The sequence below is a fragment of the Vanellus vanellus genome (assembly GCF_965231255.1).
Source record: "Vanellus vanellus genome assembly, chromosome: 1".
In the NCBI taxonomy this organism is placed as follows: Eukaryota; Metazoa; Chordata; class Aves; order Charadriiformes; family Charadriidae; genus Vanellus; species Vanellus vanellus.
The window spans coordinates 79,671,212-79,815,390 of NC_138905.1; the positions used below are offsets into that span (position 1 = coordinate 79,671,212).

Genomic DNA, 144,179 nt, shown 5'->3' on the forward strand with positions numbered 1-144,179 from the left:
GTTATTCCTGTGCAATAATTGCAGTGTTTTCACATATGCTCTTCTGTTGCAAATCGTCTCACTCTTATATTGATCTAATCTTTTCTTCAGCAATCAAAATTAATTTCACATCCAAAAGATGCTTTGGAGGGGAGATCTGTGACCACAAACAGTAACGTGAAACCACCCAGATGCAGATAAATTGCCATTCTCCCTCACTGCACAGAGAAATTGTGTCCTAATGGTATGGCAATTACTTTGTTTCCATGGTGATATGTGTGTGTGTGTGTGTGTGTGAGCACGCTATAAATAATGTTTGATGTTTATAAACAATTCGGTTTATACTGAATTATACATACTATTTGTATGCTAATATCCGGGATGCACTCCCAGTTATTTCACAGCAATAGAAAAGTGAATAGAAAGCTGAAAGTTTTGGGAGCACTGCAGTGAACCATGGGATTATTTTGTTTCTCTGTATTTACATACAAAGGAAAAGCTTCATGAGCTGAATCTATTTCCTCATCATATGGTATAGAATAAATAACTAAAAAAAAAAAATACTAGAAAGAAAACCTCACAGAATTAATAGATTTTTTTCTACACTTCATCATTACAATACTGGGTTTTTGTCCCAGAAGGTACAAAACATTTTGGTTACAATTCAGCAGCTGTTTCTGTGCGCGCTCATTTTTAAGCTTGTAAACTGATAAAATATATCAGCTCAATGTTTTAGAAATATCTTACCCCTCCCCACCCCCCCGTTATTGTGTAATAGCAAAGTATTTTCTATGTTTTCTTTTTGGCACTGGATTTTCATGAACACTGCAAAACCAACAAAGAGCCGTCAGCATTTGCTCAAATAGGGTAATAAATTCACTTCCATAGCAGCTTGTTTGCTAGTCGCAAATCATAGCTGGGGAAAAACACGGGGCTATTACTGCTATTTAATACGGTTTCAAGAACAGTTGTGGTGAAGGCCCATTTTAAGCGTAGGCAGATGAATATCCACCAGCAGGTAGAAATGCTCAGGCAAGGGGGCAGCTCTAAAATGAAGGAGCGCCGTCGACAGCAACACGTTAGAGGCACGAAGGAAATTCCTCCTCCTTCCTCCTGCGTGGCGGGGGAAGCACAGTTCCCTTCGGCGGCTCCTTGGCCGCTGGCCAGCGCGATTAAAACACTGCACCCTACCTCGGCGTGCTTTAATTGCTGCCTACACGCTTTGCGAGCGGTGTTTGTACTTGTTTAGCTTGGGACCTTTGATAGGCTTAGCAGCCGGGCTGGAAGAGGGAAGCAAACACAAGCGAACAAATTTATGTTAACAGAGGGTAAGTGTTCGTACTGCATAACACCTGTGGGCAGACACGTAGACAGCGGTGGGTATGCCATTTAAGCAGCAAGAGAGTGCCATTTACCCATTGTTTAGGAGTAAATGAAATACATTGCATTAAATTTGTTCCTTGGCAGCCATCCCAGTCAAACTGCCATGCTGGTTAGCCCTGGACGCCCCTGTATTTACATTAAAATAGTTTGGAAAAATTTGCCTTTATTCATGCCCTCAGTCTGCAAACATGATCTCCTCGGCGCGAGCTGCGAGCGGCGCGGCGAGGTGTGCTGAAAGCTGGTCTTACGCCTCTCCGGCTCCTCGGTCCGCGCCGTGGCTGTTTGCTGGCGGCAGAGAGCGGCCTCCCAAGGGCAGCAACCCCAGTCCGGTCCCCTGAGCGGATGGGGTCCCCTGTGCCTTTGATTTCCTGACACATGCCCCTGCCAAAACAACATGAATGGTGTATTTGCTCTATTAGCTGGAAGGCTGGATGGCTGTGTGCCTCATCCACACTTGGAGTGACTCTGCAACCTGTGCTGAAGGTGTGTAACAACACGGTCTCAGGGCAGCATGTTTATTCTGCACAGGTTTGTCGCTGGTCTTGAAAAGAAAAACACTTGCCGCCAACTTTTGGGAAAGCACCAAGAAAACAACTATGACCCAAGGCTTTCCAATTAGTAGAGACTAAATATTGTGGGTTTCAGTAGGGAGCTGTTAGCACTGGGCTGCGGGGTCACTTGAGAAGAGCTCTGTGCTTGGGCATCGACTGGATCTCGCTCCTCTCTCCCTTAAATAACTTCTCTGTCATTGTCCACCAAGTGTTCTCCTGAGCTGGAGCCACGATAAGCAGAAATGACCACACTGATGCTGGCTCACTAGTTTGCCAGCAGTTCACCTGTAGGTCCCAAGATCAAGCCTTGGAGATTTGCCTTCTGCCCTCTTCTCCCTCAGAGAATGCAGAAGTAGACACCACCTGATGGTGCGGAGAAGTCGAGGCCATGGTTGTGGCTGAAAATAACTCTAGCCATGAAATTGCCTATGGTATGGCTGCTGGTATGAGCATTTTTGTGTTTCACAGACAACGGGGGGGATGTTGAAAAAGCCATGCTAGCCTGTGCATTGCTACACCCAGTGTGTGCCCCCTGGCTTCCCAGGGTTGATTTGGTCTCCCTGAAGTGTCGTCTGCTACACCTGACGTCAGGATCGAGTTCTACCAGGGTTTTCTGAACGAAGGAAAAGGGGAAACTATCTAGTCGTTGGGCAATATTTCACAAATGAGATCTCAAGTCTGGCCAGTAAGCTCTTATTTAATCACCTGTGTTTATTTTAAAACTGAGAGACAGAATGATAACCTGGCTTTGTTTTAATATTAGGCTTCTACTATTTAAATGTTGTTTTCCATGTTTTTTTTTTTCCTTATATTACCACTACCTTTCAAAAATGCTCTTAACACCTTTTGGCTTTACATATTTATCTAAGGTGAAGATGACAGTCTATTCCAGTTTTGTTTGTTTTGGATGTCTGAACTTGGAAGAATATAAATATATATAATATATAGTATATATCTGAGAACGCTTAGAGAGAAGAAAAAGAAGGAGCTGTCTTCTTTGGGAACTGAAAAATGAAACTCCACCACTGTCACGTGGTTGGATTTTTTTACCAAAGAGGGAGGGGAAGAAAGATTATGGGCTCTATTTGAACAGAAATGTTCGAAAAGATAACATACTCCTTAAGCAAGAAGTAAAACGATTTTCCCATCATGCACACACAGAGAAAGAGAATCCTGAAAATTATTCTCCTTCCAAGGGATCACGAAAATTTATAGTTCTGGGATTTCTTGGATCAAAGATAGGGTCTGGCTTGGACCACATAACTTATTTCAGTCTGATTACTGTGAAATCTTTTTGTATCATGTTTCTTTCCCATTTTTTAGCTTTTGGTTTAATCATATTAAAATATATAATTAAAATTAAATAAAAATAAAGACACTGAGGAAGCCTACTCTAAAAAGTTTTCTCACTTGCTAGTTTCCCATTTTTATGATCAATTTCAGAGATTCATCCCAACCCTACTTTATTTTTGTCTTGATAGACCTCTCTTTTTTCACCAAAGAAATTTTTCCGCAAAGTTCCTTCACAGGTTTGGGTTTCTTTTCCAACCAAGGTAAGTGTGTGAACATGTTATAGGACAGATGAATGTGTGCGACCATGCCACCCTCCTAACTGTTGCAATTATATACTGAGCAGCATCTGTGCTAGCATTACTGTTCTTTACAGACTCCATTCTTTCAGTAGTTTCAATTTTTTAATCTTCATGTGACTGCTTCTGTCATATTTTTTTTTTCTTTCTGGTCCTTCTGTTGAGTGTGTGAGCTACATTATAATTTTGAGACTAATCCTGAAAATCCGTTATTGAGAGGTCTTTTTTCAGTAGCTTAATTACTGCAGGGTAGTAAAACGTGGGAACTCTGCTAAACACAAAGCTTTTAAACAAAAAGTGTTTCAAATTTTTCAAAACTGAAATAGGATATTTAGGATGAGGCGTTCAAAAGTTAGAATCAGAGGGATTTCATCACTTTTGAAGCCGGACACAGAAAACCCTCTCATTTAGGTCACGGCATCCTCTAGTCCAGCCCTGCTGGACGTAGAGTCGGAGGTGAATTTGGTGATAACCGTCACCTTTGACAAGTTTCAGGTCTAGAGTTTGGGCAGGGCCTAATTTGATTTATTGCTCCTTAAATTGGTGTGGCTTACCTCGCAGTCATCCACCGTTGAAGGGTAAGCTCAATTCCCTCTTCTTTCAGGTGGAGACGATGGGAGCAGGCAAACACTTCACTGCTCTGAAGTGCCAGCAGAAAGGCTTTCAGGACTGTGGCCAACACCCCCTACAAGTACTTTTTGGATCTGTCTCAGCTTGAGTAGAGACATTTGAACAGGCATCAGATTGTGAGGGAGTGTAGCTAGCTAAAAAACTGAAGTGGAGAAAGAAGCTCAAGTGAAACCATCTAGGGAAAAGAGGCATCTCTTGAATGCAAAAGGTTTTAAACAGAAACTGAGTGTACTGTTTTTAAAGGAAAGCAAATGGAGATCCTAGGAAAAGCATCCATTTGGCTGTTTTTTTAAAAAAAATATTTCTGTTTGTTCTCTTTGCTGGTGGAGATGGGGAGAAAAAGGGGTGTCTGACCTATTACCTGCTTGTAAAAATTATTTAAAGGAAGTACTTCCCCTCATTTTTAAAATTGATATAATTTGAAAAATATACTCTGATTAAAAATAAGCATTTTCCATACATACATTATTATTTTAATATTAAGTTTCCAAATACAGTCAAATCATGCAGTAGCACTACCAGGGAGTGTTTGCATAAACTCCTTGTTTTCTACTTCAGGTCTTTGGGACTAAAAGTTGGTATTTACAAATACTTCTAAAATGAGGATACCTCTAGATGAGCTCATGGGAGCATTACACGCACTCAGGAGTTGCTGTTTTTTGAACCTGAAGACTAGAGAAACCCAGAATAAGTCAAGTCCTTAGGAACAAGGAAATTTTATGTTCTGACCTGATGCCTGTATCCTTTTGCTACTACTTTTTCCTTTTATAAAATTAATTTGATAATTTTATTGGCTATCACAGGGATTATTTCTGTTTCATGGAAACTTTTCAGCACAGAACATATGGACTGTTGCAAAAGGTTTGGAGATGAAGAGTGCTAGGGGTATAATTAGTCAAAATTAGTGTGGGTGAAAAAAATCCGGGATATTCAACTTCTGTAAAGAGACCTTCAACCAGAATAAAAGAACCTTGTTCAGAGGCTTATACTAAGAATAAAATGTATTATTAATGCTTAGGAGTGGCTCTGTTTGACTAAGAAAATGCCATTAGAACCAAGTATTTATGACTAAACACACTTGAATAGAAAACATGCAGAGAAAACCCTTGGTAGTTCATTTGTCAAAAGCTGGCTGAACTGTAGCCCTGTAATAATTCTGTACTGGATATCACAGGCAGAGAAGCTGGTGACCGCAAACTGACTTCCTCATTCCTTCTCCTTCCTTCAGGAGTGGTTCGGATTAGGTAGTCAGCTGAAACTTCCAAAGCACATATTTTCTTACCATGCTGCTGCAACCCATCTCCAGGTATTTCTTGCTTAGATTCCCACTAAATGCTTTTTTTCCCTCCTTTTGTCCATGAAATGAACAGTTTATTAACACATTGACTTAGTTAAATGTTTCTCAAGTCCCCCTGCATGGGCACACGCGCACACACACACACACACACAAACACACAGAGAGGAAAGCGACCTATGCACTGAAAATAAAGACAACTTGGTGTTGCTGAACGTAATCCAACAACTCTCTGGTTCCTTGTCCTGAACAACAGAAATTCTGTATCACCTAATATTAACAAACAAAAGACTTTTTTCCCACGCCATTATATATTTACATTAGCCTACTGTTCAAGCTTGGCATGTTGGCTTCCTAAGACTATTTGATCCCAGATGCAGCTCTGTGCCAGAATTGCTGGAACAAAATGCAGTGGGTGGACAAACCTGTCCTGCTGCATTGCTTCTAGCCTTTTAAAAACAGAAAGCATTTATCTGACTCATTACTGTAAATGTACTAACAGAGCATACCGGTGATGATTTTCTGACTGAAAGTGCCTGCATCTGCTCAAAAGGTTAACACGGGTGCAACGTAAGTGCATATCATGACACATTTGTTGATACCAGCCAGGGGCAGATATTAAGTAGCTTATCTTTTAAAGAGAGAGATAAGGAATGAAGGGTTGCGAGATGCTTGCCAATAAACGTATGCTCATCACAACTGGCGCTCCTGTGCCTTGCAGTAGCCACGGCGGGGAGAGCTGGTAATCGCAGCCCCGGACCGAAATCCAGGACATCTGAGTCGTAGCCCTGACTCTTGACTTTTGCTGGGGCCTTTGGCAAGTGGTTTAGAGCTAAATTAGGCTGCCTCCTCTTCCTGAGTAGGTGAAGGGGGGAGAGCTTTCCCACATCCCCACTTTCTCCGACTGCAAAACGAGAGCTTTTTTGCTTTTCTTTAAGACCTGCAAACAAAAAGACCTACAAGTGAAAGAAAGGATTGTTATCAGGTGTTGTTATGGTGCTGATGATACAGTACATCTGGAAGGAAACGTGGAAAATTTATATCCCTGTATTTCAGTAAGAGGCCACAAAATCCCCTACCCTTGAAAAGGGAAAAAATGAGGAAGGATCTTAGAGAAATTGCTCTGAATATCCACAGTATGTATTTTTAAAATACGCACGCGCATATACTTACATATTTTAATATATTTACCTATATTTTTATATGTGTGTGGAAATACATGTATGATGTGCGTGCATATTTAATTTTTTATTTGGGCCATACAATGCAATTTGAGGAGTGCCTTTTTTCCTCTCTCGGGGTATTTTAAATTTTTTTTAAGTAGTTATGTATATATTTCTTTGTCTTTAAAAGATGTAATACTTACCTCAGAAAGGCGTTGAGACAAGTAACTGTATTCTGGATGATGGCTAGCATTACTGAGAATATGTGACTGTTAAATTTCACTGCCTTTTGAACAAGGCTAACCCATAGGCTGAACTGGGCTTCAACGGCAGCGTGCAATCCATGCAGGTAATTGGGAGGCAGCTGCTGCAAGAACCTTTTGGCATAGCCTGATGTGCTCAAGAACAGCAGCCTGGATGCGCTCCGACGAAATAACCAGGCAAGCATAGCAATGCATCGCTGTTAGGATCCTTCACAACCAGTGTCATAATACTATTAAACCTTCACCCCGTGGATTAAAGTTCTCTGCACGGTGAAGATCTTAAGAGGAAGTCAAAATCATAAATAAGCCGCTTTGTAGGAAACTGCTTCATCAAATCACTGGATAATAGCCCGGCTTTTACAATTCTTTTTGAAATCATTTCTGTGGGGAAATAGTTCATGCATAAAATCGGGCGTCGTAGATTGGTTGGAAGAGACGAGAACAGGGTGGCAGTAAAAAGGAAAAGCGAAGCCAATTTCACTGACATAATGCAGTGTCTATTCCACAACACGTGAAATAATAAAGCTTGCAGCTAAAAAAAAAACCTAGGGAAAATATAATTAGTGCCCAAGAGCAGCTGCGGCAAACGGTAGAGGGGGAATGGGAGTTCATTCACACAACACAATTTTTGGTGCTTAATTTTAGCAGATAAATTATCCAGCGTGTCTCCCTGGGGTTTTTCTGCAGTTGAGAAGGAGGAGAGGGTCAGTCAGAGCTAAACTAACGCCTCCCCCGGAGCAAGTTCGCTCTCCCTATTGTGGAGAGAGTCCAGTGAGGCTGTCAGCTCACTTAGCCCTTCTTTTAGTCTTTTAAGTTGAGTGGTGTGAATAGTCTTCAAAATGCCTTTAGGTTTCCCTTTACCCAAAGATTGAGGGAATGCTCCTTTTCATTCTCAGCCACAGGAATTAAACAATAAGATCAAAATCTTGTAATCTCCTTGGGAATTCCTTTTAGCTGTATGGGATCTAAAATGCTGGTTTTCCCCTAAATTGCTGGGCAAATGAAGGCAGGGGCTAATCATACAGCTGGCTTTCGACGCAAACATTTCCAATGTCTGGTGCAGTGCCACTTGTTTGGGATCGGCTATGAAACAAATATCTTAATTGTCTTTAATACGTATGCATAAGTTTAAATGTCTTTAAGCTGGTTCCTTATTGATGTTATGGTTTGTCTACTGGAAGAATAAGAGGACCCAGGACCAAAGCAAACTTTATTTATTATTCCCTTTTTTTTTGGCCTTTCGTAGTACCAAGTTATGGAAAGGATCATCCTATAAAATAGAATCACTCTAGGGTCTCCAAACAGGTAATATTTAGTGTATTGCTTTCAGTAAAACAGCATGACTAAAGATTTTTTAATTTACAGCAGTATTATTCCCTCTGCCTCAGCACTCTGTGGAACACATTATAACCAACAACCATGTATTATGTGAAAACTGCCATCTTTATTCTTCACCAAACCAATCTTTTAAAGCACATATATCTGTACTGCAGGAATGTACAGGGAAAAAAAAAAAACTAGATCTTCATTTAAAAATGAGATGCGAATTTAAAATTTGCAACTGCATCTGCCCTGTCAGAAAATGATTTCCTAATAGCGGCTAAAACACCAGAAGGAAGATACTTGCCCATCTTGGGTGTGCTTGTTCTCCAGTGAAACAGTCTGGAATTGCAGAGTCACAGGCAGGGACTTTGGATATGAGGGGAAAAAAGTTTGTGGGTAAAGTTCAGTCTACAATGCGGTTTGTTCTGCGTACAGGAGGTTCCTTGCAATATCAGTATCACAAACAGAAATTGCTTACAACTTCCCCTCCCTTTCCAACTTTGATGTTTTTTTTTCCCTTAGACATAGCTTTATTTGTGTATATCTCACATCTCGTTGTGGCCATCACTCGGAGAGAAGAATGTTGGATCTTTACTGTACCACTTACTGTACCGCTGTGGGAACTGTCATTACAACAAAAGGTCTGAAGGACTGGAAAGGAAACGTGCAGTCATTCTGTCCAGTTATGAAAATTGCTATGAATGCAAATTATCTCTAGCTTTATAGAGAGCGTTTTCTATTGAACACCAATAGTGCCTTCAATAGTGAAAGGCATGTTGAGTTATTCGCATGGGAAAGCTGGTGTAAGGAAAGGGCTTGATTTGTTACATTCAGTATCACTTCGGGGTTTTAACCTTAAACTAAGAAAGAAATCCACGGAAATACGTTTGAAACTTTAAGTGACCTACTCACAACATGCTTTAGATTTGTTAAAAGATTTGCAAACCTTTTGATGAGTTTCATCTACTTTCCAGATGTCATCGTAGAAATGAATGTAATATTACCATTTGCTGTAAAAACTTCCTGCAGCTCTATTAACAAGTTTCCCATGATGTAATTAGAATGAAGGTGCAGTGTTTTCTTTGGCATCAATGGGTAAAATGCTGTGCATACTTATACTGCTGTAAACCCAGGGCAACTCAGTTCATTTTAATGAAGTTATTTTGGACATAGTTCATGTGGAATTTGGCTATACCTTTATCTATAGCTGGATATCTTTCCCAAGGGGCAAATACAGCAAAAGTTGTACGTTTTCTTTAGATTTTGTGTAGGAAGACAGTGTTCTCGATTTCAAGGAGGTTGGTACTATTCTGACCAAGGTAAATGCTGTAAAATCTTTTAGGTCCAGATTTGGGTAGGTTTTCAGATGTGTCGAGAACCATTTTGAAGTCTGATGCCACATTTCTATCACAAAGCATTTATCTCTTTCTCCTTTGAGCCACTCGAAGTCTCTGGTAGCAGCAAGGCTGGTGCTAGTGCCAGTTTCTCTCTACCACTGCTGTAGGTATTTGTCTTTGGACTGTGGTACCAAACACAGGCATGTTCATTGCTGTCTCTCACAAAACACAAAAACTGCTTTGGGCTTGGAGACTGCATATCATTTCTCATCCAGAGAAACCTGCACACAAATGGCCTTTGCATAAGGCATTGTTGCCTTCTTTCTTTTTTCTAAATGAATAACAAACAAGAAGAAAGGGATCTAGAAGGGGGGAAAATTAAGTTTTAATGGAAACACATTTTATCTTTTGTTTACTGTTTGCCATAAAACATTAACATAGTAAACAAATTGATCTTTGCTCTTAAATTCTTTAATAACATACAGTATTTTGAGTTTTGTCATGGCTAAGGTATGGTTAAACCAAAGCTGGTCGCATTCAAACCTCTATTGTCACAGTTCTTCGACATCAAACTACATTTTTTAAAATAAAAGTTGTGTGTAGCCCACTTCTGTTCATAGACACCTTCGTTAAAAGGTCGCCCTTTTTGGGGGATGTTTCAGTACATTAGTGGTAATGGTGTTTTCTGACCAAAACTGCTTTTTCTTGGGACATAGTTCAAAGTCCATGCATTTCTGTGGTCAGCCCCTGCTTTGTGCCATGCAGTACCTTTCTGAATGCTGCACCCCCACACGAGCAAAGCTTTTATAGGATGCTCTGAAACGTTATATTCTAGACAGCTAATCCAATAGTAGGACTGTTACCATGGTGTTACAATAGCTGACAGAGCTATCTGAAATAGGAGTATGTAAAAAAAAAAAAAAAGAGAAAGTGTCACTTTGGTCCACTTTTCAGAGTGGTTGGTGTTATAATATATAACCTTTTTTTTCTTTTTTTAACGCAGTGTAGTTCACAATAATTTAAAATACTCTATAGACATTTAAACGATATACAATAATATAACTTAATTGGATTCCTCAATTGTACTTAACAAATACTATTCTAATATATTTACAGTATCTAGTACCATAAGACTGTGCATTACTGTGCTTGGGAGCTTTATTTGCTTCCTGTCAAGAATGTAGTGAAAGTACAGTATATCACTATTATTCAACAATAATACCCATGAATCAAAGGGACTTTAAGTTATATAGAGTGACTCAAGCATTTTTGGGGGCCCCTGTTGACTTCTGTGGAGTTGCACTCATTCACGCCAAGGCTGAGTTTTGAATTTCTAGCTGGTAGTTAGAAACCAACAGCAACAATGAAAACAAAATGAGCTCTTAATTTTGGATTGCTCCATGGGAGACTCATCAAAGGGGACTGATTTTCAGAGGGTAAGTGCTTGGGGTCAGAAAGGTGGGTCCTCATGAGTGTTCAGACAAAGGTCCCCAGGTGATGAGTTGCTTACGATAATACAGGTCGATAAATTACAGAGGTAATCCTGGCTCATTCACATATCCAGCATGGGAGCTGGTGGAGCAGTAGCCCCGCCAGCCCCTTGCCCCAAGAGCGCTGTGTGGTGCGGGAAGTGCTCCCATGTCTGGTGGGGAAGGCTTATGGCTGTGCAGCCCCTCAATAGAAGTACAAATGAATGAATGAAACAAAAGCTAGAAATGCAGATATGCAGACATTAGGAAATTTTTAATCCAAGTTTTCAGAAAATCAGGTAGGGACCCTTGCTGCAAGCAATCATTTATGTGACTAAATGTGCTGTGTTAAAAGTGGGCATATCTGGCTCTTGGGGTTAAAATCACTAGATTTTACAGTAGTAAAATATCTGAGGATTTTTTTAAATCGCTCATAGGGAAAAGGTGTGTAAATTAGAATTGAGTGCTGGTGTAAACAGTCGCCTTCTTTCTTAACATTCATGCGTTTACCAGGGGGGTACGTTATTGCCAACCTTAGAATAACAATGACACAGACTAACGCAAATTTTAACTTTCTTATGCTCATGAAGCCACCGCAGCTCACCGGTTGCAGCAACCTAGAGCTCAGCCACCGCATTTTTATTAACTTCTCAATTCATACTGAGTGTAAGTTATTTAAAACTATTGGTAATATTAACTTTCAGCCATTAAAGGCAAAACACAATACTTGGAAGATCCTGCCAGTGCATTTGACGGCAAAGCAAAACCTTTGATATTTGTCGAAGCAAGTCTTTGTATCCTAAAACTCCCTAGGAGGAGCTGAGGGCAGGTGCTCCACGCCTTAAGCCTGAGTCTAAAAAGAGTCATTCTTATTCAGGAGGCAATCGGGAAAAGTCTTTATCAAGCATTTGTAACCACAGTTTCGCGTGATCTTTCTGCTCGGTTCTGGTAATTGCTTAAGGCCTACAGTAATTGAACTCTCTAATAGTGGAGTGACAACAGATCAGTAGCATTGAAGAACTTAGGGACAACCAAATAAAAAAAATCATAAAGTCAGAGTTCCAATAAGTTTACATTTAGTACAGAATTAAGACATAGCTACCCGTTAGTGCTTAGAATTTTTTGATACTATTAAAAACATAAATAATTATTTTTAATGTTCATTCAAAGAGTTCCAGTGTCACTGGCAGCTGATGTACTTTTGTGAACTTTATTTTTTTCCAAACTGATAGTGGAGTATTTCCGCCACAGATTTTGTCTCCCTACCAGCTGTTTTCTCTCTACCTGCTTTCTTAGAAATTTAGGTTTTTGCAGCAAGACTGCTGTGTTCTAGTCAGTGAAGATTTCACTTGCTTAAAAAAAAAAAAGTCTTTATTTGCACAGGGCTTGGTGGTTTTGTTGTTGTAAAATAAGAGAAAGTGTCTTTTAAATTTCATGGGAGCTGCAATGCAATCAGCTTCTCTGATACGTATAACTTAAAACACTTACTAGGAGAACTCTGCAACACCCAGATTGTAGTCTAAAAAAAAAAAAAATAAAAAGAGAGAGAGAAAGAAAGTGTCATGTGGTTGTCAACATCACCTTAATCCTGTTGCCCTTGTTTTCAAAGCAGTTACAACAGCCAGCCAGCCAAAATGCACCATTCTTAGAAGTGTAAGTAGTGGGGAGGGAGTGGTTGTTGTGGTTTTGGTTGGGGTGTTTTGTTTTTTTTTCCAAAGAAGATTAGATGTGCAAAATGATGCTGTCGTCGTTTGTTGTACTCCCCTTTCTTCACTCGTGGTGATTTGTTCTGTTCATTTGCACATGATGCCATTATTTGCAGGTGAACACCTCTGTCCTCTCACTGCACGTGTTGCACTTCACAAAACAGCACCAGTGGAATTTGCAATTACATTGCCACACCTTGGTGTACTGGTGTGTGTTGTACCCTCTTCCACAGCACATCATGTCGCACCCATCCGCATTGGGAGAGGTACGGTTGCAGAGTCGTCCCTGGGTACCAACGCTCCCTGTGGAAGCATCTTCCTCACAGTAGTTGGGTGACTTTTCGATATACACTAAATCCGTTTCCATGGGTTTCTGGTAGCTCTTAATCTGCTTGATCTTCAGGAAGGTTGGCTGTCTTAGTCTACTGGCTCGTACCACCTCCACTTGCACTGCAGCGTTGTATTTCTCTTTCAAAATATATCCAATCTCTCTGAATTTAGGAAGTGTGGTCCAGCAGGTCTTAGTTGTACAGGAACCTGAAACTCCATGACACTTGCACTCCAATTTCATTCTCTCTTCAAGAACCTATGTGTACAGACATTTGCATATTGTTACTGCAGGAAAACGGTATTGCAAGCTTGCCTAAATCTCAGTCAGTTTATTTCATATGAGTATTCATTACTACTGGTTGAAATTTTTCAAAGGCATGCTTATAAATCTTCTCACCTCCCAGCAGAATGCTCATAACATATTTTGTTTTACGCAGTGCCTGTTCGGTAATGCAGTGTTTGTCATTTTATTAGAAAATATTTGCATTCTGTTTCCATATATTGGAGAAGATTTTCTGAAATTTCAGAAGACGTCTTTAGAGACAAAGCAATTCATGGGATGCCAGTGACTTTAAAAAAAAATTTCAAGCCATTGTCATTTTGAAAACAGAAAAAAAATGGGGTTTTAGTGTTTTAACATTCAGAATATTTAACCTTAATTGACTTAAGTAATGTTCAAAGAATGTTTAAAAAATTTTCATCAGCTTTAACATGACGGAACACTATATACTGACTGTGTGGCTGAATGGGCATTCATGTTCACTGCACAATTAAAAATTTTGCCTATACCGGCAGAGGCAATACCAGCGTACCTATTAACTATTTAACCCACAGAGCATACTATCCCCTTTAGAAGCAGCAGTCTTTTCGGTATCGAGCCCAAATATCAAGCAAATGTTCAGCCACAAATACATTTTTTGCACCAGAGCAACGGTTGCAGAACACTGGAAGATATAAAACCCGGTGAGAGGTCCTGCTCAGCTGTGAGCCAAAGAGAAGTGGGAGTATTTGTTATTGCTATTGCTAGAGGAGATTAATCTAGAGGAGGTTAATCCAGTGTCAGATGCTCCCTAGAAGGGACCCAAACACTGGCGGGTGCTTGGGCTCACACTCCGCTCCTGACTTCCTGCCTCCGGTGCTGCCGAATCTGGCACATCCCTCCTTCCCTGGGCACGGGGGTATGCCTGGGAGGATGGCAAGCAAATGCCCTCCCGCTCCATGTGAACAGTGGAGGGGAAATCAGCCTCACGGAAGCGCCTCTCTGTTTTTCTGCCCTCGTGCTACCACTTAAGCCTGACCACAATTACACCCACAGTCATCATTAGCTTATGAAAATCAAGGCCTAAGAACAAAGCAAACTGATCTTTCCCCTTCGCAATGGGATGCTAACAAAGAAATATGAGCTACTGAGCTTATCTCAAAGCATTACTGATGCTGCAGACCATCTCCTGTAGTGGTTTCATTGCAGATCCCAGAACATGACTGAAATGGGCAAAGGATAAAAGGGCCGAAATCTGAGTACAATGGCATAATGAAGCAGAAGGGAAGTAAAAAATGCTTACTGCTTAAGAAACCAGCCTTAAAATAAAAGCTGTACAGATCTGGTTATCCCTGCAAATAGAGGGCACCCTCCTGAGTTGTTTGAGTTTCACTTAAATTGTATGTTTTGTTTTTTCCCAAATTTCTGGGGTTTCAATATTAAAGAGAATATTTGGTTTTGATTCTCCTTGCCAACATACAGTAGCAAGTACAAGATAGCTGAGCATCCTATTCAAAAATACCTTAGACCTTCTGGAACCACAGGCTTTTCCCAGGTCAAAGTCAAGTTAGCCTTTCAGAGGCAGAAAAGGTGATTTCCAGGAAGGCTTACTGGGTTAGGAAGAAGCTCCTATAGCTGCAACTACTCTAAAAAGAAAATCAGCAAGGCTGTGATGAGCAGCTTTTGCTGGACACTGGAAAGGCCCCTGCTCTCCAGCTAGCTGTAGCACCTTTCTGCCTTCCCTACAGAAAAAAAGAGAAGCCAGAAAACTCGCCACCTTTTGCTGGAGCCGCGGCTTTTCAGTGGCGGTGAGTAGAGGAATGCCTTATAAAATACTCCATGGTCTTTCAGGATTCCTCTGTCTCTACTTTGCGCCTGTGTAGCAGGATGTGATTTTTCAAAGACCCGCAAACAAGATTCAAATCCTGTTCCACAAATCCAGGTTAAAATAATCTGTTGGTATTTAGATGTGCATGTAGATACGTGTAGAAGTGCTAATAAGCTTTGCTTGATATTGCTGAAATACATTTTTTTTTTAAACGGCCATGTTTCTACAGCTCTCTCAACAATGCGTCAACATGCAGTTGCAGCCACAAGAACTGTAGCAAAATCCAGGACAAAAGGTGGATGGAGACAACCTTCTCTACGTCTTCACCAAAGAGCACTAAGATCTAAGGACTTCTAAGCGTTACCAGTGGGATGGATCTGCCACACCTGGTTCGTGCTCCTCTTCTCCCTAAGTAGTAAACCTTGGTGAAGAATGGGTTTGTGGTTTAATACATGGTTAGTCAGGTTCTGCATGTGTTTGTGATGCCTGTATTTTAGTTTGAAAAGGCCACGTCAGTAACTTGCTCAGGGAGTGGGAGGAGGTGAAGCTTGTGAGGCTCCTTAGTCTTGTGTAGGCTCAACCCTCTGGACAGTGTCGCGTGGATCCTCCTCTCTGGTGGATGTGCTTCCCTGATACAATATAAAGTGTCATTATTCCTGAAAAAACAAGATCTCACCCATTCTGGTGTCCTGGGTGATGTCTTTGTATATGTATATTTATATATGGATGCGTGTGCATATATATGTTTGCCTGTGCATGTTTGCCTTTGGTTGAGATGCTGCCATTTATATAAAGCACTGCCCAACACCCTCTGTAGTACAATCTTCAGCAACTTTATCCCAAGTCTTGATTTATTTTTTTGTTGATGTCTTTCTGAAGGTCCAGTTTTGTGAGTCATTTTGCTGTACAGAAATCTGATTTCACTGCTGTATTTTTTCATAGGTTCCCACTGTTTATGATGGTGGAAGAACTTGCAAATGCAAGCCACGCAGGCTCAAAAAAGCAGAATTTTCAAGAAAGTATTAATTCATGATCCTGAAGCCAACCTCGCAGGTTTTTTTATTTTTTTGGAGGCTTCTCTCATGAATGTGGAATGCTTGGGGTTACAACACTGAGTGCAGGCCCAATCATCAGGTAGTTAAATTCCTGAACGCTATAATTTGTGTGCCCACAGTCAGCTGTGGGTATAAAATTGTGCCCAAAAACTTGGAGGTCAGGGAATACAAGGCCCAAACTAAGCAGATTCTAGGCAAGACTTTTTTTTTTCCCTCTTTCCACCCAGATGCTGCGAAGCGTTCCTCTCAGCACGCTCCGTCTTTCCCAGAGGTACGTCTGTCTGCATGGTATCTCAAGCAGCTTTCCTCTTGCCAGCAAGGTGCCACTGGACCTGGCAAAGGTGGCAGGATTTGACCCTGTTCGCTCAATGCTGTGAATGAAGAGCGAGTAACGTTTTTCTTCCTAGACGTTCCTCCAGCTCAGTTTTCCTCAGCAAAATTCCCACCAAAGATCTGACCCTGAGCCTTAAAGGTACTTATTTACTCAATCTAATACACTATGCCAAGCGAGGTGCCTGATTAAAGATTGAAAATCATTAGCTCGTACGACTCACTCTCTCAGCAGTTTCATTTGTCATATGTCAGTGCCTCGTATCTAATCTTGAATGGTTTACAGCAAGATCTACCTCCCAGAGCAAATTCCCGTCGTTGGACTGTGCTGCCTCAGACTAATCGTAGGAACATTCCTTAGGTCCCTTTTCCACATACAGGCCCAGTCCCACCCTGGTGTGATCTTGCCAAGTAAAATTTTCTAACTACTGCTACTTTGTTAAATGAATTGTGAAATATAACGTTAAAGCTTTCTTATCCCACATATTTTTATACCTATATAAATCATACACTGAAAATGCAATTTGAGGGTTGTCCGTTGCCAGTTAAGTAGAAAAAGACTTGCGAAGGCTGAAATAAAACAAAATGATACGCATGAAAAGAAACAATCTTTTCAAGTTCCATATCTAGACCCAACTGCATAACATCAGATACAGTTTCTGTACATATTAAAAATCCTATCTGGATAAAATATGTAAAAACAATAGTAACATTTTGTGTGTGTTTATTTTGGCTTGCCTTTTCTGGTTTGTGTTTTCCTTAGTGGAAATGCACATTTTTGGACCAGATGTTGAATGTAACAAAATCCACATTACTTTTTGACTGCAGTGTCAAAAAGAAATAGAAGACTTTACGAGTTTCCCCCCATCAAACATGCAAGCGATCAACTTTTGTTTTGGGTAGCAGCAGTACCAAAAGAGGTTGATTCTGGTCATAAGATGTCACCACACCTTTGATAATTGAGCAGCTGCAGCCATGAGAGCTGATGGCTTGCTGATGCCCTGTGGGCACTGCCACTAAGTCTCAGTGCAGCCTGGTGTCCACCACTGCTGTGAGAGTACTCATCTCACGGATTCATCTGGGAAACAAAGTTGAGTTTGTTTGGATTTGGCTTTTTCACTCAGATAGCCAGGGTGTAACTAACATTAGTAGGGTGTAATGCTACTCCTCTAATATGAGTGTCCTGAAAATATTTTTTCATTAATAGTAGATCATAGAGCTCAAAATTGAGGAGTTCATGTCACGTCTCCTCAGGTTGTGCCCAGCCCTGTGAAGAGAAGATAGGGAGCCAGCAGGAGAGGAATATGGGTACTTCAGCTGCATATTTTTCTTTCTGCTCCTCTGTGAAGCTGGTCCATTGAACATCAAAACCGTATTTATACTCTGTGGGATGGGAGGTGAGGAACTGAATTACTGTGCTTGCTCCCTTTCTTGTCACATCCCTATTTTTCTTATTGTTTAGTTTGACAGGAGCAGGGAGTCTCTGCTTTGCAGTAGGTGGTATCCAGCCACAGAGCGAGATGGCTTTTCCATGGCACTGGCCAGAGCTCAGCCAGACTGGGGAGCATCTGACGTCCCAAGAGGCACCAGTTCATCTCCTCCTACCCTTCACCTGCCTCCCTAGGTAAGGCACCCACAGTATCCCCACTGAATGCATTAAAAAAACTGAAGGCCCACTGCTCTCTTTACCTAAGTTCTCCTCTTGGCTAACAGGAAAATAGGCTTGGGATTTTGAGACCTGCTGCCCATCGGATTAAAGTCCCCACTACTATGAGGATGGGCTATAGAGCTTTACCCATCTGTGCCTCTTCCCTACCTTCTAGAAGAGAGAATGACTTCTAAGTTTGAGCAATAAACTCCTGCAATTGGTTAAAACTTTCTGAAATTTATTTTTACAGTGTAATGTCAAAACAAGAAAAAATCTTGAGAAGCACCCTTTAAACCATCCTGAAAATGGGTGCTACTGCAATATTTTACTCTCTTTTCTACGGAATTTGTTATCAAGCTTGAAGGTAAAATTTTAAGTATCATCTTAAAGGGATGAAAACATTGCATTACTGGTTTTATTCTGTCAAGCAATACAGAGATGTCAGTTTTAGGGGGCGGTGCAGTAATATTTTACTGGATGGGTGATATCTGTCTTGCATACATTGCATGGTATGCATGGGCACGCACATTTCCAGAATAAAACCATTTAGCAAGTCCTAAAATATTTGGCTATTTCCCCCCTCTAATTTTACAGCAAAATGTTCAAAAAGTAGGATAGTACCAGATGTAGCTTCTGGCAGTCAATATTAAGGGTGTGTTTCTGGAAGAAAAAAATAGGCCAGTAAATCCAGCCCAACTGGAAGCAGGAGAACTATCCTCATGAGATTTTGAGCCAAAGCTTGCATATTCAGGACATATGGATAAGCATTAGTTATCCATCCAACCCACCCAAGCTGTAACACCAAACTTTTTGAAATTGGATTTATATCTGCCTGCAAATCAATTGAAGTGGGAAAGCGGAAAGTATGCCGTCAAGCACAACTATCGAAAGCTTTTCTTTCATGAGTGTTCTTGTAAAGGATGTGCAGTGAAATAGTTTGTCTCTTTCAGAGAAAGAAACTTTCAGCAAATGATGGACTCAGGGCTGTAAAACCTGGAAAGTCACATTCTTTAAATCGCTGAAATGACTTAGGAAACAAAGTCACATTTTGAAGAATATTTTAGGCTTATATGAGCATAACGTTAGTTGGCTTTCACTTTTGAAACTGGGATTCAGCCTCCACTGTGACTTTGGAGAATTTCATCCATTTTTCTGGGGACTGCATCCAATCTTTATGTCCTGTTAGGTGACAGTGAGGGCAGTTTGCAACACATTAGGGCATGCTGTGCATCTTACAGAGGTGAGCTTATTAAATTAAAACATTTCATGTGAAGTGAGTTAACACTTTCTTACACATGTAATGCACGGACATCACATAAATATGTATAAACATACATAATTCTGTAGACACACACACACTGCCTAAACATATATATATGTGTGCGTGTGTGTGTACTTATACATATATAATGTGAATGGTGACCAACCAATCACCTCATTAGCTGTTCTACCGCCAAATCATGTCAGCAAAAAAACTCTTCCCAGTACCACAGTCCTGTGGCGCCAGGAACTGTGAGAACGAGCCGTGGCTTAGATGGAAATGTTGCCCCACGTAATTGAATAATCTCTCCTGAAGAGAGTCTGAATTTTAATATTATTTTTTTTGTCGCCACACTCTTATTGTTTCAAGTGTAAAATAAGATGTTGTCATCTTCGAGGCATTCCGAAAACACAAGAAAAACCCATCGACATTACAAAGGAATAAATAGTGCGATGGTACCAGGCTGAATTGCTGGCAGTCAGTGTGATGGGCGTGTTTCTGGAAGGGAAAGAAATAGGCCAGCTTTTTCTCCACATAACCACAGTCATTGTCTATCCTAAGAGCCTAATTGATTGATAAACTGTTAGAAACATTTCTTTTCTTCTTTTTGGTAAAAGCTGTGATCTGCTACCAATTTGTCAGCTTGTTCTTTTAGCTCGCCCCTTAAAAACAAACAAACAGAAAAACCCATTTTTGTAATTGAGATTCCCCATGAGAGCCAGTCATTGTTTTGAAGCTTTCAACAAAAAGTTAAGATTAATGGCACATGTTCCCAGATGTTACTCTTTCTAAGTTCATTTATCCCAGAATAAAGATGCTTGTTTCTAAAAATACATGGTAGAAAGCTGTCTCATAAAACAGCATCAAAGCTTACTTGGTTTTGTTGGTATTTAATTTTTCATTACTCTATCAAAGTTTTGCCCACAGATCTCTCTGTAATCGTTCAGATTTGCAACAAACCATTCTTTCAGTAACATTTGCATTACACTTATGCTAGTCTTCCTTTGGGGGCTTGTTTTCATTTACCACACTTGTACTTTCCATCCTGAATCATAGTGGCCATTTAAAACATGATGGTGAAGTTAGTTACTTTGCTCTTTTACACCACACGGTGCTGTTTTGCCACAAAGCATAAATCTTCCATCAATAGCGTCTCATGTCACCAGGAATCACTAAGCATTTATTTCTTCCAAATCGCACCAATGGCAAGTTTGTTATTTTGTCACTGGTGCTATTAATTACAAATTTACTAGAAACTTCACAAATTTGCCATTAGTTTAAATAATTCATAGAAATGCAATGCAGAGCAATTAGGGCATGCAATGTGGGGCAATTAGGGGCTTCATTCTTTCCAGAGTCATCAGAAATTCCCTGAAAAGCCTAAATATCATCTGTTTTCCAGGAGGTACTTTATCGGACTGTTGTGCTGAGCATCTCAGCTGAGTCCCCAGAACTATTTCCACCCATCTGTTTGCAAAGTTTGGGCAATTATTTATAGAGGGTGTAGTTTTTTCCTCAAAGAGAAATTCCTCAGGACTCTATTTTTAACAGCAGTGAAATACCAGTGGCCCAGCTTTTGAGAACATCCCTAGGAGAGCAAAACATCATGGTCACTGCTGTAGTTACAAACGCCTCTGTCTCCCAGGCGCATCTGGGACAAGTGCTGGGAGAGATTGAAGATAGGCAAAATTCCTGCACCAGGACATGACAAATTCCATGCGATGGTATAAAAGAGCATCTAAATAAGTGCTCTGGGGACAAAACTACTGGTCAGAGTACTGGATAATCATCCCGGTAATGATCTTCTGGGCACCTGGTAGAGGTCTAGTGAGGTCATCAGGGGTCTTCCACTGACTTCAGAGCAAGTTGGAAATAACTGTAGGGGGAATTGGGAGTTCTTTGCATCCTTTTTTCCTCATGTTTCTGTCTTAGGAGGCTCTGGGATTTAAAGAGAAGACTAAAATGAAGATAGCAGGTTTATTCACTAAATATTGTTGTTACCTAACTCAAAAAGCCAATTCAGTATGAACTAAGCCGGTACTGAATAACAACTGTAAGCCTTACCATTATAGATTTAAATGTGGAGGTTTTTTAATAGTGAAAGTGCTGTGAAATATAAGACCTTGGGAAATGGACCAACGTTCATATAATCAAGTAGTTGGATTTTTTTCCCTGTACCAGTTTTGATAAGACTGAACTGTAACTAAGAATTATTTTAATGGTTGGCAGAATCTCTGTAGGAAGCTACAAAAACATGTACTTCCTTTACCGTCTTGGCATTCCCACCCGAAGGTTGAAAAGATTATTTCAGAACTTCTGAAGAAACAGCGAGGTAAAAAAAAAAAAAAAAAAAAAAAAATCTGAGTTGGCTGTGGTCTTCTTCTAACCTTTTATTCCTATTCAGAATGAGAGGAAAATACTGTTACTTTGGTCCTTAATAATAGCAGTCATGAACCAGAAGCTTGGCTCCAAACTGTTTCCAAATTTTAAGACAAGTCACGTTCAGTTCAGCAGGATGGTACCAACAGAGTCCTACTCAGAGATAGATGAGCTTTTCCCAGTTGTGAGATTTTAGATGGGAGAAAGGGGGAAGATGGAGGTTCAGTGTTGTGCTTCAGCAAGTGCCCAGACATAAATGCGGTATTTTTAACTTGAGCGTGAGTAAGGACCATGTGGAGTATGTCAGAATGATACCCACACATAAGCAAAATCTCCTGCTTTCAGATTTTGTGTTAGGCTCACAATCCAATATAGGTTTACCCAGGACCCCCAAAACTGCCAAATTTCAGGTGGATGTAGGTCAGATTTCAGGTTTGCCTGGATTCTCAGAAGGGACTTCTGGTTTCACGTTGAAATTGCAGAAAACTCTGTGGCTGCTTTCGTAAAGGTCCGACCCAAAAAACAAAGAATACATATCCTAGTTTCCAGAGTTTTGTTCTAAACTTAAGTTTCAGTCAGTCTCAAGTTCAGAATGTCTAATTTATACAAATAGCAGATGATCTCAGATGAACCAAAATCACTAAGTACTATATACTGTCCAACTTTGCATATTCATTTCATGGGAATGTATGTCATAACACCAACATTATTTCTAAACATGGCCCCCAAACCATCTTTTATATGAGCACATTCCTCAGGATTTGATGGATTGTACTTAAAAACAAAAACAAAAAGCTGTACCAAATCCTTTCAGTCATCCTTAGCTTTTGAAAGCAATATGATGCATTAATGATTACAATGAAAATACATGTGTATAAATAACTACCGAAAACTGCCAACAGCAAAAAAGTGTGGGAATTCCAAAATACTATTTATGAAAAAGAGTACTTTGGGAAAAAAAAAAAAAACCTACAAGCCTTTTTACTCCTATCTCAAAAACACAAAAGTGAGTGTTATAATTTGTTTTTGCAAGAACATTTACAGAAAATTAAGTTCTTAGGAATGTTAAAAGAAATACATTTGCATGAATGCTGCTACCAGAAATATTTGCAAAAATACACGCTTCTTTGGCTTGCTTATGTCCCCCTGCTTATGAAATTCTGATGAAGAGTAAAAATATAATTTGCTTAATACGAATCAGCAATGTGGTCTAGTGGTTACTGGGCTATATTTAGAACTGGGGGACCTGGGATCAGTGCCTGCCTCAGATATGGAGCCGCCTTCTGTCTTTGAGCACGGGACTTCACTATTCTCCATCTATGCATCCGCTTTTGCTCTTTTGTCCCTCTTTCACATCTAGGCTGTAACATGTTGCTGTAACACGTTCAAAACTGGACAGTCATCAACATCTCCATGGGGGTGGCACAGTTCCCACTACAGAGGGTTGCCAGTTTAAGTAGGGATTATGATGCACCTAGCAGTAATAAATGCATCATTGCGAGCTTAACACGTGGCTTCCATCTTTTGCATCCAAATGCAATGCGTGACTCCGAGGTGAAACATCCAGGCTAAGAGAAGTGATGAGACCTGGAGCTGGTCTTCCAAGCTGCAGTAGAGTAGTGTGAGGTGTTCTAACCCCCAAACACAGCATGTTTTGGAAAAAAATAGATCGTGCCCCTCTTAAGGATGCTTTTCTGTTTGGCTCTTCAGTGAGCTGTCTCTTTCACATCTGGAGACCTCAGCATCAAACACCAATTGAGTATCGAGCCTGTCTGTACATTTGAGACTATGTCCCATAACTGGTCTCATTCACCACTTTGAATTTATAGAATACTTTCATCCCAGTGGATAACTGTCCATAAACCACCCTCAGTTTCACACACAACAAACTGCAGTCCCCAGGAAGTTTTGTTGCGTGGCCTGGGTGGTTTCATCTCGGATAGAGTTAACTTTCTTACTAGCAGCTGGTATAGTGCTGTGTTTTGGATTTGGGATGGAATTAGTGTGATAGCACACTGGTGTTTTTCATTGTTGCTAAGCAGTCAAGGCCTTTTCTGCTCCTCATACCACCCCTGCGAGCGGGTAGACTGGGGGCAGCACAAGAAGCTGGGAGGGGACACAGCCAGGACAGCTGACCCCAACTGACCCAGGGGATATTCCATGCCATATGATGTCATGGTCAGTATATAAAGCTGGGGGAAGAAGGAATGGGGAGATGTTTGGAATCATGGCATTTGTTTTCCCAAGTAACCATTATGCGTGATGGAGCCCAGCTTTCCCGGAGATGGCCAAACACCTGCCTGCTGATGGGAAGAAGTGAATGAATTTCTTACTTTACTTTGATTGTGCATGCAGCTTTTGCTCTACTTATTAAACTGTCTTTATCTCAACCCACGAATTCTTCCTCACTTTTACCCTTCTGATTCTCTCCCCCATTGCAACTGGGGGGACTGAGCGAGCAGCTGTGTGGTTCTAGCTGCCAGCTGGGGTTAAACCACAACAGTGTTAATAAGCATTCTCCAAAATACAGGTAGTAAGACAATTGTACTGCTTCTGTCACCACCAATTCAACCATCTCTGCCCATCTCAGCAGCTAGTGCTTGGTGTAGGACTGAAAACTCAAAGTAAAGGAGAAAATTTCAGTCTAACTTTGGGGGCTAGATGTGGAGGAGTGGTATATTGGAGTCTCCTACAACACTGCAGGGTAGAAGCAGCATTTTTTTATCTGGGTGAAAACACTTTGAAGGGTACAGTAAAATCTTTCCTGAGGTTGGTATATATTATGCAGCAAGCTTTGTTATACTTTTTAGAGGGACAGCTTTTAGAGCTATGAGGATTGTTATTCAATGGACATAAATCGGCATAGCTCCATGGTGTTTATTGTTTCCATTGCAAGCAACTCAGCCATGGTTGCAGACATGAAACTGTTTCTTCTTCCAAAGTGACACTTATGCAGCCGTTTGTAGCCCACAAGTGCGACGTGGACAATTGTGCGTTTGCTATGAAGTGTGTATTTCATTAGAGCTGTGGTCAAATAAGTGTTTTGGGTTTGGATGGAATAAATAGCCGCAGGTGCTGTGGGAGTTCAGCAATGCAGACACTCAGTCCTGTCCTATCACAAGCCCCGACATCTCTTGTTAGGTTTTTGCAAAGATGAAAAATGCCAAAGATGTGATGCCAAACAGCTCCAGCAAAGTCCTCTCCGTTATCAGTGGGACTGGAGAGAAGGCTTAGGAAGCAGAAACATTTAGGTGAGCATCTATAATACATGGCCAGCTCTGAATAAAAAGAAACAGCAAGAAAAATTAAACGTTAGATGCCATGAGGTAGCTTGATGTGGGTGTGGGATAATAGCAGAGAGAGGGGTGGGTTCTCAGGGAATGCCTCCTGCCACCAAGCCAGCCTCCCCCCGTCCTCCAGCGCACACATTACCCCATCCCTCATCCTTTCTGGAATACCTTTCTTCCAGCCTCATTGTTGTGCAAGTTCATCAGCCTCCGTGCATTCTTTTTGATTTCTCGGGCATCAACAAACCTCCGGGAGAACTCAATGCCGTATCTGATATCCGCAGAGCAGCCTCCCCACTTCCAGCCCTCCTCCTGGTTGTAGTAGCCCTGTTTCTCTCGGTCACAGCCACAATTGCTGAGGTTGCCCTGGCTGCAGGCGGCCGTGACAGCGTGTGCAACCCCGGCAGCAGTAATGGCATAGGTGAACGCAGCTTCCCTGCTTCCTGTGGAGAGAAGCCAAAAGCTGGTGGGTTGGCAGAAAGGCAGCACTTACTAAAGAAAGTACAGACATTATCTACAGCAACGGTGTAAGGCAGGAATGCGAGGACGGCGTAACTTCTGGTGGGTAATTCTCGTTCTTACAGAATTACATACATATTTAAAATGCTTGGCTCAGCGGGGGCGTATTACCCCAGGTAAGCACCATCCATGTGACAGTCCCACCTAACCCCCTTCACCAAAGGGGAATTTGGCAATGAGTCTCGACAGTGGTGAGGTGAGGCAATACCATTTGTTTTTACACTGTCTAGTCAGGTTTGCAAGCTGAACTTTATCTATATCAGATGAATATTAAGAGAGTCACTGGCAGCAATGCTCCCCCAAAAAAACAATAGTTACCTCTAACCATTGGCACTGCATGGAAAAAGAAAAATGTTTGGGCAACGTAAGAAATACCAGACCCTTTCAGATGTGCAAGAGTGCTAGGACACAAATGGGGAAGATTATGAATTCACCTTTATGAATGCTCCAGTAGCACCCGTTAGTGATGCTGAGTGTAAAGCATTGCAAGAGAGGCCTGCAGAGACAAGAGCTAGGTAGGTTTGGGTTTTTTTCAAGGTAAAGTAGAGACTACCCCTTTCTCTTGCTGACTTCTCTTGCATATTAGTGTTGCTGTGACTACCCTTTTACGCTCTCACTCTGACTCAAACCTCTGCATTACCTTGGCTATTGGACATACAAGGGGTATGGAAGTGCTGTGGCACCATTATTTCCTCTCCAAAACAAGTGAGATACTGTCATGGAAGCACAGTCATCTTTAGAAAAAGAAGTCCTTTTAGAAAAAAGTTCATTTAGGAAAAAGTTCTTTTTGTTTTTCTATGATGACACTCGATGCCAAGGTTCCTCATTCCCAATTCCATGTTATAGCTGTTGATAGTGAGTCTATGAAGAGAGGCGAATAAACGCCCTTTCTTTACTGGACACTGTTTGGCTGATTTGCCTGTGGGATGCACGTAAGCAAGGAGATACAGAGGCAGAACAATCGAAAGGGATGCTACAGCCCATTGGTGCTCTCACATGCGATCACACTGTCACTGATTTAATATAGGGCTGGATCAAGGCCCTTGGTGTTTTGATGTTCTCATTTATAATGTTTCCCTACAAGTTCCCTTCTCACTGCTGCCCTTGTTTTCTTCTGGTGATAAACAGACAACCTTGTAATACTGCAGCCAAAGAATAACTGTAAAGAATTTGCAGAAAGTTGCTTAAATGCTTTAATGACCACACACAGAGCTCTAACATCGTTAATGGATTTCGGAAGGAAAAAAAAGAACAAATTTTCCAGAGGAGAAAAAAACAACAACAACAACAACAAAAAACGTAGAAGCTATTTTTAATTTTTTTATTTTAGGATTCACAGATATCATAGCTATTCTGGAACGACCACTGCACAGTGTGGGGGTTATTATGTTTTATATTTCTTATTTTCATAGGTAGCTTCCTGAAAAGTTACACTGCTGCCGGATATGAGAAAGATCGTACAAGAAACAATCGTAAACTGGTTTTTGGCACCATTTACTTGTTTCCCCAAAGCAATAAAAAAAGAAACTTAAGGTAAGAGAAAAATAAAAGGGTGCTGTGTTCTTCAGGTACCAAGAAGGTTAAACTGACTTGTGTATTATTTGAATACATTGTGCAACAGAAGGACTGACTTTGCTTTCAGACACAGAAGTGTTTTGTAGGGGTGTACTATGTGTGTAGTCTGGTTCGGTGGTTCCCAAACCATGGTCCGCAGAACACTGGTGGTCCAGGAGGCCATGGTAAAGGGTTCACAGCTAATCCACAGAGCCATATTAAATGCTGTTTTTAATAGTGTTTTCAATTAAAAGTTTGATGATAATGATGCCTGGTGGTCCGCAAGAAATTCTGAGGGTTGATAGCAATCCAAAAAAGTTTGGGAACTTCTGTTCTAGTTCCTAGTGTGTTCTCTAAAAATGCATATCGATATTCATTCCTCTCTTCTTCACCAGTCAGCTGAAGTCAAAGCCGAGACCCGTGTTTTAAAAGGTATATCTTGTTGACTTTCAGGATTTCTTTCTTCATCCACTTTCAAAAAAAACCCCTATGCTTGTTTTATAAATTGAAAGATTGGAAATATGAGATATAATAGAAACTACATATATAGATACATTTTCATCCCTCTTCAGGATGAGAGTAAATGAGAAAGCAAAATCAGACACAGGAAGTTTTTTTAGTTCAGACACCTTTGAAACACATGTAGAAACGCTTATAAACAAGCAGAAACATATTCCTGTCGGGGGACATAGCAGCTGTGAGCTACAGTTCAGTAGATTTACTCAGAGATTAACTAGAGAGCGGTCGCTTATGTTTTAATTTTAAGCTCAATGCATTCCACATGTATCCTGAGTAGAAGGTAAGCCATTTTACCATGGCCACTGTGTCTGTGACCCGTCTGTGAGTTTTCACACGGCACTTCCCTTGATCAGTTTTGTAAAACTAAAGAATATCCTGTCCTTATCTGCATTTCACTCCCCTTCATTCACATTACACCCCTGGTTACCCTCAGGAACAGAGGAAAACATCTTTCCTTCACCCACTTGAGAGCTACAGCAGTGATGGAATTACCTCAAGTCATGGGATAATACCAAATGGAAACCATGTTGACTCTCTGAAGAGATTATGCTTCTGTTTCAATGCAGCTCTAAAATAAGAAGGGCTCAGAAATAAGATCTGGCTTGAAAATCAGATTCCTTTTGCAAGTTAAATTGTCCTGTTAAGAATTAAATTTTTTGGCTTTAGGTGTTTTTAACTAGAGGATGTTCCAAAACTTTCCTTGAACTTCAGTGTAAGCATTACCTCAGCAGTTCTCTACAGTCCTAGGATCAGTAGAGTCTATCTGAAAATGCTGATGAGGGAGGGAAGGGAACCTCTGTGCTCAAATAATGTGTCTGCTGCACACAAAGCTTTCAATTAGCATGTCATCACTTGGAATCAGTTCTAAGTAAGTCTTTGTTAGGCAGCTAAAAATATTTAAGTAATGATTGCTGTGGTACCTGAATGGAGAACAATAATCTCATTTTACTGAATTTTCTGAGATTTCAAAAATATTCTTGTTCTGCAATAAAACAGAGACAAGTCTTTCCAGAAATGTTCATGAAATGGAGAAAGATTATAAATAGCAGAAGATTTGGGATTTGACCCAACTTTGAAGCTAGATTTTTCTTTTTCCAGTGACTCTCCTGGTCACCTAGTTATTTGACACTATCTGTGTCTCAGAAGGAATATTCTTGTTTGACTATTTAATGTTTTCTGTCATGTAGACAAGAATAATTCTCCTGAGATTTTATTTTGGTGGAAAAGACACTTTTTTGTGCAACCCTTGAACTCATCCATTACCCTCTTAGAAATGCCTGCTTTGGCGTCAAAGGCAGCAGTTCTGATTTCATTCCCAAAACACAGAATGAATGTTTTCATGAGTAACATGAATGTTACTCTGTCTGATCTGATAACTGTCTGATCTGATAACTCTCGTAGGAGATCGCCATCGGTACTAATGGAAAGGAAGCTTTTTGTCTTTGGTGAAGGTGCTGAAGGTCACTTCTTGCAATCTGCCGGGCCATGAGAGAAGTCTTGCCTGTGGTCAGCTGGTCTGAGTTACTGCCATTTGCTTGAGTTCATTTGCATTCTAACTGAGGGCTGTGTTTTTGAAGTGCTCTAATACCCAGTAACGCAGGGAGTTGCTGCTCAGACAGACAGATACTGGATCATTGCTTCCTAGAATGAGTGATTTCTGGCAGATAGGGTGAGCGGAGCCTATTTAACCATTGTTGGAGTTGTGGAGCAGCCTATATTTTACCCCTAATTTAGATGTCATCTCTGTCTAACTTTTAGGCTGTTAACTGAGCACTAAACTTAGTACAGTCTGATGTGAAAATTATTACAAGTCCCATAATTTTTGTAGTTTATTACATTCTAGCATGCACATATTCAGCAGCGTATTTTCAGCATGTAACCACAATCAGCTGAGAATCATATATGGTACATATATTTTTTGATAATTCAGCTGTGAGTGCGGGGTTAAAGATTTAGCTGTTTCATAGTTATTAGCAAGGCATTTATTTTTCTGAGTAACTAGATGAGAATACTACTATTCCACACAACATTCTGAAATATCTAATGTCAGCAGAGGAAGAGTGCCGCTGAATGTCAGCCATTAGAACTGTAATTTAACTTGAAGTATTAAACTGTAGAATATACACTGTTTAGCCAGTAATTTGCTAAGTCTTAGATCAACAGAGAAAAATAATACATGCTGCTGTTAAACAAAACAAATTCCTCATATACTTACACCATCTATAGACACCAGCTTGATTATACAACACAATACAATATAGGTCAGTGGTAAGAAGAAATGAACCATGGCAGAAGTTTGATATTTTTTTTTGCCAAACCTATCCTTTTCAACGAGTCTTCTTTTGCGAGTGAAAGCTGAGGATACATTGAGTCATATTTTATGGGCAAAAGACAATAGTTACTTCTGGATGAGTGAACTAAAACTCAGACAACAGCACCCCAAGTAGGGCTGGATGAAGACTTTTACAGACAAGTTGAGTTCCTTTGTAATTCCATATTTTATTCAACGTGCTTATTAACAATTCTCAAAGAAAATAATACAGGCTCTTCTCTTTGGGTTCGATCCAAGGGTAGCACAAGTCAGTGAAAGTTTTCTCACTGTCTGGAACAGATCCTTTCTCTATTTGCATTTTCAGTGTAACTAATTTGGGGCTTCTTGGTTTATAATCTAAAAGGAGGGATTGGTTTAATTTCTCTGTTCTTCTAATTTACTGCAGCCAGTGCTGCATGTCAGAAATATAGACCACTGAAGTCAGTTTGTACAAGCTGAAGAAACACCAGAGAAAAGCACAGCTGGCAGGAAACTCAGGAGGGTCTCTAGTCTCTCCCTCAACCTAAAATAGGCTAATAATGCAGGTGTCCTTCACAACAGCTTTTTATTTATCCTGTTCTTAAAGATCTTCAGTGGTGCAGGTTCCACAGTCTATTCCAGTGCCTCAGGACTCCTATTGGTACACGTTTTACTCATATTAACCTGAAACTGTCTTTCTGAACGCAAACCCACTGCTTCTTTCTCTGCCGCGGATAAGAACCGATTGCTCCCTTCTTCTAGCAGCAGCCTTTAAAAACGTAAAGACTTCCACCCCATCCTAGATGTGTTAGATCATCAGTCCTTGCAGAGCAGTTTTAGGAGCTGTGATCATTCCCCCTGTTCTCCCGAGGCTCTCCCAATGAGCTGGCCTGTGCCTTGCGGTGTGGTGCCGGAGATGTGATAGGGAGCTCCAGCTGAGGCCTTGACTGCTCGGGGCTAGAGCAGAAGAAGAACTTCATACGTCTCGCTTGCTACACTCCTGTTTACTCATGCCAGCATGGTGTTTTCACAGCAGCAGGACATTTTTGACTCTTACTCAGTGTGCAGTCGTCTTCTGTGCAGCTGCTATCACACCAGATGTTTCCCATCTTGCATTTGTGCAGCTGATTATTCCCACATATAGACTTTCTCATTTGTCTCCTCTTTCTTTATTTTTTCTTTTTTCTTCTTTTCCAGACCATTTCTCCATGATAATTTTCAATTTTGACCCGAACTTCGTCAAACATCCTTACAGTCCCTCCCAGCCTGACATCATTTGTAAATTCAATGTGCACAGCTTATTCCCTTGGTCATGTGAAGAGTGTAATACTGACTGGTACCAGATCCAGCACGGATTACAAAGGAAACCCAGTTAGTATATGCTTCCATTTTTACAACTACCCTCCAAGTAGGATTTCCAGATAGTATGTACCCATTTGGTTGGCTTTTCCTTAGTTTTCCTATGAGAATGTCACATAAAGCAGTGTCAGAAGCTTCACTTAAGTCCCAGAGATATGGTATAAACTGCTGCTTCTCTGCTTCTGAGGCCCTGGGTGGCAAAAGAAGGAAATTAGATTGGTTTAACATGATTTGTTCATGACAGATCCTTGTTGACTGTAACTTATCTCCTTGTTCTCAGTTATGAGCTTACAAATGGGGTTTTGTTCCCATATTTTTTCATTTACTGAAGCTAAGCTGATTGGTCCTATAATTCCTTTCTTTTTTTCTTTTAGACAAAGGAAACACATTCGTCTTTTCAATTCTTCTTAATTAGAGTTCTCCACAACTTTTCAGCACTAATGGCTCTCAGGACTAATGGCTCTAAAATGGCTTCATTAAATGTTCCAAGATGAGGGACAGCTAGCTGGAAAGCATTCAACTTGGACAAATACTTCCCTTTATCTAATGCTGAGATGGTGTTCCTCTGTTGATGATACTAGTTCTAATAACCATCTGCTTTCTCACCATTGTCCTTTTTAGTGAAGGTTGCTGCAAGAACTACTTGGCCTTCCTGACATTATCTTTGGCTTACACTGTCCTCGGGGGTCCACTCCACTGAGTAGTGGACCAGCTTTTTTTCTTCATCTTCCACTCATTGAAAAAGTACCGACTGAATGATTACTGTGTAGCCTGTTGTCAAGAAAGCAGATATAGTCATCCATGGTCATGAGGTTCCTTTTGTGGCACCTGTGCTCAGAAGTGCTCCTGAATGATGAACCTGGTACAGATCTAATATCTGTTACTTTCTGGTCAAATCTGATGGAGTCTTCCGATGGTCACATTGGGTAATGTTCTCCTTAAAATATGTATTTGTCTCCCATTTCCTCCCTAAAATCTTTTCTTTTCCTACTGCAGTCTAATTAAAATAGCCTTGTTTAATTTTGCTTCATCCAGGTAGAGCTAGAGCAGGAGTTGCACACGATTTCAGCAGCTTCTTCCTAGACCGCTCATGATGTCTATTTCCAATTACACATGGTTGGGACAGAGAACATTGCAGATTTCAAAGCCGAGAATGTGTAGTGCTATGATATAATAGTTTATTTACAAATTCTTCTCTTATTCAGCATTTTTCGTCTCTAGACTCCCACTAAGTTTTCATGGTTGGAGGCGCCAGAATTTTTGCCATCAGTCTAGAAGCACTCTGTCATCTGGATTGTTTTCTGTTGCTCATGTGGGTTTGTCGAATTTTCTTTTAGAATGGGCTGTACATGAGCCAGATTTATTTCACACTTGCCTTTTTGCAGCTCCTTGCTGTCACTATTTATATACTTTTGAAAGCATGTCTATTAAAAAGAGCTATTTACTATGCCTCTGCTTTTCACATTTTTTCAAGCATTTTTCCAATTTCATGGTTATTTGCTAAAGACTTGGGGTAATTTCCACAGTGGTTTCTGTAATGAGGCTTCCAACAATTTACAGTTTTTTACTTAATTTACCCCCTAAACACATTCATTTAACTACTGGCAACCATTAACAATAGTCAGCATTTCTCTTCCAAAGTGAGCATAATTCTGTTGTGTTTTTGACTGTCTTTTGGCAGCATGTCCCTTGGTGGAGTTTTCTGGTACAGCTCCTGTCAGGTTAGTAAGTTAGCTGTGATCTTTGGGAGGATGTTTAGAAATGCCCACAGAAATACGACGTTTTTGGTCTCTCCCCTGTAAAACTATATTTGTTATAGCAAATATTTCTTACTAACTCAACCCTAACAAACAATCTGTATCTCATTCTTACAGCAAATGGGGAAATAAAGTTTTGAGCCCAAAGCACCACTACTTGGTTTTGTCAAGGTTTAATCAGAACATGGTGCTAAGCACTCATTTAAAGAATGCACAAGAGCATGGCTTGGGAAATACACAGTGCACAAAGCACGAGGGAGCAGTTCCCAGATACACTGTACCATTGAGAAAAGCCTGTGCAGTGTCACAGCCGGCTGTGCTTTCACAATGCTACTGCTAATACTGTCAAAGCAGTATGCGGCAAGCAATAGCTGGAGCAGAGAGATCGTCTCCTGCCTGTGTTCTCTTCTGGACCTACTGACGTCCCATTGTGGGGCCTTAATGATTCCCTGCTGAATGTTTGGTGCATTTCTTTTCAATGATGACTAGTGGTTTTATATATCTTAATATGTGAAAGCTTAAATGGAGGCATCTTGCAGCGTACTGGGTTTTTAAAAAGTTCTTAGCAACCCTTGTTGGGAAGCGTGGACTCCTGAAGGCACCTCAGAGAAACTGAGTCCTAAAGTATGCTAACAGCCTTAAATTAAATGGGGCTATGAGGAACCAGCTGTTGTTACATATTCTATTCTATTCTATTCTATTCTATTCTATTCTATTCTATTCTAATAATTCAACCACCTCAACCTATTAACGATAACAGTTCTTATGTGTAGGATTTGCCAATGCATTATGGTCTCTTTTTTTCAATAGCATTCCATAGGGAGAAATAAAAACAATATTTAAGAAAAAGGGAAGGGAAGCTACAGTATGCATGCACATATTTTTATTTTTTAGGTTTGCTCTTGATAGTGCTCTTGCACTAGTCTATGGCCTGTTAAAGGTTTCTGAGATATCTGTGTGGTGGTCAGCAAGGGAAATGTCCTCTCCAATATAAGAAATGAGAAATATGCTTACCACATCATAAAAACAAAACAAACAAACAAAAAAAGCAGCAGAACACAAACCTCCACTTTGAACCTATCAGGGAAATGGAGGACAATACTACCACATTTTTAAAGTAAATTTGTTTTCATGTTAACGTCATGCTCAATTTAGTAGGATACAACAGCAGCGTAGGTTGCTACCAAACCACTGAAAAAGTCCATCATGTGGATTGTATAGTGAGCTAATTAGGTCAGAATGGATATTCTCCTTGGCCGTCAATAGAGGATCCTTCCAATCTAAACTGTTCTGTGATTCTGTGATTACGTTCAACTTTGCAATGAACCCAATTTCACAAATACTCTGTCATGCCTACTATCATGCTCATGAATATTAAGAAGCCATCACCTTGCAGAATCAGAGCTTCTCAGTGGACTTTCTGCTGGGTCAGTGTTTTAATTAACATTTCAACCATTTCAGTGGCCTGACATAAATATACTGTGTTGAAGAACGTCTCTTTAAAAATAAAACTGCACTGCCATTTGCATGAAGTCATCTTCTCCTGTATTATCTTATGTCACTTCTAACCTAGATATAACAAATCCCTGAGGGCAGTGGTCATGTCTGTATTCTTTTGTAAATCACTGTGCACACCTGTGCTTTGCTGTAGAAACACGTTAAATAATAACAGGGTTATTATTTATAAAGGGTTCACTGAATTATGAGTAGTTGCAAGCACTAAGCTCCTATACCTGGGCATGCCAGAGTGTCTGAGGGTGGGTGTCTGTGAGGGCGAATGTCTGTGTACGTTGCAGATGAAATTTCAGCTCTCGCTTCAGAATTTCCTGAGGCGGTTAGTTAAATCATGAATGTTACCTCAATGTATTGTGCAGAGCCTATTAATGAGCCCGTACAATTTGCCATAATTATTGAATTACAGATATACTAAGTGATACACAGCTGTAGTTGGTGTTACACACAAATCTTTGTGTCTGTGCACAAAGGTAGTACTTGCAAGAGGTAGTCCTCGCCTTAAGAAGCTGCATCTTTCAGCTGGAGAGGGCAACAGAACAGGGATGCTATTACCTCTCTTCCACAGGGGCACAAGGAGGTTAAGGCGTTTACCCGTAAGGCAGAAGGACTTGTAAGAGAACAAGCTGTCCTCTTGTTGGATTCTCTTTGTGAGGAGGCCACAGAGGAATTTAGCTGTAGACTTCTCAGCTGACAACTGAAACACAAGTTCAACTGTGTTTTCAGGGAGGATGTCCATGCAGCTGCATGGTGGGACAGGAGAGCTCCAAGAAAGAAGCAGCAGCTCCTGGGACTGGGACTTCTCTGCCCTGCTCTTCCACATACTGTTCTAGCATAATATTGAACTGGTCATCTACTGCCAGAGTCATAAAGTGATTTGGACACAGCAATGCTCAGCATCATCAGAGAAGTACACAGCACTTAAGAGTCCGCTCCTAATGTTCTGCACTCACACTTTCTCACATGCCATGCCTGCATAGCATTAGATCCACATCCTTCCTTTACTTTTAATTTGAAAAAATAACTAATATAACTAATTTAAGTGTCTTGCCAGAAGTTTTGCTGAGGTTGCATTTGCTTCTGTTTCAGAGAGATGCTAAATGTTTTCATGTCCCCATTTGGAGTTGATGACGTTTCTTGTCTACTAGTAAAACATGGGCAACATTAAACAGGATCTTAAAAGCTGGCTGCTTCTATTTGTCAGCATAGATTTTTTTTCTCATACTCACTTCTTATGTTAGCCAACGCAATTGTTTGATATACATGTGTATTAATCTAGAAACCCCCTTTTGGAAACACATACAAAGCAAGAGCAGTAGCAAGCAAGCCCAGCCCAAGACATTTTGCAGGTACTGTTTTCAGATTAGACATCAATGTTTACAGTACACAAAATTAATTAAATCTATAGGGCAAGAGCTAGACACCTAGAGCTAAATCTGCAAAGGGATGTTGGCTCTAAAGCCTGTGTTTCAGATGTTCGGCCAACTAGTATTTTCCATCTGGCCAGGATAGGAATTCAGCCTTACCAAGCACTGAGAGAGTTAGACGCCAAAAAAGCAAGACTCCCAGAAGTTATCAAGCTGCATGGTGAAGCCTCAAAACTGGGAGGAGAAAATGCAAAGAAAGGGAGAGAGTCTAAACTTATCCCATCAGAGAGTTAAGCCACATTTCCCTGCACAGTGAGCCTTTCCAACTGTGCTGGCAGCAGCCATTTAAGTGTAATTGCTGAGGGTATACGGTGGTTTTAGTAAAGGAGATCCCACCCTTAAAATATTCTACTATCAGTCCATTATCCTGTTTTACATTCTGACTGGGGAAAAAAGATTTAATTGCATTAAAAGCTAGAAGATGACTTTGTTCATTTCACTGATTAGGGTAGAGATATTCTACTGAACACAATATAACTTCTTCTAGTGTATTCTACTTTTTTCAGAGTATCGTTTAATTTGGTTCTATCAAGTACAGAATTACGATGATTTTATATACAATAAAGTACTAATTCTGCCTAGTAATGACATTTGTAAAATAAAGTTTATGAAGAGCAGCAGTATCATTAATTAAACTGAATTGCATAGACTAGGCATCTTACTTCATCTAGACAGGTTCTAATAAATAAATATTTAAAGTATTTGTCAGATTTCCAATCTAAATCCAGAGAAGTAAAATAAAATGGCATAATGATCTGTCACATTGTATTTTTCACTGCAACAGCAATACAAGAGGAGTATTAAGTCAAATAACTATAAAATAATCACATCTAGAAATACCTCAATGTATGCACCCTTTTGTGGTAAGAGCAATGAATATGGAGGAAGTACTGCCCAACCTCAGAAATGGTGACAGCCAGGCTGGGGGCTCTGAGAAGCATTTTAGACTTGGTGGTCATAGAGAAACAGCTCCTGTGTGTCTGGAATAGCAGTTTCCAGGCACCAAAATTATGCTTTCATCTTGTCCAGTGACTCTGCTCTTCAGGATGGCCTCAAGGTATTCTTCAAAACAGTTTGGACGTTGACAAAAGACTATTGCATATGCTTGACAAAAAAAAGGAAAAATAATTTTTATCAAGTAGTGTACCAGAAGGTTGCCTTTTTCTGTAAAATTCTGCACAGGAACGTAGCAGAGATGTTCTCGTTGCATTTGCTGGGAAATGCTGTTGGATTGTCTCCTGGAGGGTAATTCTGTACGTTGTTCTTTAAGACTGTCCTACAAACCTATTGCTCACATAAATTCCCGGCATGGTTTCTGGTGCCTGCCAGGACACCGTGGAGGACATACTCAGGATGTCAAATTTCACAAGCAAATCCATAAAGTAAGCACTATCGCTGGTGACTCACTGCTCATCCTTTAGGTGTGAGGGCTTTAATGTGTTTCTCTGGTGCAATCTTGGTAAGTTAGGGTTTGACAGGTGAGACGCAGTGAGTCTTGATGTGGCTGTTTAGGATGTTACCACTCCCTTGATATCTCCCACGGCAGCAGAAGGACTTTGGCTTTAACTTACAGTCCAGCCCAAACCAGCCCTTCCCTGGCAGCTGCAGCGGAGAGGCTGGGTTTGCAGATCATCAGTATGAGCTTGCGTTCTGCTCTGCTAATTCTGCTGCAGAGATCACATCTTCCAGAAGTAGGGTGAACAGCTGGGCACTAACCCCAAAAGTCACTGGCGTCCCCTGTCAGAGCTCAGATTTTGTGGAAAGCAAATGAGACAGTTCTGGCGAAAGGGCTGGGTTAAAAGTTGCTTTCGAATTTGCCTAAATATTTTCCAAATGCACTTGCACTGTTTGTGCGGCTGCATTCACGTTTCTGATACCTTTCACTTGCCTTACGGTCTTGCTGGGAGGAGAGCTACGTTCAGGTAATGTTGTCTGCCCTTCTTGGTGTTTAAAGGGTCTTTGCGAGCTAGTCAAGTTTGTAACCCCAGTGAACAAGACACAGCACAAATCACACATATGAAAGAGATTTAAAAGAGTAAAGAGCTCAGAGGGTTTTGGATAAATACACAAAGTTTAGATTCTGGTCCAAACCTCTCTGGTTTGCGAAATGAGTCTGGAAGCATCACAAGAGCAAAGTCTTTTTTTTTCAGCTCTGGAGTTTCTGGTCCTGACAGGAGTTGAGAAGTGACAAGATTCACATAAACAAGGAAGAATTGTATGAATCTTCTCAGGACTCACGAAAGATACTGAATCAGTGTTTAATCTGAACCTGTCCAGCTAACCCTACCAGTCAGGTTATCTTATCTAGTAGACTAGTGGTTGTTATTTATTTGTGTTGTGCTAAGCTTGTGTTTTGCCAGGTACTGAGCAAGCTCACCCTAAGATGCTGATCCACACCTGCAAGAGTTTGATGAAAGGGCGGATGCCAGCCCTGTAAGTTAGCTGCCCTTTCAGCTGAAAAAACTAAGTGTTATGAGGATAAATAGATCAAATTTCTAGCCCGCAAAGATCTTCCATTGTTTTTGAGTGCAATACCCTAGAGCTGAAGGATGAGTTTTAAACAAAGATGAGAAGCTAAATCTGTAGGTTTTTAAGGTACTCCAGCTTCAGACCAGGCTTTGTGACCAGAAAAAGGAAGGACAATCCCTTTCTGCAGTATAAATACAAGAGTATTTAAATAGATAGATTGGTGTTAACACCAGTCTTTGAAACGCTGCTTTCGTAAAATTACATTTAAAAAACACTAGCAAGTGTCTCTACTGCAAATCCACCATTAAAATGAGATATGGGTCTCATTAAATAATCCCATCAGCCCCCTGCTCTGTAGCAGCCCATTTCCAGATCTGAACTTTGAAGCTGACCCCTGTCTTTGCGATGGGCCAAACCAAAAGCCAGATCTGAACACCACTGAACTCTGGGAAAGTTCAAATCTATCGTTTGTGGTTCAGGTTGAGCTCTAATTAAAACAGACCAGTTAGAAAGGCAAATGTCTTAAAACCAAAACAAAACAACTGTTTCACGTGAAAAGTCTTGGATTAGGCTATATGGTACCAAGTAGTGTTTTTGTCTATCACATGATGTCATGTTCCTCTGGCTAACACGAACTGACAACATGCACATGCTGCTATATGAGATATTCCATGCGGATACTTCGACTTTAACTTTGAGCAGGACACAGTATTCATGGAAACACTTCATGCTGTGCAAAAACCCATCAGCAATCTTACTGCCGCTCAGATTTGAGGGTAGTCTGCCACCTTTCAAACTTTCCATGCCCATCCCTAGTAGCACAGAAGTCCAGGGTTTTTTAAAAATCGGTGTCTTGCCTTCTTCGAGAGAAGCTTATGCCTCATTATGTCAGCAGTATGTGGAATATTGCCACTAATCCCTGAAAGCAAACAAGAAAGTGGTGCTGCAGAAACTTCGGTTGTGTAAGAGGGCAGGGAAATCCCAGCTAACTCTCCTGCTAAGAGCTTCTGTTTATACTGTAGTTAATACTACAGTGTCTGCAGTAAAGCCGCATGGTTGATCAAACAAAAGGGAAGGGAATTTGGTTTCAGCATTACCAAACTGCCAAAGTAAAAGAAAATGGGACACAGCAAGGAGAAAAAGAAAGGGACGGAGGGAAAAAGCCCCACCGCTGGTGTCAGGACGTCACTGTGCACCAAGAGCTAGAAAAAGAGGGCTTTGGACAGGAAGATTTGCTCAAATAATCACAGCACACATACAGCAAGCATACTGTAAGTAACCGGCAGTTACTCTCCCCACGGGCTTTATTCTGTCTTTTATGTTACATGTAAGTACTGAACATGTAAGTACCAAACATGTATTTTCTCTTTGCAAAATTTGAATTTAGGCTCTTTGTAGACAACTACCTAAAGCTTCCAATCTTCCCTCTTACGCAAACTCATCTAATAATCTTACCAGGCCTTTCTATTGAGATTTTTCAGTATGGTCTTTTTTCAGGCCTGGACTTGCTTTCTAGAAGAACAAATCCCTCCACAACATTTCTGTCCTTTGCTTCCTGTTTGGATAAGAAGACCTTAGTGGCAACCATTTTTGTTTGAGGATCCCAGAGTACTTCACAAATGTTTAAGTGGAGGTTAGTCCACATTAATTAAGCCTTTCAATTCCCCACTGAAATTAGTCATCTTTAGTCTCCAGACAGCGAGGTATGAAGTGACTTGCCCAAGGTCACAAGAAAAGTATATGGCACAGCTGGGAACAGAATCCAAGTCCATTATCTCCTGGTCCATGCTTTAACCATAAAATGATAGTTCTCACATTGAACTAGGAGCCACAGGGTATGTGAAAAATGATAGGAAGGGAATCGTATTGAGCTTTTTGAGGTGACCTCTCCCTCTCAGCTTGGACAAAGAGAATGAAAAATGATTTTATCCACTCAGAATGAGTACTTCTCAGGTTAAAGAATATGCAAATGTTTTCACTCTTTGCTCAGAGGAATTTTTTAGTTCAGACATTTCTTTACTGGTCCAGTTGTAATTATAAGAACAACATTTCTAATTAATCATTCTCTAGCAATATATTAAGTTCTATTTACAGCAACTTTTAAAACATACCAAAACAATAGAAAGCAGTAAAAGACACATCTATGTAGAGGAATGACTCACAATATCTTCTCCTGCATCAATTTTGTAATATTCATGAAAGCGGCTTGCTAGGAACCTACGTATTACTCTAGAATATTCTTTAAAGCAAGAAGTAGAGTGGAATGGGAAGAGAGACCTACTTATGCCCTACGCATGATAATGTACTGATTTACAGCAAATCTAGTCGAAAGACTCACATGGTCTTGTGACGTTGCGAGAAATATGGCAGAAAAATATATGGTTATCGACTTATGCTAATCTTTCTCTGAGTATGGAGTACCACAAGTGCTTAGGAATGAGAAGCAGTTAGAGAATAAAAACCACTTCACTGTTTAGAAAAGTTCACCACCTTTGCTCTGCAGTTAATAAAATACCCTGTGTGTTTTCTCCTGGGATATTGGCATTGGCCATTTTCCAAAATACTGACTTAGACATCAAAACTATCCTTCAGAAAGGCACTGACTTCAACCTTCTCCCAGCTACCTACCATTAATAGCCAGAACTAGCCCAACTCAATGAAACAGCAAAGCACAGATGCTCTGAGCTGACCACTTCTGATTTTGGAGCCGGCTCATTGCCATTTGCCATTACCAATTTTTCCTGCTCCTGGCGCATCTCTTTTTCTTTCCTTCTCCCTTTACATGCATTCGTAGATCTGCTATGCTCTTTCCCACTTCCTCATGTTCCTAGCCAGGCAGTTGAAAGGCTTCCATCACAGAGATTGAAAACATACTCCATATTAAATGTAACAGACTAATATGGCCAGCAGGTCCATGTTTCAAACACATTCAGTTCAATCACAGCTGAGAATAAACAGCAGGGGAAGCCACTTGATGGGTTGCTGGAGGCTGTGGCTACCCTTTCTTGTGGAACATGTCTCTGTCACTTGCTAAATAGGTGCACCATCTGGTGGCAATTTTGGACTCCCACTTGTTCTTAAATTTCCAAATAGCAGTGGCGGAGTTACGCCTGTGGTTGCAGCATCTTTTTTTGCCAGTATCTGTCTGAAAGTCATCAGCTAAGACAACTTTTCATATCTGCTATGTGGGGCAAGTAGGTATATTAGAGGACCACATGCTCCCTTAAGAAATGTACATGGAGAGGAGGAAAAATTTCACAGACAAATCAAAATTAACAGGCTTGATACCTAATTAGGGAGTCTACACTCCCAGGACAGTCAACAGGGACCTCCAGACAGTCACGCAGTCAAATTAAGATCCAAATCACCCTCTGGAAGTGCTTCTCTCTTCCTTGACCATACAAGGAATACAGGCTGACTAGGTTCCTATCGTAGACATCTCAAGCAAATGCCAGGAGCTATGTAGTATGAAACTAGGCCAAAGGAAAGAACTGAGGAAGGGGCTCCCTATTTTTTCTGCCTTTGTTGTCTGAAGCCCTTTAGTTCAGCAACAGAGATAGAGACCACTGCTACCTCTTATGCCATTCCCCTCAGGAACTGCAAGGTTGCATTGACCATGTCAGATGGGACATTGCATGGACACCTCTTCTGAACAGGATGGGTGGAGGCTGAATCAGGCAAAAAAACAAATTTCCATGTTGTCCTGAAGAAATTAGTGAACAGGTATAAATAAATCATGATCCATGAGTAAACTTTGTTGATTTTAGCAACTTGAATAAAGCTTTCCAGTCTACAGCGATTCAGTCCATATCTGGTGAGCTTCTATCTAGAGATAGCAGTGTTTTCTTGTGGGACACCAGTGAGCTTTCTGGGGTGAGAGCAATCTATTTAAAGACTCCTCAGCCATTCAAGTCCAGTTTTTACACTAACACTGCTTAAGTCCTAGGAATCATCTTTCTTTCACAATCCCAGAAATCGGAGGTTGAACCTCTGCATTGGAGAGCGTATAAGAGATTGCAGCAGATGACATTTGTGGATAAAAGTTGTCTGCTAGATCCACTTAAATCCTAAGGCCAAATCTGATCAAAATTGGGTAGGTGCGACATTTGTTACTAGCTGAAGGACCCATTGTCAGCTCAGTCTCACATGCTGGCTTTCACTAGGACTTCTCTCTTCTGCAAACTACTTGGGCGTGCATTTAAAGTGAAACACTTTCAAACCCTCTTTAATTTGACTTAAAACAGAGGGTTTAAAGTTAAGCGCATATTGGGTAAACAGTACGGCTAAAGTTGTTGGCCGATTTGAATCTTGAGAGAATATGTACCTTAGCACTACTGTGCTAGATTCATTTTTTCAAGCCTCCAAATACAGATAATATAGTCCTCTTTCTTACTTGCTTGCTTTCATTTTAATTTGAGTCTTGTATCAGTAACAGTAATGTTACACTTCACAGTTATGCATGTACAATACATCAGCAAGAATTAAACTGCAGTCACGAGTAATTTAATCCAATGCTAAAAAGTCAAGCACGATACTCAAGAAGGAAGCCTTGTCAATTAGAAAGTAAGATATCTGTTAGACATAATATTTTGGAATATGCCTGCTGCTTCATTAGAAAAAGAAATTGCTTGTGACTAGAGGCAGGACAGCAAACTGCATGAATCGGAGATCTAAGCCTGAATGCTAAAACATTTGTTTGCAAACCAAAATGTAGACATCAAAAAATGCTGTGTGTTTTTTGTAATGTTTGTAAATACCTCTCTGTGCATTTCAGGCTTTCCAATTTAGAAACAGATGGTTTACCAAACACGACGTATCCCAAAGAACAGAGGAGAAAAGGGAGGGATGCTGCTACACATGTAACTCTGAAGTCTAATGTTATGTTTAGCCTGTCCTGCCTGATGTAGAGGTTGAACTAGATGACCAAACCTATCATCTGTAATTCTAGGGAAGAGATTTTGACAACATAGTTAACCGCAGTAGAAAGCTCAAGGAATCTCCAAAGTCATTAGAACCCCAAGCTATTACAGGATTGCATACCAGCAGGTTAGCTGCTGTCCCGCGCTACCTGTCATCTTACGTAAAGTACTTCCCTTGCCGTGGCAAGATTTGGCAGTACCTGCCTGTTTGCAAAGTTGCTCTGTACTTAAAAAATCAAATGTTGTATAGTTGATTTCCATTTAACTAATTAGGTTTTAGCTGAGTCCCCGCTATGAAATTCAGCTCCAGTTTAAACTTCTGCTGGTACCTAAAAGCCAGGAGCCTTTTTAGTGGCTGTAAAATCCTTGCTCTGGTGAAAGCAGTGCCAAAATTTCTACTGACAGCAATAGGACCAGAATTTGGCCCCTGTCATTTTCAATTAAGACCAGCACCATGTTATTTAACTTTAAATGTTATTTGTCTTCCTGTTTTAAGCATGTATTACATCGTAAGTCATTGACCAATAGGACTGGGACACTGAAAGTAACTAATTGAGTCAGCATGCTATGGATCATTTGTAGCCAGCAATTTTATTCCAAAGTGACAGGAAAAAAAATTACAATAAACGAACATTAACATACTAAGTGAGGCACTTGGAAGTAAGGACATGCCAAATTTAATGCTGCTTTGCAAAGTTAGCCTTGTTGTGTTCAAATTATGGTACAGTATTCAATTAAATAATAGCCTAGAATTTGCATGTTATCTTTTCCACAGGACCTCTGACTCACTCATCCCAATGCAGACCAGTAAAGTAACATGGAAAATTATATCTTGAGTAGCTAAAGACAAAGTTAAAAGCAAGAGAAAAGGAGAATTTTTGTTCTGGACAATGCTGAGCAGGAGATGATCAGAGTTAAAGGTCATTACAGACTCTGCCTGTAAAGCCGCATTATACATAATGGTACCCTTTTCCACTACAGCTAATTACATATTTATTGGGACGATCGCATAATGCCAAAAACCATAGGTACCCGCCCCTTTCTGAAAAAAAAAAATTCTTTTCTATACTGACATTTATATGGAGCTATTTCATTTAATAAAAAGAAGGCCCATTTAGTTTTGAATCATTGAAACAAAGTATTAAACTGCATCCCCATGTCAGTCTGTTGTTTTCTGAGAGCATAATGGCCTTTTGTTAATCTGAGGTGTACGGTCACGGGAAGGTAGCGTGTTGTGCTACATGATGTGTCCAATCAAGCTGTGCGATGTGCTATGGAACCATATAGCTTAGAATACCAACGGAAGCATGCAAGAGTCTGCTCATGGGATACAGAGACTCGAGTCTCCACAGTTACAGTTCCCTGCACCAATTTACATCAATGCACTTAACTAATTTAAAATTAAGTGCACCAACAAACCAAAATTGAGGAGATGTTCACAGTCAGGTGTATCAGTGTATCTGAGTTTGAAAATGTCTACAGAAAAACATCTGTTCCAAGAAAATCTTCATTTTATATGTAAAAAAATGGAATGAAACAGAAGTTTAAAAAGTTAGCACTTCCCTCAGGGTGGAAATTCCAGATTTCTTTCAGGGCAACATCTACCATTTCTCATCCAGCTGCAAGCCACGCAGAGTTCATGAAGTAATTGTATTAACATATTAGTGCTATGTTTAGAATAAGAATGCCTGCCTTTTGAAGCAAGCATGCTGCCGAAGAGGTAAATATTTAAATGGCAACAATACTTTTTTGATTTAAGAAAACTATACTTTTCTTCAAAACCATGACCCTTGACAGATGAAAAACAAACAAATAAAAAAAACACGATTGAGCTACGCTTGAACTAAGCAGTCGTACCTTACAAAAAGAGTAGGGAGTAGAGAATACAATTGGGGGTTCCAAAAATTTGTCTATTCATGGTTGGAAATAATTATATATGCTACAGATTATATATGCTAGACATTTCTTTTATAGAGAGACAAAGAAAGAAATAGAGATGATAAAATTAATGTAGCAAAGCAGTCAAACAAAATTTGTTACTGTCAACTCATAATTTACAAATGGTACTGTCCATTCACGTTTATCTTTTCATCTATGATTTGCAGTATGTTTTGAAAACATTAATTAAGCCTCACCAGATCATTATGAGGCTCTTGCATCTAAAGAAATTTTTAAAGCACAGAGAAATCATCACACAGAAAATTTTGAATTGATTCCCTAAGCTGGAAATCCTCCATCCTCTCAAAATAGGATGTTTCTTTAATATGACAGTACTTCCTTAGAATAGAAAGATATTTTTATTTTTCTAAAAACCTCCAAGTGACAGAAGCCTACCAAAATGAAGAGCCTGAACCTACCACTCTCGCAATAGGCTTTCTCCTCGGTTAAAATAATATAAATTCTTAGCACAGTAGTTGTTTCATAACTTTTTTACCAATCCTTCCCAACCTCAGCTGCTGCCAGCTGGGAGGTTTATTTTCTTATTCTGGTTTGGGTTACTGTCTTGCTTTGCTACTTGTGATAGCAAAAAGCTTATCCACCCTTCTACAGCCAGCAAGTATGAACTGTTTGAATCAATTCTTTCATTTCCTCCAAAGATGATAAGGCAAACTAAAATAGCACTCTCACTTACTTTACTTTGTAACTAGATTAACACAGCTTTTTTTCCACTGTTAGCTTTCCATCAAAATGAATTGCACCGGAAAAACTGTCCTTGTAAGGCAGCTTGCATACCTTATAGTACTTACCTTACTGTCTACAGGCTAACTAATAGAAGCGCGTGGGTCTTTAGGTGGAATAGCACAGCTTTGTTCCAGCATGGCCTTTCTGCCTTTGTAAGGCAACTTGCGGGATAGTCACTGACATAATCTTTCTGCAATAATATATATTTAAGAAGCTAGAACAAATATACTGGATATCCTTAAGGTTAAGGATATTTTTGTTTCTCCATCCAGCAACAACATGTCAGTTGTGAAAAGAAATGCGCTGTTAGAGACATTTTAAGAGAAGGCTTTGCAATGAGTATTTGCAGTTTGATAAATCCTTCCTGCAAAATGAGCACACTGAGGACGTCCTCAGGTTTGGGTTGTTTTTTTCTCTTTGTCAGCTGCCTCTGCCTGCCTGACAGTTAGCCAGATAGTATGGGTGGTGGTTCACTATGCGTGTCTTGTTGTGTTGTTTTGTGGGTTTGTTTTTTTTTAATGCAGCCTAATAATGAGAAAATTCTCTCTCTAAATAAACAAGAATTATACATCTTGTTATACACCACTGTGCTTCTATTAAAAGCTATCCTTGCATAAGCCACAGGTCATTAAATTTATAGCATCTACTAGTTTTACTAAATCACACTTGCAAATGCAATGGCTCCACGTGACATTTTGTGAAATGGATATCGCAGTCACTTTTACGTAGCCATGTGAGTAATGAAGACTCAGTCTGTATGGCTCCTATGTGTTCTTCTGGAAGTCACACACAGTCCTAATACAGATTTCAGCTGATTGAATGCATCCTGTGCACCTCTCTCCTGGCATCCCGGGCAGCCTGCCGCACCAGGAGTTGAAAGCTGATGACAGCCCCTGAGAAGCCACCTCTCACACTGGGATGCTTTTTACCATATCCTAGCACCAACACAGACATCCAGTTCAAATTACTGAAATAAGTTTCTTTCTAATCAGTTGCTTGAGTGTTCAAAGGACATTCTTGTCTGGGACCATGCCATATGACAACAACAAAATCCAGAAATTTTTCCACATCAGGTCCCAAAGCCACTGTGCAATTGAGGTTCACAATAACTGACAAATGCCTAAACCAATCATAGCACCTACTGCTATGACAAAGATAATTACTGCCTTTCCGTCGGTGAAGTGTCTACCCTGCTCTGTATCATATTTAAAATAATCTAATTCCAACTCATTTTCCCCCTCCAAATTGTTTCCAGCTGTACGATTCCTTTCTATCCCCCATATTGTTTTTATTGGATATAACGCAAGTCCGTAAAGACAGATTTTCCCATAATAAATACGCAGATGTTAGAACAACAAACATGCAGTCAACCTGATATATGAATATTACTAAGCATTAATAAATATATAACTAACAACATAAATTGATTAAAAATTGGAAAATGAGAACATAAAGTAATGGAGAAAGAAATGGCATGAGAAAAGAAAGGACAAAAAGTGAGATAGAAATGTACTTACTTTAGGCAAACTATCTGGATTCATTTATGGTTCCCTTTATTGATTTGCTGATAGCATTAAAGCACAAGGATGGTTGCAAAGCATTCCTAAGAATGCCGCCTGTCTTCACGTATTGGAAGTTTTCTGCTTGTACTGAAAGTCAGGCTTTCCAAGTTGGCCAATTCATACCATACTAGACACTAATGTGCTAGATTAATGTATCTGCTTGGACGTGAATTTCCATTTTTGGAGAATAATGAGCCTCTCTACTCCTCCCATTTTTGGTAGGAAGTTTTTATGAACATTTGGCATCTCGGTTAAACCACCATCATAGCCCAGAATAAAAATGACTGGATTCATATGTGAGTCTGAATCCAAATTTAATTAAGCCTATATATGGCCTGAACCAAGAATAATTTACTGACTGACACCCACTCAGCATGTATGGTAAGATGCCAACCATTTCTCCATGATGCCATCACTTACAGATCTTTTGTTCCAATTCCCACGTTCTTTCAGGCCTGCAGCTAAAACACTGGGATCCAATGTGGACATAGTTACCTGTTTCCAGTGCGAATACAGAAAGAATCATTTTTTTCATTGTATCTTTCCTTCAGAAGATGTTCCCCTCCCTTTCTTAATCTTCTGTTTGAAATTATGCTGTCTTCTTAAGCAGTTTATGTGTGCATGTGTACAAGTGCATGCTTGTATATAAACATGACATTCAACTTTATTCTCTGACCGTTTCTCAAAATAAATTGTAAAGTCCGCTTCACCTGTGTGTTAATAAAATTCATGCACAGATTCGATTAGTCTTTAAAACTGTAGTTTCTCTCCCATCCCTCCCCCTTTCTGCCTGGAGAGTGGACCAAAAGTAGAGTGAATGCGGGGCGACAGGAAACTTCTTAAGATGTTTTTCTTCTTCTAAACCTCCCTCGGTAAAGAGGGCTTTAACCTCACTTCAGATGTGTCCTTTCGATGTGCCAGAAATCTACAGATCAATATAAAGGGTCAGAGATTTTTTTAAAAAACTTCAGAACTCCCTTGGGTCTTGCTTATTTGTTGAGTCTTCCCTGTCAGGTGTCCAGTTCAATGATTTGCCAAATCATTGTATCAATGATACAGCCAAACTAAATCATGATCGTTTTCCACATCATGATTCTGACAAAGGAGACATCTATAGATTACTTTTGATATCTTCACAGCTATATTTTTCAAAACACCTAATTTTTGCCCTGAATTTAGCACTGACAAGAGTGGTCTGTTTATAAGCACTGCTATCTGGAGAATTCCAGCAGAAATGGTCAATGCACAAATAATTAGCCAGAATAATCCACTTTCAAAGAACAACAGTAAGTTTCATTTCCATTATTGACTCTAACGCCATACTTCAGAGGCTGTACTGCTCACATTTTGCTTGGAGTTACTTGCTTTCAACTGTTTCTGATGACCTGCAACTTTTAGAGGTACCTCCATGGTAGATTGCTCCAACCATCATTTAGGGGAAGAGAGACCAATCCTTAGTGCTGGAGCTCTTTTGCATCGATAACCTGATAGGCTCTCTTCCAGATCAGGGTCCTTGCCTTCAAAAAATTAGGACAATTATCTTTCATCAATGGTTATCCATAATAACAATTGATATATCGTTAACCAATTAATTTGTGAATCTCTGTTAAACAGGTAATCTTTAAGGAGGTAATTTGTTAAAGAAAAAGGCTTACAGCAAGAAAAATGAGTGGAGAGTGCAAAAGATGACTTTATGTGAGAAGCTGGCATGAAAACTAGGGATGGGTGCAGCAAGGTGACAAATACAAGTATGTACAGGGACAGGAGGAGTAAAATGAGTGTAGTAGTGACTTTTCTTTGGGGTTGGCATGACTATGGAAAAGTTCCCAGCTATAAATACACCAAAAAAAGCTATACACAATGCTTGGCTAATTCATCCCATGCTACATCCTTTGTTCATGCTACTAATTTGGCTCTCTCCGTTGCTTTTTATCTCTGGCTGCTATAAATCTTTCACACCAACATGAATGCCCCATGCCTAACATAATTTCTACAATTGTTGTTCTGTCTTCTGAACTATTTCAATTGTTTTTAATACAGACTTCCATGTATTATATAGGTAGTACAGTCCTCACTCACTGAAGTACCTCTTTGAAAAAAAAGCTCAGCACAGATCCAGCTCAGCTAACTTACTGGTGATTCCCCTGGCATAGTAGGATCTCCAGAAGTCGCCAGGGTGGACATTTGCTCCTGTGTCATGCCTTCTGCCTACTGCTTGGTTGCACTGGAAGACATGCATAGTTGGAGCATAATGGCACCCAAGAGGTGGTGTTGGCCACAGATGCACAGCTGTTGAAGAAACCTCATGTTGGGTGAGTCTGGGGGTTTGCTTTAAATGGGGGGGAGGGGAGTGTTGCATCCGGATACAAGTTAGAATAACCATAAATCTGCACTTGTCGGTGCTACGGGTAGAGCCTTGGCCCAGCAGCTAAAGAGTAGGCCTTCTCTTTCCCATACAGGCAGAGAGCAATTAATATCATGCTATCATAGCTTACTTGCCCTCTCCACCCTATGACCTGAACAGATTGCCATGTTTATTTCCCTAAGCGGTTCTGGGAAGAAGCTAGATGAGTTTTCCTCTGAGGTGAAGTGAAAAACATGTCTGTCTTTTTTAGTCGTAATTCTTTCCTCAGGTTGTTCAGGCAGAACCAAATGTCTGGTTTAGCATTTCTGTATGTGTCAGACATGGGTGTGTTTTGTTACAAATGTGAATATTTATGCTTACAAGTGTTTTGTACCTTTAAGTGGTTTTCTTTTTCAAGCTTTGTCCTTTTTTGACTTTTTTCCCCCCTCGCTAGTGTAATAACACCACTTCCTAAACCCTGGCCGTTTCCTAGATACTGACCACATCATCTCTGGGTGCTACTCCACTAATAAAACAAATAAAGACATGTGGATTATGGGATCCTTTATAGACCTGTATGGAACTCATCTGGCTGAGCTGGCAGGGGTCATGTAAACCTTCTCCATCCATTAGAGTTTGTGTGGTTTCACACCCAACAAATGTCAAAGCAGAACTCAGCTGCAACTGCCAAGTTTCGTCTGTGTTTGGGTTAAGCCATAAAAGAACCCACCAAATTCCACATCAGTCATTTCAGAGTTGCAAGAAACCACCCAGGTTCGGTGAAGAGGTCAAGAATCTGGTGAACGTTTTGGCAAATACGGCCTGAACAGTGGCTCAAGAAAATCTCGGGTTTTTTAAACTCTGCATAGTCTGACCAACTTGATAGCTGGTCTATCCTGATATCAAACAATTTTTGTTCTCTGTAGCTCTTATTTTGTATAGAAACATTCAGAATGAAAGCACAGGCACGACTTGTAGTTCTCTTTGGGCATTTGGACTGTGCTTACTCACAAGGTTTCTGAGAATGAAAGGAGTTTCTCTGGAGACGAGGATTATTACTCATGAGTACAAGGGCAAAGCTGATGAGGTGCCATGAGATTCTCAACTTGAGGAGATGAGCAGATGTGGTGAAAGCCTTTTCACCAGGAAGCTTAATGAAGACACTGACGGGTACAACCTTCCAGAGTGTGCCTCTTCAAGGACGTAAGTGATCTCACAGAAGAGGACTTACTTGTCTAAGGGTCAGAGCATGCCTGCAGGCTGTGGCAGATCAAGACAACATAGCATGAATAAGTACAGCGGTGGTATGCCTGGCAGCTGTATATTTTCTGGCAGCAGCATCATTTTGGAAATCAACTTAAGACAAACAAGCTTAAGACCAACCAAGGAGGACCAGACCTGTGCTTCTAATAGCTAGACAGGTGACTAGATGTTTTGCTGGTTCATTTAAAGTTGAAGGTAAAAAGTCAAACATTAGGTCATTTCCTGTATATGGTGTCTCAATAATGCTTAATGCCTTCCACTTACACTCTTTTTAAGAAACAAAAGTTAGGCGAGAAGTATTATCTAAACGGAATTAGAAAGATCTTAGGACAAATGTGGGAAGAGACACTGATAAGAAAATTCCTCACCACCAACTTTACAACATCAAAACCAAATTCTACGAAGCTTTTTTCTGAAGTTCAAAAAGTTCAGACTTTTCTTTTGCCATTGATTTGGTTTACTGGGTCTTTTTATTATTAATTTTAGTGCTCTCCACTTCTGTGATTTGGTGTGGAATAATGTTCACAGAATATGACAGATGCTCTGTGGGTGTAAATTAGTTTCCCTGATGCCAGTGGATTTCTTCAATTACAACACTTTACAGCTGAGCCGCTGTGACCTTAAAAAGTCCAGACCTAAGCCAGACTCTCAGACTTGCATGTTTTTTGAAAAAATATTCAGTTCCATCATTGACTTAAGTGTACCTCAGGTTTTGGCATTCATTTCTAAATGGTGTTGGAAAAAAAACCAAAGCCTTGATCTCCAGTAACAACTAAAGCACCATGTAAGTTGTTTCCTCTTTGCACAGATGGGATGAAATGTTGTGCCTCTTTTTCACATAGTTTTAACAAGATCTTTGTCTGACCACATTCAGTTGTGTTGGAGGCACAAGACTCACCCGAACCGTTGAGTTCAAGAAAGAGGTGTCGCCCAAAGAAGAATCAGACACAAGAAGAACGGGCTACAACCCCACTGGGAAGCTGGATGGTGTCACTCTCAGTGCCCTTGTGAGAGCCACACGCTACAAAATGTTATCCCAACACTTAGCAGCAGATAGTATGGAGGATAGTAAGGGGGCAGCCCTTAGGGGAGAGAGGAAAGTTCAAGAATAGGCTAAGGATACTCAGCTGGGTGATGAGGAAAATAATGATCTCAGTGCTGGAAAAAATTTGCATAATCTCCCTCATGAAATAATATCAGACATAGGATAAATGGAAAGTGATCAATTTAACTTTTGCCAGCTAACCCTTTGTCAGGCCAAGGTCCTGTATTATTTTCTTTGAATAGGTTTCCTGCCTCAAATCACTTGCAGTATTTTCTTTACAGTACACTAGCAATGCTAAAATGGGTATGTATCACTGCCACATATCGGAAGCCCAGTGTCATAAGCACTATACTTCCATCAGTTAATTGGGACTCTCCCATTACTTAAGCTTTTGGAATTCTGCAGAGGGATTTTTTGGAGCTGATTTTAGTTCCCTTTTGATTGGCTATAATATGCACCACAGTTATCATGGCAACTTCTAACAGGATGACAATTGGAAATATTTTTTCATGGGGTGTAATGAGTGTGTCCTTGGATGCCTGTGCAGGCATTTGGGTCATTGCTGAGTACGAAGTTGCACAGATATGAATGACTTCATCTAGAGATCACTATGGCTCTCCTGTCTCTTGCCAGTTACTTTTCAATGAGTGAAAACACACAGACCACAGTTGTTCTGGGAGCACCACTGTTGAACTCCAGTAGGCAAATACCACAGGGTTATAAACCTTTGCATGACTGCAGTCAGACAGCTAAAAGAAAACCAGCCCCACCGTATCACTTCAGCACCATATTAGAGACACCCTTACCTACTCGAAGCTCTTGTCCAAAGACTGTTTTCTCTCCCAGCGCAGAGCAGTTCCACCTCCCGTACCGAAACTGGTACTGGCACTCATTGATTCCCATTTGTGCCCCTTCCCCGATCACAATGATGGCATCAGGGCGGCTCTGGCAGATCGCTCGCTGCCGAGGGGCCAGGCCTGGGATTTTGTTGCAGATGATATTAGCTCCTAAAGCCACCACGGATGACAAAGCTCTGAAGAAAAAAAGCAGAAAGACACGTTATAACCAAATTGAGGCCACTGATTGCTTTTGCCATGTGCTGCCATGTGACAGGCAAGGCACTGGGCAAAAGGGGAAGGGTTGGAAGCTGGGTTCCTATAATTATGCCAACTTATCCCAACCTCTCTGGTCTAGCAAAAGAGGTTTGAAATCTTGCAGTAATTTCTGATCTGATTTGTGCCAGAAACAACAAAGAAATGGAAATTTGGCACTTTTACTTTTTTACTTTTTACTCAACAACCTCTCTGGGCAACCTGTGCCAGTGCCTTACCACCCTCAAAGTGAAAAACTTCTTCCTAACGTTCAATCTGAACCTGCTCTCTTCCAGTTTAAAGCCATTCCTCCTCGTCCTATTGCTACATGCCCTAGTAAAAAGTCCTTCCCCAGCTCTCCTGTAGGCCCCCTTTAGGTACTGGAAGGCCGCAATAAGATCTCCCCGGAGCCTTCTCTTCTCCAGGCTGAACAGCCCCAACTTTTTCAGTCTCTCCTCATAGGAGAGGTGCTCCAGCCCTTGGATCATCCTCGTGGCTCTCCTCTGGACACGCTCCAGCAGGTCCATGTCCTTCTTATGTTGGGGACTCCAGAGCTGGATGCAGTACTGCAGGTGGGGTCTCACAAGAGTGGAGTAGAGGGGCAGAATCACCTCCTATGACCTTCTGGCCACACTACTTCTGATGTCTACTTTAAATCACTTATGTAGAGTCCAGCTCAGCATTTTAGTTACTGAAGCCAATTCATCCATCCTGCATTTGAAACTGTTAAGCACAATTTAGAGAATGACTTGACACTACCAACCTTCTTGCCCATTATTACACTCAGGGTATTGAGTGATTAATGAAAGTTCACCAGCATAACTGTGCTTTTAGATCTGGCAAATGTCATGGAGCACATGGGAGTTACCCTTAATATGTGCCATCCAGACTAGAAACATTTGTAGTTCTCTTTCTTCAAGTATATTTTCAGAATTCATTACAAAGTTTGCATATAACTTGCACCCGCCATATGTTTTCACTTTAGTTTGTTTATTTTTCATTTTTCAGCTCACTTTTCAACATCTTTGCAGGCTCATTTTTCAACATCTTTACAGGCTACGTTTTAAGTGGTAATTTTTTGAAAAAATACGACAACATGGGTACACATTCAGTGATGCCTCAGGTCACATTTACCAAGTACCAGCCAGGCCCATGAGGGATGCTTCAACTAGCTCTGGACAAGCCCGTGGGAGCAAAGAGAGCAGTATAGCTACATTAGCTAAACAGGCCTTGCTCAGCATGGTGTGATGGAATGTCAGACAGCTATGCAACCAGAGCCTGGAAAAGCCCCTGACACGCTGCCCAGCTGGCTGTCCTGTTCCTCGGCTGGCAAACCAGGGTGCCAAGAGTGTCACTGCTTCTTGGCAGCTGCAAGGGAGCATCTTCGCAAACCCTCTAGCCTCGTTAGCTCGTCCCAGCCTGGTATTGGATCATACAGGTAATTTAATTTTCCCGTCAAATGCTGTTGTTGACTGCCTCAGTAATGTAAAGATGATTTCCCAGATCATGCTGCAGCACCTTGGGTTGAAGTGAAGTTTCCCAGTAACAGAAGTCACCGTATATAAATAGGTTAACAACAGGATCTAGACTAACTTCCCTGTTACCTTACTCTCCATCTTGAACACTGACTTGAGCCTTTCTTCTAAACATTAAAATTTCCCACTGGAAATGCTGTTTTTGGAAAATGCTGACTAAACAAAATAGAAGAATTTTATACGAATTTATCAACTTGGTCTCAAAGGTAACTGCAAAACTACATAAATGTTGCATTTCAACGAAATCAGAGTGTTTCATTTTGCCGTTTCAATAAACTACAGTAAAGCCAGAGCAAAAAGGGTGAAGTAGAGACCTCTTCCATGGCCAAAATGAAATACCACTTTTACTGTGGAATGGAAATTCCATGATGATTCACTCTGCCTTTAATAGGTATTTGTGCATCTTTTCCAAAGTTAACAATCCATGAGAAATTTGCCAATTGTGTTTTTTTATTTATAACTTGGGGTTTTTTTATAGATACAGAGACACAGTATTGCAAACACAGAGCATGTATGCCATGTGGTGCTACCTATTAAAGAAAAATAAGAACAAAATGTAGTTGCAGCTCTGACCGCTCACAGTGTTTGGAGCAGGGGTGCTCAGGCCTGTAGCTTTAATTCGTATTCCTCTGGGTTCTAACCAACAAAGCTGGAGCATCAATTGGAACCAGTGAGTTCCCAAGATGCATGCAGGTTTTGATCTACGGTTTTGCTTCTGGCCCACTTCTAGTTAAAAAAAATGAATAAAATATTTACATTATGATGCCTTTAAATCAGGACTTTCAAAGAGATTCGATAAACTTAAAAAGAAACATCATGAGTTTGATGTAGTGATAATAAGATTCTCTGACCTTTACAATGGCACTTAATGTATTAGCTTATGGTTTCAAAAGTTAATGAAAATCACAGGGGACAGTATCAATATTTATTTTTTAAAAATCAGGCACTTCTCAATACTGAAAAGTAAAATTGTTGTTTTATTTCATAGCTCATGGGGTTTTATGTCTCTGACTTCAGCGACTTTCCACATCAAGAAGGATGTACATTCTGAAAATGTTGCAGTAAAATGCAAAGAAAAGTATTTTTCCTTCATAGCTGATGTGTTGTATTCAGAAACTCTTTGATGACTCTAAAATGCCAGGACCTTTTCCCAAATCATGTGAGGATCCGAGTCTGGCCCTCCCACGGTTTTAAAGTTAGGACAAGGGAAAGATATCTTGTACAGAGTAAGTAACCTGAAGATGTTGGGGGGACAGGGGACTCTGCCATTACAGCTTAGTCCCAGTTCTTCTCCCCAAGGGAGGCTGAAGGCAACCCAGGTCAGGCACTGGCTCTCTGCTGGGACGCACAGGCAGTGAGTCAGCTGAGGAAAGGATGAATTTCTACAGCAGTTCTTCAGAGTAGAGCAGCAGCCAGGGCTCCCTGGCAGCAACACCTCCCCATCTTAGCACACGCAGTGGTTCTCCGGGTGCCTCTCAGGCTGTGCCCCATCCTTACCCCATCCCCTCCACCTGGCTTTGCCCGGTTCTCTGGGACAAAGCAGGTGCCTAGGTGTCCTGCAAGACCTCCCCATTCAGTAAGCCATTTCCCTTGCAGCAGGAGCTGCTTCAGACACTGACTTTTCTAGGAAAACCTAATCCTGAAGGAATCTGGGGTTAGGTCCTAAGAAACAGACATGCGCAAACATTCAAAATTTAAGTTGATGCTCGACACACATGCACAAGACATGCAGTTCTGGTCCCCTGGCTGCCCAATAGTCATTGATATACTGAGGCTACGCAACCAACTCACTGACAAAAAATATATATAAAAATTATTTGTATATGACATAAATATTTTTTAAAAAATAAAAATACTGATAAAAGCTATACGAAAACTTTCTGACATAGTTGGTTTAAAAGTACTGAGCCTCCACAGTTCCAACTACTATCTCAAGTCAGGCAGCAAAAGCTTATCACTTTTAAAACAAAGGAAAGCAAGAAAGAGTTGGCTACAGTATCTACCCCACGTATAATTTTAAGTTTAGTTGCTTCCTCCGTACACATTGCTACTGTCTCACAATTACGTTAAAGAGTGTATTCTTTGGTCTCCCATTGTTTTTGGAGAAGGCCTTGGTCAAAGTATTTTAATACAGTGGGTCAGTTTGTTCAGCCAGAAAATAAGCATGATCATATCTGCCTCAGAAGGTATTGTGAGGATACGATAATTATTATGTGTTTGTAAAGTGCTTTAAGACATTCCTGATTAAAATAATTAAACTGCAATTATTGGGGGCGGAGGGGGTCTTAGTTTTTCTATTATTACTTCCAGGGACTTCCCTCTCTCTGGCCTGAGCTCACCAGCATATTCCCTCAGACTTGTTTAGCCTATTTTTAAATTGTTACTATAATTTCAGTGCCAAAAGAAATGCTGAATCATGAAACCGAGGTTTTGGAAAACTTTATTTATATTAGAGAAATGCACCCAACAGCATTTCAAGCTTCCTCTCCGCTATTTCTTGCGGTGTCCCTCAGTTTGTGAGTCCGTCACACATTCAGGGGAGTTGTGCCATGCTCCTGCCCCTTGGCAGGTTGAAGGAGGATGTTTTGCTTCGTAACTGTCAGAAAGCAGATACCCCCATGCCACATTTTGGCATCTTCTCCTGTCTAATCTTTCTCTGTGGTGCAAATGCCCTTGAGTCTTATCGCACAGAAATCCTGAGTGCAGCGTTTTGTTAAGATTTCTGGTGCAGTTTACGGTAGTTGTAACCATCCTGCACCACCACAGCCCATGCACACTTCAGAGTTTTATGTTGGGTCATCCACATGGGTTATCCAATTAAACATCATCCACACGGGTTATCCAACTAAACAACATTAGTGGAATACTGTCACATTTTTGAAGCAATTAATGGTAGTGGATGACATATGGAGAGTCTGCACCTTTCTTCATCACTTAGTCATTAATCCAAGGGAACACCAGCACTGAAATGGAGCAGTACTTATAAATAGAGTTGCATCCAAAGCAAAAAAAATGCTGATCTAAATCTGGGCTTGGACAGGACTTTGCAGTTCAAACTTACATCAAACTAAACCCGAGGAGAGATGTTTTGGAAGGCTTGGTTTCTGCATCAGAATCCCGAAATGTCAAGTTTTTCATTCTTTGAAAGAATAACTATGGCTGCAGTCACAGCAAGCAAGTTTCAACTTCTTTTCTGAAATAATGCTTCTTTAACTATGCAAAGACAGATGACTATTGTTGCAAAAAATGAAAATTTTCCCTAAAAATTTATTTCCTGTTATAGCTGTGTATTCTCTCTGGGACCTAAACAACTGCAGCTTTCCTTTTCGCAGAGTTAAGTTGAAAAACTGAAATATCACAACCATGAAGATTATTATATATTCCAAGAAAGTCACAAAGTAAAGGTCTTTGAAAACACTTCAGAAATTAAACACTACGGCCTAAAATCATATTAGTTTTAAGAACATAAAAATTAATGCAGTACTGCTTGTCAGAAGAGAAATGTACTCCTCATTCATAATTTGCTTTCTTGAGCCTCTATTTTATATTTGCAGATGCAGGCATTTTCTTGACTTGAGCACATTAGTCATTACTATGTTCTTGCAACTTCAGATGAATTTCACATATATGAAGGTTATGACTTGAACTGTAGTTTATAGAGAGTCTTAGAGTCTTTCCACAAGTGGAAAATACATAAATATAATGTAAATCCTTATAGAGGACAGTTGTACAATCACATATGCCACATGAGGAAAATCCTAACTTACTGTTCTAAGAAGGATCTGATGAAAATTATGAAGTAGGACTGGCTTCATATAGATAAACAGCAGTAACTAACCAATCTTCAGAGTTGTCCCCAAGCTACAGGCACAGGTGTGTACTGAGATTTTTCCAAAGATTTTAAAATTCAGTTCCGACAAAAATATAACAAAAGAAGACACAAAATAGAGAGGTTAGACCAACAACACCCGTCATAGAGATGAAGCATTTAACCAAGTTATTTTAACCTTTTGACTTAATTTTTTTTTAAAATGCCCTAAAAATTCTTCCCTATTAATCCTTGCTCCCTGGGCAAATAACATTTTATTACAGGCCAAGGATGGCTTCAGGAGCTATACCTTCTCCTCCGACACCCTTGCTCATTCGTATTCCTGGCTGCACAGCAGCACAGCACACATTTCCTCCCCAGCCGCTGAGCCAGCTTTAGCGCAAGCCCTTTGAATAGGCGCCCGTAGGGTCACCGTGATCTCACCCCCGACCCTGCTACTCGATATTCACCTGAAGCTGCTGTTGGGCAGAGGGTTCATTTTCAGCAAGGAATGAAGGGATTTAGCCTCACGAATCCCATTAACAGCAGAGGAGCTGCACAGCTTAAACCTCGGCACACTCTACTGAAAACTTACCCCACCGCCTCCGATAAAAATCCCCATAATGGATTCTTTGTTAGAAGGAACCACCGAGATATTTTGTGGTGACACTGCAACTCATCTGAAACACTACACCACTACTGAATGGTTTACTTAATTAAGAATTCCTAAGTAAATATTTTGAGCGTGCATTAGTTGCAGAAATTGGCAGGAGCGTCCCAGGCTCTGAATGCCATCTGCATATGTTTAGGCTTTCAATTTTGTTTTCCACTGCTGGCTTTGGGAAATCATTGTTCGGTGCATGAGTTATTGAAATGGAAATCAAATAGGGCTGCATGGTACTGTCCTGTGGTGCACTCATCTCTGCTGGAGCTCCAAGCCAAGCCTTCGGACCTGGGGGCCACGGACAGCAACATGTTCACTCCCAATAAATGAAAGGCAGAGATTTCTCTGAGGAGGTCACCCAAAAAAAAAAAAGCCCGCTAGATTATATAGTGCAATTGCTGGCATAGTCAAGAATGAAAGTGGTGGGATTGGTAAACTTGAGGGTTGACTCACATAAGGGCAGAGCATGCCTTGGGCTAAACACCTGCTTTAGAGATGAGTGGGAAGAAGGACCCCATCCATGTATACAATAGTGATGGGAGGAACATCAGCAAAGCCTTGGATTCACACCCTCCCCTACCTGCCAGCTAGGAGGGACAGGATGGCTTCTATGAAGCCAGTAGGAGGAAGGAGGGGAGACACTGCCTATCAGAGACATGTCCCCAGGTCACAGGGACGGTGTGGCAGTGGCCCGCGTGCTGCCCCTAGGACCTACGCTCACAGGCTGCACTGCAGCAGCAAGCATGGGCTCTGATGAGGGATGTCCTCAGAGCCCGCATGTTTGTGTCTCCTCGGAGATGACACCTTTACACAGGTCCTGTTGATGTGGCATTCACCCCAGTAGTGTTCTAGTGTATACCAAAGAATAGCTTACACCAAGTACCAGAAGCAACAGTGCAGGTGTGAACATTATGAGCCAAAATGGAGATGGCAAAAGCCCCATTAGCCAACAGAGCACCCTCCTCAACAAGAAGGGTTTGTAGCTTGCACTGTCTTTAGTTGCTGCACAAAACCATGGGTTTACCAGTAAGCCTGAGGCAGAAATGAAGGATAGCTAGGGAGCGATATTTGTTTTCCTAACGCAAGAAGCTCCATCTGAAGGCCCAGGAGCCTCATCTAAATAGCATTATGGCAAGGTAGGAGGGCTGAGAGCGGTTAGAGACAAAATTTGACTCTTCTACTCACCAGCTGTCACAGATCCCATCAGTTAATCCTCACTTTCGCTAATCCTTACTGTTCATGCCAGAGCAAGAGAAAGCAAAAGTTCCTATGACTCAGGAGTATTTCTGGCATGATGTCTCCTGAGAATTATCACAAAAAATTACAATCCCATCTGATTGTAAGTTGACTCATATCTTATTTAGTGTATGGCTGGTCCACTGCAATATTTTTTTATTAATATTTAAGTGAGGCAACAGTTGATATGTAACAGCAGGATATCTTGAAGACCTGTTACCTCACTAGTTTACCCGTACTCAATTTTTTTAACACCAAGGAAAGACTCGTGGAAAACAGAAATGCCCTACATGCCTCATATGTCCTCTTGTATGGAACACACTGGCAAATTGAACATTTACATTTACATTGGACATTTACTCTCTTACAGCAGGCATTCTGAATTTGCATGGCAAACTACTATTAACAAGCTTTTACTTTCTCGTCTTCACTCACATTATCTAAGGGCATCTTCTCATATGGTGGAAAACATTCACATCTTGTATATATAAAAATCAATAAAAGTAAAATAGGATGTCAAAATATCTGAAGTGTGGGAAACATTGATTCCAAAGCAATTTGGGTTTCAAAAAGCGTTTGGTTTGCTAAACCAGAGTAAACTGATAGGCTTTAGCAAGCTGTGGCCTATGTTGGAAGCTGCAGGAAGGCAACAGCTCTCCTGCCATGCATGGGGCAATTCGTGAAAGGCTGGAATATTCCTGTTTCGGTCTTGTCAGTGATGAAGGTGGTGACACACATGGCATAACTGAACTTAGCTGAATAACGAAAACAATGGTGTTGATATAAAATTATTCAATCCCTTTTAAAAACCCAGGACCTTAACAGATTTAGAAATCAAACTGAAACACTTCTGTTTCACACAAATTTTTTCTTATGGCTATATAAACACAGTTAACAAGACCTACCATTTCAGTTCTGCAAGCATCCACGTGCCTGCGTTATGCCCTGCAAAGTATCAAGCAACTTCTACCATCAGTAACAAAAATGTCCATTCCTGAATGCCGAGCCGCCTGCTGAGCCCTTGCAGTTGGTACTGATGTCTAGCGCTATTATTTGCCTTCCACCCCATTTCTGTTTTCCTTTAGCACTAGAAAAAGTCATGCTGATATCTACCAGAAAGTTACAGTTGTTTGCTGAATAGTGATCTACCACTGTGGAAAGCAAGATTACCTTGCAGAATAACTGTGGTGGGCTATTGCAGTTCCCCTGTGGGGAACTTTGACATACCAAAACGGCTGGAAGAGATAAACCGCAGATTTTTGGTATCTACACAAAAACAATTCAATATTATGGAGAAATAAAAATTTCACACTTCTAGTTGTCAAATGAATGCTTTTGTTATGTTTTTCATATAGCAAATAAGAATGAATAAACTCTTTCCATCGCACATGACATATGCATAGATATGGGCGTTTTCCAAACTTTATTAATTTCAAGCCTTAATTAACCATAACTGGAGCATATATTTTGGCTTTGTCCAAAGTTTAGCAAATTGCTCTTGCCTGTGAAAAGGTTAAAAGGGGAAGAGAAAGATGGAGTGCTTTGGGCAAAGTCCAAGACTTGGCAAGACCTACTTAATATGTGAGGTCTGATGAAAGTGTGTCACAGTCATGGTGTGGCTCTGAAACTGTGGTAGAACAGTCCTTGGTTAGCTCGCTTCACAACGTCTTTCAGTTAATAGCAAGTATGCATTTGTGGGCCTAAAATCTTAAAGATGGACTGTTGGTGGAATCTATTTTAAAATATATCCTTTGTTATATTTTTCACTTAATTATATGACATATCTTAGGTTTTTTGGCTTTGCATGCACTGGGCTTCCACAGATATGGCACAAAAATTGAAAGAGGAAAGCATGTAATAATGCATCCACAGGAAAGGAAGATACTTGCTTCCCAAAAGGAAATCATCTGGCTTTACTGCTATGGTGGTTCAGGTAGGAACTCACTTTTGTTAGCCAAGATCTGAGCAGTCAATTGAGAAAAAATTCTGAAAATTTACTAATGAGCCATTACGTTGGAAAATTTAGTCTTTTGTGTTAATTTTAAGACTACACTGCAGTGTCTGTTAATCATGAGGATGAAAGCATGTATGCAGATTTACGCTAAACCTGAAAAGCCATACCAAGTAATCTCAGAGATCTTTTTAAGTAAGGAAGGTCGAGAGGCCATATTGACCCCATACACAGTGTGCAATTTGGACTAAATGACCACTGGAGGTTGCTATTTGTGCACAGATATGTGACCACAAGTCGAGCCGTCTGACTGGTCTTGACTTAGCAGTAGAAGCAAAAAAAATAAATTCACTTTGTCAGTGACATTGAATTTTTATACACTAAATACACCAGTATACTCTCAGTCATTATTTTTTTCTTCTTTTCCTTTCCTTACCACAGTTTTCATGGTGGTAAATCTGCTAAGACCATGAGATATCAGGATATGAAATTAAATAACATAGAATCATAGAATACCAGGTTGGAAGGGACCTCAAGGATCATCTGGTCCAACCTTTCTTGGCAAAAAAAAAAAATTAAAAATTAAAACCAAAAAACCCATACGCTTGATGCTGTCAGGTTTACTTAGTGGCCTGTTTCTACAGCTGGAATAGGTGCATTGCTCACACCAGTGGCAGCATTTGCTGTTCCCATCTATTCTAATTGTCCCACTTAAGGCAAGACTGTTGTCTGCTAACACAGGGGATGATAAGCGTAAGGTCTTCTCTTGATTTTTCTCTACAATTCTTGATGCTTTTGGATGACACACCATCAGGGGAAGGGCAGCCTCTCCTCAGCAGGTGTGCAGGAGGTAAAGAAGCGAGTGTGAGGACTGGGTGCATCCTTGGCAGCGCCCAAGTGTACCAGGCAGTGCATTGGCTCCTTGACGTATTCCCAATTTGGTTGCAGAGCCTTGAGCCCTAGACTTGTTGCTCCTCAATTGCCTGCTTTCACCTTTCCCTCAAATTACACTAGTTGGTGTACACTCATTTATAATGAACACACTTGCGTTATTTCTAAGATGTGGGAAAAACTGGGAAAGAAACACAAAGTCCCAGAAGCAGAAACCATTGACCTCTCCAGGTTTGGCATGAAGGCAGCTATTCTTTGCCCTTTTTTAGAGCAACTAATTACATCACAGTTTATTCCAGGTGTTCTCCTTTTGGAATCAAGATATGTTGTCTGTTCTAATATTTCTCTATTGATTTAGAGACCCACACCCATTCTGTGGTTAGTACTGTCATGTTGCTACCAGTGAGAAAATGCCATGTCACATTGCTCAGTGGCAGGTTGGTACAACCAGAGAGAGAGTCCACAGAAAATTACACAGGCACAAGCTAATGGAAGCAGCAGAGCGGCATCTCTTCAGTTTTAGGTGACATGGCAGATACAGCCTCCCTCCTGTTCTCGGTGTTGGAGATGCAGAGCAGTTGCACAGCAAACCCACCTCTCAGATCAGGGTACTTCTGCACCATCACCCAGCCGTGAGCTCAGCCTCATGCAGACATACCCAGCCTAGCTTTAGGTGACCTATTAGAAGTTGCAATGTAACCACTATAGACCTGAGATCAGCACGAGCTGATTGCCTGGGTACTTGTCCTGCTCCTGGGACAGCATTTGGCAACCAGGAGGTTATGCTATGGTTAGACAGGTAGCTTTAAATGAGCTCATTTGGCTGGCTGTGATGTGAGCATGCTCCTCAAACAGAGGTGCCCTGAAAGTCCCCTTCAGCCTGCACAGCTCAGGTGAGATCTTGCAAAGCCTTGGTTGAAAGAAGAAAAATGCTGTTAGGACCAACATCTTAAATACAAGAGGTCTATCACAGATTTCAGTATGCTAGATGCATAGTAGACACCCTTTATGCTTTCCTGGTCATGTAGTCCTATTTGCTTCAGCAGGAAATTTGCTATGAAGCTGCAAGTCAGCCTAACTAAATGTATCGGAATACATCCCAGCAGAAAGACTTCATAGTAAACACCAAATCCCAGAATTAATCGGAGAGGTAGAAGCTTTTCACTGAGGCAGATACCTAAGAAATACAGAGTGCATTTGGTAGGTTTTTTATACTTTTAATAAATATTTGTTTGGAAAAAAAAAAATTGAAGCATATTTTTGAACAAATACCAAACTGAATTGCCCTTGTAAAAATATTTTTTAATAGCCTATCAGTGCATTAACTAATCTTGCCTTTTCTCTTCAGAGTCTGTTTAGTGACATTTATTTCCCAGTGACAAAATTATTTGCAGCCTTTCTGCACCATCATAACTGTAAGCAAAACTGCTTGCCATTTTTATGGAGCAGGTCTGTATTCCTTGCACCCAGAGAAACTCCCACTGGCTCTTGATAATCATGCAAAGAGAAATTCTGATCCATCGGATAGATAATTTATGCTTAACTTCCTTACGTGAATTATCCCATTCGAGTTGTGAGACAGTTTTGTGTATGTGAGGTAATTCACGTTAGTAAGAAGGATGAAAGAGGGTTTGGTTGTGATTACACTACAAGATGCATCGGATCTTCAGATCTGTTCCCAGAAGTTGGACATTACTATAAAAAAGCTGCAATCTGAGAAAGCCTTGAAGGTAAAAAAAAAGCCCCCCCCCCCCCCCCCAAAACTGTAGAAGATAAAAAATAGATTTTCTATGCAGTTTTCCAAATGTTCAAAACGTTATTGTATTCAGCATGTGGGCTTTCTGTGAACAGAAACACTGCGTTTTATAATCTGAACTGTCAACACTGGTGCAAAACAATGTAACACCCAACAGAGCTATCCATGACTTTCTAAGGTTTCTTTCAGCTGCTCGTTTCAAAATTTTAATTTTGAGTGATGTAAGAGCTATGGTAAACCACACAGTAACTTTTCTAGTTCCTTGGCTTGTTGAGCTTATTCCAGGTGTTCAGAAGGATTAGCAAAAGCCATTTGGAGTTGGTTTTTTTTGCAGAAGGAGTTTCTAAATTTGGTAGACAGCCATAAAAATCATGCATCTGTGTTATTATCCCAGTAGCCCGTGTTGGGTGTGTCCCTGTCTTTTTGCAAATCGCTATAAGCTTGTGAAAGCAGCTGGATGAAATACTTCTCTCCAAAGATCATACACACAATGGCAATCATACATACACCACCATTTACCTGCATTTTTGTTATGGTGTATATTGACCCCAATTAAGCTTCTTCCTGCTTTCAAGCTGAAGATGCTGTTGGCTATGGGATTCTTGCATGCCTTCTTCCTCCAGTTCTCTTTCTAAATCCAGTAATTCAAAGAAGTCCCTTTATGGCCATGTAATCCAAAGAATTAATGTATTTAAAGAGGTAAGCAACAATAAACACTTGGGATGCACAGCTGAGCCATCAGAAGCAGTACTAAAACACTTACATAAAAATGAAGCATATGAAATCTATAGGGTATATAGGCAGATGGTGCAGCACGCACAGTGTCAGTCAGCGAGCACCCAGAGCAGGTTAAGCATGGCTTAACAGCTACCTCTGAGTCACACTCTGGTTTTCATCTTCTGCCAGCCTCACACTTTTAGATAAATCTGCCTTCACTGCTAACAAATACTCACTCTGTTTTTTTCCCAATTCTGCCACTCTTGACACTGACTTTTTTAACCTTTTCACCCTTAAGTGCAATAGAAATTGAAAGAGAACTGTAACCTTTCTGTCTGAATTACATTTAACCATTCTAGAGGAGAAAAACTTAAACCAACAGTATCATCACAGACTATAATTAAGCCTTGAAACTATTAAATTTTCCTAAAATTTTACAATTTAAATATCATTAAGTCCTATGGCACTTACTCACTAATCAGAAGATGAGATTAATTAAAAAGGGTTGAGATTATAGCCAAGGTTAGTCATGGGCATGCTCTAAGATGTGAAATCTGCAACCTGCATTCTTAGTTTCTCCCAGTGGGTACCCAGATGACGTGACATTCATTTGTATATGGTGTTAAGCAAGCAGTGGCAAAACAAAGCGCACACTTTCACCCTCAGTAAGTTTGCAGACAACACCAAGTTAGGCAGAAGTGCCCTCTGCTTGAGGGAAGGATGGCCCTACAGGGGGATCTGGACAGGCTGGATCGATGAGCCGAGGCCAATGGTATGAGGTTCAACAAGGCCAAGTGCTTAGTCCTGCACTTGTGTCACAACAACCCCATGCAGCACTACAGGCTTGGGGAAGAGTGGCTGGAAAGCTGCCTGGCGGAGAAGCACCTGGGGGTGTTGGTGGACAGCTAGCTGAATATGAGACGGCAGTGTGCCCAGGTGGCCAAGAAGGCCAAGAGCATCCTGGCCTGTATCAGGAACAGTGCAGCCAGCAGGACTAGCGAAGTGATCATTCCCCTGTATTCAGCACTGGTGAGGTCCCACCTCGAGTACTGCGTTCAGTTTTGGGTCCCTCACTACAAGACAGACATTGAGCTACTAGAGCATGTCCAGAGAAGGGCAGCAAAGCTGGTGAGGGGTCTGGAGAACAAGTCTTATGAGGAGCAGCTGAGGGAACTGGGGTTGTTTAGTCTGGAGAAAAGGAGGCTTAGGGGAGACCTTATCACTCTCTACAACTACCTGAAAGAGGCTGTAGCGAGGTGGGGGTCAGTCTCTTCTCCCAAGTAACAAGCCATAGGAGAAGAGGAAACAGCCTCAAGTTATGCCAGGGGAGGTTTAGGATGGATATTAGGAAAATATTTTTCACCAAAAGGGTTATCAAACATTAGAACAGGCTGCGCAGGGAAGGGGTGGAATCGCCATCCCTGAAGATATTTAAAAGACATGTGGACGTGATGCTGAGGGACATGGTTTAGTGGTGGTTTTGGCAGTGTTACGTTGATGGTTGGACTTGGTGATCTTAAAGATCCCTTCCAACCTAGATGATTCAATGATTCTATCTTTAAGCATACCAGCAGGATGTGTGCATCAAAGGATCTGTAAGCACATGCCAAAGCACTCTGTTGGACTGGCATATGTATGCACAGCAGTGTGCAGAGCTGGCCACTGTATGCGTACATTGAAAGGCTTCTGTTAGATATTACAAGACCACAAACGCTGGAGACTGAATGAGCTGCATTCCCCAGAGAGAGTCTTGTGAGAAAACAATGTGGTAATCACTTCTGTCTGAACGGTGATGGGAAGGCACAGTATTAACAACAGAAGTGAGTCAATAGGACAGCAAGCGATCTTAAGGATACTGTAGTCCATCCACCTTTCCTAGGGCAGGATCAGCTACACACTTCTCACCCCTGACAGATACTTAGTATTATTTATAAAAACATTCTAACTTAATTTCCCCTAAATTTCAACAATTAAAGTTCAGTGCTTCCTCTCTGATGCCCTATGGAAACAGAGAATGTTGAGAATGTTTTGTCCCCAGAGGTCTTGCATGATCTTTTACATTTTTTATAAATCTTCTGCAGAGCAAAACAGTCCTCATTCAACTTTTCCTTCCAGGCAGGAGACTTCTGATCATTTCTATCACTGTCTTCAATGTCCCCTCCCACTGGTCCATGTCCTTCTGCACAAGAAGCTGCTAAAATGAGTATGACTGGCACTGAAGGAAATACACTCCCCTCTCCTCCTCACAGGCATACAATAAAAAAGTGTTTTTGCTACCCCACACATTTAGTGTCATTCTGGATGCTGCCTGCTACTCACTGATGCTGGGCTTAGGTCTAGTTCAGGCAATACCCCAATGCACCTGTGATCAGTGGGTATCTTCTATATCGTGCTCTTACCTTTCCTTTCTCACCAACACTACATCCCAAACCAAACCCCAAAGTATCCCTCCTTCCTTCATACCACAGTCTGAAAAGACACGTAGCAGAAAAGGCAGCTGCTCCTCTCGGTTTGGTCCAGCAGAGAGGTGCCCTATACAAGGGGGATGACGGACTCCACTGACTTAATTAAGGGCCAGAGACCCCAGGCCATCTGCAATATTGAGGCTCCCTGACTGCCTGTGTTAGATTAATGCTCTGGGATAGCTGTAGGTGAGAGGGAACGAGCTGATTTGAGAAATCGTTTGTTCCATATTGACAGTGAAACTTAATATATCAAGCATATCAAAACCAATACTGGCTAACACTGAGGTCTTCCTTTGTATCCTTCATAGCAGTATAGGAGGAAAATGAAGCAAAACACTGCCAAATCTGAAAATAGGTACACATGGAGGGAGGAGAGAAACCAAGTCGAGACCTGAAATAAAGTGACTATTTAGTCCTCATTTTACAGTGAGTTTCCATTGCTTCTAACTTCTTCAGTTCCTGCATGGACCCAGTGTCAAGGCTGTCTTGCAGTTGTGTCAAATGGGCCCTGCAAAAATACTTTGACTTTTTGAACTTGTGTCTCACCTCTTCATTAGTGGAACACTAGCAGTTGTGCAACTAGCGTCCAGTTATCAGTACTCCTTTGATTTGCAAATAAGGGGAGTTGCAGCATCTGACTTCAAAAACATGGGGCAGATGCAGGGAAAGTACAGTAAAAAGTGTAGAAACACATTTTGCATAGATTATGCTTGATATTAACATTAAAGTTTTTAGTATCTGAGACAGAGTAAACTCTGCAAGTAAAAGTATCCTCACTAAATACTTAAAATACAAAAAACTCAGGTTTTAAAAACATTTATTTTAAGAGTCTTAGAAATATGCATACGTTGCCTGCCACGGATACACTGTCTGAATAAATCTAAACCAAGTTTTGGTGCAGTATTAAGTAGAATTACGGCAGAGGGAACTAGCTTCCCAGTAAGCAATAGTCAAAGTAGGCTTGACGTGCTTTGGTTTCATTGCACTTCTGAGAACCACGCAGGAGAATGTCTCTAATCAGAGATCAGTGAACTGGTTAAGAGAAATGAGGTGGTGTCAAGGTTTAGGCTGGGCTGGCCACTAAATGAATGACAGATGCTCTCTATTAATCTCCTCTCCCTCCCAGAAGGGAAAGGGAGAGAGGATAAGGGAGAGAGACTTACAGGCTGAAAAACCAACTAAACCAGCTTTAATAAAATATTAACAATAAGAAAATAATGAGATATATATAAAAAATATATACAAAACTGATTTCAAGCTTCGAAGATGACGAACATGTCACAGGCAGGCACTGAGAAAGCTCCAGACTGGACTCAGTGGCAGATGGGAACTGGATTCCGGAACACACAGATTGGGATCAAAGGCAGAAGAACAGATAAGAGTCCTCCTCAGACAGGGGCCATTAAAGAAAAAGAGGCTGACCGTTTTGATTCCTCAGGTTTTATACTGAGCATGAGGCAGATGGGATGGAATACCCTGTGGATTAGGTTTGGGTCACCTGTCTTGTCCACTCCTCCCCGCAGGTGAGACCCCTCTACACTTTTCCACTTCTGACCCACCAACGGGGCAAGTAACAAAGTTAGCTGCCTTGGGTGTTTTAGCAATAAGTATAAGCAGGAGCCTCTCTGCATACCATGTCTTAGTATTAACTATAAACATCGGACATTATCACTGCTAGAAGCAGGCACTGTCTGAAAAACGTACCATTAATTTCAGAGAGTGCAGTCAGTTGGAATGGACTTAACTGAAAAGTAAGATTACTGAAAAGGAAAACTGGTTTTGTTCTATCTCAAACCAGGACAGGTGGCATCAATTCCAGCCTTACTGGGTCATTCTCTCACATCTCAAAACAAAGTCAAAGAAGTTTTCGCTGTAAGGAATGACATGTGTTGGTGAAAAAGTGTCTTTCAGTTGCAGGCTGAAATGCAGTCTCTGTTTAATTTCTAGGCCAGTCTGTATGCTCAAGGTGCCCTAGGAGTTAAGATTAAGAGTCCAAATCATTAGATGCATTTGAATTTGCTATAATTCATGGATTTTCTATAGAATGTGGTATAAAACTTTCTATCCAATACCACTTTAAATAAACAGCTCTAGAATTAAGCCGGCATTTACATTTCTTTATTCAACTTCTGAGCATTTCATCCTAGTAAAAATGGAGGTGCCTTATTTTATTGGATTACCATTGCATTATTCCATCAAAGCGAATCCTTAAACTCCAGTTTCTCTAGCTCACACAAAAAGGACTTGTCCCGTATCCTTGAGCTTTCTGAGCTTAGCCTGTTGGATCCAGGATGAAAGTTTACTGTCATGGCGCAACGAACGTGTAGCACAGGAAAGACATCACTGTAATACAAATTTGCGCGGAAGCTGAAAGCCCAAAGTAGCCTTGAGAGCTGGGTTTTGGTTTCTTTGGATCTTTAATCCCCAGAATGGTTTGATTTTTTTGTCCAAATTGTTCACTCAGGTCTAATGACCATTGAACAGTCTAGCAGGCACTACACATGAGATAGGATTAGGAGGTCATGGGTTCAGTCCGTAAGTAGGACCACTCACCCCTGTCACAAATCTACTCAGTTGACAGACAATTCTTTGTGATGAGTTGGCCACCCATTTGGAGGGTCAACAGAAATCTCACTTATTTTGAAAATTTGACCATGAGACACAAACTGCCTTTCTGTGGGGGGAAAGCCCACCCCACAGATGCCTAGAAAAAAAAAAAAATTAAAATTCTCAGTCCATGCTGTTCAAAATCCATCCTCCCAACGCTCTTCCTGTAGTGTTTTCCAAGCTGAGTGCTTTTATTCTGACTTCTGGTGTGTTCTAAACAATACTTAGAGATTGCTGTAACAATCTTTATTTTAAAGGAACAACTAGTTGCAATGGGTAAGCACCATAAATATTTGTTCAGTAACTTTAATAAAGAGAATATCTTGAATGTTTTCACAAAAAAAGGTAATATAAAATAATACCTTAATGCCATGTCTTAAAGTATATTTAGACCTCTCTTCAGCATCTTATTTGTTATGCTTCAAAACTTGCTGTCACCCAGAAAGGGAAAAAAAAAAATTCCACAGCATTCTGCTGTCTTACCGAAGTACAAGAGTAAGAAAATCACCCCTTTGGGTTTTTTTGTTTAGTGTTTGGAAAACTATAGCTTCATGAAAGATCTGATAACTAACCCATATGGTGCATGATCCTGATAATACAATCCAAACATCACAAACCAACTCCCAAAAGCTAACAAGAATCAGCGTCTTTGTTGTAGAACAAAACAATGCGATCTCATGCTAACTCAAAATCCAGTTCCTCTGGAGATACCAGATGCCTAATTCGCAGTGAAAATAGATGGTTATAGATGATGACGCATGCCCTACAGTTTGATGTTGCCTCCCAGAGAAGAAACAGAGGGCTTGATCTCTTGTGGTATTAAAAATCCTCTGGCATTTTTTGGAGTCAGAGAACTGATGGAAAATCAGATAATTATACTTGCCTGTGTAAAATTCCTGTAAGTATTAACTACATATTGTATTCTCCTCTTTTCTGTTTAAAGAGTTTTTCTGCATTTGGTCTGCACAACAACCATCCTAGCTTTTTTCTGGTAAAGCTGGGGGCAAGAAACCTGCTGATTCCTTCAGTAAATGTGATACCATTTCTTACTGAATGGCTGATATTTTCCAGTTCTGAATTGAATGATTCTACGTAGGAATTTAGACATGCTTTGGTATTTAACTCTATGGCCCAGTGGGACAATCCTGTGAATGTAGAATTGAACACCCATGTCAGAGGCCTGCAACTGTTTTGGGATTCAATCAGAAGGGACAGAAATATCTTATATTCGTGACTTAGTTATATACAATGTATACAAAGTGTAGGTGGATGTGTCTGTAATTCACATCTAAAGAAAAGGTGTATGATTTTCTGTGTTTGTTAGGATGCTGTCTGATTGGAGAAGTGAAATGATGCCAGAGCGGATTTTGGCCATAACCTGCCGCAGAGGAATTGTGGGTGGCAAAAGAGCTGGCTTACAGTATGGCCAGACTTATGAAATAAGAATACCACTTTTGAATGTAAATGGTGTACTTTGAGGATCTCAGGGCTTTCTAGAAATGGCAATGAATGAATTCAGACTGTGCAGAAGAGGATGATCACCCTTCTTATTTTGCTAGTAGAGGAAGATGTGATTCACAGAACTGGAGACTTCAAACAGTAAGCTAAAGATTGTAATAATTTTTATACTATAGACCCTTCTCGAAACATAAATGTCATGATTGGTCCTCTAGCCAGTTTGGTTATTTAGCTCAAGACCACCCTTGTGCTATTTCAGCGAAAGACATAAACACTGACCATCAGTTTCTTGGTGAAGGGATTATTCTCGGGTCTGACAAATGTTTAGCACAGTATATCCTCCATCTCTGCACAATGTCACTGCATAAAACTCTAACGCAGAGAAAAGGTCATCAACAATAAGAAATGCTTCCCATGACCAAAAGTCAGTCACTCAGAAGGAAAAGGTAAACCCAAAAGAGAAATGAAACAGTTTGTGGTATAAGCTCTTAACACATTGCAGCCCATTGTAGTCACTTTTACTGACTGAAGTCTACAGCAAGACATGGCTGAAATGCTAATAACTTCAAGGAATGAGATAGGAAAGACCAGAGAAAACTGGAAATCTTGGGAGAAAGAGACCTCATACATCAAACCATGTCCATAACACGGTCACAGCTGTGACAGCAGCACGGGAAGATCTATGCAAGAGACCAAGCAATGTAAAGAAGGCAGAAGGGAATGCAGTCTGGTCTGACAAAGCTGTGCTTGGTAGGGCTGCTGGTCCACACCAAGCATCACACTGCACTGCTAGTGGTCACCAAGCTAAGTAGGGTCTGGTTGACACCAACAGCTGCAATATACAAACATGGCAATAGAGATCCCAGAAAAGACATGCACTATGGCAGAGATGATTGAGCTGCTCGACCTTAGATGACTCAGCGTGACAAATACAGGGATTGCAAAGGAAAATAAAATCCTACATAGCCAAGATAAAATATGTGATAATTCAATAGTGGCTGATGGCATTTTCCCAGTTATAGAGGAAATCCTCCTCCAGGTCTTCCAAGATATGGTTTGTGTATTTTTTAATTTGAGAATGAGAGGATGAAAAAAAAAATTGCCACATTTCTTTTGGGAAGTTTCTAGAAACTGCTATTCTCCCTCCCCACCCAATGACTGCAGTATTCAGTGCTGAACCGGAAAAATCTCCGAGGGTAAAAAGGTAGTTCCTGTTCTATAACCATTCCGTCCTTGAATTCTGTGTAGAAACTCTCAATGAAGCAATGGCAGATAATGGTAGCTGTGGTGTTCTGGGCTGCTGGAAATTATCCCAAGGTTGGTCAAACTCACATCATTCAAAAGTACTAGTTTCATCACGATCTGAATCAACAGTCCGAAAATAAAAAGCTGCGTTATCTTGGCCTACAGCAACTTTTCTTCTTGGTCACTGATTCTTTGCGATGCCCTTACGTCTTCACGGGTTTAAAATTCTGCACCGAACACTGCAGATTTCACCAATATCACCTGCATTTCACTTAATTCTGTGAACTTACACAGAAGTAAACTAATATTTTCAACCTGTTGTTACTTCAAGCTAGAGGGGATGGAATTAAATATCCCTTACTCCAAAGCATGGTAAACTGTTGGGTAGCTTTTATTTTTGTCTTACTGACAGACTGTCTTCCTAGTGGCTGAGATCCTTGGTTTGATTGAAAGCTGTTGACTTGCAAGCTTACAGCTGCCCTGGCCTGCGTTAAGTCATAAGGAAAGTTGTGTAAAAAGCAGCCAAATTGTAACCTGACACTGTATAGATGACTAAAAAGAAAACATGAAGTTAGGTCCCTATGAAGATCTTGTGAGTTACTGCAGACAGGAATCAAAGCTGGACTTCTGTGATTTCTGTATAGCAACTTTATCAAGGAATTAACAGTTGCTGCAGCAACCCTACACTTATCCGTGCTACTTTCAATTACTTTTTTATTACTTGGCATCAGTTGTTGGTGGGATCCAACACATTCTGAAGCTTCCTCTGAGCATGCTGAGACACTGTACAAGCAAATCAAATCATTTTCGAACCTGGCCTACGTGAAATAAAGAAAAGCCTAGGGTCTTAAAAAATCAGGGATTGAAACTTCCTAGCAATAGCAACAGATGAGAAGTGGTACTGTTAGAAATGTGAATACTGAGGCACAGGACTATTTGTTTTGAATTTGAATGTGGCAATCAATCTAAAACATCTTTTCCTTCACAAAGCTTTTAATGAACTTTAATTTAAAAGCTTTTTCCTGTCACTGGAGCAGAATGTCTTAAACGGCTCCCTACCATTTTAACTTAGTGAAATTTTTCACATGCAATATCTTTGCCAAGCAACTTTTAGAAAGCTCCTCAGTGCTTTTTGAAACTTGCAGAATTACCCATTCCCTTCTGCGGTTGAGTGATTCCATCCAAAACCCCACAGAGGAGTTTGTTGAAAATAGTTTGCTGGTTTCTAATAGATGTACACCTTCACATAGGATCAAAATCAAGCAGTTTCTGGCCATTAGATTAAGTTTTACTGGGTTTAGTTGTCTGCCTCAATATTGTCCACATCTTCACAGAATCACAGAATCATCAGAGTTGGAAGGGACCTCTAGAGATCATCTAGTCCAACTCCCCTGCTAAAGTAGGATTGCCTAGAGCACATTACTCAGGACTGCATCCAGGCAGGTCTTGAAAATCTCCAGGGAAGGGGACTCCACAACTTCCCTGGGCAGCCTGTGCCAGTGCTCTGTCACCCTCACCGTAAAGAACTGTTTCCGTGTATTTGAACGGAACTTCCTGTGTTCTAACTTGTGCCCATTGCCCCTCGTCCTGTCACTTGGAACCATTGAAAAGAGCTTGGCTCCATCCTCCTTCAACCCACCCTTTAGATACTTGTATGCCATAATAAGGTCTCCCCTCAGCCTTCTCTTCTCCAGGCTAAAGAGTCCCAGCTCTCGCAGCCTTTCCTCATAAGGCAGATGCTCCAAGCCCTTAATCATCTTAGTTGCTCTTTGCTGGACTCGCTCCAGCAGTTCCCTGTCCCTCTTGAACTGGGGAGCCCAAAACTGGACACAGTATTCCAGTTGTGGCCTCACCAGTGCAGAGTAGAGGGGGAGAATGACCTCCCTCGACCTACTGGCCACACTCTTCCCTATGCAGCCCAGGATTCCATTGGCCTTTTTGGCGACAAGGGCACATTGCTGGGCCATGGATAATTTACTGTCTACCACAACCCCCAGATCCTTCTCCTCCAAGCTGCTTCCCAGCAGGTCCGCCCCTAACCTGTACTGGTGCCTAGCATTCTTCCTCCCCAGGTGCAGGACCTTGCACTCGGTTTTGTTGAACCTCATTAGGTTCTTCTCTGCCCAGCTCTCCAGCCTGTCCAGGTCACGCTGGATGGCAGCACGGCCCTCTGGGGTGTCAGCCACCCCACCCAGTTTGGTATCATCAGCAAACTTGCTGAGGATACACTCTGTCCCCTCATCCAGGTCATTAATGAATATATTGAACAAAATTGGACCAAGTATTGACCCCTGGGGGACACCACTGGTTACAGGCCTCCAACTAGACTCTGTGCCGCTGATCACAACCCTCTGAGTTCTGTCCCGCAGCCAACTCTCAATCCACCTCACTGTCACCTCATCTAGCCCATCTTAGAGGCTTACAGCTTCTAAATGGCATGGAAAGCCTCCCTGGCACATACTTAGTGAAGTATTTTACTACATTTACCTTCCTATTGTCTTTCTGAATAAGGGATCTTAGCACTATAATGTTAAATCAGGGAGACTACAGGCCAGATCATCCTACATGTTTAGATTTTGAAATGGAAGTCTGGGAGACTTTCCTCTTGAGTCCCAGGCTCACAGAAAATCAGGCAACCTGACTCAGGTCTCATGCTGCTCTGTTCACATCTAGGGCACCTGTCCTCCTATGAGGAGAGGCTGAAAGAGTTGGAGCTGTTCAGCCTGAAGAAGAGAAGGCTCCAGGGGGATCTTATTGTGGCCTTCCAGTACCTAAAGGGGGCCTACAGGAGAGCTGGGGAAGGACTTTTTACTAGGGCATGTAGCGATCGGACAAAGGGGAATGGCTTTCAACTGGAAGAGGGCAGATTCAGATTGAACATTAGGAAGAAGTTTTTCACTTTGAGGGTGGTAAGGCGCTGGAACAGGTTGCCCAGAGAGGTTGTTGAGGCCCCATCCCTGGAGGTGTTCAAGGCCAGGCTGGATGTGGCCTTGGGCAACCTGGTCTAGTGGGAGGTGTCCCTGCCTATGGCAGGGGGGTTGGAACTCGATGATCTTCAAGGTCCTTTCCAACCCAAACCATTCTATGATTCTATGGTATCAGGTCACTTCCCACGTTCACAACCTGAGTCAGGTTGTGTGAGGGACGCATCAGATAGGTGCAGGATATCAAGAGTCTCCTGGTCCTGCAGAGCAGCCTACACTTGCTCTCTTTGCTTACCTATTCTTCCAGAAGACAGAAGACAGATGAGAGGTGGAGAGCCACTTCTCCAGTGTCTTGGATACTAGATCAAAATAACAAGATCTGGTCCTAGCCTTGGCTCTGATTTGCTGTGTATCACTGGGAAAGCCACTCTGTTGCCTTGTGCTTCTTTCCTGATTCCTTGCATTCATCTTTTTTAGCTTCCTAGACGGTATGTGGGCCAGGATGGTGACTTGCCCGCTCTTGTAATCTCTTCCCCGGTAAGGACTCAGTGCTAGGCTTTAATTTAGTTGAAAAATTAATTAGAAGGTACGTACCAACTGACACCCACACCGGTACCACCAGTAACAAACAAACTGACAGCAAAGGAGGGAGGCACTAAAAGAGTAGAGAGTACCATCATTTTTAGTATTTCCTTCTGCCATCCAAATTATCCTTTTCAAACTCTTTTAAATGGTCCTGATCGTTTTTGCTGTAGTTGCTGTTATTCATTTCCATGGAAGAAAGATGTTGGGTTGGGATTTTGTTTTGTCTTTCTAGCTGCCCATGGGTTTTTTCCCTAGCTAAGCTGATGTTGTTGCCAAAGTAGTAATTCTAAAGCAAACCACCCTCTTTACTTTTGCCAAACATATGTCAGTGTTTTCCAGCTCTGGAGAAGGTACATGACTGTAGGTATAGACAATCTTAAACGTCTCCTTCGAGTGGATCAACAGTACCATCTTAAGGACCATTTTCAAATTCAGCTATGTTGAACAGACTAATTTTGACTAACATGTTAGTTACATGCCTGAGATGCTAATGTTAGTTTGTGTATCAGTTATCTCTTACTAAAGACAAAGAGGACATATCAAAATCTTATGATATATGCAGCCCAAGTATAAATATAACAGAAGTTTTATGGATTTATAAATGCTGCTATGTTCACTCCCACTTGGTAATAACATACCTCTTTGCCACTTCACTGTCCTTTCCTTCCTTGCTTGCTGCACATCCCTCTTGGTCTGGAGGAGCCGAGCTCCTACCAGCAAGCTGAATCTACTATGCTGTGCAACCTCAGGAGGCCCACACCTGCACTCCTCCACCTTAGAGGAACCAAGTGGCTGCATGCTACTGTCTAAAACTTTTGTAACATCACCCAAATCCTCTTTTGACCCCTAAAGAGGTCATGAATTACTCATCTGAGAAAACCAGAAATAAAGCACATGCCAGAAAGGATTCGGACTTTACGTGAGCACTTCCCAAGGTGAACAGCCCATCAGCCCCCTTAGTGGTTTGTTCTAGTGACTACTGCTGTAATGTTTGCTGTCATAAAAATGTGAATGATTCTGTTTTCAGCTTCCAGTCATTGATTCAGACACTAATGTTTGTCACAGAAGAGCAAACGACAGCCAAAAGGAAAACTGAAGCTTCTACAGTATGAAATTTAGTTCTGCCCTATGATGCTGACAGTAGGATCCTAAGATAGGGTTGCCTTTCTCTTTCTTCACTAACCAGTCTCACTGCTTTTCCTCGGGGTAGTTAAATGGTGAGGTAGTAAATTCAACCCATTGCTTCCTGTGGCTTAGGTTCATCCCAGCTGCCACACACTCATTCTCTTTGAGTGTTCACAGGCCGGAGGGCACTACAGTGCTTGCTCTACGAGTTTAGCCACAAGCTAGGGGCCTCTCACAGGGAGAACTCTCCCCTTTCCAGGCCTGCCTTTTAGCCTTGCAGCTGACACTGGAAATAAGGGTGTTAGTTACTGCTAGTTACAGAAGTGGCTTGGGGGGACCCATGGAGGAGCTGCTGTCAAGCCACAACATCCATTTTCTCCTCAGCCACCCAGCAGCCATGGTGTGATAATGTCTTCCAACTAATGCTGCTCCAGACAGAATTTGGGCTGGTTACCATGAAGCTGTGAGTTCTCTTCCATGAGCTCTAGTCAGCCTCAGGCTGTCACTCTTCTGTTCAGATGTATTCCACAATATCCTGTTTCTGCTACCACCCTTCTTCATTTACCCTGGTCTAACACAGCCAAGCTGGTTTGCAGGCTGCACCTTTTACAAGTTTTTTTTTCTTTTAAAAACAAAACAAAAACATACAAACAAACAAAAAAGCAAAACCAGAAAATGCTGGGGTTGATTTTTTCTTTCAAATACTGGTTAATTACACCTTTGTCACAGATACCTGTACACACACTCACACATACACACATACTTATGCTCACACACACCCAGCCATTCACCTTGCCTTCCTTTTCTTGCAAAGTGTAATCAGCCACAGAAATTACAGTGTGTTCTAATGTCTTTATCTAAAAATACACCTTGTTTTAATAAGACCTACAGTTTAAGAGTTAGGACGGATTTAACCAAGAGCTTATAAACAGGGTGCAGTCTTCAGCCAACTACCACGTGGAATTATCACTTAGAGGTTTCCCATCAGCTATGTGGCAAAGTTTTAATTTGCCCTGTGAATGCTTCTGTTTCTTTGGCAAGACACAAACTAGTTCTTTTTTTTTTTGCCCTGTAAAGGCATCCAAATATGTCTCTTCGTTTACTGAGTTGTTGACACAACGGAGTCCAGTTTAATAGCGTAATAGGCCAAGTCGACATATCTCTTCATTGTGAGTAAGGCTAGCAGGATTAACCTTCCAAAATGAAAGGGGTTCAATAAGCCAAATACCAAAGTCATTAGAGTAAGCTGAGGGATGAATTTGGGCAATGCCTTTAAAAGCCCAAACTGTTAAATTCTAGGAATTAACAGGCTTCAATTAACTAGTTAATTTAAAAGTGAGTGAGCCAATATATTATGATATGTCATAGATGAAGCCTCAGAAAATCAAGTACGGAAAGAACCGTTCCCTTAAATGTAAAAAAAAAAGACAATTTACATCATGTCCTAGTTCATTCTATCAGTCTTTCCATTTAAACCGCTGTAAGTGTACATAATATTAACTGATATAAAGCAACTCCACAATAACATTTTAAGGTCATGAGGTCAAGCACTTGTAAGTTAGGAAATGCCAGAACAAGGACTGACAGCGAAACTTCAGTTCATCTGCCTTCTGCGTGTGCACAGTGATACAGGCTGCAGTTCAACGGCAACACAACCTTTTTCCCACAGGACCCTCTCCTCCACTTAGTGAACAGGGTGGATCCCCTCCTTTGATGAGGAATTGCTCTGTCTTGCTTTCTCCTTGTTCACTGTGCACACCCCAGGCTTTATTGGCACTTCAAACTCCATTTTACTGATGAATTCTGAGCTTGACCTTGGCTTTTGTATGTGCTGATCAATAGAACGTGTGAAAGAATCACAGAAAAATAATTTCCTAAGACCCCTTTGAGGAGAGGAGGCACGATTCTTTGCACCTTAGAAATTTATCAAGATTTATCTATGAAGTATTCATCGATCCAAGGAGTTCAGTTTGATAACTCTTAGGACACCAGCCTTCAAAGCAGGTTTTTTTGGCTGAAACACTGACCCTTCTGACTTCTGTTGCAGCTGGACTTGCTCCCCACATCCTGGGGATGTAAGTCACATCCTGAGAACTCAAATCAAGCAATCAAATACAGGGAACAGCTACTACTAACTTAAAAAAAAATAAAAATTAAATAACACAGCTAGCAATACACAGGCAGTCAGGGCAGGGGAAGGAACAGGACATAGCTCCCAATAGTAACACTCAAACGCTTGACCCACAGGACCCTCCTGCTCCCCCCTCCCTGGACAGCCCGTGCTCAATCATAGCCTCTGGAGGAAAACCTACTGGCCCAAAGTCACTCTAAGTGAATGCCTCAGGGCGTGCGCTCCTGAGGCAGGGATCCCGTAGAAAAATGTGACCGGGAATTAAAGACCACATACTAATGCACACTAAGGTGGGTGCCACGCTCAGGATCCATTGGCAGTTCTCAGGAAAAAAGAAATGACTACTTAACTCAAATTTTAACCCAAATTTGGAGCTTTCAAATATCAAATTTGGACAACTCCAATACCAATTGCAAATTACTGTTTAAGAGAACAGAAATCACTCTAGAGATGGTTAGAGAAACAGTCATGAAGGTCACGGCAGTATCCTTTTCTGTAGCCTCTTTCTAAGAGTCTTCTGAGCTGTCTTGTCTGAAATTACTGACGCAGTCACAGAACAAGAAAAGCCTCGACACCAAACTAAATGCATAAAAATACCTCTTATGATTTCAGATAAAAATTCCCCCTCCCTGCCTTGGCTTGTATGTATCGTCCTAACTTACATCACCTGTGGCCCAGTTTCTCACCCTTATATCCATTCTGAATAGCACTCTACTTAACCTGTAGATGGAACCACCTGAGAAGGTTTAGAGTCCAGCTTTGACAAATTTATTTGAAATTCACTGCAATCTGTCCTCCGGAAAAAAAAAAAAAAAAATCACTTCAGCATGTTGTGAATGCCTAAAGTTTAGGCTTTATTTTATAGCATTCTAAAAGTGTCAAAGAAAACTGTATTTTGCTAGGCAGAAGAATGTTATAATGCTTATCATTTCCTTCAACTTTCGGTGCATTTTCTGAAGAAAGAAGAAAAAAAATGAAACATTGACAGGCTATTGCACTCCACAGGGCAGGCCCTTGTGAGAGACAATGTTGTGAAGTAAAAGTAGTAAATGGTCATCTCTGCATTGACAGCGCTCCCCAAAAGCAACTTTCAGGGTTAAAAATATTTCTGCATAGATTATAAGCCTCGCATTTCAGTACTGCCTGAAAGCCAAAGCAAGACACATAAAACTTAAAAGAAGCAGCACTTAAAAAAAAAAAGTATCTTGCAATGTGCAAAACTTATGGAGTTATGGAAAGAAAAGCCACTAAAATAAGAAGAGTTTTTCTTGTATTGTTCATGCATTCTAGCACCCTTTTAATAAGAGATTACCAGGAAAAACAACGCAGCATCTTTCTGGAAAAGCAAATCATCTGATCTTGTTGTCCATGCCACATAATTGCTGCTAATCCATATTCCATTATGTCATACTCCGCAATACCCCTTCCCTTACGTTCACAGTCCCGTTATCTCTTTTTCCTCCATTCACGTCTTCTTCTCTGGTCCTTCTAACCACAGGAAACAGTTTTCATTTACTACTTTCTGAGAGTTTGTGGTTGCTAAAACCTCTTTGGCATTTATGATAAATATTAGTATCTATAGGATTCAGTTGAGTCACACAGCAGCCCTCTGCTCTTGCACAGTATTCGCCTTCCACCCACACTCTCTACCTTCCCAGATTTGAGCTCACTTCTCTTTCTCCCTCTCTCTGTCCCTCCCTGTGACTCACTCTGGCTGCCTGGAAGTCCCAAGCACTTTCAGCAGCTCTAGAGATTGTGTTACCTCTCCCCAAACTGCTGCTGAACCCCTTACCTGAATTAGAAAACAGGTTTGCTCTGCCTCCTCCTCAAATCTACATCGAGCTCCTCAAATCTACTTATAATCTACTTATAACCTGTAACAAAAGCTGAGAAGTTATTCTTCTCCAGGAACAGGGGTGTGTTGGTGAAAGTGGGTCTTCACTATCCCACCTTCAAAGAAACGTTGCTATCTACCAGTGCCATCACCCTACCCAGTCCAACAGCCTAAAGAAGGATGCCACTGCTGCAACACCTCAGGACTATTTTAATTCATGAGGGATTTTTACAGCTCCTATTCATCAACCCGAATATCCATGCAGCACAAAGGCCGCCAGTGCTGCATTTTTCCTTACCCTGCCTGTGACCCACACGTATCACGGGATCATGTCCCCAGAGCAGAGTTTGGTCATCTGCCTCTTTAGCAACCATCCCATTTCTTTCTCTCTTGCATCTCAGCATTCAGGCAGCCAGGCTAGGTCTAATTAATTTTAATGGGAATTAAAAAAAGATGGTTGGTAGCCTTCTTCACTGGGCCGTACCTTCTCTACTGTTCACAGTGCTGCTAGAGGTGCCTGAGTTAGGCAACCAAGTGCCCCAAGTTCCCTCAACCATCAAGGAAAGAGCCAGCCACCTCCCAGGATGATTCAGAACGCAGGTGGATTCAATTACCCCATGGACCTGCCTGTTTATCCATTAACTATAGGAGGTACCCAGGGAGACCAGACTGCTAATTCAAGAGCCTCTCCTCGTTGCCTAAATTTGGTTGTATGAATCCACCTCTGCGTGTTGCTGCAGATAAACATTCAAATGGATTGCAACATGCCGCTGCCTTTCACAGCTCCTTTTGTTCTTCTCTTTGTTTACCTCTTATCGTGGAGCAATTGTGGTTTCCGCATATTGAATTTTTCAAAGGAAAAATCCTACACACAAATATGTATTCCAGTTGACTTTGAAAATAACTCTGGGTATTAACACCGAGGCCAATTTTCTGCCACTCTGCAGCAAGTCATCTCTGAGGACCCACTCTGGTATGCCTTGGCTTTAAGAGGAGCTACCAAATATGAGCAGAAGCTGCGATATCTGCCATCCTTTTGGCCCACATGTTAACGCTTGGTGTGCGTTATCAGCCACTCCTGGGCTTGATCCAAAGCCTATTGAAATCAGCAGGAGCCTTTTCACTAGATTAATTGGACTGGGAAGTCAGTTCTTGTATAAAAAAAGAGTACTTTGCGTGTTCATCAACATGTGACAGACAGGTGGGTTTTGGGTGTTTCATGAGAAAGAGGTCTGAGCTATGACTGGATTGAAGCGCCAGTTCTCCAAAGATCAGGGGCCATTTGTGTCCACTGTTACAGTTTCTGGTATCTATACTTTTTAACGCTGCTGGTGGTGCACTAATCTTCATTTGTTAGGCTGGGGATGATTTGTCATAACACATGAGTGGTTTAACAAGTGAAGATAAGAGCCTTTTCTAACACTAAGCTCTTCTATATCTGCTTCATACAGCATTCTGCATTTGAATAACAGGGCTGTCGAGTAATCTCAGACTTGCACTACCATTTATGGCTTAGCTTTTGACTTTTATGCAATTAGCAAAAGTGATAGCATTTATTTGCTTTCAAAGGAGACTATTCCCTCTTTCTCCCTCCTGCTGCAACCTCCACACCCTCCCCTTCAATCAGCTGCGTCTCAAACTGGGAGGGAACTGGAGTAATTTGACTCACCCCATTAAAGCAAATGATTGTATCAAACAAAGGTGGCCTGAGCCAAAGTCCATTTAAGTCTACAGGACTCTCTGAGGTCTCCAAAGAAATTACTGTCCTCACTGCAATAGTTGCCTGGCGCTATGTATATAGGAAACAAGGGTCAGTATCAGTGCTCGTTAGCGTTGCCTTAGTGTTCCTGTCCTGTGCAGGACCTTGCCTGGGGACACGTTTTTCCCTTTCGTTCCCTGCTAGACCAGGGGATGGGTGGTAGATGATGAGCTCCACTGGTGCTGGTGATTGGCTCCGTTAGAAGCTACTTTGTATGGGCAGCTGTAGAGCAAAGGTCCAGCTTAAAAATAAATAAATAGCAAATGTTAGAATGGCAACAAACAGGAAGGGACAATGCTGGGGGAGGAGTGACCATACCTAGAGCAGAGCTGGAGAAAACCGAAAATCATGCCATGTCTCTGCGTATGGGGTGGTGAGGCACCTGGGGGTGCAGCTCTGTGAGAAGAGGCACTGGGAAGGGAGCCAGTGCTATATGCATAGCCGGGACAACAGCACACATGCGTGAGTGAATGAATGTTGTCCAGGCTTTCAGGGAAGGTGATTACCTTCAGTGAGCTTTTAACAGTGCTAGGCATGACAGTGGAGACAGATAATTAAAATGAAATCTGTCCAGTACCCGGATTTTCTAAAGAGTTGAAAGCCAGATTTCCAACACAGAAGCAGTCTGATTTCCTGAAGAGCTCATATCTCCTTTAGGCATCTACGTGACATTACGCATTCAGCGTGTTCCATATGCAGATTTGTCCCTTTTGATTTTGATGACTGCAGGCAGCTTTCCAATGAGGTCTGAGCTCCTGCATTAAAGGCAGCTCTTAAAAAGCCATGCAAACTGTCCAAGCAAAGGTCTGAGAGCAAAGGGAGAAACTCTAAACAACACTGGTCAGGAAAAAAATGTAACCGAAAACAATCTGGTGAAGCAACCGCCCACCCAAGGGAGCATGCTGTGACCCAAGCACACACGTCACCAGTGGCTGCCGATGACACTCAGCCTTTCAGTGTTTGTCCCAGGGAGCACACCGGGCATGGGCTTTAGACATGCTCTTAAGAGCGTGTGGAAAGATTTAAACACGCATGTGTTCCCACTGAGTTCAAACCAGAGCCAGTGGGATACTCCCAGGCTTAAGTACTTTGGTGAAATTAGGCCACAAAACGTCAGCCTTTTGCTGAACTGAGCTAGGCGGGAACCCGATACAACAGATTGCTTTGTTCAGCACATACACTGATATCACTTACATTGTGGTGATATCAGCTGGTAAGCTGCGGAAATGCCTCCTACGTTACTTATCCTGCACCTCTCATACTCTCAGTCCATTAACCCAGGCTTGCTGGAGCCACTTCTGAAGCTCCAACCCCAAGCAGCAGTTATAAAACCACTAGCGCATAAAAAACATATTTCCCCCTGGAATCGGTATTTCCTACATCAGAGATGCAACAGTCAGCCTTGGATGATTGGCAGGCTTCATCTTATAAGGCATTCCCACCGGAAAGGAGCATGCTGTACCACTGAGGAGCTAGGAATTGTCTTCTGTCCATTTCTAGGCCTTACACGAGGTTAATACTTATTGACTCTGGGACAATCTGCACTTTTACCTGGATAGTGGCCTCAGGTTGCCTAAAAAGTGCTCCTGTAATGACATGTTCTCATTTGGCCTGTAAAGTAGGAGCCTTTTTACCCTTAGAAAAAAATAGAATTGCTTTTTCTCATGGTTGCAAACAACTACACCAGATAACAAAGGATCCCATCCAGCATTGGAACCAAAGTGAGAGGACGCGATGCTGAACTTCAGTTTCCAGATCTACACCAACCCCCAGGTCACTAGGGCAGTGTCAGCTGAAGGGATTTTTACACCTGGACAATTTCACAACTCCACAATGCTGGTTCTGTGTTACAGACAAGTCCCTGAACTCTTCGTATTAAAACCACCTGGCTTTAGAGGGAGATGGGCATGCCCTGTAGTAAAAATTATATGTTTTATAACTCTCAGGTATTTCTAGGATGAATCCTTTTTCTGTACAGGGCATCACACAGTAACACAGCAGGCAGACACCACCAGGCACCACATTACTCTGAGCACTGCCTGGCTGCAACCACATCCCAGCATACAGGAGCGCCCACAGGGCCTGCTCGTGCCCGTGTGTGGGGCTCCAGGAAAGCCAGCCCTGGGATACATGATGACAGAGGCAACAAGGCGTTGCTGGCACAAGTTTACATACACACAGCAACACTTTGCACATATACTGGCAGGCTCTCACGCAGGCAGTAATCAGGGCCAACTACATTAACATGTCCTCACTCATTATTTGGAAGCTGCGGCACCATTCTGATCCTGAGTATTTTCTTAACTACTTCATTAGCCCTGCAGCATACAAACTACTGTAACTTGCTGTTCCCCTCAGTCTGAAACAATAGCTCAGACAGAAATGCAAGCTGCGTAGTTCATGCTACAAATCCGTTTTTCCTGAAACCTGGTAAAAATGGCAACCAGTGTGCTTAATCAATTCACTCCTAATAATTTAGTCAGAAGCTTTTAGGCAATGTGCTCATGAGCCACTTTTAGTTGAAGCAGCAGCTAAAAGGGATGCAGCATGGAGAAGGTTCCATTGTTGGTTCTGGGACTTAAAGAAGGAGTTCAAGCTCTGCATCTCTGCATAACAGCCCTGCTCCACCTCCTGCCTCGAAGATATCCCAAGGGTTCAAGGCACCAAACCCCCTTCCTGTGGAAGCTTCTCAAGCTCCAGAAGCTCCAACTCTCAGATCCTTGCGTCCAAATCTCTACTTCTCCTCTGACAACTTCTCGCATTAAGGAGGCATGGGGAAAGGATTAATACTGCATAACTAAAATCCGGAGCAACGCATGCCATGTATTTTATATCAGAATATATAAATGAACAAAATAAGCCTTTTAACAGCACAAGAGGTCATGTCCCACCCGATGTCCTCTGCGACTTCAAAGGTATAATTTAACTGCACTGTTACTGTGACATATTCTGGTCGTGCAGGTATAGGCCAGATGAGCAAGGCTCCATTTATTTTCTCTCTCATAAAATTTAAACCTGTTTCCAAAGTCACAACTCTAGTCAGATTGGAGATTTTGACGAAGAACAGTGTTCAAGTTAGTCCTTGGAGCTAGTCCAGCTCCAGAGGCGGTGCAATACAGAGGAGGAGAGAGAGCAGACATAAAAACACTAATGAGAAGGCATGTAGGATCTTAAAGGAAGAGGGTTAGACAAGTATTGTTCCGATATTAGCTTTCCCCCTGTGCTCTGCAGGACGGTTAGCAGCAAAGCCCAGCATTTTTCTATCTGGTCTGAAACGTGCCAGCACACTGCCAGGCAATTTTTGAGAATTTCCTGCTCCTCAGTAGTTAAATTTTGTTCTTTGCAATTTTCAGATTTCTGACAGAACTGCTGGTGACAGTTGTAATAATATTCTGCAAAATATTGTGGTGGTGATTCTTTGAATGCCTTTGTGGTTTGCTGTCCAGAGTTATAATAACCTATGTTTGCCCAGATATGTGTTCTCAACTTGGAAGCACTGGAGCTAGCATTCACTCTTCTGCCCGGACGACTGCACGTGTGTGCCAGAATGGGTTGCTGAGCATGTGAGCAAGTCCGTCTCTCTCCAGGTATTTGCCATGTGCTTCCCGGTCCCTGGGAAGCATATCTTTGGGTTCACATCTCAGGGAAAGTGGGTGACTTGAGGTTTACTCCAAAAAGCAGAATCCACCAATGGGGGTCATAGGTGGTTTCTGAACCTTCTTTCAGTCTCATGTGTTTCTCTATCAGTTGTCTCCTTCCTTAATCATTTTATTTCAGAAACAACAATGGAGGGAACAGAGGAGAGGGAAAAAAAGAAAAATGCAACTCTGATTGTATGATGGGAGTCAAGAGTGAAACCAGCAGAGCTACACTGAGATTCGTTTTCATAAAACAGTTTACTTCAGTCGACAGTCTTGCTCTGTTCATCTCAAGGAGTTCGATTTGAGCTCCTCAGAAGGATGAGATACAACAGCCAGCTTATGTTAACATTTGCCTGGTCTTAGGTCTACTCAGATACGTCCTTAGTGAAAACTGCTGAGTGAAACTTGGAGAATCAGGCTTGTGAGATATATATTAAAATAATGTATGTGCGTATGATGCACCGATTTCAACTAAAACTGTGTGCAACTTTGGAAAGAGAACACTAAACAAAGCTAAAAAGATCTCAAAACCACTCATAGTCATAAAGGACCTTCTCCTGAGCCTTTCTATATCTTATAAATCCTTTATATATGTATTTGTGTTCATGAAGAAAACAACAGTAAAGAAAAGAGAGATGTGAAATGTGCCTGGTACTGGACTAAGCTTTATATAAACACAGATATATCCCCAAAATACTTTACAAAGTAATAAACCAGACCCTGGTAGTGCATGGATGCTATAAAAGTCAACGTCTCTATTCTATGCCAAGCAATAGCTCTTACATATATTTGTTAAAAACCGGATCCCAGTCAGCTGAAATATTGAAGAGAGTTAGCTCTAGAGATGGGAAGAAAGGAGCTGAATTTAATTTGAGAAGAAAGTCCTTCATGGTTTGGCTGCACACAAACAATGCTATACCCCCTGAAAGCTTGGCTTTTGAAATGAATTCATGCTCTAGAGGAAAGAAAAGTTGAGCCTGCCCCCAGCAGTGACTGTCCCATTTCACCCCTGCACACCGGTATTACACAGCATTTGCTGTGACTGAAGAATTGTAATATTCTGTATTGCCGTTACACACTCCAGTTGTGGACTCTCAGGCCAGAGTAAATTTACTCCAAAACTCGCAAATTAAACCCTGTAAAGAAAGCCTTTAATCCATGTCCTTATTAACCATTATTATTACAGCATTTCTGAATTTCTAAATTTGAAAGTGTACCCGCATAAGGCTTTACGTTTTTTGGCTGGTAGCATATCGGGATGCTAAATAGTAAAATTGTCCTTAGGAGTTTACATTCAAGAGCCTGGTCAGAGACCCCAAAATCCTGCAACTCTAAGAGCTAAGCACAATTTATGTGGAGCAGCCGTGCAGAAAATCTTCCAAAGCCAAATTCTCTTATTGATGCAAACTGCGCTTTGTGTCTTACCTCTTTTACATTCCCTCTCTTGCACGTCTCCCCCTGTCCCCCCTTTAAAGGGAGATCATCCTCTGCTAGATGAAATTAGCCAGCTACGAGTTGTGCTCTATCCTTTGTTACCTCTTTTCCTGACCAGTGATGGTCAGTCACATCCTTTCTGGGGACAAATAAGCTTCATCAGCACAGCAAGTGTTTCTGGGCCGAGGTGGGTTTCCTGAGCTGCTCGGCTTGCCCTTTCTGGTCATACTTCCTAACTCCACGGCTGCCTCCTGGTTCCAGGCATTGCTGCTCTCCAGATTGTGGTCCTCATGCTGAGTTGCAAAAAAGCTGCTCTCAGGTGATTAAATTTCCAACCAATTGATGGGGATATAACTTGGACCAACAAGACAGGTTGAACAATGATTTGGCTAAATGCTGAACCTCCCAAGAACTGCTTCCCTCTCAATCACAACCGTCCTAAAGCCTGTTTCATTCTCCAGCTCCATCTTTTCCATTTTCCATGCTTCCCTGACCTCTCGCCTTCTTCCTTCCTGCTGCTGGGCTGTTTCCCCTTTTCTCTTCCTAGTTCACTCACTCTCCTTCCTGTTGGGTTTTCCACCCCACTTCTCTCTGTTCCCTTCTCCATGGGGAACACGCAGGCCCTGCTCTGGCCATCTCTTCCCCTGCTACCCATCGCTCCCCATCATCTTTCATCTCAAAATTCCTGAGACTTAAGTTTGGTCCTCGCACACAGCCAACAGACTGAAAGGAAAAATCGGACTTACTTCCATAAAGTCATATGTGCCAAGCTGAGATTTCACTGATACTCTAACACTGTATGTTTTCAGCTCACTTTTCATGGGTTTGCTAGTGAAAAAGTAAAATTGAGAGCTCTCACCCAAATTTAGAACTTAGTTTAGAAGAGTGTGTTGGAATCCCTTTGTACTCAGGGAACATACAAGGGTGCCGGGCACTGTGTATGTCCCATGTTTTCTAGGTTTGGGCCATGGTATATATGCATGTAACTACAAGCTGTCTTAAGCCAGTATGCTTACATTTCTCCATGTGTTTTCTTGAATTTAAACCTCAGCTGTTATTGAAAGAGAAGCTTCTATTCTGGAAAAAGAAACATAAAAGGGCTCCAAATAAGCAGGGAAACTTAAAAAAAAGAGTAGCAATGCATTCATTTTTTCAAGAATTAAAGAATTATGATTTCTGTACATATCTATATGCATATAATCTTGCAAACACGATCTTTTCCCTTTCTTTTTCCATCTTCTCCTATTTCTCTTAACAGAAACAATTTTTCACAGTGGAAGGATACATTGAATAAAATAATTTTTTGTTTAAAAATAAAAGGAAATCCAAAATATATGTTTCACAGTCTAATACCCATAAACCACTATCTACTGGTATGATGCTCCTGACACTTTTCTTGTGCGATAGAAAGCGGATGTTACCACAGCCTCACAATACTATCAACTCAATACCATCATTTTTTCATCTGTCTGTTGCTTCTGAACATCCATAACTGCAATGGATTGACTCAGAATTTTCTATCATCTTAACAGGCACTCCTTTGATATCACAGCATGCTTCACTTCCATGTGTAATAGAGAAGGTAGATGACTCACTGTTCTGAGGAACTAATAGAAGCAAAGTAGTGCCTTCATGCTAGCGCAAATGTAAATTACCCCCAGGAAAGAAAAACCCAGTCACCTCTTAGGATTTGCTTCAGCTCGAGGGAGAACTGGTGGCAATATTGCACAGCTTTGTATTATTCAAGAAAGGCCAGAAAGACATTCCTTCAGCTGCTTCTCATCCTAGGCATTTTCTTGGGTAGGGGTCTCTTCTGGGCAAGAGACACGGCCACAGGAAGCAATATTTTTCATTGCCAACTAACCTAAGAGCTTCAGTTGGCCCTAGCTCCACCCTCAGGTGTGCTGAAGAAAAGGACTGCCAATGGTTTGGGGGCTAGGCTGAGATCAGGAAAACTCCCCTCCAGTTCCCTGCCCTGCTGGGCTGCATGATTTGAGCCAAACGATTTAGTCTCTGCCTGTTGCAGTTCTGCAGCATCTGTGAAATAAGTCATTTCCCGACAACGTGGAGTGCTAGTGGGCATTCACAAAAGTTTGTGGTGGTTCGGCAGGGACCACTGACAATATAATTAGCTGCTGGAAAAGCTACCAGAAAAGCTGGTTGATGCCACAGATCCGAAACAGATATCTAGGTATCTCCAAAAGAACAAGAGCAAAGGAAGCAATGTGATCTTTAATTTAATGGCCGTTTACCTGCTGAAGGACTGTGTGATAAGTTTAAAGGTGTAAGATCAGATTTAGGTCCAAACACAACGCCAACTGAAGTGCCAGAGTGTGTAACTGCTATCTCTGAGAGCTCATTTTGGATCACACCACACGGATCTGCCACCTGCCATCTTCCAAAGTCTCTCCCGATATCCAAACATTCTACAAGAAGTAATGAAAATTATGCACCTTAAAGGGCCAATACGAACACTAAAAATCAGCAGATCAAAGTAGAATCTAGGACAATAAATAATGTTTTCCTTCTTTAAAAAAAATTATTCCGGGAAACTGTATGGCTCAGGGGATTGGTATTGGGATATGGAGCCTTTCATCGCTGGTCCAAACATGACCCAAGTCAGTAGTGACCAAAAAAATGGTTACTGTTTGGCAGATGCTTTGTGGCCTAGAGTATTTGAAATGAGTTGATGGTCTTAATCCAGTTCCCAGTGGACGACTATCCACATCACAGAAACCACCACCACAATTGGCACCCTTATTGGCAGCCTTAGCAGGTTGGCCAAGGATTAAATAAGTACAGAGACTGAGCCACCCGCTTATGCCTAGCTAGAGGTTGCCCCTCTAGGTCATGGATGAGACACAAGGATGGGGTGGAGTGGGGAAGCTCACACACCCTCTGCTTGTGCTGTACTGGTTTTGTGGGTAAGGAGAGGAATTCATTTTCCAGGGCTGTGATTCAAGCACCCTTCACAAGCAGTATATTCACGTACATGTGTTTAAACGTGAATTTTAAAAGGAGTCAGAAATGGAGAGAATTTCAGGACTAGCTCTCAAAAACTAAGGGTCCAGATTCATTTCTGGGGAATTCATCAAAGTTGGGGTAGTTATACTGAGGGCTGCATTTGACAAAATACGTACAAGCAACCTGTAAAGCAGCTCTACTTTGAGAAACATTCCTTTTGCTGTGCTATGTTGTCAGTCATCGCTTTAATTATCTCACAAGATGTCTTAGAGTGAACGTAATCCGTGCCAGCTATTGTCAGAAAGCTAAAGCTGATTTCTAATTAGGTATACAATAGCAACTATCATGTAAGCAAAGATCTGATACACCTCAAAAAACATACCTGTGCAGTATGAAGAAAAGCAGGACTTTTGCTAGCACTGAAAGTGTTTTTCATTTTTGGAGAGGTAAAAATACATCAGTCCTTCTAATTTATCTTTACCCAACATAGGAGATCTTCCTCAGTGAGTTGACGGATTTTACCGTTTCTTTCCAGTAAAAAGCACTGTCCTACCAAAACACTGTGAGCTAAATCTTGCAGTTATTTGGGCAATGTTTGGATTTTGGAAAAATTTGAACTGGAACTTCAAACTAGGCAGCACCTAGGCTAGCTGAGCAAAGGGCAAATAGCTCAAGTTTTGCATGTGCTTCCCTGTGTGGAGGCACAGAGAGATCTTCTCCCACCTGCAGCCCACACAGGCAAGGCTGGAAGAGGAACCGCAATGTACAGGCAGGAAAGGCTTCCCCAACGTCACACCGAGACCTTGGCAGCACTTGTAAGCCACTTCTGTGGTGTTTCAGTTTATACCTTCGTCGTGGTTTGGCCTCAGCCAGCAACAAAGAACCACACAGCCGCTCGCTCGACTCCCACAGCCGTGGGAAAAACCGGCAGAAAACGGCAAAACTCGTGGGTTGAAATAGTGTAATTTAACAGAACAGACAAAGGGAGGAAGAAAGAAAAACAGTAACACCGAGAGAGGGGTATAAGGACACGATTACAGTACCGCTGCGTAGCGCGCCGACCGCATCCGCAGGACCGCAGTCCACCCCCGAGTGGCGACTGCCCCCCTCTCCCCGGCTAGCGCCTCTTATAGCGGGGCATGGGTCACGTGGGATGGACTACCTGCCTCCCCTGCCGGCTCCTTGGGGAAATTAACCCCATCCTTGCTGGAATCAGGCCAACCTCTTAGAGCATTGCAGCAGACATGGCAAGCAGTGACAGCTCTGCCCAAGTAAAGACATGGGGAATGAATTCTGCAAGCAGCCGGAGGCCTCCCTTTCCCATTCACCTCTGGGATAGCCAGAGCCTGAATGTCGGATGTTATTACCCCAAGGTAGGACCCTGTGTACCTGTCTGGTGCTTTTTACTACCGGACTGATTTAACACCTAGCTTCCATACCTATGTAAGACTGAAATGCCAGCCCGCCTGTGAAAGCAAGGCATTTTCTGCCTACAAGAAGGAACTGTCATTTGATCTTTGCTGCAGTACAGCCCTCATATGTTTTAGTTTTTAGAGCATTTCTTGCAAAATGGAAATCCCAGGAAGCAAAAGTGGCAAACTCTGGAAAGGTTCCTTGTCTGTGACATACAAAATGGAGTGCCTTGTCCGAGGGAGCCATTTCCACTTGGTTTTACTTGCACCTGAATTAATGCTCAGATTAGTGGGTCTTCGTGAAGGGAAGGTCCAGGTTCGGAAAGAAACATAGAGCAAAGTGGTGAGAAGTAGGACCTCTTCTCTGCTAGTTGCAGGAACACCACTCAGCACAGTGCATCGCCTGACCCTGGACATCCACATGCTCCTGCCATGCCAACACATGTTAGGTGTGAAGAGCACCCTAATAGAAGTACTTGACCTAAACTGAACAAATTTCCTAATTGCACTAAGACAACACTTGAGGGTGTGGTTACCACAGAAAATCACACCCATGGACAGATTAGGAGCACCTGGCTGCACCTCATGCCTCCTGATGTCCCAGGGGCATGATTATCTCATCAGGTGCCACCTGCCAAGTCTTGTTGCTGAGGAGCTGGCTTTGGCAAGCTGCGTAGTTGGGGTGGGGAGAGGAGAGGAGCACACAGGGGCAGGCACACATGCTTGTCCCAAGTGCATTCCTTAAAATTGAGTATTTACGCTGAGACAATGCCTTGGTTCTGTTCAGAAGCACAACTGCATTTGGGGGTTACAAAGGAGCCAGCTGTTGTTTCTAAATCCTGTCCTGCTCCCCCACATCCTCAGCACAGCTTGCATTGTGTGTTACTGGTTAATAGACATCCCTGAATTTGCCACTCTCCGGACACAGCTTTTCCAACCACTCAGTGCAGCCTACAAGAGACCCAAACAGATGGATGAGCCTGGAAATTGGCTTGGCTGGAAATTTTCAAAATGTTTTGCCTTTTTTTCTCCAAAAAGAGGGCAAATCCAAGGTGAGACATGGGCTTTATGACTTCCAAAGTGCTCTGACCATTAAAACAGCATACCAACTTCAAAGCAGATAGCATGTGTCCAGTTGAGGTTACGCTGTGCACCTTGCCTCTGCATGCAAGTTCTTCTCATCTCTCCTATTCTCTTTCATCCCCAGTTCAAGGTGTGAAGCCTAACCTCCACAGAGCAATTAGTGGATCATGGCCCAGCAAGAGAAGGCAGATGAAACCTCTGCCTCTGCCAGGGCTGTTGAGCTCCTCTGGAGCAACAAAGATCATAAAACACAAGACAAAGCTCTGAGCCCAAAGGTAAGTTACTCTCGGTCGAAAGGATCTGTCTGGGGAAAAACTTTCAGAGATTAGACTAATCCAGAGTCTGATGACCTTTAGGTCATAGTGCAAGAACTTCCTCTTTGATACATCTTTTACAACATACCCAGAGTGACATTAACAACAATAACCTGACCCCATCCCTCCCCCTCAGAAGCACCTACCCTAGGCAGAGCTCCCCAGAGACAGAGAAGGGAGAAGAACAAAAGACTCCAGGAAGTCTACTAGGGATGTGCCAATCTAATTATTATGGGCGGTGCTCAGATACTGTGATGAGAGGTGCCAATAAAAGAAAACAACCAAAAACTGTAAAGCTAGATGATGTACCCTTTAGGCCATGGGAGTGGAGAAAAAGGAATTTACTATGAATCAGATGAAACCATATTTATTTGCACTCCCACCCTTGGCCCTTTTGCTAGCATCGAAGTCCACTGGATTGAAGCTACCGTGACAGACAGCTGTAGCCCACAGCAGTAGGGAATAGATTTAAGCCCTGTCCTTTGCTCCTTGCTCACTGTGCTGTACAGCAGGGCTGTCTCCATCCAGCAAAATCCTCCTCTCCTTTAAGGCTCAGCACAACAGGTCTAATTCAGAAATGTTCCCCTTCCTCTTCATTCCCCTTGAGTTTCTCACCCTGACTCATCGAACTACAATATAACTTTAGTGTGGAAAGTTTTGTGGGTACGTTTTGTTTTCTTTCAAGTTCAGAAAAGAAAAGGTACAACCAGAGGGGAAAAAAAAGTGTCTCATGGTTGAGAGGACTCTTTTAACCAGGGAGTCACATGGCTCCCTGGCGAGCAGCCAAAGGAGTCATGAGAGATGCTGCCATTCCCCTCAGCACTCCCTTAACCATGTCCTGCCTGCTACCCAGCCTGCCACCAGCCACCTCGCACCCCAAGGCCAGCAGCTCTCCTTGGCCAAGCCTTGCTCGGCTGTGCCCATGGGTGGCTGGCTGGTTCCCATGGAAAGGGGAGGCACTGTCAGAAATGATGCTCGTGACTTTGGTAAGTGGCGCTTTCCCTCTGCCCTTTCCTCGAGGCCGCACCGTCCATGGTGGTGAAGTAGGCGATAGCGGAGCCATGTTTCAGATGAGATGCAATCATGCCATCTCCACTGCTTGTGGTCGGAAAAGGATCACTGAAAGTAATGACGTTGCACTTACGCCGCGTTTTCCATTTTCAAAGTGCTGTGGCAGCTGTCGCTCTCCTGCCCCTCCCCTACTTCCAAGCTGTGCCAGCGTTGTTATTGCCCTATTAAAGATGTGGGAAACTGAGGCAGGCAGATGTCAGGATACTGCTATTCAGCATCTCAAGCTTTGGTCCAGTCTCGGACCTTGCCTGTCTTCACCGCACAGCAAAACCTACCATGGAAAAGCATACTCTTTAGAGGGGCTATCCAGCTGCCCTGGCCAGGGTCCAGATCAATGAGAGATGCACTTGGGCTCTTTCAGATGCTTTCTTGCCTTGCTGCCGGGGATGTTGGGACCGGTGCTGGTCCTGCATGTCCATACAGCTCTGCTGGGCACTACGTAGCAGCTGCTGCATTCCACCCCAGCGGCGAGTGAAATGATCCTTGCCCAGTTCACTTGAACACCGGGAGGATTAATTCACTTATGATCCTTGGATGAAAGAAACTATTATTAAATAGTAGTCACTTTTCATAATTATGTCTCACTTCAGCCAGATTAGAAGGGTGGATATGATATCCAATCCCAGCACTGCAGCACTTAAACAATTTTAAATTAAATACACCTCACATTGTTTTCCAGGCCCTACTTGCAGGCAGACAGTGGTTTATATCTTTATGGCTTATGCTTATTTTCAGCTTTGAAAGCTGGGCTGCCCCACAACGCCTTGCACATAACGAGCAAATGCCGCAGTGCTTTTGAAGTGCTTTTCCCCTCAAAAAATAAATAACGTTTTGTTTTTATGTCAGCTCTTACTGGCACCAGAGGCCATAATGATTCTTTCAATAACCCATAGAACTGATTTGGGGTTTTGTCTGACATGGCCTCCTATTAATATTGCTTTCACTGTATGTTCTTGGGAAATATGGCCACATTCTCTTTAAATTGCGTAATATGGCAGCCTGTGCCAAGGCTGTACTCAAGTGGATACTGGAAGAACAAGGCTTGCACTGACTTTCTGTTTGGTTCTCCTCTCGCTTGCACCAGACTCACTCCGTTGACTACGGCAGAGTCGCTCCTGCTTTATTACCTTACTGAGCTGTGGACATAAGCCCAGGGGAGAGAAGCCTGAGGTCCTCAGGGCTGAAAAGACAAGATGTAAGAGCTTCCCAAAATGCTGCACAGATCTATAACGATAGCCATCCAGAAGAAAATATCTTTGAATGCCTTTGTTGCGCACTCCAGGTATGGGCTACTGGAAGAAGCAAGTCATCAGCATTATCTTTGCACCACAAATCTGCCAGTAAAGTCCCCAGAGTTCAATCAGTTTTGAAAGTGGTGCCGCCGGGAGGCAACAGGGTGGCTCTGCCTCAAATAAACAATTTGGGACACACACTACAGTAGCCGGTAGACTTGGTGCCACTTCACAGGGGAGAATTCTTCTGCCACATGTAAAACATCTGAGGCTAGCTGTTGCCCTCAGCTGCACACTTGCTATACCACTGGATGTCCTTTTTTTGTTATTACTTAGGAACTCAGGGTGAAATTTGACCTTGGACAAAGGACTGGAACAAAGACTATGTCACCATGATGATTAAGTGGGATTTTCGCATAAATGTGAATTTTATCCTTTGTGGGTTCCTGCCACGAGGGAAATCTGATCCACAAGAATAGGCTGAAAAGAAAATAAATGTTCAAAACTGTAACTCTGACGTGGGTACAAACTGTATGCACTATTAAAATTATTTCCAGAAAAAAAGATACAATAACACTCTAATTTAGCCTGTCTTCAGATTTTCTAAAGAAGGTATGATTTGCTGTAAAATAATTGATAGGCGATAACAATCTTGCTGTCAGAAAGATTTTTTTTTATGATGAGAGCAACCATTTGGCCTTAACTATCTTAACTTTAGAAAAGCTGCCTATACTGCATTAGAACTGAACGAGGCAGCTAACTTTCAGCTCCAGTGCACTATCCAAAAAACTGCCTTTTAGAAAGTGAGCCCAAGAGGAAAGCATGAAAAAGACAACTCACTGCTTTATCTAGAGGTTTGTCTAACAACATTTAGGCAGTAACAGAAGAGAGAAGTCATAGAAATATATTGCACATGGACAGAAAAACCTAGTGAGAAAATACTTTAGCCTGTATCTAGAATTTCTTCCTATTTGCTCTAGTTGAAGTATTTGCAATGCTCCTTATGCATGTGCTTTAGCACAAGCAAATACATAGGAGCTGTCTTGACAAGAAGTAGCCAGAAAGTCCTGTGCAGTTCTCCACAACGGAGGGAAAATATATCCTTTTACCTTCGGGGGAGGATTGAAGGGAGAGTAAAAGAGAAGGAGAAAGTGCTAAAAAACCTTAAAGGACCCAAGGACATTCTCCAGAAACCTGCCTGCCTTGGCTTTTCTTCCAGAGCACTCCTGTGCCTGAGCTTCCCAAGTAATTCTGGGCTTGTAAACCTGCAGCTTTTGGTGACAAGTTTGTTCAGCTCATTGCCAGGGTATTCCCATGTGCGCGGCACAATCCAGAACCCAAAAGTCACGGAGATTTTGCTTTCATGTGTAGATATTTTGATCATGGTTCTCATGACTAGAGGCCTGGCTGGTTCCCATACGACTCTTTCATGTAGAGGGCTACTGTAATACCGCACAAGTTATATAGCGGCGGCAGGTTGGGCTAATGCTGTATGGGAGGGCAGTGAGACGTCAAGGAGGAAAGAGCAAAAATAATGAGAAGAATCAAGCAGACAGGAGAACCTGGGGTTGCAAAAAGCCATCTGACAGGTAGTTAGCAGGTAGAGGTGGTTTGCCAGCACGCATGAAAGACAGCAGTGAGAGTCCACTGAAGGTAAAATGACATGCAAAGGTTATGGGCTGAGGAAATCAGGCTTGCAACATTAACCAGTTCTGTAACACATGGTGTCAGCGCGTCTGCAGAACTCCTTTGATCTATAGCCGGTCCCAGCTTTCTGTTGCTTGTGGTAACTTGGGAGGACTAGACACTTAAACTGTATTTTGGGGGTTAGGAATCTCTCTGACAGTATTTCAGTCCAAATTACGCAGTCCCATGAACTGAGAAACCACTTGGCACTGCTCCACCTTTAGCATGTCATATTGCCAGGTACACGTGGGGCATCTTTTCCACGGCATAAAATGTGTTTGTCGGTCTAACTGAATAATTGCAGCTCACTTTGTTTAGCTCTTTAACACCTCCTTTGAAAGACCGTCTTCTGAGGAATTAGCCTTGTTCTTTGTTTAATATGCAAGCGTATCTGCATTTAATCTTACCTACTCATCTGAGTATTTCATGTTGCTTTATACCCACTTATTGCATTGTGTTAGTAACACAGCACATGTAATAATTCCACACTGTTGTCCTACAAATTCTGGATACTGCCATTTTTCCTTATAATTAATTAAGTCATTAATTTTTTTTTAATGTTAAGGCATGCTGGACATCTAATTCCCAGAACCTGCTTGCCACAAAGGATTGAGAGAGGTGCTTGTATCCAAATGCATGTGGATTCAAGGATATTCAGAACTTGGGTGCTTGGCCTAGACCATGGCAGGGAGAGGGGTGGCCAGTCACAGATTGACCAAAGCTCTGCAGCTTTAGACAAGGAATTTTAGTCTGTGTCTCTCAGAGAAATGGTGGACTTTATCGTCCAGAGCTACCAAGAAATCATATCGCCAATCACTCTCCCATCTTTGTGTGGCAGCTTCAATACATTAAAATAGTCCGTATCAGGCAGGTAAACCAAGCTCAAGGTAATTATGGCAACCCAGCATGCAAATATTCTTTATTCTTCTTGTTTCTGCTAAACAAAAACATTTCCTTTAGGTGGTCCTGAAAATAGTTGATATCCTTTGGAGGTTCACCTGTTCTGTCTCTAAGCCAACACATCTCTGGGGCACAGTAAAGTTGAAGTCCTATTCCAAACCCCCTTATAGATGACTATGATTACCGTACTATGTAAAAGGAGTACCTAAGGATCTCAACAGAGTTTTCCTCAGCCACAGGACGCTTCGCAAATAGAGGTTGAGAGAGTGAGCTTGCCTTAAAGAGTGCACGGTCTCAGTTATAAGATGACTAAGGTGCAAAGGCAGGGAAATGATGGATTCACACCACAGTCCAGTGACTAAACCAGAGACAACCTCGTTCCCATAACACCCAGTTTTATCACAGAGGTCATTACAGCCCTGATCTAAACAGGATGGGAAGAGTGGGCCAGACTGTGTAGCCCTGACTGCATGAGCTAATGTGGGAGCATCAGTCACGCCAGTTGCTATTAACAGTGAAGCCGTGCCCGCCATCCCCTTGAAGGGTCTGCACCACAGAGCAGGCTGGCTGTTCTCTGCTTGCATAGCTCCCTTCCACACTGCACAGAGTAAGAGACAAGCTTCAGGGACTGTCTCCAGCAGTCCTAATCTTTAGGGATTAGGCATGAGTACTTTCCTGTAGGCATATGAAAAAATATGCGTTCCTTCTAACCCGCTTCCCACGAGTGTGGAGAAGCCCTGTTGTAAAGGATGTGGAATTGTTAGGACATGGGAGCACCAGAAAAACAGATGCAAAATGTGCAGAGGATTTTTCTCCCTTTACATTTCCTAACCAGACAGTAATATCTACTCACTAATATAAATTATTTGCTGTATTACAGTGTTAGAACATGCAGCTGCTTTGAAGATTTATGCTGCTATTACTACATACATGCACTCTCTCTTATGAGTTATTCCCAATTGCTTTATAGGAAATAACTGAATTAACTCTGTCTATGTACCAGCAGATAATCCCCGAAATAAGCTTCTTAAGAACCGACTCTCATGTTGCTGGCGAATGCATCCAACCCTAAAGAAGATGAATAGTGAAAAGAGTACGCAAATGAAAGTTAGACTAGCACCATCTTCTTTAGAAGAAGCTAAATATGTGTATGTGTACAGACACATGCGCACTCAAACATGCACTGCAAGAAACAGTGCCAGGGAGTATTATATATAATCCTATTTTTTAGACATTTATACTAATTACATTGATATTATTAAATGTCAGTTTTATACTTTAAATATATAATTGGATTACCAAAATATGTCCAGAGCATTAAAATGCATCAATCATCCCAGTAGCAGCTATTCTAGCTGCAGTCAGTTTTCTTTTTCAAAAAGTCAGTCACTAAATGCTTCTGGTTGTAAAACTGTTTACAGTGCCTCAGAGAGCCAAAGGTTAGTAGGCAAGCACACCGAAGAAGATTACTTTATCAGATAGCATACTTACAATATAGAAATCAATTTTATAAAGGCGTTGGTTCTTTGAACTAAATTTGGATGTATTCTACTATAACTTCACTTTCTTCCCAGCTAGTGCACACAAAACACTGAGGCCCCGGTGCCTCTTTCGCTCTGAAAATGAAATTTCATTTCATCATTGCCTTTTTCATTCTGAAAATCCCGTTTCCTCATGATGGGATTTTTGCTTTACAGCTTCTCTGGCAGAATAACCGAGCTTCATCGTGCTCCCCCCCCTCCGCCGCCTCGCCTCACACGCACCAAGAGGGAGGGAGCAGGGACACCCTGCGCTCGGTTTGCTCGCCCACTACTACATACTGCCCTTGGTAGGTTCGTCATTATCCCTGAAGGACCAGCAACTCCGAGACCGAGGAGTTGTTCCCATAGCCAAAAGATGATAGAGATCTCGGGCAAAATTAACATAACCATTGACAGTCCATGAGAGCTCAGTAAATAGCAGCTTGGGAAGCATCCTCCCCTCCAGAGAGCGAGGGTAGCAGAAACAGACACCATAAGATAATGCTCGAACAGGCTCTACTATGCTTTAATCTTCAAAAGCTACCATTAGTAAGCCAGAGGAGTATATTTACCCACAAGATAAACACCACAAGTTCGCTAGGCTACTATCCATTAAGCACTGAAATAACTCCTCTTTCTTTTAACTTTAAAAAGGGAGCGAGGCGAAGCATCGCGGCGTGCCCGACTCTCCCCGCTGCTGCTCCCCGCTTGCTTAGGGGCCAAGAGGGGACGGGGGGGGGACACGGCTGAGACACCCTCGGGGGCCGGGGGTGGCCCGGGGGGCGGGCGGGAAGCAGAGGGGGGGGGGGGGGGAGGGCAGCCTCTCCCCGCCGGCCCCGGGCGCGCTGCTGTCTCCCCGGGGAGGCAGCCGGCTCCGTCCCTCCGGAGTGATGGATGGAGGGAGGTGCGCGTTGCTTTGGGGCTCCGCTTTGTTGGGTTTCACCTCCTGATCCCTTTCCCTTCTGCTCTGCTGGACTGCAATAGCCACCTCGGCTCCGGCTCCGCGGGTCCAGCTCCGAGTGACCTGCCGCTGGGGGGATGAACTGGGGATGGCACAGGGAAAGGCGAGGGAGCATTATTTACCCGCAACAACTTCTCATTGTCGCGGGGCAGCGCTCAAAAGATCCCCAAGCAGTTCGCTCTAAATAAAGCAGGCATTGCTTCCCTTGTATTTCCCCTCAGCAGTCGCCTTAGTATTATTATTATACTTCTATAGCTTTTGCTTTCGGACCTTATAATTATGTCACACAGCAAGGGAAACCGCTAGCATCCCAGCATCTGGTGTGCGGTTTAAAACTTTTGTTTCAAGATTTGAACTATTTATAGCAGGAAAACTTTGTAGGATAGTAATTTCCTACGGTTTTGAGAAAAATATGGCTACGCTTATATTAGAAGGGTGTATTTATTTATTTATTACGACTCCTTCCTCCTGTTTAAAAAAAAAAAAAAAAAAAAAAGATAGCACTGCAATTTTTTTTTTTTTTTACAAGCTATTGGTCACCTACCAGCAGACATATCCCGCCTGTGAACAGGAACAGGCAGCTCTGGCTATTTAGTTTAATCAATAGTATCCAACCGAATTAAACCTGACGTGCTTCCATAAATCAAGCGCTTTTAAAAATCGGTAGCCAAGGCATGTGCATTTCATTAAGAATTGAGAATGTAGAAATAGGCGTTTAGTTTCTTTTTATGGGTGTGTTTATTCCTACTTTTCTTCCATAGCGGTGGAAAGCTATTTTTCCATAGCCCACAGAAAATACACACACACAGAGGAGCACACGCACACGTGCTTGTTTATGTGCATGTGCTCCCGTGCATGCATACAGAGGGAAAAAACATAAGATATATAGACATATAAATCCACATACATTTCAGGGGTAGGAGCTCAAATTTGGCACCCGCCGGGGTGCGAAAAGGTCCGAGCTCGGCAGGGGGGTGGGAGAGAAGGGAAATCCGCCCGGACTCCGCCGCCGAGGTGAATGCGAGGAGGGTTTTCCCCATCACAGACCGAGCCGAGGGGAGCCCCTCTGCCGCGACCCCCCGGGCCTCCTGGGCCGGACCCGAACCGCCGGCTGCGCTTCCCGGAGCTGCCCCGGGCCCGATCCCCGAGTCTCGGCACGGAGGAACACGCCGTGCTCCGGGTCTGGCGGGATGCTCAAGGGAGGGAGAAGGGTCCCTATTTTAAACCGGCTCCACCGGCCGGAGGACCTGCCTCCCCCAGCGCCCTCCCCTCCCCACGGCTGCCCCAAAGCGTGGTCAGGTCTCGCCCGGAGTGGGGAGAGCAGAAGAAGCCCTTGACAGCTCCCCGGCGGCGCACACCCCCACCCACCCCCCTCGCCTCCCCGGGCTCCGGCGTGCAGCCCCGCCCGGGCCCGGCTTCCCTCGGCACAGGGGCTGACCGGCGCCGGGACCCCGGCCCGCCACCCCCGGCACCCTAACGCGGCGCCCGGCGGGGACAGAGACCTGCCCGGGGGACCTGCAGGAGCACGACGGCGGACACTCTCTCCGCAGCCCGCACGGACTAGCCCAGCCGCTAACTTATCCACCGCAACGTTAGATACAGATATAGATATTAAAAAAAAAAAAAAAAAAAAAAAAGAGAGAGAGAGACCGAAACTCCTTGCAGTCCCACCCACCGACTCTCATTTCTCCCACCCCTACCTCCACCCCCTTCCTCACAAGGAAAAGGTCCTGGAGCCAGCTCTAACGGCGGGACTGGAGATCCCTCCGGAGCAAAAGCAGCCGGCTAGCAAGCGCTTCCGCGGCCGGGGGCTCTGCCCGGGCGGCGGGGCTGGGCGCTCGCCGCCGGCCGCGGCAGCCCCCCGCTCCTCGGGATCTCCGGGCAGAAACAACACGCTTTCCCCGACGAGCGCGAAGCGGTGCCCGTCTCCGGTTTGGCAGGAGGAGGAGTCGGGGTCGGAGTCCCCAGGGGAGACGCCGGCCGCTCCGTGCCCCGTTGCCCCGCCGCCCTCCAAGGTGCGCCGCCCCCGCTGCGGGGCACGCCGGGCCCCGGCCCCGCCGGCGGGGCAGCCCCGGGAGTTACCTGGCGGTGTGTACCTTCCCCCGGGCAGGGTCCGAGCAGCAGCGCCAGCACCGCCACCAGCACAGCACCTCCGCCGCCGCCGCCACCGCCACCACCACCATCATCATCCTCACCACCACGCACTGCACGGAGCTGCTGCCGCCCGTGCTGGCTTCTCCCGGCTCCCTCTGCTTGCTTTGCGCATTGCCCCTAGGTAGCTGCTAGCCGGGGTCATTTCAAACAGTATTTTGGAAAAAAAAAAAAAAAATCTGGATCACTTACAGGTAACTCCCACTGGTAAGGATGAGGAAAATCTGAGGGTAATACACTGAGAGTAACACACTGCGAGATGAAAAAAGGATCATGGCTGAATCCCGTTTACACTCTTGGAGTTCGCTTCCTTGGTTATTCCTTTCTGGCCCCCCCTTGGTCGTAATTCCCCACCCTTTTTGGTGTCAGCTGTGGCTTGAATCTGAGTTGGAATCCAGTCCCTTGGGCTTGGGGGGGCTTTGTCTGTTTGTTTGTTTGTTTGTTTGTATTGTTGTGTCTAGTATTCCCCTGGTGCTAATGCTGCTCCCTGTGCAGAGTATGTGCTGCTGCTGCTGCTGCTCTCGCTGCTGCTGCTGCCTCTGGGCTCCTGCCTGTCATGTCTCAGTGGTTGGAAGTTGTTACAGTGGGTTCTCGTGTTGGAATGAGGATGGTTTAAGGGATTTGGATGGCAGAAAGTGCCTCTCTCTCTCTCTCTCTCCCCCTCTCTCTGTAACTCTCCTGAGACTCGGGGCTGCCATTGGGCAGTCAGTCACTGCAATCCGCCTACTTTTTTCTCTCCCTCTCTCTCCCTTTTTTTTTTTTTTTTTTTTTTTTTTTAAAGGGGAGGATGACAATGGAGAGACACTGATCTAGCCCGGGCTGCAATGAATCCGCGCTCCCTGGCTGAGCCCTCTCCGTACGCCTGGCTCCGCCAGCGCTCCTCACCCGCTTCGTGGGGCATTTTTTAAGCTCTCCCCCGGCGCTCGGCGGGCTGCGGGCGGCTGGCTCCCTGCGACGGCCGTGGCACCCTTTCAAGCTCGCCCTGGGAAGGATCCTGAAGGAGCTGGCAGCTCCCAGCTCCGCTCTCGGTTAATTGCTTTATTATGGGCGGCTGCCACAGTTCCCCCGAAGGGCTCCGCTGTCCCTCCAGCCTCGGCAGGGGTTTGGCTCTCGTCGTCCTCGGTGTTGAAAATTAAGCTCCGGTTTCAGGGAGATCTTTCAAAAAAAAAAAAAAAAAACCAAAAAAAAAACCCACCCCAACAAAACCCAAAACACCCAACCAAAAAGGCGTATATGCTGTCGTAGCTCGCCTGAGTGAGAAATAAAGACGTGCACATTCGTAGCTTCCTGGCGAGACTGGATTTCGCGTGAGAGAAGGGGAGGGAGAGGATGGGTGTGAAACAGCCGGTGTAGGGGGCGAGCGGGGGGCGGCAGCGTCTGCCGGCGGTTCCCGGCTCCCCGCACCTCTCGCCGCTCCCGCAGGAAGAGCTGGCGTCTCCTCTCTTCCCTCTCCCTCCTGAGAAGAAGCCAGTCCGAAGGAGGTTTCCCGACAGGTTAGTTGCCTCTCCCCCGCCTTTGCCCCGAGCCCGGCGGCTCCTGTCCCTCGGCACCGCCGCGCCCCGGGGCGAGGGAATGCTCAACCCTTCCCGGCTCCGGCGGGCGGGAGACTTTCGTCCCGCGTAGTCCCAACCGTGCAGGAGACAGTCGCTCTTCCTCTTTGCCTCGCTGGGCGTTCGTCCTTTTTTTTTTTTTTCGTAGGGGAGAAAAAACCGAAAAAGTTCTAGCGGTGGGAGAGGTGGTGAAAAGACGTGCGCTGCTGATGCCGGGGTCCGGCTTTGAAAACGAACCCCGAAAGCGAAACGCACACCGCAGATAATTTAGCACAAATGCAGCCGAAATGAGCAAGAACCGGGCTCCGAAGTCTCCTCGGTCCGTAGGGTTTGTCAATGTTCGTCTCAGGTTAATTGCCTGATGACTGAAGGAGTTTTCTTGGCCAAGAGCTCTTCCAAACACCCTGGGAACACCTCCTCCAGCTCCAGTTAACCAGTCCCGGCACATGGGTGCAGCTGTCTCCATGACACAACGAAATATTCCTTCAGACGGAATGGGAATTGCAGATTTGGTGTAAAAACGTTGTCTGCCGCCCAATATGCCGTAGAAATCTTCTCGGGGTTTGGTTTCATTCAACCACTTTTATCTACAAGTTCAGTCCAGACGCTGGGACAGTCAACGTCCTTTTGAGAGACACTAATCTCGATTAACAAGTCATAGAAGCTTAAGCCTTTCAACGACTATTTACGTGCCAAAATCGTCATATTTATAATTCTGTAGGATTCTAAAGTCGTCATATTTATACTTCTCTGTGTATGTGCGTACGTATGTATATAGCTAGACATACAGATGTGTATCTCCTCTAGTGCCCGTTCTCTCTTTCAGACATGCTGGGGCAGCTGTACTGAACGTGAACTAAGGGAACGGGTAGCGACTTTTCATGTTTTATTTCTAGCATTTGTACGGCTTCGGATATATTTGAATGTGCATCTGCTTTTAAAGATGTGCCTGGGGGAAAGAAGACAAAAAAAAAAAAAAAGTAAAAGTGAAACGTAAATGCTGGCACTGGAAAGCGTCGAACAGGTGCTGGCAGAGTTTGACCCAGTCCAGCTGAAACGAAGATGGTCTACCAGTCTCCACAATTTTCGGATCGAAGCTGGTTTTATCCAAAGCTTAGCTGTGTAGGAAGAGGAAACTTGTATAAAAGAAACCAAAATGTGCCGTTTCTTTTCGGGAAGTTAAATTTTATTCTAAAACCGCGGGCCGGTTATTACGCCGGAAAATTAATGATGATGATGATAAGAATAACCTGCTAAATTCCATCCAAATGGTTTCTGTATGTATGTCAGCCGCGGAGTAGGGAGAAGTGCACTTGTTTTGTTGATTGAAGCCGAATATATTGCCTTCAATAAACTGGTGTGGCACTGGAGGAGAGGGTATTGTCGGTAACACCTACTATGGGCATTTCAGCATCTGTCGTTGCTTCTTCCACGAACACGTGTATTTTGGATAAAATAGGGGTAAAATGGCACTGAAATGGTTGCCGACGCCATAGTCGGGCTGATGAAGCAGAGCAGGCACGAATAAAGTATTTCTCCCCCCCCCCCCCCCCCCCCCTCCATTTTTTATCTGTCTAGTCCCAGCTGCGGCTTCTTTCTTACCCCAAACCTGGAGAGTGTCCGGCACAAGAGCACGTCGGAAGCCGGTAAGAGCTTTGAAGGTACGCCCGGTAGGCAACATACTGGACTCCTTTCTGGCCGGAACCGGGTATTTCTTGTAGCTCACCGAGCTGCAAGTTTAGTGGCAGGGGAAAGAAGGGGAGGGGGAAAGATGAGTCGCTTAAAATAAGCGGATGTCTGGTTGACGGGGAGGGCGAGCAGTGGCAACAGCAGCAGCGGCACAACGGAGGGTGCCCGTGGAGGGGCGGGGGAGCGTGTCGTCCCGCCGGAGGGACGGTGCCGGGCAGCCCCGCTGCCGCAGCCGCCACCGTCCGGGGCTCCGAGCGTAAATCCCGCCGGTCTCCTCCCGGGGGCTCCCGGCGCTGCCACGTGCTGGCCGCCGTCGAGGGCAGCCCCGGGGATGGGCGAGGGGAGCGGGATTTCGTTGGAGTTTGCTGCAAACGCTCGCAAAGCCAAGGCGAGCTTCGCCGTAGGGGCGGGGAGTGGGGTCGGCTGGCCCGTTCCCCACCGCAGCATCCCCGAGAGTCCGCAGGGGGAGAGGCGTGCTTCGGCCTCCCCGGGATGGGCCGGGGTCCCCGGCACCCGCAGCCCTGTGTGCCCCCAGCTCCGCCCGGCGTTGCCGCAGGGGCACGGAGGAAGCGTCCCCGCCGGCCCCCGAAGGGGTGCCGGGACCTTTCCTTGTTGCCTTGGGCAGCGCCGGCTCCCGCCGCCTGCATCCCTCGAACCGCACCTTGACCTCCTCCCCGCTGGGGAAGGGGGTCCTCTCCGCTCCCCTTGGCGCTGCTCGGCTGTCCCCCCCCTCTTTTTTTTTCCTTCAGAAAAGATAAAAAGGGTGGGGTTTGCCCCCAGAGCCCCGATCGGGGCACTGCCCGCGGCTCCGTCTTTGCGAACGAAGGGTCACATCGCTCATCCCCAGAGCATCCGCTGTGATTTGCATCTGTGGTACAGCTGTGATTTTTGACTTCCGATGTATTTACCAATTAAACTGTAGGCGAGTGTTCTGCAATCTTCGCAGGAAATATTTCTGTTTCAATCCTGCTGCTAGCCGGGGTCAATATTTGATGTGATCTCTTTTCGCGAGGGGATACGTGGAGTCAGCAGGGTTTGCAGACGCTTTACGCTTCAGTGCCTGGACGGAAACGTCATCGACAGAAATATCAAGGGATGCTTCACCTCACGCCTCTCTCTCCGGCGAGCTCGGGGGTAGGAAATAGAAATAAGAACAACGGGAATTCCCTGAGAGAGTAGGACTACTTGAGCGGGATCTTGCTCTCTCCTTCTGACCAGACATCGCGGCTTCTTTTTGGTACCCTGCCATGTCACCCCATGGGACACCTCCCGCCTCGTCCAGCAGCTGGGTGAATACTTCTGTACTGCGTTATTTTCTCTCCCCTCGGTTTCATGTTTGCCAGTGAAAGTGGAGCTTTTAGCACGTTTTATTAAGACACGAACACGTGCACCACAGAAAAAAAAAAAAAGCCTGCCAAGTCTGACCCCTTTGCCATCGCTGACACAATGGCTCTCTCCTTCACGCTGCAAAATAAACCTAATGCACTGGAAGACAAACTACGCTTTATCTCACTTCATCTCCCCCCTCCCTGTTTCTATGCAAAGAACTCATAGAAAAGGTATCATTACACTGAAAGTATACGGTTTCAACAAAATGGTAGTTCCAGTGGCTGATGAAAGAGGAAATAATTGCATCCCACATGCCTAGCCTAGAAGTAGCCCTGGATCTCAGGGCAAATTTCTCTCCTATTGTTCAGAGAAAGTGAAGTATCCTCATCTCCTTACAGGCACAGTGATGGATCTGATGGGGTTTCTGTAAGGGCTTTTACTGTTCCTGCTGTCCACTCAGTTTTACTTCCAGGCTCAGTCCAACAGCAATCTTGTGATTTTTGCCCTGAATCCCCTTCTAAAACAGCTCAAATCAATTTCGAAAAGAGAACTGCCTTCCAGACTGTAACATGTGCCCAATCTTCTGTTCCCTTTAAAAAATAAAACCGCAGTGGAAGCGAATAGCGATATCATTACCCTTATTTTGCAAAGCATTTTCTTTGAGCTCGCCTGCCTCTCTGTTGCCTCCCTCTCGCAGGGATGAGTTGTTCGAAGTCCTCCAGTTATTGAAGCAGATGAGGTGCCCCCGTCATCGCTTCATTTATGGACACACAGCCTCACCAAATTCACTTCTCGTCTAAAACCCTGTCAACCCGACCGTGGAGGACGACAGAGCCTAATAGCTACGACAAAGGGCTGCGCAGGTACGGAGCTCCGCAGAGGTTACACCACCGAAAACACCCTCCTGTCTCCAGCAGGCAGGATTTGGGGCTATCCCCAGGCATGTGCGCCGGCCAGGGCAGGGGTGGACGCGGGCTCCTCACCGGGGCAGGGCAGGGGGGCAGCGCGGAGGGCCTCTCCCGCGCCCCCTCCGCGTCCGCGCATCCTCCGCGGGTCGCCCGCGGGGCAGCGCCGCGCTCCGCCGGCCCCCCGCGGCGGCACCTGCAGCTGTGGGGGCGGGCCGAGAGCCGTGCCAAAAAAGAAATAAATAAGCAAACACAGGCAAGAGGGGTGCAATCCGGCTGGTGCCCGCCGGGCAACCTGCTGGGTACCCTCCGGAAGGCAGCCCGTGGCTTTCGCCGGCAGCCCTGCCCTTGCTGCCCGCAGCTGGGGAGGGAGCGGGCAGGGGGACTTCCCGGGGGAGGGGAGGGGGGGGGGGGGGGACACGCCGACCCTGCTGGGGCAGCGCCGCTTCCCTTCTCGTCCCTGAGGAGCCTGATTTAATTCCTCCCCCCTCCCGCTGTAACCTTAATCCTCGGCTCTGGCGCGCTCCCTCTTGCAGATTCCCTCCTTTCCCCCGCCAGCCCCCTCCACCCCGCCGCTGCCCGGGCTGCTGACAGCGGGGACGGGGCTGTCCCCGCCGCGCATTGTGCCCGGAGCAGCGCCCGCGGTGGCGGTGACGGTGGTGGCGGCGGTGGGGCGGGCGGGAGGTCTGCGCGGGCCCGGCAGGTCCCGGCGACCGGGCGGGCAGGGCCGGGCAGCTCCCCGCTTCTCGCTGCGCCGCTGCCCGCCCGCTCCGGGACGGGATAGGGTGCCACGCCGTACTGCCTGCCCGGTCCCTCCAGGGAATTGCCTCCGCTCTCCCGCCTTTGGGGACTATCCTTTGGCTCCCCCCCCCCCCCCCTTCCCCGTATTGATTTCAAGGTGGGAAGCGAGCGCCTTCGCATTGCAACTCACCTTATGCATTCTTGATCATTAAAAAAAAAAAAAACAAAAACCTCCCGCAGCTATGCAAAGACAGGATCTTTAAAGAGTTTGTAGCTCGACAGGTAAGGACTCGGCTGGGGCTCAGGAATGTGGAAATTCAACTCAAGTCAGCCTACTGCGACGAGCAATATTAATAAGGGCATACAGGTACTGGGGGGGAGAGGCAGAGGGAGAGAGGGGGAAACTCGGCAACTAAAATAACAAGAGCGATCTCGATCGCGGTGACCAAATACCGAAGAGCACACAGCGGGCTCCCCGGGAGCCCCCGCTGCCGGCCGGCCTGCGGGCCCCCGGGCCGGTCCCGTCGGCGGAGCGCACCCGGCTTCCCGGGCGCTGCAGCACGGAGGTAGCCGGACCAGTTGTCAAGTTAATTTCAACACGTCCGTGTGATGGATAGAAACGCAAATTGTGTCTAGGCCTGCATAAAACAAATCCCTGAGTGCAGGTTCAGAGCAGGGATTCCCCTCCTCCCGCCCCTTTCGCCTTTTTAATACTTAAGCTCTGCTCTATTGTCCCAGCAGCAGCGGCTGAGTTAACTCTGTCAGGCTGCCTTTTTTTTTTTTTTTTTTTTTTCTTTTCCTGAGGGTACTGTACGCCAGAGATAATATTTAAGTTCGCTTAAGCAGTACAAAATAAAAGGATCCGTCATCACCCGCCACCGGCTCCCTCCCGGCTGGGCGGCCCCGCAGCCGGGCATCGCCCCGCCGCGCTGCCCCGGCACCGGCACTGGGGGAAACACCGGCGACTTCGGGGGGCTGCCACCGCTGGGACACCCGGGGGAGCGGGGCGGGGGGAAACAGAGAGAGAGAGAGAGAGAGAAATAATCACCTCTTTATCACCTCTTCCCCCCCCCCCCCTTTTTTTTTTCCTTTGCAACATTTTGTTCACAAGTCTGTCATAACGTGACCCAAAAACCAAAGGAGATTTGTCGTGCACAAGGACTTACCCTAATTTGACATAGATGACTCCAAAGCATAGAAACACGTAGAAAATCCACTTCCGAAAGTTTCTGTGCATGATCTAGAGAATGGACTGAGCCATAAAAATTGCACAAAAAGTGGAACTGATCTTGTCGATTAAATCCCAGTCAAAAGCATTGCTGAAGCTACCCAGGAGCAAAGCCGGCCGAACTGTAAAAAATCAACACCGTGCAGATAAGCAGCTCTTCCCAGAGCCATGGTGACTGAAACCGGCTCCGATATTAAAGCTAAAGAGGGAGGAAAAAAATAGAAAGAGCTGCTCAAAACGATAAAACAAAAACCCAAGACAGACAGTCTGAGGGAGAAAATGAGCAAGCACTGATCTTGATCAACTGCCTCATAGAGCCCTGAAGTTCAATGTGTTTTTACTTGTTCTGACTTCCCCAGGTAACACTACGTATCTTGCAATCTATGGCTCCAGGTAGGAGGATCTCTTTCTCTCTCTCCCTCTCTCTCTCCTGCTCTTCCCCCCACCCCGTGTGTGTCAGGATCTAATACATATCTTATCTGTCTGTGTGCATGTGCGTGTGTGAGTTATGCGTGTGTTTGTGTTTCAGAAGGCATGTCCTTAAGCCGGGAGTGTTGGGGAAAACACACGAAACGTACCCAATAAGGGAAATAAAGGACTCGTCCTCTCAAACCGAAGCATTTTTTCATTTCCTCTAGTATGGTAACGCGGCTGGATTTGCAACGTATGGACTCCGCAAAAGAGATTGTTAACTCTTTTTTTTCTTTTTTTTTTTTTTTTCTTCCCCCTCTTCTTCCTAATAGAAAAGAGGCAGGCGTTAACCCCCGTTGGCTTACAGCTCCATATCCTAAAAGGAGATGTGTGTGTGTGTCCAGACTATTTCTCCTTGCCCATCCGACCCTGCTGTACACAAACGCCTGTCACTAAATTTGATTTCATTTTCCACAGTAAGAAAACATTATTCTTCCTTTAAGAAACAGACGCCCTTGGCTTTTAACGCAAGTTAAGGATATCTAGTTTGCTGCTCCTAGGGACATTAATCGGTGAGGCAAAAACTCACTTTGTATTCAGGCACTAACAGTCAAGCAAGGCTTCCTTGTCTTTCTGTCTTTTCTTCTTTCTCTCTGTCTTTTCTTGCTTTCTTTCTCACTGATTTCTGAGCTGCTCAGTTTATTCCTGCGTTCTGTGGAATTATCTATTCCAGTCTACTACACAATGTGTGCCTGTCTGAAGGCATATACCTGCATGCATATGCACGCTTAAATAGCACTCAAATACAAGTTTGTGGGCTGTGGTAAGTTATATAGATAGGGATAAACCCGTGCACCTATGCCCACTTATACACATACATTTATATACATGTAGTAACAGTAAACATAGATAGCTCTAGGCATCTCTCGAAGAGAATCGGCTGAACACACACCAGCAAAGGCTGAAAGGAAAGCAGGCAGTGACAAGCAAGCAAAAGAGGCTGAACACAGAACTTCATCGTAAAGTATCTATCCTGACGGAGAAAACAAAGGACTTTTTAAACCCCAGCCAAGCTGCCGTGGTTTGAAAGAGATGCAGTGTGAAATCACAGGTCGTTTTTAAATGGATCCAACAGGCAACGTTGCCCGCACCTTGCCATCACCCACCCAGCTCCCGAAAACACGCTCTCTTTCGGGGCACGGCGGGGAGACCCCAAGCCAGTCCCTGGGCAGGGGAAGCAGAAGGGAAGAGGGACAGAGACGGGCCCTGCTGTGGGGTGGCTCACGCCGCGTCCCCCCTGGGACTGACGGACGGACGGGAAGGGCCGAGTCTGCCCACCCCACCGCCGCCCTCCGCTATCTCTCCCTGCTGATCGGTTTCGCTCTGCCTTTCTCCCCACATTCCTCACGTTTTATTCTTTAAAAATCAACGCTCCGGCTCTTGCAGGCAGCCGGCCCTCCTCCAGACAGCTTCTGCTACATTTTTCCTAATACTTAACTGAGAACAATTTGCCCATTTAAAAGGCTGACTTTTCCCTTCACGCTTTTTCCCTTGTATGGAGATGTCCTTTATTCTTCCTGCCCCCCCCCCCCCCGACCCAATACCACTTATTTGTGCATCCCCCCCCTCCCCCCCTTTTTTTTTTTTTGAGGATCTTTAGGTAAGACGAGGCCGTGCTTCCCTTTTGCGAAACCATTTTCTCCAAGAGCCACAGAACTTTGCCCAGAGCTGCCATCCAAACCCTTCGACCAACACCCAGAGGGAATTCAAGATGCAGCTTCCCCCTTCCCTTCCACCCCGCCCCCCGCTCTTTCCCCCCTCTTTTTCCCGGTTATTGAAGCATTTTGAAGGCGAAGCGCGTCGTCCGTCCGATCCCTCCCCCCGCCTCCCCGAGATCCCCGGGCGCCCGCGGGGCGCGGAGCGGGCGCTGCCCGCGGCCGGGGCGGCGGTGGGAGGCGCGGGGGGGAGGCGGGGGGGAGAACGCAAAGTCCTTTCCCGCCGGCCGGGGCGGGAGGAGGCGGCGGCGGCCGAGCCCTGCCCGCGGGCGGCAGCGGCGGGGAGCCTCTGCCCCCGGCCCCGCCGAGGCCGGCACGGCGCCCCGCCGCCGGGAAGGGAGCCGGGGCGGCCCCGGCGCCGGGCACCGCCGCGTCCCGCGGGGTAACACCGCCACCCAGGGGCGGCGGGAGGCGGCGCCGGGCCGGGGCGAAGAGGGGCCCGGGCGGCGGGGCGAGGGGCGGCTGCGGGGACATCACCGTTCCCGCCGGGCTGGGATCACGCCCCGCCGTTCCCCATCCCCTGCCCTCCCGCCCGGGCCGAGCCGGCCGCCCCCGCCGCGTCGGCTGGCTTTCGGAGCGCAAAACCTGGGTGTCGCCCGTGGGCTGCCTCCCTCCCCTTCCCTGCGCATCCCCACCCGCGCACAAACCCGGGCGTGGGTGTGAAAACCGGCGTGGAGGGGCACGCTTCCTCTCGTCGTGATGCAGAGCCGGTTTGCAGACGGGAATTAGTCCTTCGCTGGGCCAGGGAGTTTTAAGAGCGAGCGAGGGCTCAGCAATACAGCTGTTAATTGCCACGCTACTTCTCTGAAGATTGCCTGTAGAGGTTGGTTTTGCTTTTTTCCTCACAAAACCCACGGAAGTAGGACTGCAGGCCAGGTGACCGTCGTCTCCTCAATGACTACTAACCATCAGGCGAGCGCGTCCTACTTGCTGCTTTGAACTAGCAAGCCTTTTTCATGTTTCCATGCGACCCCAAGAAGTTTCAGCAAAAGAAACTAAACTAGATTGCGTCTGAGCTAGCTTGGAGATAGCATCATTTTCAGGGCAAAATCATTTTGTATTTTTGAGCCTCGCTCCCCTGTTATCTTCAGCTAATTGATTTGAAGATGCGGGACTGGGGAAAAATGACGGATTTTCTTTCCTTCAAGTATTAGTTTAACTATTGCTGAAAGCTTAGGCTGAGGATAAGATTTCATGAAGCTTAATAATTCTATGATTTAAGAAAAAAAACTTGTAGAATATTAAAATAGCTAATTCTCACATTAGCATTCAGAAATTCACAGTTACTTTAACTTTATAGGCAAAATATATAAAACTCATTGAACTACTTAAAACAAATACTGCCTTAGTAATGCTAAAAGACTTTGTAAAAATAAGGCACTATTCATAAATACAAAAGCATTGGTAGATGTGGGTTGAAACCATTTGCTCTTCGAATGCACAGTCATTATTTCTTACTCCTCCAAAATAATCAGCATTGCAGGTGATGTAAGTTGGTTGAAAATTTATTTTTCCAGCAATTGACCTTCTGCTGAAAAAGCTTAACATTCACTCTAAACCCGCAGAAGGAAAGGTCATGTATACCACACTGCTGCCTGGTCCCTATACTTCCCCACAGCCTTTTGATAAAATGGCTCCTGTGGCAAAATATTTCAAAGGCCCTTTGGACTTGAGCTTTCACAATCCATCACAAATGCATTTACCCCTGCTCCTTCAACTGGAGAGGCTTTTCCTGCCCCTGGGGAAGAGTACCCAAGTGACCTTCAGAAGTCAACAGTCAGGCTGTGAATTTGTCTGACAGTGTAGTCAACAGGAGGTAACTACTGGGTGTGCAGTTACTCGAGGGTAACTTGGGTATCAGTCTCTTAAAAAAAGGAGATGACAGGTATGAGTTTCACTGGGTCTCATTTTATTCCAGACTGCACATCACCCATACTGTGCCACTAGGGATAGGGTGTTGTTAGCCTGATCTGGGCTACTACAGCTTGTAGGCCCTTACCGACAGGCGACTCTGTTGCCGCAGGAGCAGCAATCCTCACAGTATGAGGAGGATGTAAATGTAAATACTGTAACTGGACATATGAGCAGCGCCAAAGGGGAAACGAATTTTACACTGTCGGTCACAGCTCACATCATCTTCCCTAGAGCTTATTTCCAAGCGTAGTGTTCAAAATCAGAACAAATCTCGTGAAATTTCTGTGGAATGCTCACGATGGGGATAATTCCTCTGCGACAGGTTGCTTTATGTGCCTTTCTCGTCTTTCTTTACTGCACAGATAAATCACAGGTAACTAGTATGCTTGTTACAGGTCCCAAAGACTTAATTACAGGGAAAATCCAGCTGCATTTATCCCAGCCAGCCACTGTCTGGCACTGTTGCTCCGTGCAATGGCAGATGAAGGCCCCATGTAACACTATGAAAATAAAAGCGCAAAAATGTTCCTCGGGGAAAATATACAGAGTATATATAGTTGAAAAAGAAAGAGAGGAAAAGAACTAAAAGAAGAAAAATGAAAACAAGCATACAAGGAGTGGTATCTTATACCTGACCAGGATCTTACACACAATTTACAGGTATTCTTTACAAATGTCTGTTAAGTATATATACATGTATATATACTACTATATAGTAGTACATATATGCATACTACTATATACTACTATATACACTACTAGTCTTTCATATTTATGTTACCAAGCCTTTGCACATGAAGTCTTTTCTTAAATGACTCTCTCTCATTAACCCAGTTTTTTCCTAGGTCTGAGATGTCCATTCTTTCTGAGAATCTACCAAACCCACTCCCTGCCTCTAGAGCTTTTCTTAAGACGCAGGGTGTCCTTCAGTGGGTTTCTGATTCTGAGTTCTGTTCTCAGTCACCTGGTCTTTGAGCTTTGATTCAGCAGAAGGGCATGAAAGTCATTTAATGGGAGCGGGCAAATTACACGCTGTTTATGCTTTTGGGGCATACGTCTGACAAGATGTCCAGCACAGCACCCATTAATGGCAATAGAAAGTTTGCCTCAAGATCAAGGTTTGAATCTGTTCTTAGATAGTAACTAAACTTTCCATTGCTACTCTTAGTTGTTCTCTTACTTGGTATTATGCAAAACAGCATTTGTCCATACCTTTGTTTGCCACTGGATTTCATTTATCTTCCTTCTTTGTTTTCCATTCCCTATTTCTTTCCCTCTTCTTCTTTCCTCTCTTTTACTTCTCATTACCTGGAATATATTCTAATTCTCAGCATATCTGTCCTCCTGTAATTCCTAAGCCTGCTAACATTTCATCAGTTCAATAGACACCAAATTAAATTAATAAGTAACATAGGAGTCCATGCTCAGTTTCTTCATGTATTTCACATTTTCAGGTAAATCATGGCTTGAAGATTTTTACTTTGTGTTTCATCAAAGTTGAGAGGCATTGCTCAAATGACAGAAATGTATAATTAGATACATTTACACATGTCTGGGGTACCATCATGAAATGGAACTAGCAGACTTTCTCATTAACTCCTCCCTAAGTGGATATTTACTGGCTTTCTTGCACTGCACTTAGATCCTTTTTTCTGTTCTTCATGAACTGGCTTCTTACTCCATTGACTATGTTAGTCCAAAAGATTGTCTGCAGAAGAAGGTTCAGCAGGTAGAATGGAACGTGAGTCAGCAATATCGTATAACTGCCAAAAAAAATGTAAAGACTCTGAATAAACTAGCATTTTGTATGTACATACTGCATGTGAACTAATCCTTTTGGTCTTCGCAGCAGTGGGAAGCCTAGACTGATGGATGAACTGTGTCTTCTGAGCAGCATACTTCAAGTAGGATATAGATCAACTGCAGGTGACCCAGAGGTGAACAATGGGAAGATGTGTAGCAGACAGGATCCATGAAGAAAAGTTGTTGAATTAGCAGTGTTGGTTTATTTTACAGAAATATGGACTGAGCAGAGAGCGGATAATAGTCTTCCAATGCGCAAAAACATGTTGCAAAGATGGCAAGGTAAGGAATTGTACACAGACACAAGGGATTAATGGCTTTGAGCAGCATTTAGACAAAATTAGTTTAAGAATTAGGGAAAATCTTCCCAAGATCTAAGATTAGGTTAAGTGAACATCTACAGAAATTGAGTAGTACAGGATCCTACCTCAGGCTATAAGCATCAAGATCCCATTTAGATGCGATCCCTATGATTCTGTGACTCTGCTTTTAAGCACTGTGCTGTGAAAATTCTCTTCTCCTTCATAAAGCATGGAGAGATATGAAATAAAACTACCCAGCTTACTCTGAAAGAGTTTCAGAAAGCCTCTAGCTTGAGCAGAGGATATGTAATTTGTATCCAGGAATTCAGAGGAATACCCAAAGCAGTTGTGTCTAGGGTGTATTTCATGAGGTGACCCATTTCTTCCTTATCTTGCATGAGCAAGTGCTTTCACTGGTCCTCACAAAGAAAATTTCTAATAAAAGGAGTTGCACCTTTCTAAGTCTGCACCTTTCTAATTAGGTCAGCAATTCAGAGACTTAGGGTTTGAAACTTATGTTTTGAAACTGTGAACAACTCCATTCCCTGCTTTGGGTAATGTATTACCATTAGAGAGAGAGTTAATCTCATTAAATCCAAGTCGGCTGTTTGCCTAAGGTGGCCCTACTAAGGCAGCCCAAAGGAATGCAAACTAAATATTGAGTTCAGCAAGGTTTATACTAGAATCATAATAAAATAAATTTAGTCCAGTAATTTAATCTGTCATCAGTATAATCTTCTACTGTCGTTTTTATGTTATTTCCCTTTTTCTAGGACCCATTGCAGGTCTCGATGTCATCAACCACCTATGATGCTACAAAGGAAAATCAGGACTCGGAAGCAATTTTTTTTTTTGTAATTTATATGCTCCTGTCATGTGTTCTAACCATATTCACAGAAATGTCTAGGTGGGCAAACACCTTTTTAGTTATCTGTGTTTTCAAATGATGAGTACAAAAGATACTATGTTGGGTCTAGATTACACTTACCCTTAAAATGACCTTTTCAAAAGCTGGGTAACTGAATAGTTTTATGTGATATATTAACATGTTTGCTTGCCTATTGTGTGCTGGCATTTTTATAATATTAAAAGGGAAGCTACACATTGTTAAGCAGTCTATAGGAGAGTCTTTTTTCCTAAGTGATCTTCTGTTGTAACCTTACGCCACCTGATGAAAAATTATTTTTGGCTGCTGTGAGTTGCAAACCAATAAGCATTGATAATCAGCCTGTGAAAACTAAAACCGTGCCTTATGTTTTGTCCCAGTGAAACTGCATGATTGTAGATTTCAAATACGACTTAGAAATTATTGTTTGCATTGCAAGAACAAACCTTGAAATCTTGCTAAAGCAAACAGCATCTTTGCATTGGTTCAGATACAATGAGACATGCAGAGTGTTGGTCACTAGGGCAGCATCCCAATGTAGGTAAGGCCAGAGGGACCACAGTGCCAAATTATGGGATGAGGTTGTAGATAGGGAGCACAACGCTCCTCTACCAATGCTAAGGGGAGATTGCTGCCCTGCAGAAATAAAAGAGAAACATTCTTACCCTTTAGTTACCAAATAGAAAACTGTACCAGGCCCTACTATAGCCTTTCCACCACTGCAGCTGTCCCCTCATTCGGTGTTAGCTTCATCCCTATAGTGTGTAGCTAAATTGGGAGTCTTGAGTTGCAGGTCCTTTTGATTCCTTCTTCAGGTAACCCTCTGCAGAGGTACTTTTCTTTGTAAGAAGCTGATGCACCTTGGTAAGAATCGTCAAAGGTATACGGTAGGGATACTCATTAAAAAAAAGAAGTGGGAGAAATGTAGGTGGGGGGGAAAGCGTTAATGGTAAATAAAATGGTTCAATGGTTCTCTCCTCCAATTGAGTCACACGTCAACATTTGGAGCTCTAAGGTCTCGTGAGGTTTCCACTTACCCTGCCTCATCTCCATCCACCCATGCCCCTGACTCAGTGAGAGAGAACGTACTCATTTCTAATTTGAGCGGTGTGGAGTTTACTCACTTCCCATTGGCTTGACCCCAACATGGATGACCTTACCTCTTTTTTCACTTATCAATATATCACTGGTGATACAGCTTAATTATGTGAATCAACTTTAGCAGCTCTTCTTATTGTTTTCAAAGGTGTTACTCATAATCTGTCAGAGATCTGTCATCAGAAGGAACACATGCCTCTGTGGGGCTCCCAGAAGACCAGTAAATCATCACTGGATTTAAGCATATAAAAATCTTGTAATTTCACTAATTGCAAATATAAAAATCTTGTAATTTCTCCAGTTGCAAATAACCATATAAGAAAGTGCCCTTTTTCCTTTCCAATTTCTAAACTACATTTCCCAGAAATCTCAGGTCTAGAGTCAAAGTACACATCCATCTCTTGCAATAACAGCTCTAGCTAGCTGATGCAGTCTCCTGTTAGGGAAACATCCTGAAAGATGAACAATAAGTGTACAAAACCATACAATAGCATCTCACCCACCCCCCACCCCCCACCCCCATATTGAAGAAAAAAAAAAATCAACAGATTTCAGCAATCAGTAAAAAAAATTATAACAGCAGGCATATGTTTGGGTCATATTTCATGTCTTGTAATTGAGCTTTAAAACTTTCATATTTTCCTAAGAATAACTCATTAACCATCTTGCATAAAACCTTGATAACCATCTCTGCATAAAAATACAGGATTTTATAGGCCTTATTCATATTGAAATTATTGATTTGTTTTATTGTGTACTGCTTACTATTTTAGGATAAATCTGTATTAATGTGTGCCCTCCAGTTTGGAATAAAGGTATAATCTCTTAATTTTGTGTATGTTGTTTTTAAAAACTACTCTGATGATCCATATTTATATACACTTGACAGGACAACATTGCCAGATTTCAAAAGCTAGTCACATGCTTTTCAATGCTTGATGTTTTTAAATAGATGAGATGAGAACCTCTGGATTTTTTTTTTTTTCCATACATGTGAGATGCCAAGAAAAACTCCTAAATGTGATTTTTTCCTCCCAGAAACTATAAAGAAGCCTTCTAAGAAAAGAAAACACATCTAGAATTGCTATTTTTTTAAATTATCCTGATTTTTTAAGTAAATCTAATAATGGGTGTGGGGGGAGGGAGAGTCTAGGCATTAGTTTTGAAAGCACAGGATTGATGATGCTAATGTTGCCAACCTAAACATGAGGACTGATTTGTTTAGCTTCCTGTCTCTTCCACCCAGCCATCATCAAGGACCATCTACTGCTCTTACCTAGGAGGGACTGCTTTTCATTTAAAACTACAATAATGACAGTGCTGAGATATATGTCCATTCATTAGCCTACTTCTTAAGAGTTCAATCTATTGCTAGTGTCTTAAATCTATAAAAAACCTGCCCCATTAAAGAGGTTTTCATGATGCTTAGTGAGTAGTTTTATAAGGCTGTGTCCAACTAAGTTTAGCCTTCATTCACCCTTCATCTGTTTTCCAAAACATTTGTCTCTTCTACACTGACACTTTAATCTTTGCCTCTGTAGTTCTATGATACAGTTGCATTGGATATATTAACTTAGTTATAGAGAAATGGCCAGACTTTGGAAATAATCTAGAAAGGTTTGCCACTCTTCCCTTTACAGTTTTCAACGATTCATCAAATAATGTTGTTTGTGTCATGTCCTCCCCCAGGTCACTGAATTATAATGATCACTTATCTACAAATCTTTCCTACATTTTCTTTCTATTACAATAAGCCTCTCTTTCATCAGGATTATCAGCAAAAGCTGCAGGATATTTTATCTGGCTGCAATTCAGCTTCACGTGGGGGTGCTCACATGCACCCTGCGGTATTTTGTGCAGTTATAAGCAATTTATGAGATGTTTAAAAGTGCATACTTTTCAGATTTAACTCTTTGCTTAAATCCAGTGTCTGATTAATCTCAGTATAATATTTCTGCAGAAACCAGGGTCTAAATCTTAAGTGGTGTTGACTGCCTCCACTCTTTCATCACCTTCATCGGAGCTGAAGGTTCTCAGCATTTTTTTTCGGATGCAGCCCTACCATACCTTACATGCACTACAAAAAAATCTTTCCAAACCAAGCACAGGCTTACTGGGCAAAGGCCCAAAAGGGCAGTAGCTTCCCCATTATGACTTCCTGGCACAACACCTGCACTCCTGCATTGGGGGTTTGACTAGATGGCCTTCAAAGGTCCCTTCCAAACTAAACCATTCTATGATTATCTGAAATCATCATGTGGTTGTCATAGCCCCTGTCTCTTCCCCCGTACAGTGTGCTCCCTGAAAGCTGCAAAGCACGAGGATGGGTTACCTAAGGAAGCATGCAAAACAAATCCTGGGCTGGCAGATGCTGCGCTCCTGCAATACCTACTACTCGTGATGGCAAAACAAGTAAAGTATGGAAGAGAAACCAGTTATTTAACGACTTAAGCAAACAAAGTCTCCATGACCCTGCCTTAGTACAAACTCTTTGATTCTCTGTGGCTTCTAGAATCAATTTCTCTTTCTGTTATTTTAAAAGAAGGGGGGGAAATAAGTATAGGTGCCACAGGTGCACCTGTACCTGTGCCTCCAGAAAAATGAAAAATTGGGGCAACTTTGGAGAAAATATAAACTGTTCCTGTAGGATTGACAGATTCCACACCAGGGTATAAATGAAATTCTTTCAGTCCTCTTTGGGTGCAGACAATGACTTTTTTCTACATGTTCCTACATGAGCTAGCAAATTGGAGACTAACTTTGTGACCTTTACACAATACTATTATATAAACATTAATAATGAATGCTACTGGTGCTAATAGGAAACGGTGGGGCAATATGATCCATCTGTCCATGGAGATTTTTTATATAAAAAAGAGTAGCTGTAAAGTAGCTATGTTCACTCATAGGGTCCTAAACAAAGAAAATGCATCAATATAAATGTAATGTAATTCACACCAGGAAACGTCTTGATATAGTCTCTGTGTATATGACAATGCATGTAAGTCAACGATAATCCTATTTGTAATGGCTGTCTATTGTCTGGTCTAGCTAGAGAACAAATGCAGTCAAGAATTTAGGAATCTTGACTACTACACTGTCTCTTGTTTCCTCCATTAATTTATTAGACATCCTCCTCCTCCTCAAGATGGCATTGCAACACAGAATTGCTGATTACCAACCTTAAATGATGAGTCCCCAACCTCCTTTCAAATCCACAGTAGAGCCCCAAAATCTAGTACCACTCTGTAGGACCTTCCTCACCACTTCACATTTTGTCTTCAGGGTCTATGGTTGCAGGAAAGTTTTACAGTGAGTAAATTATTCCCTTTACATTGATAGAAAGCTTTATTCACAGAATCATTATGGGCTTATTTGTGTGCATGCCGGAGGTAATATGGTCTTTTGCCTTTTGCTCTTTGATTGGTATAACAGGGATCTTTCACACAACAGTTAATTGCCAATGCTATTGTCTACTGAGTCTCCATGAGCCGTAAACTGAGAATGTATTTATTGCTTTTACCAAACACAGGATCTTGGCTAAATGTTTCCTTATTATGTTTTTTCACTCCCTTTTTTCTTCTTTTAGAAAATCGTAACTTGGTTTGATTCTACAGGCAATGTCCCATTTTGTCTACGGAGAATGTCTCTCACAATCAATGGGCCATAAAGGTAAGGGGGGAAACACCTCTTGTGGTTGACAACTGTAGGTGTCCATTTACTTTTGGCAATTACAAAAAAAAAAAAAAAACAAACAAAAACAACCAAACCATGCCATTTTCTAGAAATTTCTTTGCAAATTTCCTATTGTTGTATGGGTACATTTCCTTTGTAACGTGGAAACCAAATCTTAATTGTCTGTCATTTCTTAGAACTGCATTGTGTCAGCTCTTGTAGAGATTGCCCTATTAATAAATCTTACTTTTTGGTCTTATAATACAGAGCAATCTGTTTTCTATATGTAGCATAAGTATACGCTTGGGAAGAATTTGATATAGGACAATAAGTATTCAAAGGCCTTTAAAGGTGACTATTATACCTACTTACACATTGACAAAAAAAGACCGTAAGAGAACAGAAAATGTAAGGTAGTTAATTTCCAGAGAAATTGGGAAAGAACAGTGATATTAAGAGAAAAATTATGTGCAGAAGAGAGTCAGCAGACAGTGATAAGAGATGTGTTAATCGGAATAGGAGTGAAGGAAACAAAGATTTTGGAACCAAACAAAAGAGGAGCACTTTGGTAAAACAAACCATTGTATTAAAAATATACAAGAAATACAGCATTTCTTTGGTATTTCTAAGAATTCATTTCTAACTCAACAACTATATTTTGAAAATAAAAATGAATGCTGGGTTCAAAAGTGTAATCCTACAGCATATGTAGTTATTTCTGGAATCCACAAGACCCTGTTTCTGCCAATAATCTCCCTGGCTAGAGCTATAGCTCCCTATTTGAATTTAGAATCTCCCTATTTGAATTTAGAATCTGTTACTTCTCTCCCTCAGACTACTGTGGCTTTTCTGATGGTCTTCCTTGTAGATGCTTACAGGCCAACTCAGTTTCAGTTGTTTTAAGTGTATTACATTGTTTCCCTGTCAAGGTATCCTGCTGATAATGTAGTGAAATAACGCAAACCTTACCCACAGAAATCTAACAATTGGCAAGTGAGTGCCTTCTGCCTTCTAATTCTTTGGCACAGGTTACTTCAGCTAGTCGTTGTTCACGTAGTTTTGTCACAACAGTAAGGAAATTTGAGTATACTGAATTTTACATGCCTGGTTCTACTCCTCACTGAATCACTGGCCTACTGAATGACTTTATGTGAGTCATTTCCATCCCTGTGCCTCCTGCCTCAGTGAGGAGATGGGGACATTCATGCTAGTTCCTTCTCTACGTGCTTTGCTGTCAGCTCACAGTGCTATGAAAGACAGCAGTGATATTACTAGTGATGCAAAACCTAAACAGATCGCAGTAGCTTTGGATGATGCAAAAGAAGCAACATCAAAGCCAAAGGATATAAATATACCACCTTCTTTAGATGTTTGAGCCAGTTTTGCTGAATGGGAAATGCCAAAAAAAAGTGAGCTAGACCTTGGTCTTCATGGCTCGCAAAAAGCAACAGGGTTGTTTTGATGTTATTACTGACAAGACTGTTAACGCTTTCTTACATAAAGGGCAGGGTATCGACCATTCTTCCCCAATTTGTAAAGGAGGCGCTTCTGAAGATGTCACCTGTAGATGCTAGTGACCGCATCAGTTGTTGCTCCTCGTAGGGAATATTGCTGGTGGTGTTCTCACCTAAGAGGCCTTCTTTTCTTTATCTGTTTGACTACTGATATGGGTGAAACAGGGAAAAATTACCATTTCTTCCCAGGGACAGAAACAAGTAAGGAGATCAGGCTTATCTTGTCGAAGACACCATATGTATCTTGTGAGATACACTGATATTCCCTGAATCACTCTTGGCTTGTTCAGGGAATTTTGTGGAAGTACAAGGCTTCTGCTTTCAGTGGCCATTTCTACTCCCTTCATAAACACTGGATACAAAAATAATGATTTCCTTATCTTTGCTAAGAGCACTGAAGTTTCCAGAGACACTGGAAAAGGCTACCTAGACAGATGGTCAATGCCCCATGCCTGTCAGTGTTTAAGAGGCATTTGGACAATGCCCTTAACAACATGCTTTAACTTTTGGTCAGTCCTGAAGTGGTCAGGCAGTTGGACTAGATGACCATTGAAGGTCCCTTCCAATTGAAATATTCTATTCTATTCTATTCTATTCTATTCTATTCTATTCTATTCTATTCTATTCTATTCTATTCTATCCTATTTCTCAGTATGCAAATGGTCTGCATGAAAAAATACTTTCTTTTTCCAGTTACTTAGACAAAATGGAAGAGTAGAGTCAGACTCAATTCAATCAAGATAATGGTGATACTGGTATACAGATATATCTAAGAGGAAACAATTCAGGATGATAAAGGCACACCATTTATGCAGAAACAATTTTCATACAGTGTGTTTGTTGCATGAAGCACAAAATATTAACAACCTATATAATAAACAAGTTTCCTTGGACCTTAAGATACACAGAGAACCCCTCATTTTACTCAGGGCTCAACTCCAAATTACTGCTTCAAGAGTAAACCATTATTAAGAGGTAAGAGCATGAGAATGGACACACAGTGTCAAAACATACTCAGATTTATGCACCATTCTGGGTTTTGCTGTTGTTTTTTCTTTCTTTTATTCAGTTAAGTGTGATTCATTGAATAAAAACTTCACACACAGAATTCTAATGGCATAAGACAAACCTTCAGCTATGTAAACCTCAAGTACTCATTTAAAGGAGGTCACTTGTATTTTTTTTTGATAGGTCTACATTTCTCTTCCTCCAGTTGTTATTGTTTTACTGCTCTCTATGTTCTGCATCTGGGTTTACAAGATGCTACTGACTACACAAACCAAATTTAATATCCTCTATTTGGATTCCTACCAAACCACAAGACCATATATTCTATTTTTTTTTTTTTGCTATTTTTTTCTCTCTCATTTTTTCTTTTATGTAATTATCAGCCTCATAAGAACAAACCCAACTCTTTCTGTGGTGCTGCACTAATGCAACTGAAACTCAGATATACCCCTTATAAATTGAAACTTGGTTTCTTCTGTTGATACCAATAATAATTTTTCCATAGACTTCCTCATTCTCCCACTATTGTTTTATGTTACAGCAGAATATTATTCTAATTAAATCATTTTTCAACGAATCTAATATAGCTCAAAAGTGGATTAGCCAGCAGGCACTGGTAGACTGCACATCCATCAGTTGACAGCTACAAAATCACTGGATAATTAAATCCAGAGAGAGATCCAGAAAGGGAAGGGAAGGAACAATTCATTTGTCTCCTACTTCTCCATCTGTTGCTGTTCACTCCATACAATTGAAGATCAGCTCCTCGGCCTTTCGTCTTCCAGCCACCCAAAGCTGGAAGCGGCCTCCACCCCTGGGGCAGGAGAAACAATGCTTTGAGAAACTGAATGCGACATAAGGGAGAAGAGGAGATGTCTGATCCCCCCACCCCCTTTTGTCCCTAGGCAGGAAGTTTCTTCAGAAGTCACACCAATACTAGAATATCTACAAAGGATTTGCACGGTGATGGCTATGTTGATGTAACTACAGCACAGCATGCAACACTATGGCTTGCAAGTCCTGAGTGTGGGCATTCTATAAACCATCTGTAAACAGTCCTAAAAGCAGGACAATATATGATACCTTATTGTTATAGTGAAGTAAATAAAATGTCGTAATTCCATTACTAAGTGCTGATGGTTTTCTCCTTTGTGTGCTTTTTTATGATGGGCTATTTTTCCTTCTTCACATTTCATCATGCTTTGACAAAATAAGGGAGTGAATCAGATTTTTTGGTGAGCTTAATTTCTCTCTCTCTCTCTTTCCCCTCCTTTCCTATCTCAAGTAAATGTCACCAGAAGATCCAAGCATGGAGGTTCTCTGGTCATGATTTCTTTTAATCATGTTCCTTTTCTAAGCAGCTTTGCTTAGACTGCAGAAGTTATCTTCAGAACAAAGAAGGAACTCAAACTTGTACATTCTGTTGATAACAGGATGTCTTCCTTCAAGCTGGCTGAAAACCACTATGCTAATACTAATGCTAATATTTATTAGTATGAGCGTTAGTATTCCTATTCTTTGAGAAGGCTATTTACTCTTTGTAAATAGTAAATTTATATTTACTATAAATATTTTCTATACCGTCTTCTATATAACTAATTGCATTATGATGTTCACCTAACTGAATGTGACTGGTTATAAAATGTGTAGACTTTTCCCCTGCTGTACTGGTATCCCCCATGCTGTCTTTTCCTTCTAACATTGTCAGAACTACCACGCTGTAAATGCTGCTTAATCAACGCTCTCGTCAGTGAGCTAAAAAAATAAAACGTCAATGAAAGTAAGAGGTCCGTTTCTCCTTTTGGATATCTGCCAGCAGATCAGTTGGGGGGGAGGGGGAAAGGTGGTTAGGGTTTGGGTTTTCCTTTTCCTGCTTTAAGGAGTGGCTGTTGAGGGAGGCTTGAGGAACCGACTTTGGTAGGGGGAAGCTAAAAGGTTTTGTTAGTTGCTGTGCGTGCATGAGACAGGCACTGCAGCGCATTTTTGTCAGTCTGAAATAAAACAGCTTTTCTAATGGCGTGGACCCCTCCCTGCTGCCCAGAGGGTGCCTCGAACAATTGGAGTGGAATGGGAACTTGGAGGGGGGGGAGAAAGATGAAAGAGTCACGAGGCCTTCAAAGGACTTGGGCTGCCCATTCCATCCTGTCCTAACATTTTAAAATAATCCTCTGGCATTTAAAATAAACCTAATTTTCTTCTCCTTGGACCATGCATAAAGTAACATTACTCCTTAACTCTTAAGATCCAGCTCTCCTCCCAGACAGAGGCATACAACAACTCCCTTTCTCCAACTCCAAAAGGGCATTTTGTAGGGTACGGCTTTATTTCTTTAACTGATTGAAGGGACCAATCGGGATTGAGCAGCATTCAAACCCAGGCCAGTCCACAAATCTTGACTTTCTAACTCGACACATCTCAAATCCAGAAGCACCGAAGTGATCGACAGCTTGGAAGCCACCCTCGAAACAGAGGCCATCCACCTTCCCACCGCTGCCTCACTCAAGATGGCGCCAAGGATGGCCCGGGGTGGGATGGTGGCAGCCTGGCATGTCTCCACCACTCCCCGCCCTCAGCCTTGCTGTTTTCAGGGACTTAAGCTCAGCTCTGCATTAAAATATATTCGCCTGAAGGGTCAGAACAAGGTCTTCCATAACAAATTATAGTTCTACTGGAATAAGTTGTACTAAAGACACAATGTCGCTTGTGCATCTGGAAACTACGCAAGTGTAACCGTCAGCTTTAACCATGCAGCATTTCTGTACGGAAGTTGAGCTTCTCCATGTTATAGCCTGCCACTGATAGATTTATGTGCTTTGGCACCCAAACCAAGACACTCGATGCCATGTTGGTGTCCGAGCACAAGCCAGGTAAGTAGAAATGGGACAGCTAAATAAAGCTCCACAACGCTGTGTAACGAACGCAGCACCTTCCATGGGAGACAGATCCCTGAAGGCTGCGAGTGGCACCCCTGTCTGGGGCCAGCTCAGCTGTACAAAATGGTGGAATTAAGGGTCTTCCTCCTGCCTCTCGCTCCGAGCTCAGTCTTCCCAATCCCAAACAGCCTCTGACCTCCCCACTTCATGGCACAGGATGCGGTACGTCTTTTTGTGCACATCACTGCAAAAGGAAAGGGACAATGAGCACTCAATCCTGCTGGAGGGCATCCATAGAACAGAACTAGAATTAGAATAGAATAGAATAGAATAGAATAGAATAGAATAGAATAGAATAGAATAGAATAGAATAGAACAGAACAGAACAGAACAGAATAGTAGAATAGTTTTGGTTGGAAGATATCTTTAAGATCATCAAGTCCAACCATTAACCTCGCACTGCCAAGTCCACCACTAAACTATGTCCCTCAGCACTACATCTATCCATACCTCCGCGGACGGTGACTCAACCACTTCCCCATGGAGCCTGTTCCAATGTTTGATAACCCTTTCAGTGATGAAATTTTTCCTAATACCCATCCTAAACCTCCCCTGGTGCAACTTGAGGCCATTTCCTCTTGTCCTATCACTCGTTATTTGGGAGAAGAGACCGACCCCCACCTCACTACAACCTTCTTCCAGGTAGTTGTAGAGAGCAATACGGTCTCCCCTCAGCCTCCTTTTCTCCAGGCTAAACGACCTCAGTTCCCTCAGCCTTCTCTCATAGGACAGCCAGTTGTCCCAGCTGGCCACAGCGGTGCAGCCATGGATGGCGTACCTCAGTTCACACCAGGCACGAATCCATCCTCCCCTTTTTACTTCCACGAAATCCCAAACCATCATCATAGCTTAAAACAGTATTTCAGTGCATGAACACAATGTCAGCAACACTGTACATCGTATCAGCTGATCTTTGCTTTTTAAAAGTAAACTTAGAATATAGCCTTGATTACCTGCATAATTAATCCCCGTTCACAGGAATTTGCATGCCTGAATAATTAAAGAATTAGGGCCTTAAAATGAAAAGCAAGCAAAGCCTGCTTTTTTGTACTTGAAAAGCTTCAGCAGCAATCATGATAGTTCATAGCACATAAATAATTCAAACTGAGCTTCCTTGCCTTTTTTTTTTCTTGCAGAAATCCTCTTAGTGCTTCCTAATTAAATGAAAATATTTTATAAGCCATCATTTTGTGACATCACAAGAATATTTCAAACTCTGGATTAGACAAGATGGATTTACATTTTTGGTATTTGCATTCGGACATTCCAAGCCGTCTAATGGAACTATAAACCACCACAAAGCGGTGATGAAACGGGCACGTGCTTTTAAAATGAATTAAAAAAAAAGATCTATGTTGTGCTCATCAGCTGAGTTTAACTCAACTTTTAATTTTACTCGGCAGTTCAGCACTTTGGCCTGTAAATAAAAATTGACAAAATCCTGACAAAATTTACACAAATAGCAGGTGTATTTGTGTGGGGGAAATATATATTGTAGGATGCTCAATCAGCTTTGAAAGATTATTTCACACCCCCCCAAAAAAAAAAAAAAAAAATTATTAAATTTTCCATTTTTAACAGTAACCGCTTCCCTCCCCTTGCTCTAACCACTCCGGCCCGCGAACCCGCCGGCGGGGCGGGGCTATCCGCTCCGGGGGCGGGGCTATCCGCTCCGGGGGCGGGGCGGCGTGCTCCCCGCACTGCAGCAGAGGGCGCCCTCCACTCGCCGCAGGCAGTGCTCGGCCTGTCAGTCAGCGCGCGGAGAACGTTCTGGAAGGGGCCGTTTACGCTTTCCCCTCCGTGAGGGGGCCGATCGGGCGCCTCACCCCCGTTCCCAAAGGCTTCTGACTGAGCGCTGGCTGCGGAGAGCCGGGCGGCGGGGCAGGCACCGGCCTGGGGAGGCTGGGGGCGGCGGGAGGGGGGAAGCTACTACGAGGCCGAGCGTAGTTGCAGCCGCCCGGTTAACCGTGCGCGGGCGGGGAAGCCGTCTCGCTCTTCCCCGCCCCCCGGCACGACGCTCGGGTGGCTGCGGTGCTAGCCCGGCTCCCGGAAAAAAAGCCGCTGTCCTCTCCGCGCCGCTCCTCTTGCCCGGGTCCCCGCTCGGAGGCTGCCCGCCCCGCCTGCCGCCAGGCAGCTGCGGAGCGCTGGCGCAGCCGCCTCGGCTCGGCCCGGCCCCGGTGGCAGCCGGCCCGCGGCCCGCCTTCCCCTCGCCTTCCTCCATTTTCTCCCGACTTTTGCCTCTGTGGGCTTCCCCCGCCGCCCCCCCACCCCCCGCGCTGTGCGTGACGGGGAGCGCAGCCGCCCTCAGGCAGATGTCCCCTTCCTCCCCTCCCCCAGCTTTCTCCTGCCCCGGCCGCACGCAGGCACGGGCAGGACGCGGCCGCCCCCAGCCCGCCCTTTTCCTGCGGGCCGCCGAGGGGAGCCTGCCGGCTGTCACGGCGCCGGGGTGCCGCGGGAGGGCGACCGGGACCCTGGCTGGCGAGGCGAGGGCTCAACGCCCCTTTCGCCATAGGAGGGGGGAGGACGCGACGGCAGCACGCAGACATCTTTATTTTCGGTTCTCCCCCCCCCCCTTCCCGGGGCTTATTTCTTGCCTGGAAATAAAGACTCGAAGGGGTGGTGATTCTCCTCCCGTATGATGATTCCCCCCCCCCCCCAAGATTTTCGGCTCTCCGAAACGGCCCTGGCGGGGCGCAGGGCTGTTGCGGTTTGCCTGCCTCGTCCGCCTGTCCGTGTGGGAGCCCGGCGGCGGTGTCGCCGCCCGAAGAACGGCCGTAATCCCGCTTCTCTGCCCCGTCTCCCATCCATCGCCAAGGCTTTGCGGGGACCCCGCGGGCAGGAGGGGGGGGGGAAGCGCGGAGGAACCACCTCGCTCCCTCGGCATTTACTCGGCTCCCTCGCAGTTCCCAAATTAATGCTTTTATTACCATTTGATGTAATCCTATCTTCCACTGTCCCTTTTTTTTTTTTTTTTTTTTTTTTTTTTTTAACGCAGGAGAACCGGGGCCTGCGTGGTGGCTGTCTAAAATGGCGAGGATGTCTGCCTGCTGCTTGTGTGGGGTGGCCGTCTGCTCGTGCTTCTGGTCTCCTTTCGTTTTTTACTGTCTTAATTATTAAAAAAAAAATACCCCAATGTGAACAGCCCGAGTGCCCCTGCCTGCCCTTTGCCTCCCAAGTAACCGAACACGGAATATTCAAGGCCCCCGAAGTGTATTTTAGAGACAAGGTTGCTGAAATCATACCAATTCTTTAAAAATAATCACACCGGCTATTTAAAAATACATGCATCGCTCCCGTGTCACAATTTTTAATGAGAGTTTATCGCTGCACCTCCTGAGCTCTGCATTTTTTTAATCTTTGTGAAGAGGAAGGTCAGTCCTGGGATGTAAAACTTTCCCCGGGTTAGATTGTGCATTTTAATCCTGGCAGCCAACCGGGCGGTCGTTAGTCATGAACAGAGGTAATAACCGGGGAATGTACCATTATAAAATAATCCGGAGGTATCATATAGAGAATGGTACGGTCATATTTTATCGCTGTGGTTTATCATACTGCTTAGATTCACCGAGGGATCGTTCTGTTAAATCCATTTTACTAAGCACTGTATAAACCAGACATAAAGACGATGCCTGCCTAGAAAAGCTGCTTCTGTTACTGACTTTGCATTACCTCGGGACCAATTTGTCCTCTCTATATTTAAAGATGAGTGTTTTTAATAAAATAAATGTCTATCAGAATATCTCAATCTTGGGCACACCCTTTATTTAATGTTGCACTGTTTTAGGATGTCGTACAAGGCCTAGCACAGAGATACGGGAGTGCTGCTTTCTGCAGAAAAGATAAGAGACATTGGGGGGGGGGGGGGGGGGGGAGGCGGGGGAATAGGATTCATTCCCTCCGTGGTGGGAGTGTCGTGGAGGAAAATCCGAGCGACAGTTCACTCATTAGGAACACGTCGTGCCGTGTTGCTGACCATCCGTTAAGCTTTTATTTTATTTGTTCGGTTGTTTGTTCTTTTTGTCTTTTGGGTTCCCCCCCCCCCTTTTCTTTAGTGAGATCTCAACGATGTTTTGATTTTAGGTCTTGGTAATTGTTTTAACAATCCCTGTCGCTCATTTAACAATCAGGGAACGAGGCGTGCGGGCCCGATCCCGCAGCCCTGCCTAGCCCCACCGGCGGAGAGTCCCAGCTGCTGGCCGTGTCACCTTCTTCGTGTCGTGGTTTCCTCGCTTCCTGCGTGGGCTAAATCTGTTCCACTACGTCTGAAGCCCGCAAGCTAAGCGCAGGGCTGGGTTTCAGGCACTGCACGGTTAAGTTTTCGGGGACAGAGGGCTTCTGTTACGTTCCCGCCTCGGAGCAAAAGCCTGATCGGTTGCAAAGGCCGGAGCCGAAAGAAAAGAAATTGTGGGTGTCGGGGGGCAGCAGGGCATCACTCGGTTCTCGTCACCCGGCAGTTTGGCTGCAGGGTTTTTAACCGGTGGCCCTTGTTCTGTAAATACCCGCTTCGCGGGTCGATGCCGGTGCTACGGGGCTTTACAGATCATTTGCTTATATTCTTGCTAGGACGGCGGTAGGAATGGACTGGCTGTGTTTCCAGAGGGAAGGACGAAGTTTGCAGATCGTGGTCTGAAGTGTAGCTGTCACTATACTAACATCCCCTAAAATAATTTTTCGTTTACGATAGCTTCTTTCTTTCTTTCTTTTTCTTTTTTTTTTCCCCAGCTTTAACTTTCGCACACTGTTTCTACAGAGCTCACATCTGCTTATGTCATCTTTGGAGCGTGGTACAGTGAATTGGGGATTGAAATGAAGTCGTAGGGCTTCTTGTTTGTTAATGTAGGTGCTTAAAGTTAGGCTATTTAAATCCATAGTTAGGTCTTTATTGAAAGGTGGCCTGTTTTCTCCTAAGGCTTCAGTACCCAGCACCGTGCAGGGAGACCAACAGGAGTAGTGATTGCTTAGCAAGTGGGAAAATACTCTTATTTGTATAAAAAATGGAACTAGGAGACTAAGGTAGTGTTCGTCTTGCAACATGTGGGACTAACTCGGTGTTTTTCTATTTGAGACCCCCCTCCTTTTCTTCTAATAGTGTATATTCTACCCAGGGTAAGGCTGGAAATTGCAATGAAGTTTCAAATAAATAATAACTTTCGTGGCGCATTGGTGATTAGATAACACGGATCATTAAAACAGTCAATGGGTCGTTAATAAAATCATTTATTTGAAACATGAATGAAAGCAAAATATTTCGGGGTACTTGATAATTCACTTTAAAACCCTTTCACTCTGCCTTTGGAAGGAACATTTGCAGAGCCCCTGGCTTGTTTCTCCTGCGTGGGAATACTCTCTTGCTGAGAAATCAGCGAGCACGCCGGTGGGAGCCCGCTAACACCTTTGTCCGTCGATCTTGCTGTCCGCAGGTCCTGCTCCGGCTCCAACTGTCAGCAACCGCCGACAGCGGAGAGCTGCCACGCGTGTCCCCTTTCGTCTCCCCACGGCCACGCAAAGCAGGGGTGGCGGTGAGCTTTGGGAGTGGGTCTGCCCCGCTCGGGCAGGGAAATGGGCAGCGCTCCTCCCCGACGGAACAGCCTTCCCCTGGGAAGGGACAGGCGGCTCCAAGCCCTGCCACTGATGCACCCGCGTGGGAGAATTGGGCAACTTGTGTTTGGGTCGGTGTCCGTCTCTTCTGGCAAGGCTGAAGGGAGAACGGAAAATAAACCTGGCTCCCGCACAGGCGGACACCCAGCAGTAATTCTCGTAGGGCCTCATTCTCTTCCCGCCTAAGTCAATAGAAGTTTTGTCTTGCACCTCATTAAAGGAGTATAGTCAGGCCCTTCTCATCACCTCCATATTATTTTTTCTTATCATTAATGGTAAAAAGTCTTATTAATGGTAATAAACATGGACACAAAGTGGGCAATAAAATAAAAAAAGACACAAACCACAAACAAACACACAACCCCCCAAAACAAAAAAACCCACCAAAACAGTAAAAGCCCGAATTAAAAAAAAAAAAACCAACAACAAACCAACCAACAAACAAACAAAACCTACAAGCAAAAATATTGAAATCTTGTTTTGTGAACTCTGTGCTGTAAAAATTGTTAATTAAAAATAGATTCTTTATAATTAAGGAAAAACAATAGCTATCGCACTCTTGTTACCTAAAATGCTTACTTCTTAAAATGTTAAGGTCGTATTTTAAAGGTTCTGTACGTCTGTAATAGCGGCTCACTAAGAGATCTTTAACATGTACGATTTCAGCTGATATTTTAACTACTAAAATAACAATTAGGTGATCGGGATTTTTAGAAAAGTATCGTGTGTTGCTTTCTAAGCACGGGGACATTGGTTTCCCCCCCAACTTATTTTTTTGCCGCCGACTATGAATTCTTCAGCATCAACAGGCTTCCCTGGAAGGTAATGACAGTTTTCGGGAATGGTCTGTTACTTTCCAGTCATTTCCAGATAAACTCCGATGTGGTCTCATAATTAGTTCCTGTATTTATATGTTTATGATTTAAAACTAATTGCGGCAAAGCAGCCCTTGATAGTTGAACGTTTACAATCTATAATGTTGATTAGCTTCCCAACAGGGAGCTGTCGTCTGTATTCATTCCCAACCCGCTCCCCCCCCCCCCCCCCCGCCCCTTTTTGCTTCCAAATAATCCCGCATCCTTCCAGCAGGGAAAAAAAAAGAAAAGAAAAGAAAAAAAAAAAGGCAGAAAAGCCGGGGAAGCTTCTTCTAAAACTTTATTTAACGCGAAATAACGACGCGTTTGAGCATCCACTGATTTCCAGTGTCTGTCCTTAATGTATTACCCCAAAGTAACATCCCACGTTGTCTTCAGGGCAGGCGTTTGCTCTCCCGGCTCTTCCTGTGTCCTATTAATAGGACAAATCCGCCTGCACATGACCCTTCTTACAAATATTCGGCGACAGTATGCTTGGACTTATCGCTGGCTGCAAAATTTTAATTAAAAAAAAAAACTTTTAAAGCAACTCGATGGGGAACTTGGGGTGAAAGAACCGTATTCATGTACGTCTACAAACCACGTTAGGTGAGGAGCCTCGCCCGCACCTTGACAACAGAAATCTGCTGGCTTTTATTAAATAAATTGTGTTTAGTTTGGGTGGTGGTGGATTGGTTTTTTTTTTTTGGTTGATTGATTTTTTTCTCTTCCCCCCAAGGAAACGTGTTTTGATCGGTATGCAAAAAGCAGAACGGCCGTCAGGCACTTGCCGCTTATTCCCCCAAACTTTCTCAAGCGTTGTCAGGATGGGAGACGAAAGCATTTATTTTAAAAGCCTCCTTAAAAAAAAAAAAAAAAAAAAAAGGAAACCAACCAACCAAAAAAATCAAAAGAACAAAAAAAACACTCTTTTTTTTAAAAAAAAAGCCTCTTTAAGATTTTTTTTTTTTTTTTAAGGTAAATTGATCCTTAGCTGGGGGAGAAACCCAGCGCCTGCTGCCCCCGTGGAAAGGATGTTGAGAGGAAGCGATGCGGGCAAAAGCGAGCTAAAAAATCCTATTAACGTCATCGCTGTAACCAGGTACCGACGAGCACCATCGCTCACCCCAGTGGGGCATCTCCGCCGGGGTGGACCTGCAGCCGGCCCTCCCCCCCCCGCTAAAAAGGGGCACCTGCTTATTGCCAGGTCTCCTGAAGGGGTTGAAGGATGTATTTGCTGGAAGATAGGCCACTTTGGGAGATACTAGGAACGAAGGAGAAACAGCTGGTAAAGATGAGCTGGGAAGCTGCCTCCACCTCCCCTGTCACCCCCACCCCATCCCACCCCTTTTTTTAAGGGGTTAAAACCGGAGTCTATTTCCCTAGCAGGTAGCTAAAGGACTAACTCTGCAGTTTGCTCTCCCGTTTTGAATTGTTGGCCCCTTTTCGTTCGTAGGTAGGCTTTTCTGTCTGCGTTTTGTGTCTCAAAAGTAGCTACGAATTACTCGTTGTTATTTATTATAAAGCTGTAAAAAATCTGAATTCGCAGCCTGGCAGCAGAGAAGTCTCTTCACTGTCCTGGCAGTTCAAATAGGGGTGTCGACAGGAGTTAGAAGGCAGCATCCTTTAATTTTAAGGGAGAGGCGCTTGAAATCAAGAATGCTTTTTTTTTTTTTTTTTTTTTTTTTTTTTTTTTCAGGCTATTCCCGCTTAGTATGAAAGTCATGTAGGAAGAAGACATTTCTCCTCCGTGATCGTTTAGGCTAGCCCTCCCTTGGAAACTCCAGACCGGAGGGAAACAGGCGTGCATGGTTTTGGGTTTTTGTCTGCGTGTGTGTGTTTTGAAAGATGTTTGTCACGCTGCAACCATTATTCCGAGAAGCCTGCGATGTTTTCATTCACTGCCCGGTTTTCAAGGCTCCTTTCTTCATATTGCAACCGGCTCAACTTAAGACTCTGAAGCAGAAATAAGGGGGGGGGGGGGGGAGGAATCCCACAACCCCAAACAAAAAAACTCCAACTCAACAAAACAGAAACCCCAAGATAAAATAATAATAAAAAACATTCCTTCCCCATCACCCCCCAAAACTAAGCTGCCCCCCAAGCAAGGCTCCCCTCGTCCTGCCTCGCCGCTCGGGGAAATTACCCTTCGTCCTGTCGGCGCGTTTAAAATTCATTTTAATCTGTCTGAACTTTGAAACAAAGCTGGTTTCCAAAGGAAATTTCCACTACTGCTGCTGCCTCGCACCAGAGGGCGCCGGGAGCCTTCCCGGGCTGCTGGCTGCTCTCAAGTGCTGCTGGAAATTAACTCTTTGGGCTCTCTCCCTAAAGGCTTTTTTAACCTTTTCCTTTAAAAATATACAGCCTTATTATAACTTTTTTTTTCCCCTCTCCTGTAAAATGCGGGTTGGGTTTTAGGTTTGGGGTGGGTTTTTTCGCCGCCCTTGTATTGCCCTTTCCCAGCAACAGCCCCCCCCGAGGAGTCTCGGGAGATTTACAGCTTCTCTCCGTCTCTGCTAACTTGGTTCTAATTAAGTCACTGGATCACGTTTGCGTGACATTACCGTGTTTTCCCTCATAATTGTCTGGGATAAAAGTTTGTCTGGCTGTGTTTAAGCTTAAAGGGTCAATTAGGGCTCTTCAAACAGAACAACACTGAAGCACGACACCAGAGGACAAGAAGGGAGTAAAACGCGCCAGACCGTTCCACTGTAACACCTGTAGTGTTCAGCTTTGTGCCTAAAGGGTGCGAAGCCAATCCCACCTCCCCCGTATTAATGCTACGAGGTCAAACTTTTTTTACACTGAGACCCAAAGAAATTCAAAGCTGGATTTCCCATGGCAGCTGTAACAGGGGCATGTTGCGAGAGTATCCTATTTGTGCCTGATGTGTTTCTGTGCCTTAATGATTCTGTCGGAGGCTGCGTTGTTACATCCGTACTTTTTCGGACCTATAGGCTGGCATATGCACAACTGCAGGCGTACAAGATTGCACCGGTCTTGTGCTGAGTACCTGCCTGCTTTTAAATCCTTGGGAGGGAAGGATCACACTCGAGAAGTTTGCCGCAGTTCAAAGAGTAGCGCAAGAATAAGTAATCTCAGCCCAAATGGCAAATGCTTCAGGAAATTATAGAAGACTTTACGAGTAACAGGGGGATTATAAACCCTAAACTTCAGTAAGAGCATTTCTTCTGTTTATCTGCTTATGTAAATATTGTTGTTCACCCACTGAGACTCAGTTTTCATGACAATGTAGGTTGATTATTCACTGAAAAAAAAATCACAAAGGCAATATAGGTTTTCTTAAGCATAACTTGTTTTATTCATACATGATATGTGTATATATACATATATAAAAGTACTGAACAGAAATTATAACAAAGAGCAGGTGGGCAAATATTTATTATTACTTCTTTTATTTATTATAGCAGTCTGTTTCCAAACATCATATTCCAGATTCTGATGAGCAGTTGACTCCTCGAGTATTCATTCTCACTTGAATATTTAGGAACCAATTTAGCTGCTTATCCTATACACCTTCCCCTCACTTGCTGAGATGTGCTCAGCTGAAAACTACAATGCAAGTATTTCAGAAACTACTCACTGCTTACATAATAAAGAGAAAATAAGACGCAGGCCTGAACGTTGATATCAGGTCACTCCCGTTTGACTATGATGCATACTACTACATTGAAAAATGCTCAGACTTTTTTTTTAATGTAGCTTTTAGGAAGCACAGAAACATGTTTTCTTCATTACCAATATATTTGTGCTACATTTAGTAATATCAAACTAGATCAAGAACCCATCGGTGTGGGCTCTGGACATATGCGGAGTAGGTAGTTTCCAAGGGAGCTTATAATCCTAAATAAATGGTCAGAACAGAAAGGAAGAGAAAGAGAATATTATTATTCCCATCTGAGACTTGGGGGAAAATTAATTTTATAGTAGTCAATGCTTAAGTTTCTACAAAAATCTATGATCAAACCAGCAACTAAAAAAAAAAATCACCTTTGTCCCAACTCAGTAGCTTCATTGCAAGTTTATTTTCCCCTTAGTTTTCTTTAAATATAAGAAACTATACAGCAAACTGAGAAATGTAATTATTTTTTCCTTCCTGTGTTTTGGGTTTGGATTTTTTTTTTTCTTCATTTCAGCTTTTAGATGTGCCAATTGGAAACCAGCTGTTTGAGATAAATGTCTGCAGTCAGATAAATCCAGTGAATGCAGTAAAAAAGACGGGTAGATACGCAGTTTCCCTTGGTTATAATTGTTCACTTTGTAAGGACTAGTCTCCTGATGCAGTTGATGTTTTAAGGGATGTCAAACAAGGTTTTTTGGAAAACACACCACTAAGAAATGCAATAGAGGATACTTTAAAGAAAACCTCCTGCTGTTACATTAATATTTAGGGCACCGTAGCAGAGGAATATCTAAAAAACAGGGGAGGAAAAAAAACCCACCAAACTAAAAAGCAGAAGAAGGAAGGAAAAGCTAAATATTCGGATGTGTCATTTCGATGTTTCCTGTAAACTTTTAATAAGAAGCAAAATATGCTTTTGCTGGTCACATATCACTTAAGGCTCAATAGAAATGCAAAATGCACAATTGAAAAAATTATTAAAAAAACCAAGCATAAAACAAAAAAACCCAACAAATAAAAACATTTTAATACTGGAGGCTGGTGGGACAACTCAGCTGAAGAGAAATGGTGTTTGCCTTTGTATTATTTAGATTAAAACACGGATTAAAAAAAATTATGCGACCATTTCTTTGTTTATCTCATTTGATTTGGCATCTGTCAATCATAAAAAAAGAAAATGGACCAAAGGCTGCTGAGTTTATTCAAACTCAAATCCCTTTAAATGATCAGATTTTATCACTTACTAGTTCATGTTGAGTTATATCTTTTGAGTGGGTGCGTAAGGTGAGAATTTTTGTCTCAGAGCAAATGAGACAGTGTGTTGGATATTGTGAGAAAGGATCCTAAAAGGCAACAGAAGCTTTCCAATAATAAACTTAGAAGTACACTGGGTTTCTCTGTGCCCGATGTGCTGTGTGTGGTGGAACTCTGATATTCAGAGCTTGCTTACTGTTACCTGCGCAGAGGTCTCAATGGACATTAATGTCTGGCCATGACAGTGACTGATGCTTGATAACTTGCTTGATTTTTTTTTTTTTGGGGGGGGGGGGCGCTTTGGAGAAACTTCTTGACTCTTAGAACAAAACAGGGAAAAAAAAAAAAAAAAGATGTTAAAATGCCTCTTGGCCCTTATGCCATTTCCATGGAAGCTGATGGTAAAAATCCTCTTTGACTTTACTGGGAACAGGACTGAGCCATTTTAAATGCTATGTTGTAATATAAATCTTTTAAGTCTTAAATATTTCCATACAGTGGAGCAAAGAAGTCTCAAACGTCATCAGAAAGACTGCTTCTTGTTAGGCTGTTACAATGTGCTATTTCTGTTCAAATAACGTTTACTAATATGAGAGACAAATAGATTTATACAATTTGGAAGTCTGACACTGCAGTTGGGTGTTCACAGCTTTTATACATTATGGTATTTATGAAAATAATTTTAACTCTTCGGTTGCGTAAAACAAAGCACAGATGTTTCCCAGCAGCATTTCCTCATCAGGCCTTTTGGTTTAGCTTTACTGGAGTGTAGCGTAGGATTCGGTTACAGTTAAGCTCAAATCAAAATATTCCAAGAGTACAGAGACACTACATGGCAAGGCAGGGGTAAAAAGAGGGAGGAAGAACATGGAAGGAGGAAACAATCTTCTTCTCCAGCTGTGCCAAGTCTTCCACCTGTGGGACCTCAGAGAACTAAGTTCTCATCTTTGGATCTTCTTCCCTCCTTGGCCATGGCTTTAAAAAGGTTTATGTGAGAGAACAGTAGCAGAAAAAGCCCTCAGGATAGCGTAGTCTGGGAAGGTCAGGGAGGTTTCCTTCTCCAGATGTACCTGGGCTCCAGGGTTCAAAACTGAATCTCTCCTGAGTTGCGGTAATGTCATGCCCAGCACCCTGTCTTCTCACACAGGAACACATTGAGGGAAACGTGATTTCCACGAATTAATTGTTTGTTTGTTTCTTTGTTTTCCCCTGGAGTTAGTTTGGCTGAGTAAGCACAACTGAACAGCATTCATGTAGTTGTTCAGGTCTTTTTCAGTGATCTTCAAACAGGGGAGCATTTTCCAAGTGACAATTTACCCCATGTCTTGCCAATTGCCAGTACAGGTGTCTCTTCTTTCTTTTTTTTTGTGTGCATGTGTTGTGTCCGACAGTGGTCTCTTGTCAGACGCTTAATTGTAAGCTCTTCAGGAGAGGACATGTCTTTATTGTTGGTCTCTTCACAGCAACTTGTGTAGTGGCCCAGGATTACAAATATTGGTGATAGGCTGCCTTCATCTCAAGAAAGACTGATCTTGTCAAATCCATATTTCCAAGTGGATGATGACGGCTAACAAAGAGAGAGAGAGAGGGGTGGAAAAAAAAATCCACACACCCTGCTCCCCCCCAAAAGCCCCAAAACCCCAACCAAAGAAGAGAAGTGAGAGGGGGCAGTATACATTCTATGATTCTATGTTTGGAATCTGAACAGTTTGAAGACAACCGAGTTGAACTTGGTCAGTTTAATTACCGAATTACCTATGTTTCTATGACTCTATGACACCTTGGTGAGGAAGGAGACACTCATTGTCGCTGCACTTTCACTGCCTCAGGAAATACCTGCTGCTCCTTGTAAGATGTGTATGTCCTAAAAATGTTTAAAGGTGTACTACAAGGGAAATCAAAGCCAAAAATGTCAAGCTATGAAACTATACGAAGGAAAGATACCTTCCTGTGAGAGGGTTTAAACTGTGGCCTTTTCAGAGGAAAAAGAAATACTACCAACAAAGCCATGATGAAAGCAGAGGAAACAGAAAATACTTTTACAATGGTACTTGTACATTTAACAGCAGTTGAGTAACCTTTCCTTGAGCTTTGGGCTTGATCTTGAAAAACATCTTAATCAGATACCTCTTAGGACCATAGTGGTACTGTATAGATCGCTGTTTTGCATGTTGTGGGTCAGAAGTTGTCCCAACTGTTAAAGGATAACTATCAGCAGAAGCTCAAACCAATGAGTCAATGGCAGCTTGCTTCCTCCAGCAAGAGGAGTGAAAAATGCTCTATAATTGCATCCTAAAAGCATTTACCAATACCTACCTTTAATCACTGAAAGTGGTTCAGTCTCTCTTTGGGAGAGGAGTAGGCTTAAACATTTACAGCTAGTGATTACAGCCAGTTGTGCCTTCCATACCTTCAGGACCTGAACTGCTGACGATTCAGAGACTTGCACGAAGGTATAAAAACTGAGCTTCACATCAAAACAATGGGAAAAGACAGAGATGGATATGATGAATACCAAAATAGCTCATAGGTTTATCGATCTGCACATAAATGCAAGCATAAAAATGACCAGATTTTTACATGCAGAGCTCTATGGGCGTACTCTGACCACATTAGGAAGAAGTATTGTATTTATTGTTCAAATTAGGGCGAGACAGTCCATTTTGACTCTAATGTTTTCCTGGAAAGACTGGGCCTGTACACAGGCACTGCCATCAGCAGAGTCTCCGTCACTCTTTTGCTGTTTAGTACCTCACCTGCCCATGGTCATACCTGCAACTGGAACCCTGAAGCACTGTTGTGTAGCACAGGCGCAAAAGGGAAATCAATACAAAAACCTTTACGTATTACTTGTTTTTCACCTAATATACATCTGAAGCTAAAGCCGCTAAAATATTTCACTACTTCGCTATGGCAAATTCTACTCCTTTACCTTAATGTTAGCCTTATATTCCATTTTATTGTTGGTTTACAGCAACTTTATTTTAGATTGAATTTATGAGCACAAATACCACCATTTAACAATGCTCCTCTGTCCACATTTGTGATACTTTCCAGTGCACTCCAGTGGAGCAAAAGGAAAAAAATATGGTAAAACAGCCTCCTGTTTTGATGAAAAATTGCTAGCAGTTATAACGTAATTAACTTAACCAACAAGGCAATAAAAATTAAGTGCCCTGTTCATGAGTGATGCATATCCCAGATTAAGACTAAATTTCCTAGAAGTTATACACTGAGACATTTTCCAACAGGCCTTTACTGTATAACATTCATAAAATTTTGTATTCAACAACATTGTTTCCTTGGGTCTTTCGGAATGCAAGAGAAGGACTGCGATTTGAGAGAGAAGCAGTGATATACATGATCAAAAAGTTGTGTTTCATTAGTGGGAAAGCTTCAGAAAAATGTTAAAAGGGTTATATATTATATTTTTCTCTGACCAGACTTCACTTGAATGGTCAAACCATAAGGTCATTATTTTTTTGTATTACCGAGGAAGTAATACTTTTGCTATTTGTAAGTGACTATTTGTAAATTTTGCTATAGTAATAACTACCTATGCAATCAGTATCAATTCTCAAATTTGTTTTAATCTCTTGAACAGATACATTTACATGAAAAATTCCAGTTTGT

At 43.0% G+C, this 144,179-nt stretch overlaps 1 protein-coding gene across 2 annotated transcripts; it reads right to left on the minus strand.

Annotated features, from left to right (window-relative positions):
- Positions 1-12,793: 12,793 nt before the first annotated feature.
- Positions 12,794-111,887, minus strand: WNT7B (Wnt family member 7B; the record flags this gene model as incomplete). Of its 2 annotated transcripts, none has more annotated exons than XM_082486258.1 (4): positions 12,794-13,273; positions 25,236-25,507; positions 53,092-53,318; positions 111,817-111,887. In XM_082486258.1, 4 exons carry the CDS (start codon positions 111,885-111,887, stop codon positions 12,794-12,796), a joined length of 1,050 nt encoding a protein of 349 aa, XP_082342384.1. The 2 variants fall into 2 exon arrangements, with proteins under 2 accessions (XP_082342384.1, XP_082342383.1); XM_082486257.1 differs by lacking the exon at positions 111,817-111,887 and adding an exon at positions 104,629-104,711.
- Between the last annotated feature and the right edge of the window lie 32,292 nt (positions 111,888-144,179).